Here is a 144,179-nt window from a genome sequence, read left to right on the forward strand (position 1 = left end):
GATGAATGGATGATGATGATGTGGGATGTTTCCCTGCGTTGGGTGCAGGACCCTACCCCATTCCAAAGAGGTTCATATGAGAGGATGACGAGGGAAGGGAATCCCTACAGTTCGTGAAGAAGAGAGAAGAATAAAAAAGTATTAAGCTCTTGTATTACAATCGCTAACGATGTGATTGAGTTGTGTAATACGGTTAAGGTGTTAGGTGTCTATTTTAGTGAATCAATGTATTGGTCTTATCGTATCAAACAGGTTAGGCCCAAAGTATCGAAGGTCATCGGTACGTTATACAGATGTATATAGATACCTACTTACTACGGCAATTATTATTATTATTATTTCTTTATTTCGTAATTATCAAACTAGTGTATAATGATCTAGACCAGTCGCAATTTACTTACTACTCATTTAGTATGGGGAGCGGGGAACAATCTGGGAAGCCTATCCCAGTAGACCATAGATGTCCGGCGATCTCCAGGTTTCCTTGAAGGAACGCATCTGATTGACATTTTGTGACACTTTGTGGTCCTTCGTTTGTGACAAGTGTTCCCACTAATTCGGGATGTTTGTCTCCCGCCCCCAACTACTGGGTTTTCTTCCTTTTTTTCTTTTCTTTCTTCTTTTTTTTTTTTTTTCAACTAACTGCGGCTAAGTGGTCTGGGGTAGCCAGTCTGACTTCGTCGTGACTTACGTCCCCATTTTTTTCTTCCTCTATTATGAAACATCACATCCAGGTGACATCCCGATATGGATGTTTGGATCTCTCAGGGATTAGAGCAGAGAGCGTGTAGACGTCGCATAATACGTCCTGGCGACATGGTTTGTCCCAACTTTTTCCACATTCCTGGAATGTCCCAGAGATGTATAACTTCGGAATATTTGGATATTCACATGGTGTTCTGAAATCCTTGGATGAAACTCCCCACTCTCCAAGGTCGAAAATAAAGTTGTTTTGAAATCCTTGCTTTTCGTTCTTTCATAGATGCTGCACTATATGCTATCCAGTGCGATGCCACACATCCCGATGAGATATATCACGATACTTTTGTCACTCTACATTATGGCTAGGTTTATAGCACTACAATATTCATCACCGTGCCGCACCTTGCACAATGTTTGCATAAGTTGCCTTGGGCACTGGAGGAAATTGCTTGAACCTCCGGCCATTTCCAAACTGGATGTAACAGGTGCTGATATACGAATTGATGGGACACGTTCGTTAAGTGTAGTGGGGCGTAAAATGTTTGTATAACGGTGACGAGGATGCGTCTTCGCAATTCCCGTGCATCTGCTTCGAGTCAAAGCATACCCAACAACATTCCTGACATCCCCTCCTGTCAAACACAGTATTTTTAATTCAGGTATTTAATTATCGTCTCTATCACGTGATGACCTGCTGAGTGGATCTGTAAAACCAATAGGGTTCTGCTGTTGCTCGAAGAGCGCTACGTAAATGCATTACTGTTACTTATTTCTTACCAGCTTTTACTTGTTCACCCTATATCTCACGCTCAGAGAAGTTATCTTTGCTTGCTACCAGCAACATGAAAAAATTAGCATTATATTGACATTCAGAACAACATCTTATAAACGTCCCACATTCGTCGGTATACCTCTAGACGACATCTTGATTACGTTCGTGCGACGTTCAATGCCCAAGTCCTTGCCTCACAGATCTCCCATGGATATCCCTGGGATCTGCCGGCTGCTTTTTATTGGACATTTAAACATCCAGAGCACGATATCCTGCAGACGTACCTGGGGCATTTGCTGGTTGTTGGAATAAGACCAACGCGAATACTGTCGGGGGATATCTAGATGTCCTGTGGATGTCCAGATATTCAGGACGTTCGCGACCTTGTAGAGATGTCCAAGGGATATTAATGGTTTGCTGGGATACTTACCGCACAGAAGAAGATATGCGTAGTATATTTTCCATACAGTCACACAACGAGTGAACAGTACATACATTGTATAGCTGAATCGGAGAGCGACCAGCCGACATTCCTTGTCCTATGGCTATGCAGTCGTCTGTGCTTACGAATTCACTGAAAACACATGTGTACACCACGACAGACGAGTATTGACAATGGTCTAGCACCATATAAAAACCTTCAGTGTACAACTAAGGAAAGAACGTCAATTGGGACATTGAGAACGACGGTACAAACAATGAGAGAGTGTTGAAATAACGATTCAGATGTGAAAATGCCTCCTGCTGACGTAGCGCTCACCATATTGTGGCACTGTGTAACAGATGTAACACCGAGTCCGATACACACCAACTAACAAAGAAAAGGAAAGAAACTCAGAAAAGCCATAATCCACAAAATTTATTCATTTCCACTGTTTTTCTTCATGCTGTAGCCCTGCTAAGTTTGTTTAGCTAGCCTACGAAGCCAAGATGCACTAAACAAATACACCACATGCAATCGTGGAGAAAATCCAAACTTAAAAAACTGGAAGAAAAGTGAGCCAGAATGTCTATTTCAAGACCTAGAACCAGCATACAAATCTCCTCACTCACCCAATAAAGTCAGAAATACACACACATAAAATGGTACTCAGCAGCCACAGAACACGACAAACAGATAACCACCACCGGGAAGAAAGAGAAAAAAAGTAAGAAAGAAAACGGTGCACACACTACATGCATCCGAATGGAATGACGACACCCACAAAACGCCGGCATCCACCACCAGGTAGCGCTACCCGTCTCATTTTCGCCAGAATACGAGAGAGGAGGCCCCGCGGGGGGCGATCCGAGGAGGACTCGCCCAACGATAGCTCATTGGCCGTGCGTATCCATGGCGACGCCATTACTGACACGAGGAGGCGGTGCTACCGATCCGCGAATGACGAGGGGCTGCTGTTATCATACATGGCCTTTTCCGTACGGCCAGCCGTGCTTTTTTCTCCAGGAGCCAGACTGGACGACGGACGCCGATGGCGCTGGGGTCCGCCGCGCCGTACGGCCCGATGCTCATGTTGCCCACCCTCAACTTCTCAGTGACACAGGTAGCAGCCGTGTGCGAGACACTCGAAGAAAGCGGCGACATCGAACGTCTGGGAAGATTCTTGTGGTCCCTACCTGTCGCCCATCCGAACTGCGCCGAGCTGAACAAGAGCGAGGCTGTGCTGCGTGCCCGTGCCCTGGTTGCGTTTCATGCGGGCAACTTCCGCGAGTTGTACCGCATCTTGGAGAGCCACCGGTTCGCGCGTAGTTCGCACGCTAAGCTTCAGGCCATGTGGTTGGAGGCACATTATCAAGAGGCTGAGAAACTGCGCGGCAGGCCCCTGGGTCCCGTCGACAAGTATCGTGTCAGGAAGAAGTTTCCATTGCCTCGTACCATCTGGGACGGTGAGCAGAAGACACATTGTTTCAAAGAGCGCACCCGTTCCTTGTTGCGTGAGTGGTATCTGCAAGATCCTTACCCGAACCCGACGAAAAAACGTGAACTGGCTCAGGCGACTGGACTGACACCGACGCAAGTGGGGAACTGGTTCAAGAACCGGCGTCAAAGAGACCGTGCTGCCGCTGCGAAGAACCGGTGAGTCGGTGTTCCCACATTTGTTCGTTCAGTTCCAATGGTTCAATGTCAGCCTCGCAGTGGCAATGTATTGGGGTGGTTCCTGTCGCCAGGGCTGCCAGACGTTATGCCAGCACATTAGCGTTGGCTATACTGACACTAATCTGATACGGCGGAGCAAGAAGTTATTGATGTGGCATTCGTATTGAATATGTATCATCACATCTGTCGGACTCGGAATCGTTACAAGAAACCTTTAGATAACGTCATATGAGTGCTGCTTTGATCGCTGAAGAAAACGAAACAGATTGGTCCCAATCTCACTCTTGGAATATTGTCTCTGCTGCCAAACTGCTTAGTGAAGACTGTGGCGAATACCGCAGGCGTATGCATATATAGGATGAAACAAAAACAAAATATCTTCCGGTATTACATTCCCATCATACGGAATAGCGGAAAATTACACGAACGGTACTGGGGCCGTCCTTTACACCTGTCTCATATCGCCCAGCACCACAACACATAGACACGAAGACACATTCGCAGTGATACGAGCGGAACTAAAAATATTTGCTGTGCGTTGCAAAACACAACCGGATACATTTGGCAGAAGTTTCTTGGTTCAAATGGTTCAATCTCCATGTGGAAGCCTTAACTGTTGTGTGACCCTCACCGCGAATGGCCGAGATCCTGCATAAACCAGAAATACTGATTCAAAAGTTCAAGACAGGGTATCGAGTTTCTGCCGCTTCGAGGCAGATTTGCAAGCGGACTGTGTGGTGCAGGCTGTATCGAATAAAACTGCGCGAACGCAAAAGTTGTGCAAATATGCAATTCGTTCACCCAAATGCGTAATTACAAGCGGCTTCAGAGAGTAAGAAGTTAACAAATGGTAATGCAAAAAAAAAAAAAAAAAGTATTGCACCCAGTGTTGACATGGTCGCTTACGATCACGTTTGCCATATGACATGCGGTTCCCAATTACTATGATGTCTTCGTCGAAATACGGGCCTTGTTTCACATCCAATGGTTTCCTTCGTACGACATTCGTTGTCTCTCATTTTTGGAAAATACAACACTGCATGCCTCAGATATTTCATATTATGTCTTGTAATAAATATCGAACTTGTGCCAGTAATCGAAACGCAACACCATAAAATAGTTTCGATGAAACAGAAAATAAACAATAACAACTGTGAACAGAAAAACAAGAAAATCAGTACTATATGGAGTGGAAATTCCACGTAAATTGGATAATTGCCGTTCTCGTATACTACGACTGCAACGTGATCGAAATTTGGAATGATTGTGATGTTTAGTTCTGCGCACACGACATATACGTTTTCTTGAAACATACAAGCGTCGTTCTGTGCTTGATATTCCAATGTAATGAACTCCTTGTTCTGCTCTATAAGCGTTTATTTATTTATTTGTTTGTTTATTTTTTCGGAAACGCGGGTATCAGGTTCGATTCGAAAAGCTCCCTGCATTGGCGTCGTAAAAACTCTAGCGCGAACATTTGACTGCGAATTTCTTTGGTGCACACGTGTGATAGAGCTCTCACACATCGGGTCATCCAGAGAAGCACGTTAAACGTCATGTTGTTTCCTGTCAGAGTTTCTTTAAATTCAGCGAATCCGCAAATTCCTAATTCTCTCACGACGTTTCGATATCGGAATTTGAACAGAACTCTGCCAGCAATTCGGTAGCGTAAACTGTTCGGAAATTTGTCGTCGACAATAATGGCAGTACAGATAAAAAATATGGACATGTGTCCGCGGAAGTTTCCAGACTACAAAAGCGTACGTTCTGAGACAACTTCATTTCTGCTTAATGCCATATACATAGCAATTCATCTCGTGTACGTGTTACACGTACATTCCATTCTTGTACGTCCAGCACACAATCACATGAAGCATGTAAACAATGCCGTGAAATTAATGTGTGTTCAAAATGTTTAATAAATTTGCCCGCAACAATAATGCAGCCGAAGTTCAGAAGCAATTTCAACGAAGTACACCAACCAATCAAGAAACAAACGTGTTTTATATGCTTGTGTATACGCCAGCTAACCACATTCGGAACACTGTGTATTGGGGCAGTTATAATATCAATAATAAAGTGTGCCTTTTTCCCACGAAACAGGCGAAGCAGAGTATATGTATAAGGGTAAAATCAACGGGCGTTCTACATATTGCAGACTGAATCGAAAGTCGCCGCATGTCTGCATGCTTTTCTTTGCAGTCCGAACAACAACGGCGACACTTTATCTTAACGATGGTGATTGGGGTGTTTCATGGCGCTAGAGGCGATACTCTATACCTCGCTGATTGCGTACGAAGTTGGTACAACTCATTGGGATGTGATGAAAACAGCACCAAAGTCAACTAAAGGAAGTACAGACATGAACCGCCGCTGAAATCGTAGACAGCCTTCACGTTAAATAAACGAAGCTGTATACGTATACACGACATGTGCGTTAATTAACCGTATATATAGCCTGTTGTCTGTGCAATACCAGCATATCAGTTTTGGGCTGAATATGTATACGGAACAGCGAAACAATATTTGCACTGTCGCCGATCTCTGTGCGATGTTGCACGAGCATGTCAATCGAGGAACGAGGTTGCCAACAACGTGATAATGGTGCAAGGAGGACAGACAGAAAGTGATGCCGTCGTGCTACAGTGGGTACAGTGTTATCGGAATATCACGGATGGTCGGAGTTTATGTGCGGCACTGTATATGGAGAAAAAAATGCAACAATGTTCGGAAGGTTTCTATGGTGTTTTCCGGCGGAATTCACTGCGGGAAATGGTCGTATTACCTGGAAGTATTTTTGCACAGAAATTAATCACTCGGCTGGGTCTTCGTTCATCGTATATATAATCAGCCCTCGATTTATGAATGGTTAACGTTCCTAGGGGGAAAAAAATCGTTCAGAAAATCGAGGGATTCATGAATCCGACTTTCGGAAACAGGAAGGGGATGATGTGTCTTGTCCCGCCATCACTCTAAAAACAGAAGTTCACCACATAGCATGCACGCTCTTAGCCATCATGAACGGCATCGCTCTTCCTCCTGATTGGTTAAAAACGGCAGGCGTACGCCTTTTTGGGATACTTATACAGTTATGGTTATTTGTTACAAAAACCGTACGTCCCGAGCTTTCCACAAATCGGGACTGATAGAGGTATCATTCTGTGCAATTGTTAGCCTACACCGTGCAATGTGGTGAAGTTCTGTTTTTAGAGAGTGCAGACTGCAGAGGGCACCGTTAATAAAACGAGGGAGTTCGAAAACCAGCTCGATTCCGACGCGGGGATACGTAGGTCAGGCATGCGTGTACAGAGCTCTTGCCGTGCTCGGCGCCCCCTGTGGCTTCCCAGGGACAGTTCCCAAGAGTGGATGGGGAAATCGTGCTTAAAACCTCCATTTTCCGCGGGAGTACTATCCTTCTGCCACACATCACTTTATGTAGAGGATTTTCTTCGGGACCGTCGGGCGTCGTGGAAAAATGGCATCTTCCTGAACACTCTGTCATCGGCAACGCCAGTGATGACGGCACTGTGTATACTGTCGGCAGACATGCTGGACAAGGATCTGTAGGCGCAGCGGCGCTCGACGAGGGATGCGTATTATATTCAACATCGAATTCCGCAGCAGGTTATACCATTTTCACCGCCATTTCATCGGAATTTGTAGGGATACCTTATACGGGGATGTCTTTAAATTACAACAGAGAGTATATGGGAGAGGGGGTCACGAATGGTGTCAAGAGTGGTATGGTAGGTTGAATTTAGGAAAATATGAAGGCGTTGGCTCCTATACAACCGAGAAGCTAGACGCAGCTACTTTAAACATCGCAAGTAAAAAGGGGAAAGAAGTCGGCAGTCAATCGCAGTCTTCTAACGTGTACAAAGCATTAAAGGCATAAAATACGTAATTACATTCCTATACAGGCACTGATTGACTGAGACATTTACTTTTTCTTCTCACATATGTGACCTCAAAACCTAGAACAAAGGAGCAAACGACGAATGAATGTTAGACAAAGGTATTAGTACGGCGTCTGAAGCCTGAGTGTGTATCATGACCCCCACACGATCTCCACCGCACGACACGCACCTACACTTTTAATTCGGAGAGGCCATTTCAGCGTTAAAATCATAGGCCCTTTTTAACGCTGAGTTCTGCAGCGTCCCATGCATGGTAATGCGTATTAATGCGACGCTTCTTAGGCGTCGAAATCATTATACTTTTTTAACGACATTTAACACCATAATCCCGAATGACATCGTTCACTTCCCTGATTTGTTGAAAACTGGAGGCGGACGCCCTTTTGTGTCAGTTAAGCGGTCATGTTAATTGTCACAAGGGGGCGTATACGCCCCTCAAGATTTACAAAAATGAGGTGTGATAACGGTTAATTTTGTAGAATAGTTGGCCTTCGAAAGTTCTGTTTTGAGAGTGTACGGTGGAAGTTCAGTTTTAAGAGTATCAGCTGTGTCTCCTTTCGAGGTTTTATATCCGCGTCAAAACAACCGGTAGCTCTTAAAAAACACAAGGACAGCTCCGTATCCCGACCATCTGTGCTTTACCTGCACAATGTATACAGGATGATGACACCCTTTTCCAACTGTTTAGTTCAAGAGCCGCCGCCTGTCTGTGTCAGAACATCGCCTCTGCGCGAAAAAAGAAAGAGAAAATTAGTGTGACGAAAGTCTATACGACTGAAAAATGCTGATGTCACGTTACTGTGTAACCTCATTCCCAGCTTACATTGTAGAGGAGGACACGCTGTTCCACTTGCCAGTTTAACATGCAAGCTGTTTTCAGTCTGGTATTCGGAATTTAGCTTACCGACAAATATCAAAGTTTATAGGTCAAAGTCGAAGCTATCATGTGAAGGTGTAACGCGCAGCCACCGAAAGAACTACACAATTTTCCCCAGTAGTAGTAGTAGTAATTAACTGCTAAAAAGGAAGAAGAAAATAGACTTGGAGCAGGGTGGCTGAAGGGCGCCTGCAGCTCCATCGCCTTTAGTCGGTTTTGAGGTTCATGATATGTGACTGGTAGTAGCGGTTGTATATATACCGCTTTCTTTTAGGTAGACCCACAGTGCCTTGAGTTCCTTCATGTCTTGTTCCTTTGTGGGCCATCTTCCCGTTACTTCGCAGTAAGAGAATGGTCTTTTGTCCAGTGTTTGAAGTGCGTGGGATAGTCTTTCCCTTGCGTCTTCTTGTTCTGCACACTGTATAAATACGTGTCCTGGTGCACTTTGCAGATGTCACACAGTCTTGAGGTCACAATACCGAGTTGGAACTGTAGTTGGAAACGCGGATGAATCGTTCTTTCGTCTCTTTCGTAAGGGGAACGCAAAAGAATCTGGGCGGGCCTTGATGCGTCAATGAAAGCGCCACCATAATGTCTTCCTGCTTGTTTTCTTTACCACAGGACACTTGGTAATTGATCATAAATGCTGACGTGATCGAGTACACGCGGTCAATTATGGTAAATGTGGCAAATTGCGGTAAGCACATTGGGTGAAACACGAAGATCTGTATGTGTGAAGATATAGGTTGCTTATTCGCTATTTGCATCCGTTAGAAACCAGTCCAAAGTATGAGTATCACACCGCAGAGCAGACCTGGTGCACTCTAAAAACACAACTTCACCGTATACAGGGTGTTTCAGTTAAATCCCCGGGCGCGAACGTGTGCACCAATCGAAGAACTTTCTTTTTTTACAAGTATCTGTCCGATACCACCTACAAGCTGCGCACCGTGTGAATGAGTGGGAATCGCTCATTATTTAAATAAATTCATTTAAATAAATCGCACATTATTAAATAAATAATAAATAAATAAAAATTCAAATGAGTTTCGTGAAAACACATTTCTTCTAGAGCAGAGCTCCGTCGGCTTTTAAAATGGGTACTACCCCTTGTGGGACCTTCAGTGGACACCTAGCTTAGAGAAAAATCTGCCACCGAAGCGTGTCGTTTGTTGCAGTAATTAATTGGTTTCGATTTACATATCATTGTCGCGGCTGCTCGCGGTGAAGCGCAAAAGGTCGCTCTTCCACTCCCTTATCCACCAATGAATTATGTCCTTACACCAATGAATTACGTCCTTTTGCGCTTCACTGAGACCAGCCGCCACAGAAGTATGTAAGCCGAAACCAATTGATTGCTGCAACAAATGACCCGCTTCGGTGGCAGATTTTTCTCTAAAAGGTGTCCACTGAAGATCCCAAAAGGGGTAGTACCCATTTTAAAAGCCGACGGCGCCCTGTGTTAGAAGTTATATGTTTATTGACGAAACTCATTTGAATTTTTTATATATAATTGGGGGTTTGAGTCACGAGACAACTGAGCATTTGAATTTTTATTTAAATAATGAGCGCCTCCCGCTCATTCACACGGTGCGCAGGTGGTATCGGACAGATACATGTAAAAAATAAAGTTCTTTGATTGGTGCACCCGTTCGCGAATTATTTAGCCCGGAGGTTTAACTGAAACACCCTGATATATCAGTACGATGTGCACCAACCATTGCCCACGCGCCAATAATGATATACACTCTTAAAAATAAACTTCATCGCATAGCACCCTCTTAGCCGACCATCACATCGAATGATATTGTTATCTGCAATTTGGATATATGACAATTGCCACAAACAGGCGGACGCCCCGTCTCTTCGAATCAGAAGCGATAGACCTTTCATTAACAAACACGTTAGGTAACGCTGAAGACCAGCCATTGTATAAGGGATGATAACGTTATCACTCCTCACTTGTGGAAAGCACGGGGAGTATACCTTTTTGTGACAATGAACATAACTGGATAACTGTCACAAAGTGGCGTACGCCTACGGATTTCAACAAATCATGGGAGAGAACGATGCCATTCATAGGATGACGGGTGGCCGCGGGAGCGTGTCACGCAGTGGAGTTCTGTTTTGAGAGTGTATAGGGATACTAGAAAAGCAACTATACAGGCTCGCGTATTATGACGAGTATACGTAAACAGGGAATGCGTGCACGCGAACAGTCGGCATCGAGAATAAGCTGTACTCTTTGCTCCACAAGAGACAACATAGAAGTAACGACGCATAAGCTAAACGATATCGAGGTTTCACATCAGAACGACAAACAAAAACATCAATTGATTGCGGCACGGGGGCGTGATACACAACCGGAAGTGACGTAATATGTGCTTCTCTTGTTTGGTCACGCCTTGACGAAGTGCAGCAGGGCTCACGAACAAACCCGCGTGCGTTACTGCATGACACGCACATCGGAAAGGATCGGTAGATGGCGAGCCGTATCTTTCTTTGAGGGGGACGTTGAGTTCGGGTACGGATACGTATCGCACCGCCAGGCGAATGTTTTGTTTGCACGCGAGAGGGCGGTATAAGTGGTCTCAAACGGCGAAAGCAAAGGTGTGAGTGGGAGCAGCTCCAACAATGGGTTGGAGAGAATGGTGCATTATGTTACACCCATTCTCATTCTGCACTTCTGTGCAGGAGTTACGAATGCTAAACGAGCAAAACTTTTTTTGTGGTTAAGGCATAACTGCGAATGAGCGAGACAAGGAAGACAAGTGCACGACACACGCGTAACAGCTCATGGAGCGCCCTTAGCTGCTCAAGCACCTTTTAATGCGCATGTCCGTCGCAACGCGTACTTGTTGTGTTAGTTATAATCAGAAGATGGAACTAAGTTGCAGTTACAGTTACATGGCTCAGAAAGTAATTTAGTTTCCAGGAAAGTTACCGAAACCAATATGCAATTCAGTCGCAGTTACACGGGGTGCCGTGTGATGAGCTTTCATCGCACGTTAAAGGACCCTCAGGTGGGCAAAAGCAATCCACAGACCGACCGCTGTGGCGTCGCTCATGATCTCAGCTGTCTCGCGACGTAAACACCCAATTATTAATTAATTAAGTCGCAGTTACTCGCCAATTTAATTTAATTGAGTAACTCCTGAGTAACTCTTGTGTTACTTCAGGCGGTGTCCGTTTAAAGCGGTCAGGTACAACGTCTTCCCGACCCCAACGCACTCGTTGTGGTTGTCTCTGTGTGTTTTTTTGTCCTTTTAGCGCTTTTCTAATGGGCTAATGGATTACCAGCGGTATCAGATGGATGTTTTAAGTACCTTAACGGTATTGGTCATTCTCGAAATTTGTAATTTACACAGTGAACACAAACATTTATACGAAGAATCAAACTTATGTGCAGAAAACTGAACACTTGAACAGAAGCAAAGAAGCGCATCCAGCATGGGTGTTACATTAGTCACTCGACGTGGTACCAGACATGTACAAAATACTCAAAAATGCATTTAAGATAAGATAATAAATACTAACGTTAGAATGTAATTAAGATAGAGTATAAATACATGAAAATTAATGTAATTAAGATAGTGTACAAAATACTTCGAAAAGTATTTGAAATACAATTAAGATACTCGAGTGCTTATCGCAAATAAGGCAATCTTGCGTTTTAAGTGTACACTTTATTTACATTTTATTTGCAAAAGGGTTCTTATAGGCGACCAGACAGCCCCTCGCCACGGAACTAAAAGGCGACAAGCTGAACGGAATGGACGCGAAATGATTTTGCTTGAACGCAAAAAGTCACAGGTCACTGGTCAACGCGGCATGTCGCCGCTGTGTGGCATGAATCACCTAAATCCAGCGCACTACGCAAGCCGCCGCTGTGTGATAGGAGTCATCTAAAAAGTCCCAAAAGATGACAAAAGAGATACCGCAGACATAACTCCACTAAGTATATGGGACGCAGAACAAAGCAAACTTCTAGCAGGTCCCTGCTCGGCGACGTCAGAATTCGGCGTCCCGGCATCAAGGCACACATAATAGAACCCTCACTCGCCAAGGATTAGTACAAGATCCCAAGAGGGCAAGATCTCTAAATGGAGACTTCCAAGGAGGGCCAATGCCCGGGTCAAGTCCAAGGGACTCAGGAAGTTTCCACTGAACAAGCAAGATAATGGAAAGAAAGACGAGACCCAGAAAGTTTGAGAGGGAGATCTAAAATATGTAATTAGAGTACTGAGTAGAAAATACCATAAAATGTATTTTAAATAGAGTACAAATACACAAAACAAAAAGTATTGAGTAGAGTACCAAAATACCGCAAATTGTATTTAAAATACAGTACTCCAAATACGTACAAGTCTGCGTGGTACTCATCACTAAAGAGGTGCATACATACCACCATAATTTATAATCAGAGAGGTGAAAAATCTACATAATTATTTAGGTGTCATGAATGTCCACACAAACAGTGCAAACCTTGCTCCAGTTTTGTATTGAAAGAAATCTTAAAACATGTGCAAGACCAGTAAGAAAATGGAAAATATGATCGCAGTAGAAAAGTCTCAGCCTTCGGAAAGGGACAATACCGCAGACAGAAATTTACGACAGAATTGTTAAACCACAACAGAAAGCTTAGCTATGCAGACAAAATGTTATTACATTAAATTTAAGCGTTTTTGAATGTATTTAGGTATACAGTAATTCATTTCTCTGAAAGTAATTATGCGTCAGTACGTCTCTGCGCATGAGAGAAAGAAAAGGTTCGAGAAAGCACGTGACAAGGCGTCTGTCCCACTGTATGGTGAGCTAGAAGGACCTGTCGGCAGGCCCGTCGGTGCGACCCGTTTGCAACCGCCGTTCAACACACCAGTCCTTCTAGCTCACCATACCCACTGATCTCTATTTAGAGTCCGGTGGTTTAATGTCCACTTGGGTTCGTTACAACAATATGGGGAAAAAGATGAAGCAACGTGGTGTGGTGCCGTTGTCGTCCTCACAGAAGCGGGCAACACCACGACTAACGCTCTGGGGGAATGTGCATCCTGGGCCAACTTCTAAGGGAAATGTGCCGACATATCATCAAAATGGCAGAATGGGCCTGTTGGTACATGACTGAATAAAACCGGAGCACAAAACACGGACAAGAACACACATAGACGACACTTGCTCCACTATCAACAGATTCTTTAATGGCAGCAATCCTTAAATAGTAGACTACAACACCAAAGGCACAGCTAGTGGTACACTTGGGGTGCATGTAATGAAGTGTGGTTGCTCACCCGCTTTCACAAAAACACAGATAAAGGGTAGGTTCAAAACAAAAACTGAAAGGGAAGTGTTTGAAGCCTTTTTAATCGAGAGATTGGGCAAAGGTAATTGTGTCAGCGAACCGTCTGTGGCACTGACACGTGAAGAATTTAAATATCTAGAAGGCAGATGTAGAACAATGAAAAGTGACTTGTTTTGTTTTCCCCTTTCCCCTCGGCAACCCCTATTTAAGGATTGCTGCCATTAAAGAATCTGTCGATAGTGGAGCAAGTGTCGTCTATGTGTGTTCTTGTCCGTGTTTTGTGCTCCGGTTTTATTCAGTGCCGACATATGTCTGGCAGTATCTGAGGAAAACCCAAGAAAAAACCCAGACAGCACAGCCGGCACCGGGATTCGAATCCGGGTATCTCCTAGTCTCGACGTGACAATTCCAGCACGCTAACCGCTCAGCCACACGAGTTGGTGAAGCAACGTGGTGGTGGTGGTGGTACTGCTGAAAGTGCTCGCCGTTGTCGGCCTCACAGAGGTGGACAACGTCACGACTAACGCAAGAAGAAGCAACGTGGACCTCACGTGCAGTTGCTGTGGTACCTTTATTTGAAAGCGATCCAGGGAGACCGTTCTACGTGCACGAGGGAAAAGGGAAAAGCTGAAGGGCTGCGAAAGCCTGACCTACTTGCAGAGCGTAATGGTATACCCCACTCCGCCTCCTGCAGTTTCAGGACTGCTTGCTTGTGCTATTTTCAACATGTGTGCGTGCCCGTCACAGCGGCTGGTTCAGGGCCAGTAGTTGGGTTCATTCTAAAAACGGAGGTGACGAATGCTGTGCTCACTTGCGAAGTACTCGAAATAGAAGAGAGAGAGAGAGAGCTGAGAATATCACCACGTATCACGCGAATAAGCAGAGTGATAGTGTTCATTCTCTCGAAAATGGGAAGGCGGCATAAGGAATAATCACTAGATGCAAGGCCTTCGTCTTCTTGCGGAATACTTGTGCTCCACCGCGGTCTGGTGACGGCTCTCTGAAAGCCCCCATCATCATCCCCTCATCCGTTCCCAACGAGCAGTAGGGCAGTGTACCGCCTCAGCGGCGGTGAATCCCCCACCCCATCATCATCCAATGTATGTGTGTGCCTCTATCTGATGTTTTGAATTTGATGCGGAGCATCACAAAAAGACGTATCACTCTTAAAAATGAACTTCGCCGCATAGCTCGTCCTTAGCCAACCATTATCACGAGTGATATTGTTATCTTCCCTCATTTGTTGAAAACTGGAGTCGTACGCCTTTTTTGTGACACTTATGCTGGTCATAATTGTCACAGAAAAGGCGTACGCCTCCCGCTTTCAACAAATCAGGTCAGATAACGATATCATTCGAGATTATGGTTGGCTAGGAGCGTGCTATGAGGTGATGTTCATTTTTAAGAGCAATGTTTTGCCAACTCCGGACGACGCCGACAGGCAGATGTCAGATGTCTGTTCAGCTCCTTGTTGAACAGCGCCACCCTGGAATACGGGACATCATGCATCATAATCGCCCTCCTCTTCCCACGAAAAATCTTCCTCGAAGCATCCAGACCATGCTCCATAGGCTCCGCACTGGGTGCGCGTTCACCAATTCTCAGCTGTTCAAGATAGGCTCTAGGGGTGACGCCTGCTGTGGCCACTGTCAACAACCCGAAACAATCGAACACATCCTGCGAGACTGCCGAGCATACCATTCTGCGCGCGAAACACATCTCCCTCGCTCCACCTCGGGCTCGCTAGCAGACATCCTCTACCCCGCTGGTTCTTCTGCCGAACGTTCCGCCAAAGCAAGAAACCTCATTCTCTTCCTGCTGAAGACAGGCCTTGCTGATCGACCCATCTAATACTGTACTCTCCCCGATGAACTCGTGCACCTCACCGCATCCCCATCCTTCATCCTCCTCTATCCTCCATCCGTCCGTCCTTCCTTTGTGTTTTGTTTTGCTATGCGTTTTCCTTTTCTTTTTTTGGCTATAGGCGTGACGACGCCCACTTCTGTGTGGCCAACAACGGCGAGCCTATCCTGCCATCACCCCCCCCCCCCCCTCATTTTTAAGAGTGTATGGCCTCTCATTTTCAAAGAGGAGAACACTGTCATCCTGCGCAGTCACGTGATGTGTGATGATGTTCTGCTTTTACTTCTTTCCATTTTTATAGGATCTCGCAAGCGAGTTCAGCGTCACCACCGATACCTCTGTTTTTAGAGTGCACTCTAAAACAGAACCTCACTCACTTAACACACTCTGTCGCCCATATATACCGTGCGGCCGAATGATACAGATACCACCTCCGATTTGTGGAGAGAGCGGGACGTACGCCTTTTTGTGACAATTAAGAAATGTTGAGATTGTCACAAAGTGTCGTAAGCCTCCCATTTATCGGGAAATATGTCGATATCATTCGGAATGTCGGTTATGGTTCTTTTATTTATTTATTTATTTGAAATACTACTGGCGTTGACTCGCCATGAAAGGAGGGACACACATAGTGCGCATATTCCACTACCAATATAACGGCAACAACAATGATAATCATAATAAAATAAAATAAAAGGAAAACGCTATGCCAACAAACATGAAGCTGTACTCAATTAGCTATACATATGCATATATACACACATACACATATATAAAGGAAACACAGTTATGAGTCACGATAAAGTTCAGTAATACAGGAGACAAAAGAAGGGAGGGTGTCGCAATCAATGGCCGTCTGGTGTAACTTATTCCATTCTTCAATGGTTTTAGAGGAAAAGTAGTACCGTAAGCAGTTTATGTTGAAGCGATATTGCACTAAATGTTTGGTGTGCTTTCTGCGACGAGTACCAGTGTCGTAAAATTTCAAGTACTTGAACTGAATTGAATTGAAACTTTATTTTACATTGTAGCATGTACAATGTGGGAGGCCCAGTGCAAAAAGCTGCACGAAGCAGCTTGGCCTTGGGAATGCAAGTTTCGTCGTTAAGTATAGACCAAAGAGTTTTTAGGCACGTAATTTTGTTTCTGACATGAAGATTCAGAAGCCCTGCCGACTGGAGCATTTGAGTTGGTGAGTCAAAACGGGAAAATTTGTTGTACACGAAACGAATGGCTCGTCTTTGAATCATTTCAAGCTCTTCTATTCTCGTTGTAGCTTCCGGAAACCAAACGAGAGACCCATAATCAATTACCGAACGTACTAAGGTTTCTTAAGCAATTAGCCTCACGTGTTTCTCGGCGTCGCAAAGACTTCTCCTCAACATACAAAGCTTTCTACTGACCCAGCTGATAACATCGTTTATATGTTGATCCTACTTCAAATCCTCGCTAAATGTAGGACCTAGGTATTTATGTTTACTGACTTGCTTAAGTGGTCGCCCATTGACGGAGTACTCAAAAGGAAGAACATTTTTCTTTTTAGTTGTTATTTTCATGTGCACACTTTTTTGCGTATTAATAGACATGTGCCAAGAGTCGCACCAACTTTTGAGGGAGTCAAGGCATGTTTGCAAACATTCCTGGTCTTGGCGGTACCCTACTTCCCTGTACAACACGCAGTCATCTGCAAACAATTTGATACTAGAGATAACTGCATTTGTCATATCATTTATATAAAGTAGGAAGAACAAAGCCCAGGACTGATCCTTGTGGAACCCAAGAGCTTACATTCGAAATACGTGAGTTTATGCCATCAAGGTGCACAAACTGTTGCCTTTCAGTAAGGTAGGATTCAAGACAAGATATGAGTTTGTCATTATTAAAAATTGAACGAAGTTTTAAGAGTAGCTTTGAGTGAGACACCCTGTCAAAAGCTTTTTCAAGATCAAGAAAAATCACGTCCCCCTCTTTGCCAGCATTAAGGCTACGGTCCCACTCGTCACCCGAAAAGTGTCATTTTCACTCAAAGATCAAAGATCAAAGATCACACAAGATCATGTACAAACTCAATAAGTTGGTATGTGGTAGAGGAACGCTTTTGAAAGCCATACTGGAGCCCACTTATCACAGAATGTTCTTCAAGGAAACTAGACAGGTGACAGTAAACTATGTGCTCGAAAATCTTAGAACAGCTTGACAGCAAGAAATAGGTCGATAATCTTTGACGGATGACGCCTGGTTTTTTTCGGAATTGGAATAACTTTCGCAATTTTCCAAGCACGAGGAATCCGCCCTGATTCATATACTTTCTGATATATCAACTGTAAGTAAAGTGAAATCCACCCTGCGTAGCGCCTCAAGAAACCGTTTGGAATTCCATCAGGTCCTTCATTCTTTTTTTACGTTTAGGCTAAGTAAAAGAGATAAAATGCAGGGAGAGGAGGAATTACCTTGCCATCCTACCCATCCTTCCATGCGATGGTTGACACCGGGCATGTAATGTGGCTAAGTCCTCTTTTTACAAACAAAAGTAGACCATTGTGATTCTGTTCCCGTATACACTAAAAAGCAATAATTACAGCTTGTAGTTCCTTAGATTGCAATTACTTCTCAATTTAGTCCCATGACCCTTAAATTTACTCCCCAACACTGTAAAGATCCTTAAACTTCCAAGCAATTTGTCGCGAAAGCGACTAATGATTATGGCAATCTATCTATAAGTCTCAAGAGGACAAAAATTCCTGTGTGTGTGTGTTTTTTATGGAGTTTGTCTATACCCGACAGGAGAGAGAGAGAAAAAAAAGGGGGGAAACGAAATGAAAGCAAATCAAGGAAACGGAATGACGCAATGAAAGAGGGAAAGCGGGATGAAAGATGCGCTGCATGACGCGACTCTTTCTGTCTGCCATCCGAAGTGGTTGCCTGGGTTGTCTTTGAGGCTAGACGAGTGATTAACGAGGGAGCGACAGAAGGCCTTGTAATCTCGGCCGAGGGCGGGCGGTTCAGCCATGACGGGGGCGGGCAACGAGCACACTCCTCCCGCTAACATTTTAACGTCGACGACGATCCATGAACGCATAGCTATACACATTGCGCCGCGTGTGACGCGGCTGTTGTTCCTTCAAGAGAGTCAGTATGGGAAAACTACAACTGCATCCAGGATTGCAAAGCATTGCTAAGTTCTTTCTCGTTGTTCTCGCAAACGGCGAAGAAACACAAGCCTCACGTACACACACACAGACAGGAGAGAGGGAGACAAAAACAAAACAAAAAACAAAAACAAACAAACGGTGGTTCGCCATGTACAACACGGTGAGGGCTGTGTCTCCTATCTGCTAGGGGTGTGGACACATATTATTGTGTGTGGAACTCTGTCACTCGGCGTCACCTTCTGTGCGTGCAAAAGGGCTACCTCCATAGGTATACACCGGGCGTTTCAGTTAAATCCCCGGGCTAAATAATTCGCCAACGGGTGCACCAATCGACGCACTTTCTTTTTTACAAGTATCTGTGCGATACCACCTACAAGCTGCGCACCGTGTGAATGAGTGGGAGGCGCTCATTATTTAAATAAAAATTCAAATGAGTTTCGTAAAAAAACATAACTTCTAAAGCAGGGCGCTATCGGCATTAAAATGGGTACTACCCCTTTTGGGACCTTCCGTGGACACCTTTTAGAGAAAAATCTGCCATCGAAGCGGGTCATTTGTTGCAGTAATTAATTGGTTTCGGTTTACATATTTTTGTCGCAGCTGGTCGCAGTGAAGCGCAAAAGGACGCTCTTCCATTCCCTTATCCACCAATGCATTATGTCCTTACACCAATGAATTACGTCCTTTTGCGCTTCACCGCGACCAGCCCCGACAAAATATGTTGTGAAGGCTCGCTACCGACGCGTGAGTCCACGCTGAGAGGAAGCACACGAAATACCAGATTTTGTAGCACACATATTTAATATGAGCACGGAATGAAAATGTTGGCTCACAGATCGTCGTCTTCTCCCTGTTGGTGGTCGCCCTTGTCTTCCGAGTAGCTTCAGTGGCCGCTGCCTTGTCTCTTGGCTTCCTCCATCCCCCGTTTCGGTGCTGGACCCTTGTTCGTCTTTCGGGAGCTCTGGCACGACTGCCTTCCCCCACGGATGGTGATCGAGAGTTCGAGACCAAAAACCGGAGAAACGGACACTTTCCGAGAAACGGCAGAGACGGGGCCGATCGACGGTGTCGTGTTACACCCTTTCGAGTGTAGGAACTGGACGGCGCCCCCGAAACCATAAATAACGTTTGTGTAACGGCTTCGCTGTTCATTCTACGTCCATTTGGGCTGTGAGGTTAAGCAGTCACATCTGGTCCTTCACATCCGCCCACACTTTCTAGAGGAATGCTCTCACCGAGAGCGTTCCGATACGTTGAATGCCGAACGGCTCGGTGGCTGGGAGCAATGCAGGTGTTGCACTGAAATATTCGGCCAGTCTCTCTTGGTCACATCTCAGGCCATTTCATAGACATGTATGGTGGAAGCACTGTGCGCTCGCCCAAAGCAAGGGGTCACTGAGCTGTTCCTTGGGCCGGTATACGGGGGAAGACACTTATGGAGTCACCGATTCAGCCCGTGCTCATTTTCAAACGGCAAATGCCTTAAAAACCAATTTCTAACTGAATATATGACTGAAACTTCTGATGACCAATGCACGTAGCAGATTAACACAGGATATGGCACTTTCTCACACCGCTATGAATACAATGAAAAACAACAGAACTATCACAATGCGTATCACACATGAGACAGCATATATTATGCAACCACAGCTGCATGAACTAAATCTTAAAAGAAAAAGGGAAACCAAACCAAACAAATGAAATGGAATAACACCAGCATGCTTGTATTCCGTGACAAATCAAATAACCAAACAAAACAATGGTTTCCCTCCAATATGGTTTACTCAGCTGAATACCGACGAATTGAAATAACCATTATGCTAAGAAAAGGCATAGTACATAACATCATTCTGTGTGGGTTATACGTAATACAATAATAATACATATAATGATAATAATGATAATACAAAATAATAGTATAACTATGCGGATTACAATATTCACGAACTGTTGCACAAAGTGAATGCATTTACTCGCAGCCTACGCCACCTCTACTTCTCAAAGGATAGCGACATGGTCGAATGAGGGGTGCGCTCACAGGACAAGTTAATCCACCGTCAATGGTTCCATTAACGTTCAGCTGGTGCTGCATGGCTGCCACGTTTAACTCTTCTTCCACAAGAGCTGCTAGATAGGGCTGCATCGCATCCGGCCCAAATGCTACAGCTATGGGAGGATCAGGTTGGCTGACACCCTGTGAAGCGGTGTTCTGTGTATGGAACCGCACACCCTGAACCTGACGCGTCCTCAGCGTTTCGTCCTCTACCTCCACACCGCCGTATTCTGACCGGAGTTCATACGCCGCCTTCAATCTATTTGCGTGCACGTGACGTACATCGTTCCCATGCATCGCTTTTATTTTGAACGTTACCGGGGACGTTTTTTCTATAACTCTGTAGGGACCCCTCCATTTCGGACTAAACTTTTTTGTAAGGCCCTTAGGGGTATAATCAACGCCAAGATAAACCCTGTCTCCTACTCTGTAAGTCGCCTCTTTGCTCCTTTTGTCGTACAGCCGTTTCCGTTTTTCGGCAGACTCCTTTAGGGCCTTGGCCGCTATGTCATGCGAGATCTGCATTCGCTTGGCTAATTCCTCTCGATAATTCTCCATACAAGAGTACGACACCTCTCGCGGCGCGTCGATGATGGAGCTCGGCAAATCCGGATCACGTCCATACAGCAGATAAAACGGAGTCTCTCCATTGCCATCGTGAACAGCAGTGTTGTAAGCGAACATCGCGAAAGGGACCCACTCGTCCCAGTTACGCTGATCGTGGGCCACGTAATGCGACAATATATGCGTCAGCGTCTGGTTGAATCTTTCCACGGCACCATTGGACTGCGGATGGTAGGGCGTGGTCTGAATTTTGTCGATGTTTAGTAGCTTACAGACGTCCTTCATCAGTTTTGAAAGAAAATTTGTGCCCTGGTCAGTCAATAGCTGTCGCGGCACTCCGTGTCGCAAAACAATTTTTTCCACGAATTGCCTCGCCACCGTGTCCGCTTTCTGATCGGGCATTGCAATCACCTCCGCGAATCGAGAGAGATGATCCACGAACACAAGCATGTACCTGTTGCCGACTGTGGTCACCGGCAGTGGCCCAACGATGTCCATGGCAGTGCGCTCGAACGGACGACTAACCTCATCAAAGAGCTGCAGCGGTGCCGCCTTTCTACCTTTCGGTGTCTTTCTTTCCACGCATGAACGGCATTGCCTGCAATACGTGGTCACGTCCTTACCCATCTGCCGCCAGAAGTAGTGGCGCTCGATGCGCTTACGCGTCTTGCGTTTTCCGAAGTGACCCGAAAATGGAGCATCGTGGAAGGCCCTCATAACCTTCCCCACTAGAGCTCTGGGAACGACAGGCCTTTCCCAGATGCCGTTTGACCCTAAGCGGCGCCGCCGTCCGCGAATGCATAGTGTGCCCTCCCGACTGAGAAAATACGCGTTTCCTCCAATTTGAACGCCAACACCCCGCTCGAGAGTGCTAATAATCTTCGCCAGCTCTGCATCTTTGCGTTGCTCGCTCTGTATTTCAACGCTATCGAGGACAGGAACGAATTGCTGCACAGTGCGCACTGGTGCTGATCTGCTCAGTGCGTCCGCATTGGTGTGCACCCGACCTGACTTATGTTTTATCTCAAAGTCATACTCCTGCAAAAGGAGATTCCATCTGGCTAATCGTGAGCTTGGATCGCGGACCGACATAAGCCACCTCAGGGCCTGACAATCTGTGAGAAGTTGAAACTTTCTCCCGTACAAATAGCACCTGAAATGGCGGACAGCCCACACTACGGCCAGACACTCCCGTTCAGTTGCCCCGTACCGCTGCTCTACTTCGCTAAACTGCCGGCTCGCGAATGCCACCGGGTGTTCACCGTCGTCGAAGTGCTGTGAGAGCACCGCGCCGGCCGCAAATTTGGATGCGTCTGTGGCCAAGATGAAGGGACGTCGGAAGTCAGGGTAGCGCAACACAGGTGCCTCGACCAATTTCTGTATCAGCACAGAAAACGCCTCTTCCGCCTCTGGTGTCCATTTAAAAAATGTATTCTTTTTCGTCAGAGCCGTGAGGGGTTTCGCGATGCCTGAAAAGTCGCCTACATGTCTACGGTAATAACCCGCGAGTCCGAGGAACTCCCTCACTTGCTTTACGTTAGTTGGCCTCGGAAAATTTTGTACAGCTTTTATTTTTGAGGGATCCGGGCTTACTCCTTTTTCCGATACAACGTGCCCCAGGTACTTCACCTCCGACTGCAAAAACTGGCATTTCTTTGGTTTTATTTTTAGCCCTGCGGCATCCAGCCGCTCTAGGATGGCATGAATATCCCTTAAATGATCCTGGAAGTCCTTGCTATAAATAATGATGTCGTCCATATAAACAAAACATTGTTTCCCAAGCATTCCGGCTAAGATGACATCAGCAGTACGCTGCCAGACTGCCGGACTGTTCGCAAGCCCCATTGGCATCCGCTTCCATTGGTAATGGCCAGTGGGAGTATTGAATGCAGTTTTTTCACTGTGTTTTGGGTCCATCTCGATTTGCCAAAAGCCTGCCGCTAGGTCCATCACAGAGAAGTAACGGGCTGACCCAAGCTGTGAAAGCGTCTCTTCAATGTTTGGAAGTGGGTAGGGGTCAATTCGTGTGACTGAATTCAGCTTTCGATAGTCAATTACAAATCGATAACTTCCATCCTGCTTCTGTACCAGCAAAGCGGGTGAACCCCACGGTGACTTGGAATGTTCAATAATGTCTTTCTCAAGGAGTTCCTGCACCTGCCTCTCCATTTCCTCTCGCAAGGTGTACGGCACTCTGTATGCACGCTGGTATACTGGGGCGGCATCTTCTGTCTCAATTCGGTGTTTAACTATATCACAGCGTCCTAAGTCCATACTGGAGGTCGCAAAGACGCTGGCGTAGTCATTAAGCAAACCTTCCAATTGTTCTCTTTCTTTCGGTGGGAGATGGGTTAGATCGAATTCCCTGCTTATTTTCTCTTCGCGTAGCTCATCTGGGACACAGACGCGAATGGGGTGATCTGGACCGCTTTCGGCCAAATAAAATGTGCCAATATTCTTATTTTTGGGGAGAACCAAGGTCTCTTTGGATACATTGACTACCTGAAACGGGACTTCTCGCTTATCCTGCACACCTACAAGGCAGTAGGCTCCTCTCAGTCCGTTGCTCAAAGATTCGCTTGGCTCAATGACTCCCAGACTACCTTCCCTTACATCTTTAGGGACGACACCAAAGCAGACACACTGGGACAGCGGTGGCACTCGAACCTCTGACACGAGCCTAACAGCCACTCCGGAATCAGGATACCCATTTGCGTGTTCATGGACAGTACTAAGGTTCGAAAAAGAACCCAGAATGGGCACACGCCGATCACCCACTCTCAGTGCATTCTCACTCAGCAACAGGTCGATGCCCTGCGCCCTTAGGAGGTCATGACCTAGGATTCCGGACACTTCTTTCGGAATTGCAATTGGTCCGGAACTGATATAACATTTGTGAGGGAAGTAACATCCACCGAGAGCAAAGTGCACATACGCGGTTCCTGTAATGCCCACTGAGTCCCCCGTTACCCCAACGAAGCTCTTAGCGTCAGGCGCGTCTACGTAGTGCGCTTCTCTGTCTCCCTTTTTACAAATAATGTCAAACGCACTTTCACGCAAAACAGAAATGCGGGCGCCTGTGTCCACAAGAAATTTCAGTTTGCATCCGTTTACCTCACATTCGACAACCGGGCAAGTCTCATCAGAAATTGAAACTACAGCGAAATTGCTCTTATCCCGCGCACGCTTGCCCCTCGTGCCGGGACTCACTCGTTTTTTGGAGCGTCGACACGCTCAGCGCGATTTTCATGGGCACGGGCTGCTTGGGCATCCCTGAAATGTGCATTTTGGTTTGTCGATCTGACGTTAGCGCAGTCTCTCGCGAAATGACCGACCTCATTGCAAAGGAAGCAGCGCCGTGGCGTCATGAACCGTCGGCCCCTAAATCGACGACCTCGCGATGCGCTCACTGTGGGATCCCCTCCGGCTGCACGCCTTTCAACCCCTGCATCGCACGATAGCAGTGACTCTAGCCTGGAGAGCCTCTCCGTCAGCTGTACAAGGTTGCGGTCCACATCGTTTTCATAACGGCGCTCTACTGCACGAATGGGTTGAGAGTCACGGGAAAGATTTTCGTTTTCCTCTTCGTCAGTCGCGGCTCCGACCGCGTAATCGAATGTAGCAGGCTTTCTAGAGAGGACGAACCGCCGGACAGGGTCCCGCAGTCCCGCGACAAACTGTGTCCGCAACTGATCCTCCAAAATTTCCCGCGCGTAACGGTCGCGTTCGGCGGCATCAGCTTCGCCTGACGACTTTAACGTGTTATAGGCTAAGCTCTGTATACGGCTGGCAAATTTTCTGACATCCTCGTCCAGCCCTTGTTTGGCTTCTAGAAATCTACGGCGGCGAATGGAGTCCGTCTCCGTATCGAAGCGACTGACTGCAATCGTTTTGAACTCTTGATACGTCTTAGCGTTCTTAACGCGCACGTCCTTCCATGCAAAATCATACGCTGCACCCGTCATCCGACACTTCGATATACCAAGCTTCTGAGTGTCCGACCATGTGGACATAACAGCGATCTGTTCAATAACATCGAAGTACTCTGTAATTGACGGTCCTTTCCCATCCCCTGAGAACGGTTGCACAAGAGTCGCGGCAGCAAAGACACCAGCCCCTAAGGGCACACTGTTTCCAGAAGTCTCAGTCATAACAAGGCTGCTAAACGCCTCAATCTACTAGTCATGTACTTCACGGTTGGGGTAAAGCCAACCGTACTCTCAGCGCTTTTCCTTGCGTACGTCAGCGAGAACCCCACTTCTGACACCAATGTGAAGGCTCGCTACCGACGCGTGAGTCCACGCTGAGAGGAAGCACACGAAATACCAGATTTTGTAGCACACATATTTAATATGAGCACGGAATGAAAATGTTGGCTCACAGATCGTCGTCTTCTCCCTGTTGGTGGTCGCCCTTGTCTTCCGAGTAGCTTCAGTGGCCGCTGCCTTGTCTCTTGGCTTCCTCCATCCCCCGTTTCGGTGCTGGACCCTTGTTCGTCTTTCGGGAGCTCTGGCACGACTGCCTTCCCCCACGGATGGTGATCGAGAGTTCGAGACCAAAAACCGGAGAAACGGACACTTTCCGAGAAACGGCAGAGACGGGGCCGATCGACGGTGTCGTGTTACACCCTTTCGAGTGTAGGAACTGGACGGCGCCCCCGAAACCATAAATAACGTTTGTGTAACGGCTTCGCTGTTCATTCTACGTCCATTTGGGCTGTGAGGTTAAGCAGTCACATCTGGTCCTTCACAATGTAAACCGAAACCAATTAATTACAGCAACAAATGACTCGCTTCCAGGTGGCAGATTTTTCTCTAAAAGGGGTCCACTGAAGGTCCCAAAAGGTGTAGTACCCATTTTAATGTCGACAGCGCCCTGCTTTAGAAGTTGTGTTTTTTACGAAACTAATTTGAATTTTTATTTAAATAATGAGCGCCTGCCACTCATTCACACGGTGCGCGGCTTGTAGGTGGTATCGCACAGATACTTGTAAAAAAGAAAGCTCGTCTATTGGTGCACCCGTTCGCGAATTATTTAGCCCGGGGATTTAACTGAAACACCCGGTATAGTTCTCCTGCTTGATGACAATACACCTCCAGTCGTCGCTCACCGCACTGGATAGCTGTCCCTTTATATAATTTTGACGGTTTGGGGTAACTAGACTTCACCCTTCACACCGTTGAAACAGAAACACGTTCAAGGGCAGCCAGGCTTGCAAATGCTTCCTTCGCCACCTGAAACACAAACTCTATCCGCGGAATCGTCAGAAACAACCTGCGTATTTTCTCCACTATCTGCGTCCACCCACAGATTCTGCTCCTTCTTGCATTCGGTGGTGGTGGTGCCCTTTTAAGCCTTTATCGAGTTAACAGCACTCGCTGTGTATAACGTCCGACACCGTTATACCAGTACGCCGCTCTTGCACCGCCTGTTCCCATTCTGCAGCTCTTAGAGACACGGCGCCGTAATTTTATCGGACTTGCCGAGCGCTCTCGCGAGGTGAAACACGGGGCGTTCCAAATTCGATTTACGCATTAGTGACAGGGCCGATCAAATGCTATCGCGCTTTTCTCTACCTTTGTGCCGAGCGCTTTAAGGTTTTCCCGCTTTTATAGTATGGTTTTTCCGGTGTTCAGTTTCGTCGCGTCACTCTCTCCCACTCCATGCGAGGTATGATGGTGTGTTTTTGCGCGACGGTGTGATCTCGGGGCTTGAATTGATTTTAAGAGAGCGAGCTGCAAATGGATCTCGGCGCACAAGGTGAAGCGGCACAGTGCGGGGAGGAGGCATTATTGACGCCGTTTGGCGGCTCTGCATGCGCTTCTCTTATTCTCTTATTCGAAAGAGGGAAAGAATGGGGAGAACGAATCGAAATGTATTTGTAGCTTGTACTTGTATGTTCATCCTTGTGTGATAGGCGAGTGTTGTGTCGTAGGGTATTGGAGAAAAGTCAACACTCGCTGATACGCGTTATGTTTTACTTCGCCAGCTTTGTTCCTTTCCTGGTTGCCAGACTCTTATACCTACTACGCTATATGTGTATACATCACAGCGAGGTATTGTGCGAGGTATATAGAAACGGCGCGACATTAAACCGGAAATGTATAAGCAGCACGGGAGATATCGCAGCGGTTCACCTGGCAATACCAGCAAGCACATCATTTCCAGATCACATAAAGTGTCTGTTATGATGCCTTTTAAAATGATATTCGATATTTCGGCGACTTTCCGAAGCAGATATTGTTGACGTCGGACGTACGCGTTGATCCTCTGATACTATATATACACTGGATTGGATACGAAAGAAAAATATGGAGACGTTAGCCCCGTCCCAAGTATACACTCTTTGAACAGAACTTCACCTAACCTAACGAAAGCCTCGTTAAAAACAGACACACAAACCAAGAATGAGGAACAAAAAAAAAAAAAAAAAAAAGAAAAGACAGAGTGCTTGTCACACGATGCCTGTTTTCCATAACGTTATATCTCACTATTTTTAATACCCTTAATTAAGTTATGTTAATTAGTTATGCTTGTTGTCACAAAAAGACGTACGCCCGCTCTTTCGACAATACAGATACAGAACGGTGAAGTTCTGTTCTGTATCTGTGTGTGTAACGGCTGCCCTTCGGCGCATCATTAATATCGCAATGCAATATGCTCCCTGAAGTCAATAATTAAAAAGTTGATTAAAATAGATCTGTTAATTAGTTCCTTGACTGAGAAAAAACACGGTTTCCTAGTACCAGCCCCGTCGACTAATCCAATGACAAAAGTAAAAGCGTCCTAAGCAACTCCCCTTGTTATGAGAATTTGTTGCAGCTAAAAAGAAACACCCTATAGTGACGGTTGCGCGCGATGTCTGCGCCGGACCCCAAACTTAAAAAAATATTGTCCCTGCTATAAGAAAAATATACTTCTTTGAAACTTGCTCCTTGTGTTCCTTGGGCATGATACTTTATTCCAGCTTTTTCTGTACTTCTTTTTGCGCTCCACCAATTTTGTTACTTGCTGTCGCATCTTCGCGTATTTTTTTCTCCAATTATTGTGTTTAACATCTCAACGAGACTTTTTTGGCTTGTAGTACCCATTCGTATAGCAACGTTAAAAATAGTTTTGTCTCTTGACTTTTAGCGATGTAGCTGAGAATGCGACATTTTGCTTCTCGAAGCATTTTTCGCACCGCCTTTAGGATACATATGGCGAATAGCCAGAATATTTGCGACCCTCAGATAGGTAGATGAACACTTCTTCCTTGACGAGGCACGAAAACGGTTGCGGTATATCTATAATTTTGGCGGCGCCATGCCTATAGACTGCAGAGGTATAGTCAGAGGCTAACCCCGTAAATTTAAGCACATACTTAGGGACAACTATTTTGCGATGGCAGCTGGAAGCTTTGCTATAGTGGTTTTCTCCAAGTAATAAATCCGCATGGATTTTTATAGTCGAGCATCACCTCAAGGAAGTTTGGCATGGAATGACCCTAACCCTGACCCTTTCTTTTTTCTTAATAAACATATTCCTCCCCCCCCCCAACCCGTCCTGTCCGTATATAGAGACTAACATCTCCATATTTTTCGCTTATATACCTGTAATAGAATGTAATCGCACGTATATAAATATATCCACGTGAAATCCATCGTATATATACAGGGTACCTGCAGGTTTCATGACATTATAAGGAGACATTCATCGGGGGCGTCCATAAACTCCACCGGAGCCCCTTAATGAACCTATTTAATTTTTCTCGCACGTATACTCCAGCTCCAATTATGTTTCGATATAATTTTATTCTGCCGGCGAGCGACACCAGGTGAATGAATACATCGGTCACGGGGCGATAATCATCTTAATTAATGAAGTGAAAACATTGTCGCGAACCTCATTCACGCCTTTCTATTTTTTATGTAGCTTCTTTCTGGCACGTGTCACCACTTCGATTGGACTAGTGCCATTATTCCGCATTGCAAATAACGAAACTAAAGGAACGTCTCATAGACTGTGTATTCACGCGACCATCACAGAATATTCTAGTAGAAGAAAAGACAAGGAACTGCTCAGGAAACGGAAGTTCCGCCGCGTTTTATGTTGAGCATTCGCATGGGCCCGGAATATCGGGGAGTGACGCACGCTGCGCAGACAATACGCATAGCAGACTGCGCATAGCAGACGACACCATTGGCCCTGTCGTCTGCTACGGAATACATTGTGGCTGAGCAACAGGATGATGTTTTGCGCATGTTCCGCTGGAGTATTCTGCAGGATGTCGCTCGTGTGGATACGTGGAGACTATCATATTCCATACCTTGTTTTCTTCTCACCACTACCTTCAATTGAGTATATATTTCGATTTTTCTTGCACCAATAGCATAACAATGCCCAAGTCAGCACATCGTCTGTGTTGCTCAATCGCTTTGAGAACTTCCCATAGGACTATACTCTGCAACGTACTCGTCAGCGTACTCAACAGTTGTTCGAGAACTGGAAAGTGTTCTCTTTGTAAGAGAGCGGGCTGTAAGAGCGGGCAGCATTTGAAATATTTACGGCAGTTCGCATATAATTCTCGCGCGAAGTGAAAGGAGTTAAACCGCGTTCATGAAGTTCGAGTGCGCAGCAAGCCGCTCTTCTCACACGGGGTGTCTTGGAGAAGAAATGAACGCTCGCTCTCAAGAATGTAGCCACGCATATAGTTCCGTATTTCATGAACTTCCTTTGTTAGGTATTTCTGTTGGATACTTATCAGGAAGTTGTTGGAATGAAATGTTCTTATTGGCGCGCCTTTGGGAAAGACTACCGTTTACATTTCAAACACTTGCCTCCGTCGCCTATCAGCTGTGGCTCATTAAAAATTCAGGACTTGCGCTTCATTAACCATTCAGAGCGTGCCTACGTAGGAATACATGCCGGCCAATGTATAGAAAAGCGTAAAGTGTACACTCAGTATCTTCCCAATCCCCCTGTACAATGAAGTCATTTGTGTTCTTCAAGTAACTGTTGTATAGTCGCGAGCTATGTGATTAAACAAACAACAACATAGGATGTAGGCTTAAGAAACACGCAACACGTGGGGCGACGACATAAGTTGTTTACTGCTTTCACATTTCAAGTTTTAAGAGAACGATGAAGAAAATATGCGTGTGCCTGCGCAGAGAGAGCAAGTATTGAGGCACACCAATATGCAGCGGAGCAGTGACACCACGTGTACACTACAGGGCGTGTGCAGAAAAACATGACCCGCATTTAGGCACATAGCTTGTTGTCTACCCAGCTAACGAACTTCCGGTGGCGCACGATGGCGCATTTATGCGTGCGAAATCTGCAGAAAAAATCTGGAAGCCATACTCAGCTTAAAAAATAAACGGAGCAACGAAAACGTCGGCTTCCGTGCATCAGAATAGGGCAACATGGTGGACGTAGGAGAGTTGTGTTCAAGTACCGCTAGGGGAGCTACCGGTGCATAAATCGAAACGATGTCCCACATGGATGCTCATCGGGAGTACCCCTAGCGGTGCCTGCACATAACTCTCCTGAAACCGAAATGCACTACCATGCACTGTGATGGCCACCCTATTCTAATGCATGGAAGCCCATGTTTTCGCGCTCTGTTTATTTTTTTTACGCCATATCATCGTCATCATGTATTTCTCTCTCTCTCTCTACGCTGAGTACGGCTTCCAGGATTTTTTTAGCTTTCGCACGCATAAATACGCCATCGTACGCCACCGGAAGGTCCTCGGGTAAGTAGACAACGAGTTACATGTAAAAATGTGGGTCACGTTTTTCTGCACACACCCTGTATATAAACTGAACTTCACCGCATAGCACGCTTTGCACCAACCGTTGCCATGAATGATAGGGTTATCGCTTCTGATTCGAAGAGAGAGGGAGGCGTACGCCTTTTTGTGTCAATTATCACATACTCAAATTGACACAAAAAGACGTGCGCCTTCCTCTCTCTTCGAATCAGAAGCGATAACCCTATCATTCGTGGCGCACAGCGTGCTATGCGGTGAAGTTCTGTTTTTAGACCCGAGTTCGAGTCCGGGCGCCGGCTGTGCTCTTTTATCCCGTGAAGTCAGCCCTGGACGCTCGATCAGCCCTCCGATTGTAGTGACGTCACCCGCGTGAGCGTGGGGCGACTACACTCTCAAAAGAGAACTTCACTTCACAGCACGCTGTGAGCCAACCATTATTTGTCACGAATGATGGGGTTGTCGCTTCAGATTCGAAGAAAGGGGGGGGGGGGCGTAGGCCTTTTTGTGGCCATTTGGATATATGATAATTTCACAAAAAGGTGTACGCCCCTCTCTCTCCCTTCAAACCAAATGCGATAACCCTATCATTCGTGGCAATGGTTGGCGCACAACTTATTGGAAGGAAATCTGTCACATATGTTCCCACGGTAAATGTGTGTCGCGCACATTTATTAGCATTGTTGATCGAAGCTTGCCTTTCACTGACCACTTTTGCTTCGCACTGTCTCACACTTGCTACACACTCTTAAGAAAGAACTTCGCCACATCACACGCTGAAGTTTGACCATTGCACAGAATGATACCCGTTATGATCAACCGTTCTTCATTCACCATCACTTGATTTATTCGCAGTTGTTGTTGATACCACTGTCACTCCTGATTTGTGGAAAGCGTGGGACGTACGCCTTTTTGTGACAGTTGTCATAACTATACATATACTCTAAAAACAGAACTCCACCGCATGGCATGCTCTGCACCGACCATTGCCACGAATGATGGGATCATCGCTTCTGATTCGAAGAGATAGAGAGATAGACATAGAGAGAGAAGGGACGACGCCCTTTTGTGACAATTATCATATATCCAAATTGTCACAAAAAGCCCCCCCCCCCCTCACTTCGAATCAGCGAAAACATAATCAGTCGTTGCAATGTTTGGCGCACATCATGCCGCGCGGTGAAGTTCTGTTTGCCACAGAGAGGGTATACTCCTCCCGCGCTTTCAACAGGGGAGAAAACGACGTCATTCGATATGATGGTTAGAACGTGCTGCGGGTATAACGACACTGGAAGTTATTTATTTATCGTGAGGTTATTATCTTATTACAGCATCTTGAGGTTATTATATCGTGGACCTTTCTGCATCTTCTGCTTTCATTGCAGGGTTGTTAAGTAACTTAGTAAAAGTATCTGAGTACGTGTACTTAGATAGTTTTTGTGTATCTTGAGGAAATATTAGATACATTTTCAAACTCGCACTTCGAACTGTAACTTAATTACTTTTTTCAGTAACTTGTATCTGTCTTTTCGAGTAAAAACGACGAAACACCGTCGCCGAGCAGGAGGTGGCGCGAAGGGCGCGCCGACACTATAGGGATCCTCCATGCGCGTGAGAAGCTGCAGCAACCCGTCCAGGCTCCCTAGCCGACACCAGGCACGAGCTCCACTCCTCCTCGCCCTTGCTGCACGTGCTCACGCCCTCGCACTCGCACTTGACATTCCTTGTTCCTCGCCACTCTCTTGACGGCCTTGGCCGTGGCGCTAGTGAAGAGGATGGGCGAGTTTGAACTTCAAACTCGCCCATCCTCTGAAGGCGTCAAACGCCACCTCTGCGCGAACGCCGTCTGTAAGGCTGTAACTACGAGCAGCCCGAGCAAAGTTGCCTCCGTTTTATCAGAGGTACCGTGGCCACAATATCGAGAGCACTTTAAATTCATCGGAACCAAGGAGAACGGCAATCTTGAGCTGAAATGTCTCCGCTGTGAGCCGAAGACGAAGTTTCTAAGCGTCTCACCTGTCCCTGTCTCGGTTACCCCCAGTTTAGGCGTTCCTTTCAATGTTTTTGCCTGCAATTACGTTCGATTACCCAAGAAGGGATGTCTCTGTGGCTCTAGAGTGACACCTATTATGAGCCAAAGGCGAAGGATATGGTCTGCGTACAGAATTGCAAAAAGTAACTCCACCCGTACTCAGATACTTTTCCAAGGTATTTGTAACTGTATCTTAGTATTTTTTCCTGTCAGTAACTCTAACTGTAACTTAATTACTTTTGAAGCTGAGTATCTGTAACTGTAACTTAGTTACTTTTGAAAAGTAACTTTAACAGCCCTGTTTCATTGCTTCTTTCTGTTTTTCCCGTCACTCGCGCATATATCTTGACTACATTAGACGAAAAATGCGGCGAGTTGTTCGTTCACACATCTAATGTATGCACCGGCAAGCCATCAATGCACGTGTACACAGCCACGGAGCAATCATCGTTTTTGTCGAGGATGTATTTTACTTCCTTCGTGCTACGTCACGTTCCTTATTCATTGCGGACCCGCGAAGGACATTACAATACAACTTTCTCTCCAGAAGTCATCCGTGATACCTCCAGAAATATCTGATTTCGTGGCGTATAGAAAAATGCATTGATCGCCATCTTCTCTCGACCCATAGTGGGATAACGAGATGGCACCATCCGATGGCCCCCATTGTGTTCCACATACGGAACAATGAGCTAGGGTTCCTAATCTCCCGATCCTGCGACAAAGGACACCGGAACTTTGAATTTCGCGCAGAAGAGGACGTAGTGCTAGTACAGTTATGTCTCTCTGTCGCGTCTCATGTCGTGATCCATGTACAATGCGTAATCCCGCAATCTGAGGCTTATCCTTTGCTTCTATTCACATTCTTCTTCTCCGTGTCGCAGGGAGCATATTATAAGGACAGACTTTATGGGCGCTTCCGTTATCTTTTTTCCGCTCGATAACGAGAGTATACTTCGAGCACCAAAAAGAACACCGTTCAAACAAACTTCACCACATAACATGTTCGTTAGCCAGAGGCGGGGAAATTACTTTTCTTTTGCAGTGCATTACTATTACTCGGATTTTTGAAGTTTTCCGTTACGTTACTTTTTCATGCTCAGTAAGATTTTACTAATGTCATCAAGTCATGAGATTGCTTCGGCATTACATTTTCCCATAGAAGCTGTAATTCAGTTCTAGGTAATAAACAACATCCTGACCAGGTAATATTTCATGCGGTTACTGCAAAGAGACTCGATTAGTCTTTTACTTCGTTGCACATTGCGGCTGATAGTCATTAGAGTTTCTGCAAAATTGCTACGTATAAAATGATTTCGTCGAAAGGTGAAAGCTTTATGCCTAATCTAAAGTAACAACCATAAATAATATTAACTGCAGCGCATAAAAGAAGTTGGTGTTCGAAGACACCACGTGGACTCTGTCTTCCTTCTTGATGACTTGTGTGGTCGGTGACAAAGATGGCTGCGAGAAACCAGCTTGGGGATTTTCCGTGTTTGTGCCACACCCTTAAAAATGAACTTCACCACCGCATAGCACGCTCCTAGCCAACCATCATTTTGAACAATAACAAATGATATCGTTATCATTCGTATAGCCAATATGGCTGGTCTTCCACGATGATGCCAATACATATATGTTGGCGCAAGAGGCTACCTCCATAGGTAGTTATCTTGCTTGATGACAATACACACATGTTGGCGCAGAGCGTGCCATGCGGTGAAGTTCTGTTTTTAGAATGTTTTTTGGGGAGTAATGGATTACTTCCCATCTCTGCTCCTATGTAGCAAACCATCATTCCGAATGACATCGTTCTCGCCCCTGATTTATTCAAAACGGGAGGCGTACACCTTTTTGTGACACTTTACGAACACGCAAGGTGTTGCAAAATCGGCAAAGTCAGCCCTGGGAGAAGAAATGGTGCCATTCGAGATTATGGTTGGTTAGGAGGTGAAGTTATAACTCGTCCGCAAAATGTAACGCATTAGCATTCCTCATTACTTGGCGAGTAATGCATTACTCCCCACCTCTGCTCCCTGCTCTCTATGTGTCCCAGATAGGCGCCTCCTCCATTTTCAAAAAATCGGGACACAGAATGATACCATTCGGAATGACAGTTGGCTAGCGTGCTATGTGGTGAAGTTCTAGAGTAATGCACATGCGAAGTGTCACAAAGAGGCGTACGCTTCTAACTTTCAACAAATCAGCAGAGCTCCCGATATCATTCCGAATGCTGATTGACCTTGGGCGATTTATCCGGTGAAGTTTTCATTCTAGCCCGTCGTCACTCTCGATCTGCGGACATAGCGTGTTTCTCTCTGTGATAAAATGCAAGATATCACAAAAAGGCAGATCATCTCATCCTATTTTCATCATTAGAAAGCATATGCTTGACTATAGGAAAGTGTTCTGCGGTAAGCAATGTTATAGAATACTATCACGAATCTTTCTGTCTTTTCTCCAAAGTGATCCGCAACGGAGCCAGTATACGGATCTTATTCGAGAGCAATTTCCTCTCAGACACTCGGACCGTCTCGGTGCGATGAGACTCCAGCTGCTCTCTTGCATAGGAGCAAAACTAATTGAGACCTAACGCAGATTACACGGAAGTAGGAAAAGAGATACAGAGACAGCTCAATTACCCAGGGTCGCGAAGGGATCTCAACATTGCTTTTACGAATTACTTATTTTTCAAGCACATCCCTTACGTTTGACTTATTCGGTTTAGATAAATTGATTATTCAAGTTCCATGTATGCATGCCTGTGTGCCGTAAAGGAAGTTAACTATAGTTCGAATGGCACTTTGTAATGTTTTCACCACATCTGCAACTGTGTTGTCCCCATCTGCAACGTCACGTTGCAGTAAAAAAGCCTTTCAAAAACCTCTGCTCAAAAGCGTATTCGTTCCATGTGATCGTCCGGATGTACTCACGAACTGCTCGATATCTTATACATCGCAGCGCCTATAGAGCAGGCGATGGAGCAGACGACAGGACTGTCGTCTGCTTTGAATGGTAGTCTGCGAAAAATGTCCTTCTGTTGCGCGACCTTCGACGAGCAACTCACGACAACACAACGCAACAGCATCAGCAGACCATATATATCGCCTCCCAATGTAATTATCGGGAGTTACTAATCTATTCTTTGGAAACTATTTATCAACACGGACGACGTGTTATCTACACGGAAATGGCGTACTTCCTATACCCCATAAAATACCAGACAACCGCCGTTGTATCGTTTCATCTAAACATTCGAGCGATCATTTAACTTAAACCGTAACCATGGTGAGATAAGAAACCTGTAAGGGTGATGCCTGCATTTAGCTTTCCTTTCTCTCTTTCTTTTTGGTTTTGAAGGCGCGCAGCCGAACCAGTTTTCGTTTGGCGACTACAAATTGGCGAACGTCGACGTAAGAATATCAAGTGGTGTACCTTGTTACCCTTGGCACGGATTCGGCTCTTTGAACAAAATATACGATTGGATCTCTCCATTCGAGAATTATGTGAACACGCTCAGCACCTTTGTGCTGCTTTTCAGAGGTGCAACGGAAAACTGAAAGACACGTTCGATAGTTTGTCACAGTTATAATCTGCACAACTGAAAGGCAGGTGAGCAGGGTGTGCATAAAACCCGCCATCTTCCGGTTTGTGTAATATTGGATTGTGTGGAGTTGGCTTTGTCTAATGAGATGCGAAGAGAGAGAGAGAGAGAGAAATACATGATGACGACGATGATGCGAAATCGAATATAGCATACCATATTTCTAAATATGCACAGCACTTTCACGCCTTCCCTGAAAATGGCGAAACCGTATGCATATTGCTGTGCATCGATTATGGAATCAGCGTTATACTTACTCGGTATTAATCACATTGCAAAACCCTACAAGAAAAAAAGAAAAAAAAAACGCAGGATAAGTGAATCGTGTCTTCTGGATTAGGTTGGATTTGAATTAAGAATATGTCTTCTGACTGGTCCTTTATATATTACATCTGCCAGGGGCCTGAAAGCTACGCGATTCTCCCATTGTAAGCTGTGCCGAGCTTAGTTTACTTAAATGGCTGAGGAGTTCGTGAATTTATTACGGTACAATCTTTCGTGCAGGGGGCGTTATGTGATGAAGTCGATACAGTATCTTGGCAAGAACAAGCCGAGCACTTTATTCGTGCTTCTACTCTCACCCACTCCCTACAAAGAAGAAGGAAAAAAAGAAAGAAAGAAAAAAGAAAACCTCAAACCCCGATTGTCCTCCTCTTCCTCCACTTTCAGTTCACCCCAGGAGGCTGCACATCCTCAGGTACAAAATGCTCTGTGTCTCCGTTACATACACACACACACATGTACGTATAGGCAGTCTTGCGTAAGTTACTTCTAAAAAGTAACTGAGTTACAGTCACAGTTACTTTCTTGGTCGAGTAACTAGTTACAGTTGCAGTTACTGAGAGAAAGTAACTTAGTTACATTACAGTTACTTTTTATAAAAATGATGACCATCAGAGGGTAATACAATTGTTAGAAACATACATTTATTTACATTTACTGAAGTGCGATAAAAGTTGTCTTGCACTTAGCCAGAAGCAGTATAAATTAATACGCGGTTATCTCACTCGGAAAAATACGACATGTGCATGCGACGTGGTGCATCGCGGTGAAAAAGAAGAGTACGGTGACATGCATGCGCTTCGTACGGTGTAGAGAGAGAGACATACACAATAACAAGTGTTAGATCGCGAGTTAGGCAGTATATTCATGACAACCTAAAAAGTATAACAGGATTTATTCATAAGAGCACATATGAGTAAGTACTATATATGATCCGCCCGCTGCCACCCCCGTCTCCCCTCGTTCTCCTTCTCATGCTCCCCTACGCAGCACTCTGCAACAGCCACCGCGCTCTAGTGGCGCCAGTAACCATCCTGTAACACAAGGAACTCGCCTCAAGATGCTTTTTCAGGTTTGAAGTTGACGTCCTGTTTGCCGAGTACGTCTTATTCCATAGCTTGCACTTTGCAATTAAATTGTTATCGCCATTCCATGATAAAAACTCGAAGGTTGCTTCATAGAGCGGCCACGGAAGCTTATGATAGCAACAACCGGAGCAGGATTAGCCATTGCACTGGTCGGAGCGCAAGTGAGCTGACCGGAAAGTTTCTCTTTGTGCATAATCATTCCCTTGTCCATATCCACAGGAGGCAGGATTCCGTGCAAGGGCAGTGAACACCGTTACTTACATATGACTCACTCCGATCGTTGAGGGTCACTAACTTCAATTAATTTCTGTTCGCGAAGCTGGAATTCCCTGCTTGGTGAAGAGCCCAAGGCACGGGGCACATACGGATTACGGATAAAAGGAAGGAAGACACTGTTAGGGGGAAGTAGGTGAAGGTAGGGTAAAGAAAAAAAAGCAACGACATTTATTCCAGTAACTAGTTACAGTTAAAAGATGCTTCTCTGAAAATGTAACCAGTTACTGTAACTAGTTACCCCCAAAAGTAACTTAGTTACTACCCAAGACTGCGTATAGGTTCTAAACAGAGAGGGAGAACTGAATAACATAGCATAACATAATTTAATAGCTTCAGAAGCCTACCGCTGTCGACATACGATCTCCATCGTATTGCCAAAAGGGGATAGACGATCTTACCTGTCGGCGCTTGAATCAGCAAAGGCCGCATATCAGTGGCGTCAAGACATCCCAGAAGGATCCCTCCTCCACTCAGTAGATCCCACATTGTCCTTCATAATGCTGTCTACCCTTCGTCGGACCATTACGCCTATCATCCGTCGACTTCGTTTGAACGTCGCATTCACCCCATACTTTCGCCACACGCTGGGTTATAGTAAAACAATGCTATGCCCTTTCTGTAATACTCAAAGTACTGTCAAGCACATTCTGATCGACTGTCAGAAGTATTTCACTGAGCGACGCGTCCTCTAGCGCCAACTTGAAGCCACTGGCACACCCTCACTTGTCCTTCATCAAGTGCTTGGGCCTTCGGTCAATCCTGCGCACCAGCTACGAGCTCTTCATGCCCTCATTTCCTTCTTAGCAACAACAAGACTCCTGCGTGAACTCTGAACATTCATCCTCATCATCACTCACCATCTTCTCCCCCTCAAGCAATGGGATAGGGTGCTGCCTCAGCGGCGAAACATCTCACTACATCATCGTTACTTATTTGTTGTTGTTGTTGAATATCATGAATAACAACTAAAACTAGAAACACGTGTCTTCTATATAGGAACAGCAGAAAGTCGAACAGTCTCCACAAAATGGAATGATCGAGGGAAGATGGCTAATTCCCTCATTCCCTGGCCCATTCCGCTTTGTACAGACTGCTCGACTTTCTGCTATTCCTGTAGAAGACACGTGTTTTTAATTACATTTGTGATTTATGTTATTTATTTCCCCCTCTCTGTTTCGAAAACAAATAAATATGCACAACGGCGACAGATATAATTTTGTTCCTTGAAGAAGCACTGCCTCCTGTACGAAAGCTTGTACCGTAATAAATTCACGAACGTCTTCAGTGTTTTTGTGTTTTATGTTCTTCAAACTACGGTCTTGACTTCCCTTCGACGTCTGTTTACTTATTTACCGCAATGGCGCTCCCTATACATAGCGGTTTAGAGCACGCATTTTGAAGAATTCAAAAAGAGCGTTCTACGCGGTGAAGTTCTGTTGAATAAAGTAGGATGTATTGAATATCTATGAATTCTTATGCATACGTATCACATAAAAATCTGAAGAGGTATACAGGGTGTTCAAAATTAAGCTTTCACTAGCACTTTATAAATAGGCGAACAAAAAAAAAACTGGTGCTATTTTTCTGTTCCTTGAGTAAGAAACAGGTGCTACATAATTAGCAGCACCTGTTTCTTACACATGTATAGCGTAAAGTTATCATCCGGTTTCCTGTCATCGCTGTGTTTGCGTAGCGCTCGTGAAAGCTTAATTTTGAACACCCTGTATAACGTTTACTCGGAAACACAGCTGTAAAGAATTACACATGAATGGCGCACACAACCATTGGGGGGGAGTTACACCACGCGATTGCCAGGACGGAGGGAGGGAACCTATAACTGCGTCTCGCAGCAGATCGCGGTATGCTTAACCTCCTTTTTGGGCCATGTGGACAGCGCCAATGTGGCCGGTAAGCGAACTACTGAGCGTTCAGGCATGGTGTAATACATGAAGGTTTCTGGTCACAGATATCTTCGTAACTCGCACACATTTCTTGGCAGACGACATAAGTTAGCCCGTTCAGTTATCAGGAGCAGATTTACAGGTGACGTGAGACAGCCTGCATGTGTGTTGCGACATGCTGCATGTGCCAACACACACTGCTGTGCGCAGTGTTTACATCCCCCACATTGCTACCGGGAACAAACCCGCGGTCAACAAGTTAACCCAGTCAATGACTTTCCAGAAGCGTCTGCCTTTCTAAGAAGGCGTGATGACATTGCCGATGGCAATGTCTGTGGCACGTCCGACCTTTTGCATTTGTGTTTCTCACGTTGGTTATACATTTTCAGTGGTAGGGCATCTATGTCGGCGTACGATCGTTAAACGGGTAATGGTAATGCGTTCGCCTCCGATGACAGAAGTTGAAAAGCAGACGACACCCCAGCGGACGTCGTCTGCAAACGACAGACGAACGACGTTAACCCTGAATAGCTCAAGGCGGGAGGAAACTCCGTCTGGTATTTGCTCAAAGGGCGTTTTGGGTTCCTTTTCGCGACCGAGTTAATTGTACAGATATCCGTTTAATTGCAGCCCGATAGGTAAATACGAAACCACAAGTTTTCTGTTGCAAAAAACGAGTGTCTAAACCACAGGGTGGGTCTTTCCTTCTGTCATTTAGCGTCGTCTCTGTTCAAGAGACCATTTGCGGCTGTCTCGCGTAACTCATTAGGCTGGATCAGATCTCTTTTTCTGTGCGTCTCACTGAATAGCAATTATTTATGTTTGGATTTTTGTGCCGGGGTCTGATAATGACCTTGTCATCTGAAAGGAAATATGTGGTCTTGTGTACTTTTTTTTATTCACTAAGCGGGAAAGGGAAATAGTTTTTCGCGCATCACCTTTGTAGCGTGTCTCGAAAACGCACATACACAACCTGGCATCTGATATTGCATATTGCCAGCGATTGACTGTGAAATTGAGAAACGGTCCATGTTACACAAGTAATTGTAAACTACGCTGCATAGTGTGATTCAAAATACATAGTTGAAGCAGTCTTTTGTTCAGAACTGAACCCTGAACGAAAAACTCATTCGTCATTAGTACAGTCCCCATATCATCGTCATCATGTATTTCTCTCTCTCTCTCTCCTACTAAGACCAGTGTGCATTCGCAAAGCCTCTGTACTTGAGAACTGTCAACACACATTGGGCTAAAATAAATTAGAAGCACTTCCCTGTTTAATTGGCTGAAGAGCTGAAATAATGGAACCTTCGAACGTTGCTCTCTACTTGTAGTTCACCATATATGTTAGACGTTGTCCAATGGCCATCAACCAGCCATCCGGAGAGGAGGTATAAGCAAATCACACTTCAGCAGAGGGCGTGCACCGATACTTTTAGTAACGCACGATGCTGCATTCCGTTCATTTGCTGGTTACTTTAAGTGTCAATGTAAGTGGCGACCAGAGCTGTATAGTATAAGTCGCTCAGAAGATTTAATGAAGTTACAATTACAGTTATACACTCTAAGAAAAAAAGGAGTACTTTTACTCCTTTTGGGGACTAAATGCATTGCCACAAAAAATAGTCCCTTTCGGGAGTAAATGCACGGGAGTAAATGAATGTCACAGAGTGGAGACTGCATTTCAAGCGCTGTTGTAAGAGTCCCAGGTACATAATTCATGTGCATGCATGAAAATACTTTGAAGCAAACCGTCAACCGTGAGATCGAGTGGATCGAATTTGGATTCGCCGATGCCGGCTGTCCTTTGGTGGCCCAGATGTTGGGAGCATGGCTATTTTTCAGGCAGTGAGAGCCGGGCTGCGTGCACATATTACCCGTGAGCAGTCATTACTTGGGTCTGTGGAGTGCTGTCGCCGCTGGCTTACAGCGACTCGGCTCTTTGATTATGATCAAGGTGAGTGGCATATCAAGTTCTAGTAAGCCCACTAGGACTGTACTGCTCCCCCGTAGCGACTCTTCCGGAGTTTCAGGATTGTTCGCAGGGTATGGCACGTACAAAAAGCAATCTCCCTTTGGAGCGTTGTTATCTGGTATGTAAGATAGAGTTTGTGTAAAAGAGGCTACCTCCATAGGTAGTTATCTTGCTTGATGACAATACACAAGTGAGATCGAGTGATATAAAATCTTGCGCCATACATAGGGCACAATTTGCGAAGAAAGATGCGCTAACTGTTTCGTACTCTGTGTGGCTGGAAAATTGCTACGTTGTCTGAGTTATACAACCTTATGTCGTTCAAATTGACCAAGGGTATTTACGTAAACTGTTGCATTCAGGAGACCATTCGCGAAGTTTAGTGACAATTTGCAGTCCTGGGGAGTACATGTCGGGACTAAATGTCGGGTTAGGGGACTAAAATGGGGAGTAATTGCAGACAAGGGAGTAGAAGCTGCAATTACTCCCCGTTTTACTCATTTTTTTCTTAGAGTGTATGACTCCAAGAGCAATTCAATCACAGGGCAAGTTACGGAAACCAAAATGTAATTAATCCACAGTTGCTAATCAAACTCAATTGAGTTACTCTTGAGTTACTTCAGGCGGTGTTTGTTTAAAGTGGCTCAGTATTATAACGTTTCCCACAACATACTTAAAAATGATGTTGTTCATGCCAGAAGTTGACAAGTTACACAGTGAACAAGATTGTGCAAATGTTATGAACAACGATATACTCACATGCGGAAAACAGAACACCTGAACAGAAGCAAGAAAGCACATTTAACATCGATGTTACACTAGTCGATATGTGGCACTAGACGTGATACTCATCATTCAAGTGGTACATACGTCTTACAACGAAACATACAAACAAACATATGTGTGAAGAGAGTGGTTAAAAGTATACATAATTGATTGGACAGTTACAACCTTGTTTGAGTATGTCATGTTTTAAATGGATGCTAAAACCTGCGTAAGGTCAGTAGCTACAAGAAAAATGAAAAACCTCATCGCAGTCGAAAAGCCTCAGCCTTTGGAAAGAAAGAACACCGCAAACAGAAATTTACAACATAATCGTTAAACCACAGCAGAAAGTAGCTGTCGCTTGAGCACGTAATGGGCAAAATGTAATTAAATTAAAGCAATTACTCATTTTAAAAAGTATTTAAGTACAGTAATTAATTACTCTAAAAATAGTTAATTAGAGTAGGTTTTGCTTTGTTCCGCTCCGCCTGTAGGGCGCTCCGCCATCTCAACTTCCTTCCACAACGTAGAAGCCTCGGCCAACAAGTCGTTTACTCATATTTCAATAGTTAGCACCTTTCTACGGTCGCTGAAACTGATATCTTGTAATGTTCCTTAATATCCACTTACTTCGTGTCCAGAAAGTTGGGTACTTTTGTCTTGAACGGGGGAAGACCTATAGCATTCAGATAGAAAATTTCCTTTACAATGAGGGACTGCATAACTCAGGTGGTGCATAACTCAACCTCAACAGCAGCGCTCAAATTTTGCATTACCGACTATCGTAACCGTCTATTGAGTACTTTATTTATTTTTTGATGGGATGGCTCCTCAATATCCGCGTCAGTTATCATGAACTTGAGTAAATTCGGCACGCGCGTCACATTGATGGGGCAAAAAGGCGACCTTCACTTCGCAAATTTTCAAGTTGAGTCCGTTAAAACGGACATAATAAAACTTAAGATGACATTCACATCAGGAGGAGGCAAAAACCTAGTAAGAACAGATTGCCGTTGACTGCGTGATTCTAGGAGGCGTAGTTTTTTTTTTTTTTTTTTCATAACTTAGTGGCACGTTTTCTAGGACACCCTGTATACCTTCTATATAACTCATTATAATTTATTAGAACTCAGACTTAAGAAGCGCGATCTCATATTTTTGTATAAGACTGTGCATGTGATTTTGAAATGCCCAAATTTGGTTGAATACGGCCCGGTTTCACCAACGCTGGCTAACTTTGAACCGAGATCAAGGGTTGCTAAAACGTTGATGTTAACACCCAATCCTTCTTTACAAACTTTAGTTGGCGACGTGATGAATGTTTCAATGACAATAGCTCCCTTTAGTGAAGTAGAGCTAAGCGTCAAATTCAAGTTAAGGGACCGTTGATCTTGGAAACCGGACCTAATAAACTCAGTTTTAAATGCTTCCATAAGGCGCTTTCGACAACCTTCTGTCTTCAAAGTATCTGACAGAGACCGGCTGACCTACAGGGAACGTACAATAGTGTTACAGTCGCAGAAATTGATATATTTTTTTTAACTTTCAAGACTTTTATACAATTCTTACTTAGTATAACGTAAAAAAATTGTTATGACTGAGTCCTGCAATGCGTTTATGGAATTGCTACTGCACCATTTAAGCAGGCTTTTGTGCTGTTAATGGGCATTCAATAAGAATGAAACGAAATAACACCGCAATCTATAACACTGCAAGACTTCCCGGTTTATTATACGCGTAGACCCCCAGTAAAGCTATGCGGTAGACCCACCTTCTTGGCGCATGACTGCCTGATCCATTCAACCTGCAACCCTACAGATGACCGTTCTTAGTCTTGCAATTCAAATGTAAACGCTGTCATTAAACGGCAAAGATTACAATTCTCCTCATCTCAGTTCACCCTACACGTAAAAATGATGTAAGAAGAAAAAGAAGCAAAAAAAAAAAAAACAAAAAAAAAACACACCTTTGTTTCATTCGAAAGCCCGGGGAGAAAACGATAGCACATACTTAGTTAATCTTCCATTGAAGACTGGAGCACATACTTAGTCGGGGAACTGAAACTTGCGTGGTGCGTAATGACCGTAGTTGCATCACGTGCATGCACTCCAAAGAAAAGGCGGCCCCGTGTATAATTTAGCGACAGTCAAATGACGGGGTGTAGGTCAGTTCATCACTGTCTACTTGCCGAGAATACTCTCATTACCTTCCCTGCAAGATTGGAAAACACGATACACGGCTAATACACTAATGCTTGTACCAACTGTCTCACAAGGAACACAGACCTCTGCTTGCCACTTCTGTGCGATTCGTGTTCATGTCATCGGCACAAGCATTGCTGAGAGTACATTTTTTAAAAGTTTTTCTCCAGGATCCAGATAGTCACACATGCGGAGAGGATTTCGAGTAGTCTCGAGATTGTCTTGGTTACGCATGCACACTTTATGTGTTACCGGTGCCGTCTTGTATATGCCTGGTGTCGACAGGACTGGTGACTCTATAGGTAGGACCGACGAGAACAGAAATGGATCGCCGGAAACGTCAGCTTAAACGCAGACGCACCGTGATAGTAAAAGGCTGGTGCAGTCGCATGTAGCTGATCAAGCAGTACACATGCGTATCGTCGTTAACCTCACTCTAAAAACAGGACTTTCCCGCATAGCACTCTGTGCGCCAACCATTGCCACGAATCATAAATTTATTGCTTCCGATTTGAAGAGCGAGGGGGGGCGTACGCCTTTTTGTGTCAGTTTGGATAAGTGTATGATAACTGACACAAAAAAGGCTAACCCCCCCCGTCGAATCAAGACATGCGTCACCAAGACAATCTCGAGACTATTCGAAATGCTCTCTGCATGTGTGAACATCTGTATGCTGGAGAAAAACGTTTAAGAAATCACTCAGCACTGCTTGTGCCAATGACATGAACACGAAGCACAGAAGCGGCAAGAGAAGAGGTCTGTGTTCCTTGTGAGACAGTTGGTATACAAGCATCAGTGTATTAGCCGTGTATCGTGGCAATATCAGTGGCAGAACGCGCCGTGCGGTGCAGTTTTGTTTTTAAAGAGCTTTATGCGGTGAAGTACGGTTTTTTCTGAGTGCCCACCTCTCCATTTTTTTCTTTTATATCTTATGTCATCTCATCTCATGCGTTTTTAGAGTACTCTATACTATACCGAATGGCGCTAATGTTGAAGTTTTGGGAATCCAAATACTCTTGTCAGCATCGTCGATGCATCGATGCTTATTAGACAATAAGGAATCGAAGAAAAGGGGCCACAATATCCTAGCCCACCATATATAATCCCAAATGAGATCGTTCTCTCCCCCGATTTCTCGAAAGTGGTTGGCGCACGCCTTTTTGTCACACTTATGCGGTTATGTTATTTGCCACGAAAGGGCGTACGCCCCCTGCTTTCCACAAATGAGGAGTGATAACGTTATCATTCTGTGCAATCCCAAGCAGCACAATGTACTGGAAGTCGAGTGCATTAGGGGTGGACGGTATGTGTCTTATCAATGTTCTGTAGCTTCATGAATCTGTTCAAGGCCTTTCATCTACCCGTCCACCCCTATTGCACTCGACTTTCAGTGCATTTTGCTGCTTGGGATGGTTTGCCTTCAGCGCGTTAATCTCGTCAAGTTCTCTTTTTGGAGTGTAGGACACATTCAAGCGGAAACTGAAACGCGAAGACACTCCAACATCAGAAATTCACTGCATCACATGCTCATGGCCCGCCAGCACTCAGAATGACAGTTCTGTTTTGCAGCGGCCGTACTTGCACTTTTGACATATTTTTTTTGTCGGAGTCGTTCGGATTTTACTGCAAATGATGATGACGGTGCAGATCAGGGGACAAAAACGGGTTTTACCAGGTTTAACACTAAAACGCAAATGCTCTATCTCCGAAGCAGGCGGCCGAATTACCGTGTCCTTGTCCTACACAGAATACTTTTCTTTTTTTTTTCTTTAATCGCGGCTGGAAAGATCATCGTTGCACCACTCAAGATGGCAGAAGTTAGCATAGAATGGCGATAAAGTGTATCAGAAAACAATGAAAGGATCTCCACCTGCAAACACAATACATCCGTGTCGCTGGGTGGATGCTATCAGTCGCAATTATGCCAATTTCCAACGCCACCGGGAGGCGTGTAGCACATACGACATCCAACAAAGCATGCACGAGGCATATCATTACACAGACACCAATTGCGTTCGCGTGGTACATCTCTTTCCCCCAAAAAGCTTGTGTACGGACGTGCCAGCTTTCGCACCATTCTGGAAAGGCCTAAACCATAGGAGGAAGGCACGCATAAAGAGCTCGTTTCCGGCACCATTTTGCGTGCAGACGACTTCCTGGCACGCCATCCAACCACCATCTCGCACTCGTGCGACCTAACTTCAAAGCAAATTTAAGAGACGAAAAATCGTGTGTGTACGAAATGTGTACCTGCATCTTTTTCAGTACATAGGCATCTGTGATATGATAATGCGAGATATTCCACCTGCGTGCGCCGCATTACAGCTTAACACGAATACTGATCTGGCAAGAGGCCGAGATGACGTGATAAAGGGAGCCGAGTACCTGTCGCTGCTGAGACGCTTCAAATCATCGAATCACACAACACCATCGTTGTTATAGAACGTAGAACGTGGTCCGTGAAAGTGTATACGTGAGGTCCATGAGATAACCAAGTTTCGCTAAAATGTGTCATGCTTCATGTGTCACGGCAATCGTGTACAACTATACATGCATTTATATGCAGTCACGCAACTGAATATCTTTTTGTTTGTTTGTTTGTTTGTTTTGTGAACGAAGGAAGTCGTATAGCGTTTGTAGCTCTGTACTTCAGTCAAGCAGTATTTGTTTGCGCCTTTAGTTACATTGGCCAAGTGCACTGATGTTGGCATACGAAAGTTCTCCATAAAAATAATGATGTCCTTGGAATTGTGCGACGCTACCTTGCCTTAAATCACATGACTGAAAGGAACGAATGATGATGATAATGAGTTGATGATTTATGAAAAGATCGAAACATTGGAACTAATAGCCTCCTGATGCTTACAAACCGCTCTTGAGCACGCTTTTCCAGTGTCGGCAACTGTAAACCAAGTTGGATAAACGGTTAGCAGACGACAGGGTGGACGACGGTGGCGCTGCTGGATCGAGCGTGAAAGGAGACGACACGGATGAACGCGATGGGCGCTCGAGAAAAGCAGACGCTTCACGTTTTTAAAAGACAGCAACAACATCGGAGAGTTAACGATCTCTATACGTTCCGTAATGCCAGGTTATGTGCATGCAGACACGATACAGGTTCAATGAAGAGGCCACCATTAGAGGGACAGCGTTGCATGTCAAGGTGCCATTAGACGCTGCTGCTAATACACCGGCATCTCTTCGTGCTTGTAACACAATCCCATTGTCATCGTCAAGTGCTCGCAAGAGAGACGAGCAACTTCATGTGACGTCCGGGAAAGGGGGTCTGCCTGCCGGCAGTGAAATCCCCCGAACAGAATAAACACGATGAAGAAGTTATCCTTCTCGTGTTTATTCGAAACGTTTGATTTGCGTTTTGTACAAAGGTTACGTCGCGTCAAACGTCTTTTTTTCTTCTTCTACTGTCGTTTAAAGAGCCATACATTTGAGAAAACTTAGAATGTCATATATATCAAATATGGATATATATGTCATATATATCCAATAGAGGTGTCTCTTCAAGGTTATCGAGATGCTCGTGTCGCACTCGTACACTCCAAGCAAAAAAGGAGTGAAATGGGGAGTAATCGCAGCTTCTAGCTCCGTAGACTACAATTACTCCCCATTTTAGTACACTTACCTCGACATCTACTCCCTAGGGCTGCAAATAGTCACTGAACTCCGCGAATGGTCATCCGAATGTAACAGTCTACGTAAATATCTGTTCGATCTTGGTCAATTTAACGGCATAAGGCTGTATAACTCAGCCAACTTAGCAATTTTTCATCCACACAGCGTAAGAAACAGTTAGCGCTTCCTTCCTCGCAAGTTGTGCCATGTCGCAAGATTTTATATCACTCGATATACCACGGTTGACGGTTCGATTCCAAGTATTCTCATGCATGCACACGAATTATATACCTGGGACTGTTGAACAAAGCGTGAAATGCAGTCTCCATTCTGTGACATTCAATTATTCCCGTGCATTTACTCCCGAAAGGGACTATTTTTTGTGGCAATGCATTTAGTCCACTAAAGTTACTCCTTTTTTTTTCTTAGAGTGTATGCGGTGGAAAGGGTGCTAGACTAACATGTGACCTATGTTTATGCCCATTACGTAGTACAGCGCGAAAAAGGCGTGTTTATGTCATGGATCATTCCAAGCCCTCCCCTACCTGTCCTGTTCTTTCCTCTATAAGCTAGGCTTCGTATAGGTACACGAGGTGACAAACTTAAATGCGACCTGTTCGACAGCTACCACAACCTGCCTGTGACCTGTACGTGTACCTGCCCTGTGACGTGTACCAACACGATTCAGCAGGTGTTGCTTAGCTTGCTGACGTTTGCGAGCCGAGGAAAAGGAAACTATCTTGAACATGCAACCCTCCTATAACTTGAACACGTGTGCGCCACAGTGCACTTGAACAAGCACAACAATAGAACAAGGGATCCCGCAGTGAGCAAAACCACTCATTAAAGCCTTAATTGAATTCAGCCCTTCATTCTCTTCCGCCGTGAGATATGCGAGCCTTTTGTTCTCTATCCGTCCTTCAATGTGATTACATACGCGAGACTCCAAATGGAGCTCCGCAACAGGTAAGGAAATACTCGCGAGATGTCTTCATGAGTATAGGTATGATACACGCATCGTCCAGGACAGGGCGTCATCAAAATGACATTGGGCACGAAATGTCCCGCACATCATACAGAGTCAGCCTTCGTTTTTAGGTCGTACCAGGGTAACGTCAGACTGCATGGCCAAGTAGTGCTCTTACCGAAAGTGCCAGTGCATAAGTGCATATAAGTAAGATCAAGACCGTTTTCTTCTTTGGAAGCTCTACGAAATGAAGCATCGTATACTCATAAGACACCTGCTAGCCAAACAAACAAAAAGTTCAGCTGTCACTGCGTTGTATATTGCTTGGGGCTGGCTCTTCGCTGTATGACTGTAATGACTGTATTCATAATTTGTCAGAACCGACAATCCAGTCTGCTCAGTATTTTACACGAGTTCGGTTTTCTGCGAACTTCTGTTTTCAATAACTATATATATGTATACTGCTACTACATAACGATGATTATATTGGCGTGTTCCAGTGCTGAATTGCAATAGGGTACCCTATTAAATATGAAAAATTCGATTAGTGATGTGGGAATGGAGTGGGAATTTGCGGAATAGCGCACAGAGCGATTGAGGTGTCCATTGGTGGCTGCGCAGCAGAAAACAGAAAAGGGGAAGAGATCACTAAAAAAAGGAGCATGTAGGGTCACTAGAAAAAACAACCGCGGAAATGACAAACGAATTATAGCAGGAACCACAATATATATAAGGCTGAAACGTCTGAAGCAACGCGACAAGTGCTCCAAGTGTTCCACTGGGCATATGTAAGGTACTAACCCATCACAAAGGAGACCCGAAGAGTTTTGAAATCTAACGTTTAGCTGTTCTTCTTTCGTTTCTCTCTCGATTCCAGCTCCAAAAGCGACCGACGCACCTGACGAAGACTTTCGGCACAAAAAAAGAAAAAGAAAAGTTCATTTGGGCACTGTGACAAACGCGTTTAAATGTGATAGCTTTACAGGGCCGTCGTTGGCGGTAAATGTTTGGTGACGTGGTCAGCGTCACGTGGTACTATAGAGCTACGGACAGACCTACACGACGCGCGGTTGGTCCTATAAAGCTGTCGCTTTGAGAATCGACTCCTATAGAGTGAGAAGCTACGGAAACGTTACGGGAATCACAAAGTTTTTATCGGGAGTCCCAGGTTATCGAGCAGTTTCGCTAAATCTCGCTCTACCTACGGAGGTCGTTGCAGCCAGTGTTGCCTCCTCTGGAGCAGAGTTGTGACGGTCATGACTGAGCACGGAGCGCCACGCCCACCTGGCTTCGATTGCGCAGCGGGAGGGCGGTATTCACATCCTTCCTCTCACTCAGCTTTATATAGTGGACGCGGGATGAAATGTGGACCGAATAGCTTTCCTCCTGCTACATCTAACTGCGAGCACGGTTGAGATTAGGTGCCCGAAGGTGCAGACATGTACAAGGTAGTATATAAATGCATTTTAAATTACTATTTAAAATACGATTTTAATTTACTATGTTAAATAGGATGCTAAATACTGAAGGGTGTACGTACTCAAGATACCATACCACAGTTAAGAATACCACAGTATGTGAGCGTGACTCAGTGCGACGCTGCAGCTTAGCAGTGGAATCCAGAGCGCACTGTCAAGGCGCTGGCACTGTCATTTTTTGTTGAGCGCAGCGTGGTTATTTCCTCCAGGTTCGAAGAAAAAATGATTGATTGATTGACTATTTAAAAGAAAACCAGGGAGAAATTGAACTTGTCTCCTGACTAGTTTTGCTACTCTCAAAAGAAAACAACAAACAAACAAACAAACAAACAACCCAAAACAAACAAAAGTACAAACAAAAGCACAAAAGTACCGAAGAAAAAAGGTGAACATGTGTTTGGTATTATTCCGTTACGGAGCACGTAGGCGTGTCCACAGGCTTCTTGTCGAGCACTGAGCGGACCAGTGACAATGAATAATACTAAGAAATATGGTCGGTGAAGAAAGGGTTGGGCACTAAAAAAGTATCGGTATCGGTAACGATACGGAGATCGCGTTACCATAAATTTCTAACGGAAATACTTTTCCGATACCTATTTAAAAAAGTATCGCGATAGGCACTCCGATACTGAAAAAAGTATCGATTACTGTAACGGCGTTACGTACAGCACTGGGTATGGTACCTCGCCACCGCAGTGAAACACCCCATCTCATCGTCATCATTTATTGTTGTTGTTGTTGTTGTTGTTGTCGGCACGATTCGTCGGCATACGAGCCGACAGACCCCGGCTTTCGGGAAGCAGTATATAGGTACTATTCGCCCTGCGCACTTGCGTCACCGCACACGTGTTTCCAGATACCGAGGATGATATCATCGCCACAGAAAGAAACAGGCGTTAGCTGCACATTTTGGAATGGTCGGCGAAGAGATTTCATGCCCCCTCTTTCGTCTTTAACACTTCCTAACACTTCCTACTAGCACTTCTGTAACGCACGTGTAGGCCACGGGAGCTGGTCCTCGCGCTCCCATGTGCTGGCGCTCGCAACCATTTCCAGCTTGCAACGACCAATTGGAGTCAACAATCGAAGAAGAAACAAAAATCCGGAAAGGCGCGACTGCGAAAGCAATTAGCGCCACCGAACTCCCAACTTCCAATCGATACCTGCTCCGGGCAAGAGATTAAAAAAGATAAACGGTGATCCTTTTCGCACCGTGACAAATGTCCGCCCGTTATAACAAGTGTCACAATTACAATCGGCCTCATCTTATCACTAGTTGCTCGAAATGAATCGCAGGGTGTTGTCTCTTCATTTCCGAATCAGGTAACTAAAAATAATGGATGAATGCCCAAAGTGTAAATGGCTGAGCCAATATTAATGAGCCACTCCCTAGTCATTTTGGTGGCTTGCAGCCCCCCGAGCAGGTTTTTTGTCTTGCCCTCGGATCTTCCACACGTATTGCAACACCGCACTATTTCCTCCGCCTGACCGCTTGGGGTCGCGCGACAAGTGCATGCAACGTACAAGGTTGTCGACATTTCGACAGAGGCATTTTGGTGTGATTGATTTGGTTCCTGTGGAGAGCCGCATACGAAATCTAGCGTCACCGGCTGCGGTTGATGCTTGGATATTGATTAATGTGCGAAGAATATTACGCGGCGGTGAGTAAGTGATTTTGCGGTACGAATGGGTTGCTGTTCAGGTGCCCACATAATTGACGCTATCCATTTGTCATAACACATCGTCCTCTCCTCACTACAAGAAGAAAGCCTCTGACCAACATCAGAAATGGCATTGACATACAAAGTACTACAATGTGATGCTTTTCTTTTTTGCTTTTTTTTTGTACCCTACATCGAGGCCTTTTGAAGAACAACTGCGCCCTTTTACAGCGGAGGCCATCTCATTAAAGTACTTCTTCTTGCAATGGGGAAATAAAAAAGCAACAAGCAGCATTGAGCGAGCGGTATATAATATTATCTGGTACCAATGAAGCACCTGAGCGCGAATACGACACTTGACACCTTTTGTTCACGACCCTGACATTTCCATGAGTAGTGAAACGAATTGAATTGAATTGAAGGGGCACTCTACATCCGTCCACTCATTTTGGGATTAATTAGTTACGCGTAGGTGCCATATGCAAAACTTGTTCGAGCAGAGCGTTGTTGTTTTTTTAGAAAAACCCGCCCAGGAAAAACGAAAGGGAGATTCAACATGCGGTTTCACGATGACGTACGCATGACATCACAAGTGTGCGCGACCCAGATAAAGGTTATTGAGGACTGTTTCGATGATGATGATGACGATGATGATGACGACGGACAGTAGAAAAAATGGGGCGCTTCGAGATATGATGAAACTATGGAATCCCACTCAGCAAATTGCATGTCGATGACTTGACTGCTTGGGAGAAGAAAAAGAGGAAGCTGCTGTCATTGACGTCGCGCGGCATCGAAAGGGCTCCCTATACAATTGGGTTATAAATATTGCACGATGACTCAGCATCATAAGATAAGCACGTCACAGCGTTCTTCCCCTCTCCTTTTAAGATTTGGTTCGAGTCCGTCTGCACTGTCGCTTTTAGTCTCACAACTCCTAATTTAATATTACGTTATTTGTACCATCTTTGCGAATATGCAAATCGTGACTGCAATGCTGCGTACAGTGACCGGTAACGCCGAACAATCACCCGATAATTGGTTTAGGATAACCCGATTCAGTTCAGTGGAAGCAATCGATGAACATTGAACAGCATTCTCTTGACCCTGAGAACATGATGGCGGTGGTGGTGGTGGTGACGAAAACCGGCTTGCCGTTGTTCGCCTCACTTATGTGGGCAGCGTCACGGCTGTATACTCAGGATGAGATGAGATGATATGATAACAAATGTTGGGCAATGATGACGGCCGAAAGTTAGACCTATAGGGCAGTCACTGCCAGAATTTGTGTGAAGTCCGAGCAGTACTTGTATTCTTTAAGCGAGGCCAGACTCCTGGAGAAAGCAGACGAGACTGCGAAGCTGAGATACCACGGTAGTAGTAGTGGCTGAGATAACACGCTGGCTGGTGCTCGTAAAAAGGGCTCGCCGTTGTCGGCCTCACAGAGGTGGGCAACGTCACGACTGACGCCCTGGGAAATGTGCGTCCTGGGCCGAATTCTGAGGGAACTGTGCCGACACACGATAACACGATTTGGGGAGATCACACTTGGCGCATGAATCACAGAATCGCCCTGGCATGCCATGCCATGCTTATACGCATGTTTCCATGTCTCCCCCTCGCGGGGATGCACAGAAGCGGTTTCAGAACGGGGACGTGCAGGAAGGACAACAAACTATATAGGATAACGTGTCGGCGTCGGTCGCCGTGCTTTGACATGGCTCCGGTTCGATCGATCAAGTCATTTGCGTTTTCCTTTGAGTCTATAGACACTTCAACTTCCTCCATCCGCAATCTAAGGTCGACTTCGTTAAAGCTCTTACAATCACCGCCTCCTTGAATGCTTCAAGGTTATGCCGTCAGCAGTCAGCTTTGGCACGATATCGAACTGGGAGGCTATGCTCACTGAATGTCGAGGTATAGCAGTATAGCTTGCTGTGTCAAGAAAAACAAGCGCAACGCGCCTATTGGACAACGAGGACCACGGTGCTTCCCGCAGCCTTGTCGGCCCACCAGCTCCCGTGGCTCAGTGGTTAGCGTGCTGGCCATGTCACGTCGAGACTGGGAGGCACCCGGGTTCGTAACCCGGTGCCGGCTGTGCTGTCTGGGGTTTTCCCTGGGTTTTCCTCAGACGCTTTCAGACATATGTCGGCACAGTTCCCCTAGAAGTCGGCCCAGGACGCGTATTTCCCCAGGGCGTTAGTTGTGATGTTGCCCATCACTGTGCCGCCCACAACGGCGTGCGCTTTCATTAGCACCACCACCAACGGACGCCTTCCTCTTACTTTTCTTGACGCAACGAGTTATCTCGAGTTCGACAATCACCGAACGTAGGCTCTCTAGTCAGCGTCTCAAGGATTGTAGCTGACGAAAACTGGACGAGTGCCGGTGGCGGGAATCGTACCCATACACCTCTCTGGTTGTCGGTCAGGTGCGCTCTCGTCGGTCTTACCGAGGTCTCGTTCAGAAAGACACGCCTGGCCACATTAGCTCCTACATTTTCCTCCATGCACTCTCACATTCACACACAGACAAAAAACCCGACGCATTTTTTGGTGACTTAAAGGCTTAAAGGTCCTATAAGGTGGTAGAGCTGCAATCTCAGAAAATTTATCTATGCGATAGCCTGAGGCCCCAGTACACTTACGTCACAACTTTTGTTCCAATTGCGTACATGATTTTTTAAATAGAAAATCAAAAATTACGGGCAACACTGTGTCGGAGTCTCCACAAGCTGCGCACTGCCAACACCACCTCGTCGACGTGCAGTAACAAAGAAGAGTCAGCCAATCGGGATCGTGTTTTCAACGGCCGTAGCCAGTCACGAACGTGCGTTGGCACTGCTCGTCAAGTGCGGCGAAAAAAAAAAAAACAACAAGAAAGAAAAAAAAAGAAAAAACGCGTACGCGTAACACTGCGTCTAAAACAAAAGTCGGCTACGTGTCGGCTACGCGTCGGAAAGCGCGAGTCGCGATTTCTCTCGCTCGTAAATCGCGAACGATAAATCTCGTTCCTTTTGTGTTGATGTCAAAGTAACGGTATCGTTTGATTCGGCGAGGAGAGGATTTTTGCTCTTTAGTGCCTCTTTAAGTAAACTACTACTACGAAAAGAAAAGCACACACAAGGCACAACTTTTGAGTAGCAACAAGACCTCGTGCATCACTTAACAACGAGGTTAAACTGCAGTCAGGCCGTCACCGATACCTCTGTCTCCAAATAGAATCGTCTATCTATAACTGAAATCGCAACAAGCCACACCTAATAAATCGCGTACCATTACTTTTCAACAGCGGGACGCCCGTCTTGCTTCTTTTTCTTCTCTCTCTCTCTCTTCATTTTTCGCCCCGTAGAAATATCGCAACTTCTATTTACACATTGCGAGACACATGCCTGGCTGTCCGTATTATTGTAAGTGCGAAAGCTGTTGGCACTCGAGGATCGCCGGTTTCCTTTCTGGCGCCCATTTTTTATCCTGTGCGGCTATTCCGCGCAGGTGTAAAGTGGCGCCTCCTCGGATGCAGTGGCAGCTCCGCCAATTACTCACGCGCCATGATACCGGTGGCCATTTTTCGTCCCTTGGGTAATGAAGATATTTTCCGCCGACTGTGTAACAGCTCGATTTTTTTTTCCTTTCTATTTCCTGGCCGACCTTTCTTTTTTATGCACAATCGATGAAACCCATTTATTATTGGTTTTGCCGGACTTACGAGCGAGTAGGCATTTTACACAAAGTGGCTTCGCTTTATTTATCGTTGATGGCTGCGCAACAACCATAGAGGAAAATGCAGTTCTTTGTTGCTTCCGTTTGCGTGTACATGTCTGTGTTCGCGCATACTTTTTTTCGCATCTTTATCGAAGGCGAGAAGACCTCCTGTTGAGATGGGAGTGTTACTTGGGTTGGGTGTATGACATCTGTATTTTGTGCACGCGAAAAGGCAAATTGGAAAGTTGAATTATGAGATTCTTTTTCTCGCGTATCTGCCCAGTTCGCGTGTATGAAGCGAAGGTGCTCGAATCGAACCGAATATGTGTAGGCAGCAATGTCACGCGAACCGTGATAAATGGCGTAAGTTTGAATATAACGAATTACCAATCAAGGTGCGGCTAAGCAAATATGGAAGTACCTAGCGCTTAATATTGTTTCAGTGAGTGGCATCAGACCGGATACTGTTGGGACCTAAGTATTTTCAGAACAGTATAGGTGCTAGGTAGACAACCGCATTCGCATTGGGTGAGAAAATAAGAAATCGAAAAAAAAAATTCTTAATACATATATCAACGATCAATAACAGACAAATAGATGGTAATCAGCAGACGCAGGATGGAATGCGCCACCAAGAACCGCTTATTGCCAGTCGTGCGCTCAGATATACAGGAAAGCAGGTGTGTGTCCTTGATCAGTTTCACGTGGCTTCTATCTCGTGTCGGCAAAACAAGTAGAGAGCTACTGAAAACCCCACACCAGCTGCAATGTTTCCGGGAACATCACAATGACCCGGCGGATCCTATCCAAATATCTGTGACGTCACGACCACACAAAAACAGGAGAATGAATGGATGAATGAATGGTTATGTGCTGCAATCATTGTCCGTTCTCGTACATAGGTTTTCACGGTCATTCATACGCAGTCATTACCCAGCTCGTGCATGCCAGCGCCTTTCTGAAGGCTCGCAATGCGAGTTTCCAGTGTCGGCTTGTATCCATCCAATCGTTACAAGTTCTATCACATATGTATACTCTATACTTTAGTGAGTGGGCATGACAGAGCGGGTGAGAATCACACACGCGTGAGGGACGTCCTTTCCAGTTAGATTTTCGCCGTCACCAAAGCGGTTCGCCTTCACCGAGGGAGACATTCCACATCGCATTTGCTGAGTCCTGCGGTCATAATGTATTCAGTTAGCGGGTCCTCAATTGATCATGCACACACTCAGTGGCACGTGGCCTGGGGGATCACTACCACAATTGGAAGGGGATAAAGAGCTGGATTATCATGCAGAGGGGGATTACATATGGAGATTAAAGCTGGTGGCGAGAAGCTCGTAGTGTTACGCAACGTGTGCTTCTGGCCAGTTTTTGGAACAAACCGTGTGGCGCTGTCTTCGCCTAGTGGGTCCGAGGCGTAATAATCTATCCCTGTTGCATCGTGGTATGTAACGTCCTTACTGAGGCGATTACGGTGATTATGATGCCTTACAGTGAGTTACACTATAACAATAAAGTAAATTAGGGAACAATTTCGGCATCTAGTTTCCTAAAGTGCATTTTGTTCCCCATTTTATTCCAGTGACCATGAAATTTACTTCCTAGCATTACAAATACTGCCTAAACTTCGCATAAACTTCCCTTATTTTGTCCCGAAGGGGAGTAATGATCGCGTCAATGCATCTAGTCCCGAAAAGGGCTAAAATTACTCCTTTTCATGGTATAATGTATAATACAGTAGTATCCGGACGCCTTGACATGAGTGGAACAGGACGATGAAGGTGAGACTGTTCTTTTAGATTTTTTAAAATTATTTTTGATATAATATAATTTTAATATAATTATATATAATTTAATATAATTTCTGTAATAATAATTTTTAAAAAATCTGCCGTTACCATAGCAATCTATGTCTATAATCTATCCCTCGATGTCCCCGTGCTGCGTTACCTCGTCCCACCAGAGAGAAGGAAAACAGATTTGATGGGACAGGATCGGAAAATAAAAAGAAAGAGAACTTGACGCGTCATCTGAGGAATTCGGATATAAGGAATATATATATTCGGAATATATATATTCCGAATATATAAGGAATATCTATATATTCGGATATGTAGGAAATGCACCGATTGAACGTCATGCAACTGCTACATACATAAGCTGTAAAGGCATACGTTGTCACTTCACTTGATCTCACCCTGCGAGAGTTGGCTTACGACTGATCTTATCCCTACTGTCTTTAATGTTGTTCTATTAGTCACTTCCACAGCGATACATGTCCGCCGTATTGATCATCTCTCGAAAGCATCTCTTTCAAACAGCAACTCTATGTCCACGCTGAGATTCCTCTCATGTTAGACCAATCGGACGAACCTTCTTAAGAGCCACAGTCCTTAAACCACGAACCAACGAAGACAGCTTCCACAGACGCAAGCCGTACCACACCAACTCTTCTTACGAGCAATTACTAAAGACCTGCCCTAACGCAATCGTCCTCAGCTTGGGTTACCCACTCATATTCTTCCCGAATGGGTCTTCCTAAAAGTTGCCCTCCAACTTTACGCAAGCTCGAATGCAGACAAGAAGGAGAGAGGCGACGCCGAACGGCACCGTCACACAAAATGAATGTAGATGAGCAGGCCTAACAGGATTTGAGGGCCAAAGTCTAGGCTGTTTACACGTAAATTAGCAGAGGACCCAGCCCGCTTGAGCGTTTTCCGTATTTGATTCAATTAGAGCGACGGCTGTTTCACGCAGGGCAGGTTGTGCTTTATTTTGCGGGCTTTAAAACGACGCTGACTGACGTGGCAAACGCAGTGGAGTGTGTAAATGAACGGGATGACAGCTGGGAAGGTTACACGAGGCTCTTTAGTATAAGAGGGAGACGGGGGGAGAGCCAAGTGCTCCGTTAGTTCTGAGCTCCACCGAACTGTGCGTGGTCCTGGGAGAAGATGATAGATATTCACAAAATCTGTGATACTTGCTCGTTCGTGTAACTACTCATTATATTATTTTATTTTGTTTAATGTAAATGTCGACCATCTGGTTACAGTCCTAACATTGAATAGAAAATCCGTATAAGACACGGCAGGAATTGTGTAAGAGCCGGCCTCGGTATACACTCCTAGAATGGTACTTCACCACATAACACGCCGATGGCAAACCATTGCACAGAGTGATACTCTTATCATATCATGACTGGCTGAGCTCTGAGCTGTATTGTTTTTATGTTGCTTTGTGTTTTTGTTGGTTGACTGAGTTCTTTTAAGAAATACGTTGCATTTTAGTGTTTTGATTTTCCAATAAATGTATTCTGAACAGCACAAGGTACGGATAGTTATCAACTTCCGAATGTTAGGATGCACAATGGCGATAGATAAGAAGTGATGCAACATAGACAGCACATGTTAATACACACTAAAGAAATACAGTGAAACCTCTCTTGTACGGACACACACGCGGGACCAAGATTCTTGTGCGCTGAAGGGAGGTGTCCGTACACGAGAGCTATTGAGGTATAAGAGCATTGAAATATCCCTGGCGGTGGAATCCCGTTCGATAAAAACTGCTGAGGGAAGACGCTTTAATGCGTATCTAGTTTGTAAGAAGGACGACGTGATCGTTACTAGTCAAATGTGATTTGAGACCTTCGGAGTTGGCGGGGTGCCGAAAAAAAAAAGAAGAAAAACTGACAAGAAAGAACGCGTGTTGGAAGCTACAGCAGCTGCGTGACGTACTTTAGCCGCACTTATACGCCATTACGTGTATTCACATAGGCGACATTATCACGGAATATTGTAAAGGAAGAAAAGCAGAAAACTGCTCGCAGGGCAGTTATGTTGAGCATTAGCAGGGTGCCGGATTATCCGGAGTGCTATACTTCGCAGACGACACCGTCCGCGTCTTTGTCTGTCGTCTGCTACGGGCTATATTGTGGCTGCACCGCGGGATATTCTCCACGATTAGCAATGCACGAAAATACACGACATTGAACAGTCGCAGTTACGTGCTAACAGAAAGCTGTGACGTTTCTCGCATCTTCCATTGAAGTGCTCTGGGGAATGTCGTTCGTGTGAGTACACCGATAATGTCGCTCGAGGAAAGCAAAAGCCATACAAGGGTAGCTGACGCATTTCTGAATTTTGGATGTGTTTATAGTCTCGTTTTCTCGAGTAGCACAAAATGTGCCCACAGCAAGACTCCTCAGCTAAACTATAGGTCACAAAACAGGTATATCCCTCGCGCACGCACGGACGGCGTGCGTTCTTCAAGCGAGCATCACAGCCAACGGAACAGGGAAGATGATTCTCGTCCTTATACCGCGTGCACAACAAAACATTTCAAACCGACGAAACGCAGCCCAGTAACGGCCAGCATAAGCAAATTGAGGTCAAAAAGCACGCGCGAATTTCCTCCGGCTGAATATCTGGGACACTTATGACTGACTACAAAGCGCACGAAATCATCTCCCACAATATAGGGCTGCAGGCAAGACACACGAATGCCCGAGTGAAAACTCTGCGGAGGTTCTCGAATGTCCATCGAGGCGAACCGCATCAGCTGCTGAGCACCCATCCATAAAGGATGAGTCTCCCCAATCCCTGTTTACCGGCTTGTATCCCTTTCAGGGCGCCATCTGTGGCCATCCCATGGCGCGTGTGTGAAAGAAAAAGAAAAGGAAAATGAGCGCAAAATCCAATATCCGTCTCATCCCCATATCAATGACACAGGGGAATGATATGCATTGCGATATGAGTTAAAATACGTTTAGTGCCCGAACTATTCCTGCTGTCCTCTCTCCTACCATCGCGTAATCGGTGAGGTTATACGTGACGGACAACTGGGCACGGTATGCAGAAAGGAAGAGAGAGAAAGGACAGAAGGAATAATTCACGTGCTAACTGTGTTCTAACGCGCATTGCAATATCGTTCCACTGTGAATTACAAGCGGAGACTTGTAATGTGGTGAAGTCCTATTTTAGGAATGTAGTACGGCTGTGTCTATTGTCATTTGTCTTGTTAGCTACTGACACCGCCACAGAATCATATGAGCAAGTTGATATGATTCGAAAGATATAATTCCTTTTGCTCTACATTTGTTTAAACAAACACACAAAACAAAAACGAAACAAAGCAAAGAAGATTGATGAATGCACAAAGCAAAATAGGGAGATGGGTGCTTCCGAAAATGTGAATCCGTCTATTTTATGATACTCAGAGCTGAGTGCTCAGCAAAATGTGAAGAAAATTACTGTCGTACGAATGTGGGACACTATATACAAAGCGAAGAAGCCGGACAAGTTCCACTTTCGTTCATCATCATCTCTATCACCTGTTTGAACTTTCTGTGTGTAGGCGTACTTTGGTAGCCAGTTCGTCGAAACTTACATACCCATTTTTTTCTTTATCAAATCACCATCACCATCCACTTTCGTTCACTGAGGTCAACTTTGTGACCCCCCTGTCATTTTGGAAAGAAAGAAAGAAGGAAGGAATAAAATTTACATTCACTCCCCATCCACTTGCAAGGAGCCATTAGAAAGTATAGCTTCAATAATAATCATAATAAAAAAGCACCTTCCTCAGAACTCAACACGTCTATGGTGCTGCGTTGTCAAAAAAATTAAGCAAGTAAAGTAAATTCAAGTAATCTTAAAGTTTAAACGTTGTTGATGATGATGATGGTAGGAGAAAAAAAAAACGAGATGTAAGCCCGCTCACCGCAGGACAAGCTACTCCAGGTCTAGTAGAGAAAAAAGAAACGTTATTTTATTATTAGCGTATATTATTACCGTTATTATATTATTACTGTATATTATATATATATATATTATATACCGTATATTATTACCGTGCGATATGCGTGAAAAATATGGAGAATTAGGCGTAATTCTACAAGACCTACGTCATTCCTTCGCGGGTTTATAGCTAATGAGCGTCTCCTATACGGACACGAATGGCCTTCAAAATGTACGTGCTATCCAACTTAGCTGGTTTCATCGACAGGAGCAATTCATTGCACGTATTCTGAGAACACACTTACCGAGGTCGATCATTACTTCATCCCTCGCACCCTCTTACGTACCCACTCTTAATGCAGCGGGCGTGGCGCAGCTGTCAATCACACGGATGCACTTTAGTGCACCCGCTTCCATAGTGTAGATATAGCTCCCATCCAACATTTCAAAAGCAGTTACATCCATTTAGAAGTTTCGAGAGCTTGTTTTATTGTGAACGGCGTGTTACGTTAACGATCAGTGACGGCGACTGTTCAGCGTTAATGTTAATTATGCGTGCTACATTTTAATGATTCATACTGTTTGACTCTGATGATGATTAAGGCTGTAGCATCTTTATATGATCCTCTCCACATAAGGCCTAGATTGTGTTTATAAATATATTTATATCATTTTTCATAACCTAAACGCTCTTTAAATTTGAGCAGAACTCAAAGTTTCAATGTCCCCAAGAAAAGTTTCAGTCGAGTGTTTTCCTCACTGTACACAGAACTTGAGCGCATCAAACGCCCCGGCCAACCATAATTTCAAATAACAGCTGTCTCTCCCTCTCTCTTTCTCCCTCCTCTTTTGTTGAAAATTCCTTTGTGCCCTACTTGTTGACAATACATGTACACACAAATTTTGCTACACTTCACGCAAGATTGATTGGATTTGATTTGATTCTAAGAAAAAATAAAATGGAGGTTTTGGCTTCACTAGTGTGAGGCCCGCAACTTCACATCACTTGCACTAGTTACTTTGGTGAAAAACTCCTGGAATGATGATGCTAATGAAGAGGATGATGATGGGGATGATGATGATGAGTGGAAAGATTTTGTGATGCTTTCGGAGTACGCCAAGCTGTCTCATTTAACGAAGAATCATACGAAGTCATGACAGCTTTCACGAGAATCAATGCATTTATTTGCAGTCGAAGATCGAAATTCATTACCACGTAATGTCTTTGAATCCAGAAACTTTGTAAACGAATTGGAGCGTCTTCTGTTTAGGTGTTCTGTTTTCAGGGCATTCTGTTAACTTATTGCTGCTGTTGAATTGTTGCTGTATTGTACAGTGTTCTAAACATACGCGTTTGTGTAGTACATCAGTTATTGAATATAAACCACCTGTTACAGACGACGAGGGCTTTTGGATGGGCTTGTGCGCGAAGGCATGCGCGAACAGGTTTTTTGGTGAAAGATGAAAAAAGTAAGTCACTGAAAAGGTTAGCCAGCTGTAGGGCTCGAACCCACATCTTCTGGGTTACCAGTTTTTTGGGACTATTAACCAGTTGGTCCCCGGGCGTTCGTTCTTCAACACCCCCTACTGCTTGGGACATAACATTAGCCTCCAGTATTTAAAAAAATGAGGACAGTTTTGAATTAACTGGTGCCTCACACAAAAATATGCGCGCAAATATACGCACATCATGTTTGAGAGCGAACGGCAAAATCACCTTGTCGTGAGACGAAGGCCCCACTCTTACGAAACTGACACGCCAATCGTGAGCACGGGACGACGGAGATCAGCGTCGGCATTCATCTTCACGTTCATCACGCGAAATGACAATCGCCGGTTTTGTCTTACCTTCTCATCTCCTACAAAACACGGACAGAACAAAAACGAGGAGAAGAACATGTAGCTATACATTTCCGGCCGTTCTGTGGGCGTGGCCATTTACTTCCGCAGGAAATCCTATATGGACAGACGAGAGGATTTAGATCCTGCGCGCAGATTACCTGCCGTTTCGCATATATGGTATACATATCGACGCTTGATAATCACGGATCGTGACTTGTAGAGAAGGTGACTTCACGATTTATGCGGGATTTCAAGCACGGTTCGAAGCAGACGACTGATTTTGATATTAGAGTTGTATCCGACTGCGTGTCGATGCAATCTGAAAAAAATAAAATAAAATAAAAATAATAATAAATAATAAATGAAATAAAATAAAATAAATAAATAAATAAAATTAAAAATACAAATCTATAGCAGAGCATCCTAGTTTGAGATAAACAAGAAAAAGGAACGTTACGTTCGCATCCGCTTCATGTGTCACTTGGTGAGTTTTACTATATCGTACGTTGTCGCCTTTGCGAACGTAAGGGATAGCGTGGCGGTTCTGCGCAAAGCTCTGTTTGTGTCTTGCGCATACGCGGAACTACTAACGCTATCCCTTACGTACGCAAAGGCGACAGCGTACAATATACTAAAACTCACTATTGACGTAAGCATGAGCTACATCACCTTATAGCGGACGAGGTGCTGGCTGAAGTAACCGTGATTGAGGAGTGTTTTAACATACTATATCGTAAAATATTAGTCTGTAAGTTTGGTCTGGAATCGGTGGCTGGAGTGGAAGTTCGTGACGGTGACGTCACTGCACAGCCAACGTGCTGACTACAAAATTTAGTTATAAATCATCGTAGCAGATCACGTGACAGCGTTTGCACAGCTATTGTTTTTTTTGGGTCGTCTAAGCTCTCACAGATGATCTAAGAACAGTTTATAAACTGTTCTTAGATCTTAAGATACTTAAGATACTTAAGATACTTAAACGAAAGTATACTTTCGTTTAAGTATTTTTATTCGTATATGCGGTCAAGTGGTAATGAACATCTGGCTAAAAAGAAAAAAAGAAAAGAAAAAGAAAAACGCACACACACAAAACAACCACATACATTGCTTCTTGCTTCGCAAAGCGAAAATATAATTATGTCGCACAGTTGCTAGAACAAAATATCAGAATATTCGTCACTGATAATCGATCTTCGTCGTGCACTAATAGCGAATGTTTGTCGCCGGAAGCAAAGTAATGCATACAACTGTTTCATGGAAATGAAACCTAAGGTTCCCCCGTTTTCTGCAAAATCAGTGGTGTACACGACGCCTCCGTGGTCGCTTCCATTACCATCGATCTCATTGTCAATTCCTTGTCTTAACGTCAAACGAAACCAAGTGCCTACATCAGTTCTGAAACAGCTTGCAGCGGATATGATGCATAGTCGATATACTGACCACACTGCAGTTTTCACTGACGGATCCACCAGTCATGAATGTTAATCGTCTGCGTTTGTTATCCCAACGGACTGTGTGTCGCATGGATAGCGTCTCTCACACCGCACATCATCAACGTCGGCTGAGCTATATGCTATCCTGTTGTTTCTGCGTAAGACGTGTGACGATCCGCGGACCTGGGCCGTTTACTCAGATTCAAAGGCTGCTCTTCTATGTATAGCCAACATGGGGATATGTGGACCGCTCGCCCCAGTCGTCACTGATATACTCCATCAAATTCAGCGTCTAAGTGAACACGGTCATGATATATCCCTGCAGTGGGTCCCGGGTCACTGTGGTTTGAGCGGAAACGAAGAGGCCGACAGAGCGACAGCGGCTGCCCAACAGTCTTGGACGGTTGTACCGATAGTGTTATCAAGAGGAGACAGGAGATCACTTCTGAATGAGCTCATTCAGCCACTAGCTCGCCAGCAGTGGAGTCGGGACATCACTGACAGGTCTTTCATGTATTCGGTGGACCCAACTTTGTCCTTCTCAGTTCCAGACCGTTTACCACGCTATTTTACGCCCCTGCTGCACAGGCTTCGTCTCAATGTAGCCTTCACTCCCCAATTGAAGTACCGGATCGGATACTGTGACAGCAGCCTATGCTCCAAATGTGGCGTCGTAGCGAACATTGAGCACGTCCTAATAGAATGTAAGCTCCACTAAACGGAGAGGCGGCAACAACTCTGTGCTCAGCTGAGTGGTGCTAGCCGCCAGACGTTCAACCTGGCTGCAATTCTTGGCCCATGTCAGAGCCTGTGCAACACCGTCGATGTCTTCTGATGTTCTTGGAGTTCCTCTTGTCTACCGGTTTGCTCCAGACGCTGTAGGGTCCTCCCCTGCATCTCAATGACCACTGGCGCTTCTTTCATGTGTTTCTTTCTTCACCTTCCTTTTGTGTGACGTAGCGCTGCGCAGCCAGTGGAGGAGAATTCAAGTGTTGTACTTGCACATAACTTCATTTTCATATCTCACATCTCATGTTTCGCGTGTAATGCGGTAGTGCACTGCTCTCCAGCGGTCAATCACCCCAGGCCATAGTCATGATCTATTTGTTGTTGTTGTTCGTCGCGGTTTGTGCCATGTGCACAAGTATACTGTATGGGCATTTGTTAGAGATGTTTGTGGGACAAGAAGAGCTTATATAGATAACTAATCAAGCGTAGGGGCGCTGGGGTAGCCAATCCGGCGACTTATTTTTGCGTTCTTTTGTTGTTCGCGTCGTCACCACCACCACCACCATCATCATCATGATCACCTGAATTCTACAACACGTCTAACGACCATATAATATGCTAACAAGTATGTTAATAAGTTCGTTAAACGTTCGTTAACCACAACCAGTGGCAATAATAACGATCTAGGAGATCCGTAACGGCATAAAGAATGTTGTCGTAACTATAATTTACCTTACGTTGATCTACGCAACATTACTCTTCATTGATCATTGATCGGATGAAAAAAAAAAAAAAAACGCGCGAAAACAACCATATTCGTTATGGTGAAGTATTCGATGAACGTTCAGTTTTTTCATTCATGAGCATCTGTCGTTCGGCATACTTTCAATGAGAGCTTCTCAAATGAATGGCTTCGAAGCGAGCACTCTCCAACGGCATTTTGAAATTTCCCTTCTGGCTTCTTTTGATTGGACCTCCCGTACGACTCGTGCGGACTGTGAGCTAAACGCAAATGAGACCCACTCCCCTTTCCACCTTCCCCATCACTGACTTTACATCTAAAGAAAGAAAGGGAGAGAATATTCCCTGCAAGGGAACCGTCTCTGTCCTGTGCAATCTGTCTCCGTTCGGCTGCGTTCAAGTGGTCCGTGGTCTCGTGCCTGCTGTGGTCCGCGGAATGTTCTCGCCGTTTCCGGTGGTCGTTAATCGGCTGGAGAAATCACTATGCACCCCGTGACGCGGTTCGATAAGTGCCGTTGAGATTTTTGTGAATGCTGGATTGTGTGTATATGATTGTCATGGGGTACGTGAAATCTTGATGGATGGAAAAACTATAAAACGTCACGTGTGTCCCGTCGTTGTGGTGTATACGCCCTTTTGTGGCAATTTGGATGCAATGTTAGTTGTCACAAAATATCTTACGCCACGCTCTCTCCTCAAATCTAAAGCGATAACTGTATTGTTCGGTGCACTGGTTTGGCGCGAAACATGTTATGCGGCGAAATTCTGTTTTATTTCTGACACAACAGACACAGTGACGTGCGACATTAACATGGAAGGAACACGACCTATTAAGACAGTACGAAAATTCGTACCGAGCAACGTACATTTAAACAAAAAGGAAAAGAGAGAGAGAGAGAGAAAAAGAACTTTTGATGGAATTGATGCACTTTCCGGGCACTCGTGAACGACGTTTTTTCTTTTTTTTTTTTTTTTTTGTTTGGAGTTCACGAGAGCTTCCATCTACAGAAGTTAACAGAAGTTAACCACATAACACGTTTAGAGAGGAACTACAGTGCAAAAATTTGTCCTAGTGGAATTAAAGATGTCATTACCTTGACACAAAGGAACACAAAAGGAACGAGATTCATTGGTTGCGTCGTTCGTGATTTATAAGCGAAAGAAACCACAATTTACGCTTTCCCACTTCCTCTCCTTCTCAAGAACGCCGACAGTGCGGAGCGGGCTGCCGGGCTCCCATTGGTCTCCTCAAACGATTTGCCCAATCATCGTGCGTGATCGCTGCGAAACCCATCCGAGGCCTCTTAGCATTGTCAGCACATATTGCGACAGCGGTCGAAAATTACGCGATTGCAAGCCAACCTTCCTACAGATAACATAATCCTAGCTCTCATTCTCCCCCAAAAAGAACGCTCATTAAAGCGAGGAAACACAATGCTATATGCTCCCCGAAACGTCTAGCTCCACGTATAACCTCGCATTGAATGCTCAAAACGATGAAACAGGATCTTTAACCCTTCTCCTAATTGGCGTCTGACCACATCATTCAGCGAGCTTCCAGAAGCCGCAACCACGCGCGGAGCGTTGCAGTCGCCAGTACGTGCAGCGGCACCATCCGTCAGGACGGGGAACGACATCATTAATCACAGTAAACGCGTGATAGGCAGCCATTTGCAGCAGAGGGCGCTTTTGTCGCATTACGTGCGGACCAACCGGTAACTTTCCGCAACACGGGGGAAAATACATGAGACTGGACGTATTAATTTATGGCTGGGAAGCAGGTAAAGTGTTCCGGATTGTCTGCGATAGAGTGGGTGCGGCAGAGCTGGAACATTTTTTTTTTCTTCTTCCCCTGTCTTCGTATGGCTGGCCTTTTCAATCTATTTTTTCAGGCTTAGTTGCGACACAGTTTCGCTTAAGCGTAGCTTTTGACTACTTTCGTTTCGTACAAAATCAACAATAGCCGTGATATTGGTCATTGACGACGGAGACCTCCTGCACGTTATTACACCGAAATGATGCATGGAGACATTCGATAGTTTAGATGCCACGACGATAACTTTCTTTAGCAGACATGAAATCTCTGCTGCCATGAAATGCAAGAAACTGTGCGTTACCGTGCGCAGCATTGTGCATGTCAGCTTGTCAGGGCCATGGGTACCAGGATCGAGGCGCACTCTAAAGAAAGCAGTAATTTTAGTCTTTTTTGTGGACTAGATGCATTGGTCACAACCATTAGTTCCTTTCGAGAGTAAACGCACCCCATATTTATGCGACGTTTTGTGGACTACGTGTATTCGTACTGCAATGGGGATCTAACTGCACCCTGAGAGACAAAAAGCCGCAACTGCTCCCCAATATACTCCTTGCTTGGAGTGTAGGTATGCCGGCAAGATGAACGGCGAGGTGCTGCATTATCGAAGACCACTGCGGAATTATCCTGAAAAAAAAAGGGGGGAGGGAGGGGGAAATATGGACAAATTAACCTTAATGAGCTTCGTGTATTCGTGCACTTTTTCTGCACAGAGACGACATGCTCTTTCGGGAAGGAGCAGTCGGAGAGCAACTTCGTGGCTACCTTGATGTAATCTGCCTATACGCGTACTACTCTTGTCCCGTTATATGCATGGGACGCCCCTGCATGTGGCACAGGCGACTTTAAGTCCGTATAATGGGCCTTTGAGTGACTCTCGACCCCAAAAGCCTACGTACATGTGCTACCGACGACCTTCAGAAGGGTGGACTTCGAAACAATAAAGCTGTGACACTGAGAACGTACAGCGCATGTAGCGGACAGTTGTCTTTTGGTGCTCACCCACCAAGTTTTAGACATCTATAAGGCTATACAGAAGAGAGACAGCGAGTGACGTGACGCGGGATTGCAATCGGACGTATGAGATGAGGGCTTATGAAGATCGTGCAATGCACGTAACTACATATGACTGACTTCGTTTTGTTCCGCAAACGACTTATACTTCACTCATTTCATTTCATCATCATATGTTTCTTCCAATGTTGCACATGTAATGAGGCAGTGTTCCCAGTGTTGAAACACCCAATGTCATGGTCATCAGTTATTTCTTGTTGTTGTTGTAATGCGAGCAATATTAAAAATATTGGGTACATGGGGTCTGATGGTATCTGTTAGAGGTTCATGTAAGTGGAAAAAGTATAACTGGTTCTCTTTTACAATGAACGATGAGCAGAAGTGACTAAAGTAACATGGTCCAACTAACAGTAATGAACGGCCATATTTTGTAGCGCTCTAAATGTAGCGAACGCGTGAAACCGAACAAGGTGATCAGAAAGGAGACGCACGTAGAACACAACCTAAAAACAAGCCGATGCTACTGTAAAGGTTCTCGGGAGTGTTTGCTTCCCGTCTCGATGTGTTTCCCTCGTGCCACTCTAAACGGAGTTGTCATATTGTATTTTGTCGTGCAACATTCGTGAGGAACTCACGGATGTTTTATTGATCGCAGGTTACTCCAGCAGCAGATGCAGCAGCAGCAACAACTGGCGCAACAAGGCTACGGGAGTTCGAGCAGTTCCAGCTCGACAGGTTCGCATCGGCATCACCACCACCATCACAATTCTAAAGTTCCCTCGCCCAGTCCGCCAGCCACCACGGTACCTTCGCACCGATCCCCTGCCAGACCCAAGTCTCCGACGGATGACACCAGCTGCGGTAGCTACGGCGATAGCTCGGCGGCGCCCAGCAGCCCGACCCCGCTCTCCACAAGCTCGGAGTCGAGTCGCACGCCGTCGCCTAGGCCACAATGACATGAAGCCCCGCCCGTTCCCCTGGTTTCCGGGGGAGCGGGCGCCGGGGGCATCGCCGTAGCCCCCGGGCCGGGACCGCTGCCACCTGGGATACCCGGGCCAGGACTGGCGGTTCCGCTCGCGGATGCCTTGCCGTCCTTCGAGCAATACCTGCAGTATCTCTTTATGTCCCTGCCACCTCCGCCAGCGCAGCCAGCGCAACCGCCGTTTTACGCAGCGGCAGTTCAACAGTTCCACGAGCAAAGTCTCAAGAAGTCCATCAGTCCAGACAGAGAGCATGACGCCGACGAAGAGAGGGTTGACGTTGTGTCGTCTACGCCAGAACCACCGTCGGAAGACGACAAGTGATCAAGCCTTATCAGCGGTGCAGTGTGAAACATATCACAAGGTCGATGCTATGACGTCGGATGAATCAGATCTTGTACTGTATTCCGCGCGGGAAATTGAAAACGCAGGTTACTCAGTAGGGCCTCTATGTAACCTCGATCGGCGCCGCGATTATGTATGACATAATGGTGGCATCTAGACAGCTCGAAGACCTGCGAATTATTCATCGGAGGAACCTTGAGACCTTGTGCAGGAGTGTATAGTGTTCGCGTACAGTGTGTGTTCAGCTGAAGCTCGAAGATATCAGAAAAAAAAAAAGAACTTTGTAATTGCACCATCGTGACAGATGATAAGTCATGTACGAGCTGAACCCTATCCACGAACGCAAACCCTGTGACTTCTAGAAGACCAATTTCAGCAACAAGGTACCGCAGGAGTGCTTCGTTTTCACAAGACTGCAAAGATTTCCACTCAGAACTGGCACACCATTCAATACTCTCCCGACTTCATCATCTTCACGTACACTCGTGAGGTCTACCTCCTGATGAAACGCGCATACAGTAACTGTTCCGTGAAGGATTTCACTTGGTGACTCATCACGTTGAAAACCGACATTCAAGGCGGAAACGAACTGGATCTTTCACTGGTGTATGTAGTTGGTGCTGTATTATTTGAATCTGTTTCTTGGTGGTCAACAGGGCTGGCGGAAGCTATAATGATTCATTACCCGGTATGGTATAACAGTCATATATTCCTGTATTCGAGGCGGTACGGGTTTTTTTTATATGACGACAGTGCGTGAGGACTCTAAGGAGCTGTAAGGATGTTCAGTGTGACGTTGCAGTGACAGTCAAGAAACACATGAAAAGAGAGAAACCTTATAGACAGTGCTATACGCTGTGATATGTAGACAAATATTAGGCAGGATACGAAGGAAGACATAGTGCTAACTTTTGGTCAAATTCGGCAAATTTGATTCTCCTAAAAAGCATTAAACCTATTTCTCACATATAGCTTCTGCATCACATTGGATTGGATTGGATTAAAAGTAATATGGAGACTTCGGAAAACGGTATCTGTACGTATAGTTCACCTCAGTGGTAATTGGATACGCGAAATGTTTCCTACTACCTAACAATTAACTGAGTTTCCTTGCAACCCGCACTTTCCAGACCAGTCAACCGTGCAACACTTGCATTGAGGACAGCCCCGAATATCTGCCAGTGCTAAGAACGACAAATACTCGAAACGTCACCAAGAAGCGGGTAATCCAACCGCAAGCACCGTTCATTGGCGAAAAGTTATCGCAAGGCTCAGCCATGCCACGTGATGACGCGTTTCGCTCGCGAAGCCATCGCGAACAGATTCGAACCTCGAAGGAGCGATGACGCGCGCGTTTTTTCGTTTCGCCACATTTCGCCGCGGTATTTTCGTGCAATAACAGTTACCCATCAACGCGAAGCAATTGACGACCACGAGGCTGTGTGTTTGAAATAACGAGTGTAAGCCCGGAGTAGAAGACACTCACTTCATGATAGTTGCACGCCTTCTTTTCTGAGTGTTGTACTTGTAGATAATGTACAAATACAGAGGTTATGTAGCCAGTAATACATCCTTATGTTTATAGCACCTGGGAAGGAAACATCAATATGGTTCTTACTCTTTGTACATATAATATGATGGCGTTTGTAAATAGTTCGCTTTCCTTAACTACTCAGCTATTACCACTATGAAAAGAGTGGGTGAACCTGTCACAAGTGAAGTGATGCAGCAGCTCACACACTATAGTTTCTGTAAAAGGTTAAAAAAGAGTTCATGTACTGAAATATGCGTACTCAGACCAATATTTTCCTAAGTATAAAGCGTTTCAGTAGTAATTTGTCGATGTCAGCTAGATTATACCCAAAATATAGTGATTTAAAGGGGCACTAACCGTGTATTCACACGAGCGACATCCTCATGGAATATTCTAGTGGAACAAAAAGCGAAAACACTGCTCACGGAGCCGTAGTTCCGTCCCGTGTTATGTTGAGCATTCACACGGTGCCGGAATATCGGGAGTGGCGTACTGCTCACTTAGCAGACGACACTTAGCAGATGACACCGACAGCGTCTTTTCCTGTCGTCTGCTACGGAATATCTTGTGGCTGTGTCGCAGGATATTCCCCACGGTTAGCAGTGCAGTTGAAGACACGACGTTGTGCGCTCGCGATCACGTGACAGCAGAAAGCTATGACGTTTTTCGCATCTTCCACAGCGGCATTGTGGGGGATGTCGCTCGCGTGAATACATGGTGTAGTGCAAAAATATCTCTTCGCGGAATGGAAGTTGCCGTTACCTTGACACCATCATAGAATGAACGAGGTTCATTCGTTGCGTCGTTCGTGGTTTATGAGCGAAAGAACCGCAACTTACGGTTTTTCTCTTCTTCTCCTTCTCAAGAAGACCGACAATGCGGAGCGGGCTCGCATTGGGCTCTTCAAACGACATCTCCTATCATCATGGGAGGTCGTTTGAAGAGACCAATCGGAGGCCTTTCCGCATTATCGCGCTTCCTGAGAAGGAGAGGGAGAGCGAAAGCGCACATTGCGGTTTCTTTCGCTCATAAATCACGAACGACGCAACGAATGAACCTCGTTCATTCTGTGATGGTGTCAAGGTAACGGCAACTTCCATTCCGCGAAGAGATATTTTTTCCAAGATATTTTTTGGAACTTCAGTTCCCCTTTAAGTTCAAGTATTTGCGATTGATTTCGTAAAAAAAAAGCACATTTTATTGGCTTGGATTGGATTTAACGTCAATTGACGAAACTGTGATTGGCTGCGAAGGTCTGCGGCAGAGTACACCCTACACTTTTCACATTCTAGTCCCTGCTGTGCAAAGAAGGCGTCACCTTCTCCCCTTTTTTTAGCAAAAAAAGGAAAACATCGGTTTCTGCCGAAATTCCGATTCAAATGTGTAGCGTTTCATTCTTGCTGTGTATGTTCTCTACTGGAATGTGTGACGCGCGCGTGTGCATGTTGTGTGTGTGCGTGAGGAAGGAAACTGACGCGTTATTTAAATAAACTACTTCTTTCTGTTTGAAAAGACCTGTTGTGTTATTTTGCATGTACAGAACAGTGTGGTATGTACCACTTTGAAATCTGTAATTCGGAATGAAATCAAGTGCTACTGATATAATCACGTGTTGTAGGGATTACGTTCAGGGTTGTTAATAGTAAAAGTATCTGAGTACGTGTACTTAGATACTTTTTGTGTATCTCGAGGAAATATTAGATACATTTTCAAACACGTACTTCTAACTGTAACTTAATTACTTTTTTCAGTAACTTGTATCTGTCTTTTTGAGTATTTTTTTGAGCAAAAACGGCAAAACACTGTCGCAAAGCAGGAGATGGGGCGAAGGGCGCGCCGACACTAGGGATCCTCCATGCGCTTCCAAGCAGTGCAGAGCTCTGTGGAAAGGCTATTCAGCCTTGGAGGGCTTGTGGGCACTAAGCTGCGTACTCGGATGACGGACAAAAACTTTGAGATGACTGGTGCTACTGCGTGCGAACAAGAAGTACCAGGAGTGATGAATGCGCAGTGTGAACCAATTGTGTGATTTTCAAACAAGTGTGCGAGTACAGGCACTGTTGAGGCGTTGAGGCACTTTATACTACAGTTGTGTGTTGTGTTTGCAGAGCGTAGATAGTGCTGTGCTGCACATTTTTCGCTTGTGTGATGTACTGTATTCATTGTATACATTTCATATAATTTGCCCACCAGAATCGCAGTCTCACAGAGAACTAGTCGGGGCATAAGATCTTCAGTCCATGGATCTGATGGCCATGCGAAACTCAGTGAGATTTTTTGGCAATTAAAATGTTTATTTGTTGCTCAGTGAGCCAATTTTTGTCCCTGTCTCGGTTACCCCCAGTTTAGGCGTTCCTTTCAATGTTTTACCTGCAATTACGTACGATTACCCAAGAAAGGATGTCTCTGTGGCTCTAGAGTGACACCTATTATGAGCCAAAGGCGAAAGATATGGTCTGCGTACAGAATTGCAAAAAGTAACTCCACCCATACTCGGATACTTTTCCAAGGTATTTGTAACTGTATCTGAGTATTTTTTTTCCTGTCAGTAACTCTAACTGTAACTAAATTACTTTACAAGCTGAGTATCTGCAACTGTAACTTAGTTACTTTTGAAAAATAACTTTAACAACCCTGATTACGTGTTATAGGGACGTGTTTTTCTTTCTGTCGAGCAGGGCGCGTCTGCAGTTGAAATGCGTACATTGGTCAAACATACATACCTCGCCATTTATAGTGCAGCACATATTGCAAGCACCGCATGTTGAAACATCAAATGTGCTTCGCATAGCGTATTGTTGCCCTCAAATATTATTTACGTCAGACACGCGCAAAAACTGTTACTAAATAATGCACGCGATGCGTGACGATACAACGTGGATTCGTGATTGGAATTCGGGGAGAAATCGTGTTTAATCCGAAAAAGTCAGACCCTAAATATTTCCTCACATTCCCCCAGGGCGTCAGTCGTGACGTTGTCCACCTCTGTCAGGCCGACAACGGCGAGCCCTTTCACAACCACCAGCGCCACCACCACCCTAAATATGTCCAGCCGTGAGGTTATCCCTTTAGAGCAATTCGTCTTTAATCCAGATACCGTCACCATGACCAGAGTTTAGAGCTCGACATGAAGCTGTACTACTAAGCATAATCTTGCTGTTCGATCATTCATTTTCATTCGTAGTGATGATTATGATGGTAGTTAAAAGTAATGTGGAGGACTAGACCCTGTTCCAAAGGGACGTTTCGACTATACTGGCGTCACTACAGGGCTCCACAGTTGATCATGTCGATGAGGTTGCGCCACCAATTTTACGCGGAAATGCGTTCCCAAATCGGACATTCAGTCCCCATATCACCGTCATCATGTATCTCTCTCTCTCTCTCTCTCAGTCTTAGTCGGTGAAATAATGTCTCCAGTGGTCGGGGCAATGGTGGCGACGTGAACCTGCTCTAAGAAAGATGAGAATCTACTATGTAAAAGCGCCGCTTTCGTTGTTCATCTGCTTATAGTTATGCGGTGGCGCGGGTGGCAAAGCACATGCTATTCTTTGCATCTGCACTCATAAAATGTGTCTCGTGCATGGGTTTGCTGCGGAGTGCTTCCCCATCAGCTGCGTCATGCTCACCAATGCAAGCATGACCAGGGATACACTCATGTGTCGCAGTCTATGGGCAAGAATACTTGGTTCACATCTAAAACACGAACAGGATCGCTCTCTAAGCGCTCTGGAACATCCGGGCACACTAATACGGAGTTATCTCAGAATTTACGTCGTGAGACAACAATGAGTGAGGCCACAGTGGTCGGTCTGTGGATTACGTACGGCTACCTCAGTGCTTCTAACGTGCTTCGAAATCTCAGCAGACGGCACGCTATGTCCCTCGCAGAGGACGGCTTCACTAAGCAAATTGTACCTCGCCACCAAGTTGCTGGCGTCTTCGGCCGTGTTCAGACACGGATGTCGGCGGTGTTGGCGACGATATCGTCCTCGCCGAAAGATATTGCAACAATCAATCGAGAAGAAACAGCACCTCCGCATTTGGTAAACCCCTCTTTCCCCTTATACTGTTCTTCTTGTCTGTGTTCGGAGGTCGCACATGCGTGACTATACATGAGAGAGTGAGAGACAGGACCGCCAGGTGCGTTATGTTCGGGTATAACAAAGTATCGGCCATTTTGCTTCTCGGTGATGGATGCGGTGCGAAATGCTCCCCCTGTCGACGTCCTGCCGTGCTCAATTAGCGTGACCGGTCCGACACTGCCCAGCCTACACTGTCCTTGTGCTTTAACGTGTAAGGTCGGTCAATTTGTAAGAGAGGTAGGGCCAAGAAAAGACGAACAGAAGTGCATGAGGTATCTCATTTTCTACAGCAGAGATATAGAACGAGTCCCTGAAAGCATTTCGAACGTGTTTTGGAGGTGATTGCACAGACCGAATCATTTTAACGCAATGACGAGACTCCGCAAGGGAACAGAAAGAGAGGGCGTTTGCTGTACATTATCAAAAGTGAATTATGGGGCGTATAGGAACTCAAATACACTTCCGTGTGTCCACGTGGAAAGACAGGAACAGTGACATGTAAAGTTGTAGTATAGGTAGTGGTGGTAACGTTGCTAAAAAAACGCGCATTGGATTGGCTTGGATTGGGTTGAGACTCGGTTGATGAAACCCTCAACATGCTTGACTGCGAAAGTCTGAGGCAGAGCACACCCTAAATTTTCGACATCTAGTGCCTGCTGTGCAAAGAAGGCGATACCTTCTTAGTGGTGGCGGTGGTGGTCCCGTTATAGTAATTGAAGCCAATTAAAGAAAGAAAGACAATCACGACACCTAAGTCTCTGAACTTTGAATATTTCGATTGAAGCACGATAATTGAGGGAAAGGCACTAGCGCCCTTGTTCGAATACGGGCACTGCCTGTGTTATCTGGGATACTTTCCGATATGCAGGCGCTGTGCTCTTTGTTTTGGGCTTCTTAACCACAACGGGCCTACTGGAGTAACTACAGGTCTCACTGATCCCCTAAGCCGTTTGCGTCACTGTACCACCGGCTCCGCCTCAATGTGCCCTACAACCGACGTTTGCTTCACCAGCTTGGGAAGGCAGATTCACCTAACTGTGGCACCTGTGGGACTGTTGAGGACACTGAACAGATCGCATTATCCTATCCACGGTATCAGCAGTACCGACTGTATCTACAAGCTTCTTTAGCTCGGCTGGCACACCCTTCGATGTCGAGGTCACCGGACCATCAATTCCACGCCATGGAGGCGTCTGTGCGATTTTGCGCAGACTCCAAGTTAGTGGAGACAGTATGACTCTCTGTGTGAGTCACTGGCTGAGTGTCTCTGTCATTAATTGTTCTTATTGTAGTTAGCCATTTTTTTTGTTTTTCTAAGTGATCTCGAGTAGCCGGCTCTCGTAATGAGTTCCTCTACCTCCGTTTTTTTTTTCTACTTTGTTTCAACTCAGCTCAACTGAGATCTCACTGAGTCTCTGCGAGCATCCCATACACTTTAATGCCATTCATAGTTAGTTAGTTAGTTAATAAATTAGTAAAATAAAGTAAAGTTGGAGCTTTCAGCAACCCATCATGGGTGCTACGTGCTCCATTGCAAGAGCTGTATAGCTATTACACCCTCTGAATCAAATTCTTCCATTCCCCATTCATGCCATTCATACTTTTTATACCAGCTCACAGGCAATGGGATAGGGCACCGCGTCTTAAGTGGTGAACCGCCTCATGAAATCTTCATCATCATCATCGCCATCATCATCGTCGTCGTCGTTGTTATTGTTTGGGCACTTCCCCTGCGTTTTCCTTAGCGCTCTAAGGCAAATGTCGGCATATGCTATGAGGCAGTAGTTCATATAGTTCATTGTTCGACATAGTTCATGTTCGGTCATGTTGGTAAACAAGTGAAATAAATATTATATTCGAACCCAGGTCATCAGAGACTAACAGCCCGATAATAAAGGCACCACAAGAATCAGCGTTCCTTAGTCGGTAACACGAAATTTTTCAAGCAGATTGTTGGCAGGGTACTATTGGGAGTAAATGTAAAAGCGCGACGGCCCTTTAATTTTATATGACACTTTGATATCCTACTACACAATCTCTTGTAGTCCGCAGGTAAACTGAAGACACATCAGAGGCAAATGTCCTTCACGCTTACGAAACACTCTTGCAAAAGCCCCATTAGGCAATGGACGGACATCGTGACAAGAAAAGCACCCGTCCTTCCACTGAAGCGTCATTATCGTGAATCCACTACCTTTTTCTGCGAGAAAATCGTTTCGACCCAACATAATCCGAGCTTCAGGAAGCTCAGTGAACACATCAAATCTCTCGAAGAACCAATCATAACTTTCGTCTCATACGGTGACACCATATTTTTTTACTCGCCGTTTCTATTCTGTCAAAAAAAAAAAAAAAAAGGAAGAGGCTCTCCAAACGTAATGGGACGAGGTTATTCGTAAGAATGCACGATAATGGAAGCCCGCTTCTGAATATGCCAGACAGCGTGCATTGCTTCGGAAATGATTGACAGCGCATGCTGGCCTTGCGCTCAATGCGGATCGGGTTGCATCTCCGCCGTCTTTGGCGGTGAACAGAAAGGACGTCTAGGCAACCATGCCATTGCCCGCCATTTTTTGCCCTTGCTTTCTAGTGTGTAGTGAACTAAAAAAGGATAGTGAGGAAAACGTCTCCGGAGAGGGAGACATTTTTTGGCAGAAACCAGCCGCACAGGGGAGCTGCGCAAAGCAGTGCAGAAGGGAAAAGTGTGGCTTGTTGGTGTGCGTCCACGTGGAGGTGGCGTAAATTCTTAATTCATTTACAAGATGATTCGGGGAAATAAATAAATAAATAAATAAGTGATGCGTATGAAATTCGAAAGGACACCGCCGGAGGACAGCAGTACAGCGCTCGAGCTGAAGTCCGAAAGTAAAGTTTCCATGTCAAGGCGACATTTATACGAGCTGAGCGAGCTGAGCAAACAAATGAGCAAATCACGTTGCTCTTCTCCTTAGGGTGGGAGCACCTTTGCTAACGCGGTCTGCCTCGGTGGACCGTGTCTTGGATTACGGCCCGAAGGTCGCGGGGCAGTATATTGCTTGCAGTACTGCTCCTGGAAGATTTATTAATACAAATCACATTGTTATAACACATGTATCCTATATATGACATAAATCACTAGCTTGGTTTCCTCTTTCAGGTGTTTGACTTCTTTCCATTCTGCTTAAATCTTAAATATGTGGTTTTCTAGCACTTTTCAGTCTGGAGCTTTGACATATGGTCGGAAAAATAGCAGGAACATATTTGTTAGCACTTGAGCATTTCGAACGTGTTTTGGAGGTGATTGCACAGACCGAATCATTTTAACGCAATGACGAGACTCCGCAAGGGAACAGAAAGAGAGGGCGTTTGCTGTACATTATCAAAAGTGAATTATGGGGCGTATAGGAACTCAAATACACTTCCGTGTGTCCACGTGGTAAGACTGGAACAGTGACATGTAAAGTTTATTGGTTCTTGAATGACTGCCATCTCTTTTCCTCAGTCATCATTCAAGGACATGCTGTAAAAGTAGAAAAACAAACAAACAAACAAACGTGGACTCCATAAGATGCCCCATGAGATTCGTCGGGAAACGGAGTGATTCTTAGAATTCACAGCTGTGTGATCCGGGATCATCATCCTGGTCAGAACATTACAATACAAACAAGAAATTACATACAATTCATTTCTCATCAAATCTTTCCTGGTCAGATCATGTTCACACCATTGTAAGGGATGCAAATCGTAAACTTGGCTTCATACGTCGTAACCTTAGGCCTGCTCCCCCGGACGTCAAACGTCTTGCTTACCTAACCCTAATTAGGCCCAAATTAGAGTATGCCTGCAGCATATGGGATCCTTACCAATCAACTCTTACGGATCTTCTCGAGTCCATTCAAAATCGTGCAACCCGTTTTATTTTGTCCAACTACTCATATCCGTCTAGCATTACCTTGTTAAAGACATCCATCGATCTTCCCCCCTCTTGCACTCCGTAGAAGATACTTTTGTTTGTGTCTCTTTCACAAGTTTTACATCAATCAAGCCATCCGACCCTCTTTCATTGCACCAGCACACTACGTCTCCGCCCGGACTGATCACACATGCAAAGTTGAGCATATCCATTGTCGTTCATCCCAGTTTCTCAATTCCTTCTTTCCACATGCTATTGACATTTGGAATGACCTTCCCCAATCCATTGCCACCATCTCTGATGTTTCTGCATTTCGCAGACAGTTGTGTTCCTTTTTTGAATTATAAAGTGTGTCTCATTTACTTGTATTATTTTGTTTGTGTGTTACAGAACATATGTAACCTCGCGTACTAGTTATATTAATATATTCATTATGTGATAGTGCTTGTTGTATTATTAGTTCACACCCCCCTCATGTAACGCCCCCGCGGGCATTTGAGGTATTCGCATAAATAAATAAATAAAAATTACATTACTTACAAGAAGCATTATGTTTCAATATTGTCCACTAAATCGCGGACTAAAAAAAAATATATTTTGACAGGTATAGGCCTCATTTTGTCGACCTGTATAAAGCAATTGTAACACCGACCTCTGAAGGGCCAACAGCGCATTTCAATGTACATCCAGAGCACCCAATTTTCCTAACGCACCTTCAAGCAGAGTAACAAGCCACGTAGTATGTATTAACTTCGCGCTTCTGCCTTGGACAACACAGGGCACATGGTCAACTATTGTTTCTGATGCTCCTGGAATGTAACTGAGTCCTATCTGGGGTGAACATTTGAGGCCCTTGAGGCTATCCTTAACTGATGCACCGATTGATGTATCACCACTCAAATTATGGCTCTTTCATGATGGAGACACTAAAAACACTTTATTTTTGTGGGTATGTTTAATCGCCACAGGCCATTTAACTGGCGAACAATTGAAGAAAAAAAACATTCTTATTGAAGTACTTGTTGAGCTGCGATGTTTTCTCGTTCAGATACAAAATCTAAATCTTTGTACTTGTCAGTGTGACTCGGGCTTATCGGGATACATGATCGTTCCATGTAGCAAGACTACGACGGTGACCGTGGTAAGACCGAGTAATTCTTGTATGTGCCAATAATTATTCTTAGGTCTTTCTTCGTTGCTCCACAGTGGCCCCCCATACCGCGCCGCGTATCACAGCGCCACACAAAAATTCCGGCTGTGTTCTGGCAAATAACTTGTAGGGTTCCGCGTTTTCGGTTTTTATTTTTGGGCGGATTAAGGGCAACCTCCATGGAGCGAATGTACAGCGAAAAAGCTGCGAACTTCGCTCAGCGTCGGACGCCCTGCGCGAGGCGTCAAAAATGCGAGCGTCCGCCGCCGATCTGCCCATGTCCGATATTTTCGCCCAGCGTCCGCGATACCAGAAACGTCAACTGCAGATGGACCAATCAAAGTGCTCTTCCGCTACGAATCTACGCCAGATCGTTTGCACGTGGTCGTCTGCTCTCGTGAATCATCGTCATCGTCCTCTTCTTGCAACTGGATGCTGTCGTCTGCTCGCTGTTTCGTCAACTGCATCGTTAGAACGTGAGGCATTCTTTGCCAAGAAACATGTTTTCCTTTCGCAGTAGTGAATATACCTTTCGGTACGTTACTGGGCGCTTCTTTTCAGACAGTTGTTGGATTTAGTTGCAAAATTTGTGACATTAAATGCACTTTTTCGAGCAACTGATTTCACTAAGCTTTCACCTTATACCCTGGCAACAGTGATATCACAGCATGACTTCCCGACGCCGTCCGCTGGTTTTTCGCCCCATGGAGCTGGTGCCGGCGAACAACTGGCGGCGGAACGCGCGTGGCAGTCTGCCGCGCGAACTTCGTTGCAAAAAATTCGCTCCATGGAGGTTGCCCTTTAGGCGTATGTTTTTCGGTGTGTATTGATTTTCACGGAATCAGCGTTTTTCGATGTTTTTTCTTGACGTGTACATGGTTTACACGACAGTTATCGGGGAACAGAAATTACAATGTAATTTCCGCACGACGCTCGTTTAACATGGCGTGGTTCGCTGCGGTAGCGTTTTACGGCTAACAAATAGTAAATGGACATTTTTCACAAGCATCGTATTTCTGCATGGTTTTCTGATCTGCATCAACAACTTGCCGGGGCATGTGCAGCAATTTATCTCTGTCATCGTTACTGGAATGTCCCCCTGTATTCGGTGTTTTTCGGTTAAAACCGAATGAGGGAAAATTAGCCCGGCGTATGGTTTTCGGTGTTTTTCGATTAAAACCGAACACGCGGAACCCTACAAATAATGTACACGCTCAAGCAAAAGCAGATTAGGGCCCTCGACCAACCACTTCGTTCTAGACCACTGCACTCTAGTTGAAAAAAAAAAAAAAAAAGACAGAGTAGAAAACACGATAGAAATTGACACGGACATTTCCTTCGGCTTCTTTAAATTGCTCTTATATATACTACGTGTTTCTTTTGTGTGATGGGAGTTGTTCCATTAGGTTCATGTCGGACTGCATATATTTTTGCGGGATGGGATATTTCTACGCAGCTTACGAGTAAGATCTACTTGTAATGCTACGTGGTGGCGAGTGCTCCATTCATGAATCCCGTGATTGAGAGAGTGAAAACGTCAGCAACAATGTAGCTAGTGCATTAAAGTGCGCGGTCAGGTTTCGTATTGGTTAGAGAGGAAATGTCGAGTGGTTGCACAAAAGACATTCTATGGTGAGCATTAGACGGGGACAGCTATAATGCGTTATCGGGGACGTTGAGGGTTCGGTGACAAAAGAGCGTGGTAAAAAAAAGAGAGAAAAAAACAGAGCAGTCCGATAGCCTTTTACCATGCCATTTTGCTCACATTACACAAGGAATGGAACCGAGGTCGAAACATCGTTGTTTAGTAATGTATGCGTGAAGCAACGCGAATATTCTTCCTATTCTTTCCTTCTTTTTAGTGAGGCAGAAAAGGGAAAAAAACGAAAGACGAAGGAGAACCAAGATCGGAGTGGTTTTCTTTCAAAACAATAAGGGGGATTTTGATTCGAATGCGCTTTCCGTTTTCTGCATAACCGCATTGGACAAAACTTCCGTTTAAGGACTCTTTAGGGAACTCGATAAGAAACTAACGAATACTTACCACTTGCAGTACAGCACGTGCTGTCTTTCTGTTTCCTGAGCTTTCCCTCTGCAGACTGGAAACCGACAGCCTTCGATGATTCAACCACGCTCAAAACACTTCTCATCCGAACACCGCCGACCCACCCACCTCGCGTGCGATCCGAGATTCAATAACCACCACACACGTACAAACTCTTCCTGGGCAACCCACGAGACCATCTTGACAACACAAAGCAGCAGATAGTACACAAAAAGAGATGCAGCCACCGCATTTTGCCCCTCGTTGAAAACGCTCCTGTGGGCGGAATAACGTTGGGTTCTAACCACGGGCTTTCGGTGTAATATTCTCCGTCCGCGGTTTTACGTGGTTCCAAGCGATCACCCGGCGTGAGAAGATGCAGATTGCGAAATTATGCGTCGGAATCCATCATTAGACGGCGTGCGATCCAACGTGCGTGAGCAGCTCGGGAGGCACGAAGAGCATCATGAAAAGCGAAGTGTATCTATCGCTGAATTCCACGCGGCGATATGTTTTCCCCCGCAAGTTATCTATTAGATGGGCGTGTGCGCTCTCGTGGAAGCATTTATTCTCGTCTTTTATCAATTTTCGAGCGAGGGAAAAGAGTTTCCTGCTCGGCCAGAGTTTTGTTTCACGTCAAGGAGAGTTGAGAACGGATCAGCGTGGCCGCGTTGTAAGCAGAGGTCCTTCTCCGTTTTGAGAATGCTTTCTAATTATCGGGTAATCGATGTTGCGATGTCGACGTCGAGCGAAATTCTAGGCTCAGGTCGGTTACTATGTTTCGTAAGGCAGAAACGGGATGTATGAGTGGAGTAATACGGAGACGAACCATGAATTTCAGGAGAGTCATAGAAGTGGAACAGGTGCTCGACTTAGAGGTGCGAGGACTCGAGAACAAATTTCTTTTTTTAATTCCGTGTTAGCGCCGCGAAGCAACTTTGGCTATGAACGGCGTACAGACGTGGACAGATGGAGAGAGGACAGTATAGGAAGGAGTGGGGGACAGGGGGGTTAGTATGCGTCCTGGGCCGGCTTCAGGGGGAACTATGCCGACATTCATCTGGAAAGTCTTCGGAAAACCCAGGGAAGAACCTCAGACAGCACAACCGGTGACAGGATTCGAACCCGTGTCACCTCCCGGTCTCGGCGTGGGAAGCGATCATCCTAACCACTATGCCACGGGGGCTGGTAAGAACAAAATAAAATAAAATAAAAAACCGGAAAAGTTGGGGGAGTTTTCTTTGTTTCCTTCGTCTCGTCTTGTCTCGCGTCGAAAAAATGCCCAAAGTTTCCAATCCCAAAAGTAAAACCCTGGCAAAATATAATCATAACCGTGGCCCAATATGTCAACAGGACATACGCCTCATCGAGACAAACTGACCTATTGCCACCATGATTACGTAATGTCGGCATTCATCGTGCAGGGAATATAGTTGGGTGTGAGCTGAAGTGAATCTGTCGCTAAAGTCTTGTCGTTCGCAGCCGTATTTCTCGTCTTGGTGTGTGAACGTCACTGCTGTTGCACACACGCCTACATATAAAACCTATATATACATAATCTATAATACCTGATGTTCGCTGAGGATAAGAGTATGTCGTAGAAGTGTGAAAAACTCATTCTTCAACTTTTATTAAAAAAATAAAAAGAAGAAGTGAAATACAGTGAACCCTCGTTAATATGACCCCCGATAATCTGACATACACGCTTTACGACCATTCTCCTGGGGAACAATGCAGTGAAACCCCTGCAAACACTCCCGTTAATATGACAATTCCGCATTATGACCAAAATTTTCAGGAACGACCATGGTCATAATAACGAGGGTTCACTGTAGTCGTTTTTTGTATTTTGTTTTCTTCAGAAGTTGAAAATTCTCGGAAATTGTACATATCTAGACCCGAGCTTATAGGGCTGGAGTTTGCCCAGCGGTACATTTCGTGTCCTCCTCCACTGAGCTTTTTTTTTTTCTGTCTTTGTTGGTCAGTTGGTGTTATGTCTCCCTACTGACCCGCAGGTCGTGGGTTCGAACCCATCAGACGGCAGGAACAATTGGGTTGAGTGGTTCAGGTTGCTTGGACATGTTGTCCCATGCGAAGGGCCTTAAATACGGTGTGTCATGTGCTGATGTTTCAGCGTATATGAAAGAACACTCCGGTGGGCAAAGTTAAGCCACTGACCAACAGGGAAGCTGCTGGGTTTCTAGCATATCAAAACCGTCACGCTAGTTGTTGCGAAGTTTCGTAATCAACACCACGGTGCACCGCGTCGAGCTCGTGGTTGAAGCACGAAACATGGCGTTGAGTTTGGAACGAAGTCGGTTCATCCATGTGTGTGATGATAACCTTGAATGAACGAAATGCACACCATGCGTGCGTGTGTGTGTAATCCGGAACACGTGTTGTTAAGGTCTACACCGTCTTTGTCAGCGCTATGCGATTATCTCCTAAACGAGCGTGGTTGTCTCCCCCCCCCCCCTCCACGCAGAGGGTCACGTGATGAGGCAATATGCCCCTAAATCACCCAAGCGAATCGACAACAGTCACTGCACCGTTCATATGCTATGTAGGTATAAAAGTCGGTATGACATGGTTGCCTTCAACCTGTCCGCCGTCATGCTGAGCAATGCTTAAAAAAGTCGTGGGATACGTTCAACGCAGCGATGCAAAAAGCATCAGGAGTGAGAGAAACTCAGCTGAACTGCAATAAAATACACAAAAATACACATGAGACAACAATACTTGACAGTACAAGTCCCTACAAGATCGCTCCCACTCCTTTGCCTTTCAGTGGGTTCCAGGGGATTGCGGAATAACTGGGTACAGGTTGGGACAAAAGTTTACGGAACACGCGAGCGTCGTACTTTTTCTTCGGTGCGACACCCTAGCGGCCACCGGAAGCGGGTGAGTTCACTGTTTCGGAGGTGTGGAAGGATGCGCTGTTAGCGACACACAGCGGTAGCTTCCACATCCCAGACACTCCCAAGCCACACTGGAACTACCACTGTGTGTCGCTAACAGCGCACGCTTCCACCCCTCCGAAGCAGTGAACTCACCCGCTTCCGCCGGCCGCTAGGGTGTCGCACCGAAGAAAAAGTACGACGCTCGCGTGTTCCGTAAACTTTTGTCCCAACCTGTACCACGAGGCTGCCGCTGCACATCAACAGCGGCCTTATATGCCCACTATACCCTCGAGAGGAGACAGAAGATCCCTCCTCAGGCATTTGTACGATTCCTGATCTACCCTACAGTGGCAACACGGCATTCCAACTAGGTCCTCTTTGGGAAGTGTAGTCCCAACGCTGTCATACCGGCTGCCTGCAAAGCTTCCTCGTCCCCTGAAGTCGATCATCCACAGGCTACGTCTGAATGTGGCCTTCACTCCGTTCTATCGCTACCAGCTAGGCTGTGAGGCTAGCCCTATATGTGCAACGTGTGTGGTGTACTTGCCAACGTAGAGCACATACTCTTCCGCTGTCGGACCTATATCAACGAGAGGCGTACACTGCAGTCACAGCTTGCCACCCTTGGCTGCCCCTTCAACTTGTCGAGCATCCTCGGCCCTTGGGACACCGCGGCCCACTCCAGGGCGACCTTACGTCATGTGGTTGGCTTTTTTGAGGCGACAGGCCTAAAGGACTCATTGTGACCCCAACAGCGCTCTCGGACATTCTCACCATCACGATCACGATCAGGATCGCCATCGCCGCTCCGATCATCCCCGTCATCTCTCATCGTCATCGCTTATCATCGTCATCACTCATCATTGTCACCACTGATATTGGACCCCCTAGCTATGGGGTAGCGTTCCACTCCTAGAGTGGAAAACCTCCCCACTTCATCGTCAGAATATATCTGTTGTTTTTGTTGTTGACAGTACGACTGCCAACTACAAGACAATATATGAATAATTTAATCGAGGGTTGCATAGAAGAGTGCATCAATTACCTATTGCTTGAGAACAGCAATAAAACTATTGACAGATGGAGCATTTATTATTTCACGACCATGCAGTTCTGTTCCGTTAGAGTATGCTACTCAAAAAGAAAGAAAGAAAAGAAGAAGACTGTTTGAGCGTTAGGTTATTATGAGCAAAGGCCGTAAAAGAAATTACACCCTATGACAATATAATTCTGTCTGTCTGTGTTGTTGTTATTGCTATATCCTGTATTTGTATTTTGCCAGATGGAGATGTATGGACTGCTCCAAGTCGCACATGAAAAACGGGATACCTTAAAGGACAGATAGTGGTCAATGGCAGTGCAACAAAGAGAAGGGAAACTGTTGGCCGTAAGATGACACTCACTCACGTTTCACATCATGTTAATCCAAGCGGCCATTCTTCACAAGGGCAGCACAGCATGAATTGCAGACACCTGTTGACAAATACCTCCTATTTTTATGTGGTGTTAGCACCGCGAAGCAACTCTGGCTACGCATGACGTACATATGTAGTAAGATAGCGCAAGAACGGCAGGAAGGACAACGTCCATTGTTAACGATAACACTCCCTTTAGTGACAACATCCATCGTTAAACATCGTCTCTCATCCACGCACACATACATTGGATGATGATGAGGTGGGCGATTCACCGCCGCTCTGGCGGTGAATCGCCAGGGAGGAGGAATATACTGCCATATTCCTCATGCAGGGGACGATGATGGAAGTATTATATTGTCGCGTTTGACTAACAAGATCCAAAACTTGCAACGATGACTACTCATGTCAGCGGTGTAACGATAATATGTATAATCAGCGTTGACACCGTCTTGAGTGATCTAATCGAGTGGAACATCTCTGTATCAGCTTTCTCTCGCACACACAAAGCTCATCGCCGAGTAAAACAGGTACCAAAAACAATAACGACGTCGTAAAAACACTCTTACACGTTCATGCCTCGATATGCACGACAACGCTGAAGACCATGCAGGGATGGGAAGGTAACCCCTCACACGGTGGCATGCATGCGAAGAGGGGAGGGCGCCCCCTTCCCCCACACCCAACCAGCTCGTTTTGAATGATGATGGGCCATTAATCAAACACGCCCGCTCAATACCAATCAATTACACAGTGGCCAAGCCTCGTTTTATTCCATCATGATGAAACGTTATAAAACCGCAATTACCGTTCCAAATAGATGGCGCTTAAGGGCGTATTACATGTATAGCGCAAGCAGAACGTGTGCTTCTGGAGAATTTTTGCCTCGCCTGTTTCATTTATGCGTCGTCACGAGGACCTCCGGCGTAATGTGTGTTTAACAAAATTGGAACGGGGGGCGAAAATGAACGAATGGTTTGTAAAGATAGGGTTTTCGTGGGACTAGAGACAAAAAGAAAAAGAAAGAAAAGAAAAGAGAACAAGGAGTAACTCTACTCCTTTTGTGTACTAGATGCATTGCCACAAACATTGGTCCCTTTCGGGACTAAATGCGTGCACGTGTGGGCGGAGTGTGTGTGTTTCATAGTATGAAAAAAAGAAAAAAAGGAAATGCCTGCCAGGCTAATGCCAAAAAAAAGAAGAAGGAAATGCAAAATAAACAAAAAAGAAAAGAAAAAGTGAAAAGAAAAGGAGAAAGTAAGTGGAAAAAAAGAAAGAAAAACGGTGCGTGTGTGGGGGGAGGGGGGGGGGCTATTTGTAATGCATGGCAGTAAATGTATGGGAATGCCTGGAACAAAACGGGTAATAATTGCAATCAAGTGGACCAGACTTACACCCCAATTTACCACTTTCTTTCTCAACAAAAACAATTAAATAATGAATTATGATGGTATGGGGTGTTTTGCTGCTTAGGCTGCGGGTGAGCGTGTCGAGTTGATATACTTCTACACTCTTCTCTTTTTCGAAAGTGACACAGGCTTTGGAAGGCTTGCAATTCCTCTTCCAATCTGGAAGACACAAAAGGGATAAAGTGGTCAAAGGAACTCTACGTATACTGATTCAAGAAGCAAATCAGACTAAAAGGCTAGGAGAGAAGATAAAGCTAATCAGTTATTTGATGCAGCGTAGGTGCACAGGTGGTATACAGACGAAACTGTGCGCCGCGTCAGCAACGGGGAGTCGATAGGATAAAAAGGCCGTTACGTCAGTAGACTCAATATGCCTCTGTGTCTGAGCTGTGCTTTGTCTAAGTGTCGTTCTTAAATACTACACTAAGGGGCTTTACCATTCTTAATGGTGAATCATAACAAATTTTCATCTCATCACCGCGTTGTTTAGCACACGTTTGTCAGCTTCTTAGCTGAAGCACGGAATGACTATGTACATTCCTCCTTGCGAAGCCTTCAGGAAGCAGGGGATGAACTTCTCCCGGATAAAAGGCAAAAGACGGCTCACAAGCTGTATAACCGAAAGCGATGTACAGTTTGCGACATGGGGGGATATGTTTAATGCTGAAAAAAAAAAGGGGGGGGAAAGGTTAGCCATGATGTAAGCTTGCTATTCCCAAAAACAAACACAAACAAACAAAAGGAAGATGAAGCGACAGGATTCCCACAATGTCCGTCTCTTTCGTCCAACGTTTTCTGCGTCACTTACCGAACATTGCCGGGGGTTGGAAGGGAGTTGCCTCAGGACAGAAGCCGCCGATATTTCGAACAGAGACTGTTCTTCTTCTGGGCGGTTGCCGGGGGTTGTACCTTACGCCGCTTGGGGGAGTTACTAGGCCCTTCCCTTTTTCTAGGTAACTCAAAGGATTTTTTAAATCTCTGTAGTCTAGGTAGTCCGTCGTTTGGCAATGTTAAGGGAGAAGGTAACTTTTTAGTACAAAATTTATAATCGATACAGCAACGGACTGCTCATCCTGCATAATGCGATAGCATGCAGAGTCTCAAATATAACTTCAACTTATATTTTTGGATCGACTTTGCTGCCTAGGCGACGGTTTGCTTCAGGAACTCGTGAAACACTTTGCAGGTCAAAGTGAAGTCAAACTTGCATTTTCAAACCAGATTTTCCGCGATTATTCATTTTTACGTATTTCTCTACGTTTGGCGCACGATGTCGACGAACGCTATCGTGACATTCGTGTTTGCCTTTCCTGTTTCCGAACACTTCGCGTCCGGATCACACTCTCACACGGTCACCGAACACAAAACTAGAATTTCCGAAACCTCCGGTTGAAATCCGGACAGGTGGCAACTGTGGGCCAACGCTGTTAGCTCTAAATACTTTCTCCTTCCCTCTTTCTTAGCCACAATTCGAATCTAAACCGCCCACACTGGAACGGCAAAACACTTTTGTGATTTAAAACGCGAGTGGAGCAAAGCGGAAGGGGCCTATGTCGTGTTTACATTCAATTCTCCCTCTCTCTCTCTTTCCATAATGTTTTAAAATCACCGCATCCCTATTAAATCTCAGACTGAAGGCCAAGCCACACGCAACACACAAGCGCCCCCTTGACTCTGTAACGCGTGGGAGCCACAAATGATCCTCAAACCCGCCAACAGAAAATCGGCCTAAATCACGTTGAGTGCTCGGCTCACGTAAATAAATAAATAACGTGACGCGAAGGAACCCGAAATAAAAAGACAAGAAGCGATTACAAATGCACAGAGAAGAAACGCTGCAGGAAAGAATTGAGAGGTGGCGGTACAAATTGCTTCGTGGTCGTCGGCCATTTTGAAGCAGCAATCCGGCCTCGATGAACACATCAATCCTAGGCCTAAGGGTCCTTCATGTACTATAGAACGCGGTGCTAAGTTGGCAGCCCAAAGGCGCGTTTTCTCGAGAAGAAGCCCTTGAGTCGGCAAACACAGGCAGGGCACACAAGGCGTCTTCCTTTGAGCTCCCATGCCGCTGCTTCGGACTCCTTCCGATGTGTGTACGACCCTTCTTGTGACATTCTGTAATTAACTGTCAGCAGCGAGATTTTGCGCACGCGATTATGGTTAGTGTGTCGCCTATAGTATGCTAAGTTACTACATATGGGCTCTTTTAACCTGGCAGTGTTTACTCGGTACATTTAGGTTTTTGACCTACAAAGTCATTTTTGGTCTCCATTCACTTTTTAATGACGCCAGTCGGACATCGGGTTCATAATTCTTTATAGCCTAGATACGCCACATCTTCTATTGAGGTGTCAACGATACATCGATACCGAGGACGCTTTCAGACGGCACCTGGCTGATTGAAGAAGTCCTTTTTTGGTGACAATACTCAGCCCTCTACACTCTAAGAAAAAAGGAGTAATTTTACTCCTTTTGGGGACTACATGAATTGCCGCAAAAGAATAGTCCCTTTCGGGAGTAAATGCACGGGAGTAAATTAATGTCACAGAGTGGAGGCTGCATTTCACGCTCTGTTCTAAGAGTCCCAGGTACATAATTCGTTTGCATGCCATGAAAATACTTCGAATCAAACTGTCAACCGTGATATATCGAGTGATATAAGACCTTGCGACATATATAGGGCACAATTTGCGAAGAAAGAAGCGCTAACTGTTTCTTACTCTGTGTGGGTGGAATATTTCTAAGTTGGCTGAGTTATACAGTCTTGTGCCATCAAATTGACCAAGAGCACATATTTACGTGCACTGTTGCATTCAGCAGACCATTTGCGAAGTTCAGTGACAATTTGCAGTCCTGGAGAGTAACTGTCAGGGTTAGGGGACTAAAATGGGGAGTAATTGCAGTCTAGGGGACTAGAAACTGCAATTACTCCCTGTTTTACTCACTTTTTTACTTAGAGTGTGTATGCACGCGCCACAGTGGAATGTGAAAGAGGCAGTAGTCCACTTTCTGAGAGACACATAACTTATGAATAACCTCTTAATTAATGACGAATTAATGACATATTAGAGACATATTCGACACATTAGTGACGAATTAGTCTTTCTTGGACTATAATTTTAGTAAAAGTATAGGTTCGACGGATTATCCTCCTCACTTCCTCAAAAGGCACGCAGAGCTTCATTGGTGACAGCTACTGTCGTCAAGCCGAGGTTACGAAGAGTTTCGAAAAAACCAAGCCCTATAGACTTGTTTTCCCACAACTATCTGTTTGGATTATAACTTATCTGGTTCGCCCGTTTTTCATCGGTGCACGAAGAAAATTTTCAAAGGGAAATCACAAGCGGTTGAACAACAACAACAAATACACTGATGATAACGGCGAATGAGGAAATTCGCCACCTGAGTTGTGGCCCACTACCCCAAATGCCGACTGGACTGCATGAGATGTAAAATGACAATGAGGTGACGATGGGGGAAGGACGTAAATGAAAGAAGACACGGAAGGCACAGAATGTAGAGAGGCGTACTAAAGGACATAAAGGAGACCAGTGTCTGGCAGAAAATTCAGGAAAAGCTGCAGGGCACGACCACGGGCGCGACGGTGTTGCAGCATGTCGGTCCAGTGTCCAAGGACTATCGCCAAAGTGAACGGAGCTGCAGTGATTTGCTTCAATCGGTTTCGTAACTTTTCTCGTTGACTCCTGAAGAGGACACAGTCCACGATCACATGCTTGATGTCTGCTAGCACGGCACACCTGGAACATAACATGGTGTCAGAGCGAGCAAGCCTATGTGTAAGTGGGGTGAAGGTCACACCGAGACGGAGCCTGTGTACAACGGACGAAAAGTTGCGAGGCAGCCGATTGGGCAAATTGCGGGATCAATTGGGATCCACTTCTCTCATGAGGGTCATTGATGGGACATCTTGACACCATTGTAGATGAGACAGGGCTTTACCATATCGGCAAGGTAGCTTCTTCTATCCACTTTGTAGATAATAATTGGTACTGTTGATCTGGACCCATACGCACACTCTAAAAAATATAACTCCTTTTTGGGTGTAATATGACGATACCCTAACTGACTCCCTTTTTGGTGTATATATACACCCTGGCAAAACTACACCCCTCAGAAAGGGTGTTCTCTGAACACCTCTTTTGGTGTAATCTAGCGGTACCCTAACTGACTCCCTTTCTGGTGTATGTCTACACCCCCAGGCAAGACAACACCCTTCAGTAAGGGTGTTATGCCGAGGGCAACAGAAACACAACGGTTAGAATAACAGGCATATTCTTTATTCGGATTACCTATAATACACTGCATGCACTGCAATAAGAATTACATAGTCACCGCACAATACAAAACATAAAAGTGTCCACCAACATGTCGACCAAGACGAAGGTATATCACGGTGAGGCCAAGAGAAGTCCTGCCTCTGTAGTGAAAGAAAAAATGAACTGTAAAATGCCTTAATCAAATTAAGGGCGAACTACGAATTACATGACAGTTACGTAGATGGCTGAGGCTAGAAAAAAATTAAGAGTATACACAAACACAGCCCTCGTCAACATGCAAGCAGCTCAAGATAGAAAGTAAGACAATCGATAAATGATGATGATGATGACTGAATTTTATTGGCGCAAAAGCAACTCAACCTATAATACGCCAAAACCATGGTAATATTGTGACTAGTTAAAAATCAGATGATTATACTAAAATAACGTAGAAATTAAGAAGCACACAATCATAGTGTAGTTAAAAGACCTATGTCCCCATAGGCGCCGACAGCGGGGGGGCGCGGGCGCCCTTGCCCCCCCGGAACATGAACTAGGGGGGGGGGGCGCCGCCTCCCCTGGGATGTTCCGCTAAGAGACTGACACCAACCTTTGGGGCTCGGCGCGCCCGGGTCAAAAGAGCGAAGAGGCACCAACCCAAAAATGCACCTTGCAATTTGTAAAATATGTATCCGCCCACCATACTCATTATCACTGTAGAAGGTGAGGCGAAGAAACAGAGGATGACACAACACATAGCCTGAATTTCGCCCAAAGCAATCAGATCAATGAAACGAAGCAGTCGAAAAGGTACCAGCAGCTGCCAGTGAGGTGTAACGGTAGGATCTTCAGAATGCATATTCGTTGGGAGCAGGTTCAACTCCCGCTGCTCCATTTCACTGACCATATTCATTATTTGCGCGCATTTCGAGTCAAACACCGAGGATTCAATACATTTTGTTCTTTTTGCACTTCGTTTTCAAAGGCGTAATGCCTTCAGTTGTGCACATGTTCACTGTTTACGTTCTCTCTGTTTTTTTCTTTTGTTTGGCTTTTTATGTTTTTCCTTCCTCTTATTTGTATACCAGTTCTGCATACATCATAGGATCCCGCCACAGTGTGTGATTCTTCCCCTTCTTCAGCTTTAGTTTTGTGTTCTTCATTTTTCTTTTCCTTTTCTTTCCTTCTTTTTGTTTTCTTATTTATTTCTTTTTTTTTTCTTAATAAACATACCCCCCCCCCCCCCGTAAGAGTAGTTACTTCGCTGTGCGCCCTTGCCCCCTCCGGGAAAATGAAAACTCTCCGCCACTGTATGTCCCTATACAAAGCTGCAATCGGTAAAGGGTCAGCGAAGTGTCGGTAGCGAGACCCGAACCCATACCTCTCTGATTTCTGGTCAAGTGTATTACCAATTACACCATTCTGACATCGCCAACACACAAACTTGCCAGGGCCTTGTTCAGAAGACGCGCACAGCCATTGACTCAGCACATCTGACCGGAAATCAGAGGGTTGTGGCCTCGTGGTTTCATTGCCCGCTACCTCTTGCCTCTTGAGTTTTGACACTTGCCAGCTGCTTTACTTGCTACCACAAATTGCGCCAACTTCATTTGTTACGTATACCCCTTGACTTTGCCTAACGACCACATGTGACCGTTACAACGCGACGCGCACTGTTCTCTGATCTAATCCGTGCATTTCACTTAGGGTTCAAACATAATCTCAAAATACCCGCTTCAAAGGCACCTCAATCAACCAGACAAGACAAAATACACCGACAACACTTACCAAACAGCACGCTGCAGCAAGACGCTCGGACAAGTTGCTCGATCCGATGGGCACGGCGCATCTGTTGCTTGCATCCGTTCGAGACCCGGAACCATAATCCTTGCAGTTTCATACTAAACTCAGATGGTCAAATGACCTGTATAGTTCACCAAACGACCTCCCCAAAGAACACGAAAACTACCACAACTAACTCCAACCGCCATAGCTGGAGAACACAGAGTAAACAGCACACTGTTGCCAGACCTGTCGTAGCGAAGCATTAGAAATTTGATGGCCACTACACCTTTTTCACACCAATTCTCGAAATTACACCCTGCAGAGCGGGACATACACATATTACACCCATTTCAGACCAAAAACAGGGTGTATTCTTTTCCTTGAGGGTGTAATAAGGGAGTAAAGCAATTGATACACCCCAAATACACCCCAATTACACCTAAAAAGGAGTTTTATTTTTTAGAGTGCAGCTGCTGCAGCCCTGTCCGCTTCTTCATTCTCGTGGATGCCACAATGTCCCGGAATCCACCGGAGGGATAGTTCGTGACCACCACTCGTCCGTAGACAGTTCATTTCCTGCATAATGGCTGTAACTACTGTAGTCAGGGATCCAAGAAGACACATCATATGTGCAATACATTGCAGGGCAGCTTGAGAATCGTAGTATACCACCCAGCTACGGCGACGCGTGGATGAGACATTTCTGAGGAATCGTAAGATGGCATGTAGCCCTGCGGACGTCGAGGATGTGCAATGCAATAATCGGTACCCATGAATCACCGAGCCATCCGGGATGGTAAAAGCGGCGGCCGAGCATTGACAACTGGCAGATTCGTCCGTGAACACTGCCGTGTGCTCATGATATCTGCTGCGCATCACGTACTGCTTGCGACACGGTTGTCTGAAATCTCAATTTCATAATTCCACGGCATCCTTCGGTCTCCCATAAAAGTGGCTACTTAAAACGAGTAGTAAACACAAAGAATAAATTCTGATGTACCTGTTTGTTACTTGTTTTGAAAGGCCATTTTTGCGAGGGACCGAAGGGCGCGATGGATGATCATGGATGATCATGGATCATGGATCAAGGATGATCATGGGGGGATGACTTTTAGAGATCTATCGCCAGACCGGTGGATCTGGTGGCAAAGAATAACGGTTCGAACCTGTTCGAACCCGTTCATAGGGGTTCATAACGGTTCAGCTAATGTATAGTGAGGGAAGCATCCGCACTCTCCGAAAATAAGCTAAAATGTAGGGAACATGACGCGAGATCTTCTACAAAAACACCAGTATATCGTGTGTATCGAATGGTGGACCTGCGAAGAAAACGAAAAAAGAAGAAATGGGAAAACATTCGTCACTGCCATCATACTATATATAAACGGTGGTACTGTCGCACGTGACGGCGTCTGCTTCGCAATTTTATACGTTAGCCTGGTCTTACAGAACAAAATAGTATACTGTTGTAAAAACAGAGGCACAAATAAGGTTATTTTGTGGTGATCGTGAATCCTTCCTTCAACGCTCGAAGGAACACAACACAACACAACTTGTTCTTAAAAGAAATCGCAACATATTTGTTTCTGACGAGCTGCAACCGATAATCAAAGAATGACCGCAGCAGCGATGACGGCTTTGCACGGCCTTTACAGGGGCATATTTTAATAACTGAGGAACCCACATAATGCCTTTCGTGTTTGTTCTGTCAACGCGCTTCTTTCCGGGATACCCACGCCCGCGTTTGTTCGTTGCCCCGGCGTCTACTAAATAGCGTGCGCTGGCGATTCCCCTATACTTTCGTTTTAATCGAGAAATGCTGGCGGCGCAAGCGGCACAGTGTTGCATGCTCAATGTACCCGGTGGTAGCAACCGCCTTCGCATGTCCAAGGCCCCGGGGCTGCGACATGCCTTAAAAACAAGAACGCTTTAGATCGACGGTATTTCGATGTCGACACACAGGGGGTGTGCAGATAAACCTAACCGGCATTTGCACACGTAACTCGTTGTCTATACTTACCTGAGGAACTTCAGGTGGAGCACGATGGCGTATTTATGCGTGCGAAAGCTACAAATAAATCCTGGAAGCCATACTCAGCGTAAAAAACTGAGCGCCAAAACGTCGGCTTCCATGCATTAGAATAGGGCAACATGGCGGACTCAGGTGAGTTGTGTGCAGGTATCGCTAGGGGAGCTATCGGTGCAGAAACCTAAACGATTTGTCGCGTGGATGCTCATCGATAGTGCCCCTAGCGGTACCTGCACAAAACTCACCTGGAGACCGCCATGTTGCCCTATTCTAATGCATGGAAGCCGACGTTTTCGCGCTCTGTTATTTTTTTTTTACGCTGAGTATGGCTTGGTCTTGTAGCTTTCGCAGGCATAAGTACGCGATCGTGCGCCACCGGAAGTTCCTCAGGTAAGTAGACAAATGCCGGTTAGGTTTATCTGCACGCACCCTGTATATGGTTATTCATCGTTCAATCATGGTGTTTATGGCCAACATTTAGCGATTCGCATAATTCTTGCTTCATATCACACTCCGGCACCCCGCTTTAGACGACAATGGAAGAAGACGACGAGTAACAGCGTTTAGTACTCCGTGCACGCCCCTAACAGAGTGATTTGCTACATCATTTTTGTCGTTCTTGCTAAATTGTCTACGTGAGGAAACGACTAAAGAGGAAGCGCAACTGAAAGATTGCGAAGAAGGACAACACTTGAGGGTTACTAAGCTTCAGGTGTTTAGCAGAATTTGAAGAAAATGTGAATTCGCACTGGCGACATCCCTCGCTAAGTGGAACTGTGTAATATGAAATCTGCAAAGCAGTGCCGACTCATCGTGTTGTTATCATGAGCGCGATGCGTGCGTGCTCAGGTACAGCAGAGGGCATTCGCGTCCAAAGGTGAAACAGAAGAGCCCTGAGCCGTTTCTGGAACCGGTTCGGAACACTATTTTTCTTTAGTTCCGGTTCCGGTAAAGTTCCTGGCCGGTCAAAATATAACGGTTCAGTTCCGATTCGGGTTCGTGAAAAAATTCCGGTTCAGCTCCGGTTTTCGGTTCGGTTCCGTTCCGGTTGAACACCCTGGTCGCTATAGATGATCCAGTGTGCAACTGAAGATCGGGAGTGAATAAAAATTTGTGCCAAGAGGACGCCATCAAGTTCAGCGGCCGAAGCAGAGCTGACGTAAGACAGCCGCACCGCTCTTTTGATATTCGCCTCCGGGATAACAAACACACACGAGTAGCCGGATAATGTCGTAGATGCATCCGTGAAAATCTGTAGTCTGCCTGCGGTTCTGTTTAATAACTCAAGACTGAACTGGCGGAGAACATGCGTTGGTATATCCTTCTTTCCCTGAAGTCCAGGCACATTAACTCTTACGTCAGGAGCCTGTAGAACCCATGTTGGGATATCCGGTAATGCATGTGGCTTGTGCTTCAGAATAAGACCACGTTGTATCTGGATAGCTCGGGTGAAGGAAGAGTGGTGACGTCTCATAATGGCTGGACGCAGAGGATGGTGATGGTGGCGCGTTGCCAACCGCACGTAGTGGCGGAATGTTTCTTGCATCCTGAGAGCTGATACAGGTGGTTCCCGGGCTTCTGCCATGGCTAAGGCGTTTGACGTCGCTCGAGGTAGGCCAAGACAGAGTTTAACGCGCTTTGCTATGCGGTACAGACGTACGTCGTGTACCACGTCACTGCTTTCAGGCATTACTCTCGATCGGAGTTTACCATGGGTAGCGGAGGTGCGCTATCTAAACCTGATGATGTAGTTGAAATCTCTTAAGATGGCGAAGCGTAAAAGGCAACATCACAGTCTTTTCTGAAGACAAGTCCGTGCCTCTCGCAAGGATTTAGAGTGTAGGGCCAGTGCAAATTCTAGGCGTTGCTATCTCCCAATCAACCATCAAATAACGCACAATGAATTAACCCTCGAGCGCCTGGCGATGCCATATGGCATCGCTATACCGTCCATAGAAAAGGTCACTGGTTTCGGTTTCGAATTTGGCGTAAATGATCAAACCAACTGTCATCGGCATCACTAAAGACACGTTTTAGAAGGGAGCGCGCAATTTTCGTTTGTCGTCTGTCGTGGACGCCACAGCTTCTCTCAATAAAATACCGTCATGCCACCGAAAAGAAAAGCTGCGCGTCGTCCCACGTAAGTTCACTTATTGTAGACTTCTTGAAATGCGGCGTGATAGTTATCTGAAAAACGGATGCAAGTGATGTTGGGGAACATCACTGCAAGGCTCTGGATTTGTTTGTGGTTTTTTTACGTACGTCTATTACGCTGCAAACATCATTGATGCCGTTTGGCATCTCTAGGCTTTCACAGGGTCATTACCATTCATCAGTTGATTCTAGTCGATTTTCTCGTAGCTGAGAGCCCTGCGCATTTCCATTTCAATAGAAGACTTCTAGAAGTATGTTTTCTTTCGCTTTTGCATCAGGATCAAGGATGCCACCTGTTATTTTGCAGAGCACTGTCACTGAATGACGCGCTTGACCTCTTGCAAAACAACAACGAAGACGTTCAAGCTATCTATATCGAGCCTCCTGATGCAAATGTGAATTCAGATGAGGACTCGGCTGAAGAAGACGAAGGAGGCCTGTTGGACAACCTCAGTGGGCGACAGCTGCGGGCTGGTGCAGAAGTTGTGCTGTCAGACCGCTCGCGTATCGGAGGTACCGCTGATGACGAGATCTCTGCGGACAAGGCCACAGGCCATTCCCCTGCAACCGGTGGAGGGCGCAAGTCACGCCGCAAGGCGCAGCGACAGACTACATGGTCAAACAAAGACCTGCCGTCCAGTGGAACTATTTTTCCAGCACCAGATTATTCAGCGCTACGGGGCAAAAGCGCGCTAGATGTTTTCGAAACGTTTTTTGACGACCAGATAGTTTCGTTCCTAGCCCAACAAACACGACAGTACGCGCTGTTCAAAAATGAACCAGACCCTCAAATCACCGAGGATGAAATCAAAGTGTTTATTGCCATCCTCATCCTGAGTGGCTATAACACTGTGCCGGGAAAACGTCGCTACTGGGAGTCCAGAGAGGATGTGCGAAATGAGATGGTGTACGGTGCTATCCGACGTGACAGATTTCTTCAGATTATGAAGTACATCCACTGTGCTGACAACACAGACCTAGACAGCAGGGATAAGATGGCAAAATTGCGGCCTCTCATGGAGCTGCTGCAAAAGAAATTTGCAGAACATCTTAGGCCTGAACAGTGCATGGACTACGACGAGTGCATGATCGCCTACTACGGACGACATGGATGTAAGCAATTCATAAGGGGGAAACCAATACGGTTTGGCTACAAAGTTTGGTGTTTGAACACTCCAGACGGCTATTTGGTAGATTTCGATGTCTATCAAGGAAAGAACCCACATGCAAAGCCTGAGTATGAGGAGCAGTTTGGTAAAGCTGCTTCTCCACTGGTGCAGATGCTTGACAGGCTCCCTAAAGATATACAAGATCTGCCACTGAGATTGTATTTTGATAATTTGTTTACTGGCGTAAACCTTATGATTTGCTTGAAGTCGCGGGGCTATGGAGCAACTGGGACCGTTCGTGAAAATCGTGTGCCAAAAGGTTGCCCACTAACTAGCTGCGGAGAAATGAAAAAGAAGACACGCGGAACATATGAGTTTGTGCAAAGCGAGGAAGACGGTGTGCTAATTACACGGTGGGTGGATAACTCTGTGGTTACTGGGATGTCGACATGCCACGGAGTACAGCCTGTGGAAAAAGCGTCACGCTATTCTCAGTCCGAAAAGAAAAGAATATCTGTCCCACGACCAGCTCTCTTCGCGGAGTACAATAAGTTCATGGGAGGGACGGATCGCATGGATGAAAATGTTTCGTTGTACCGAATTGCAGTCCGTGGAAAGAAGTGGTGGTGGCCCATCTTCACGTGGCTCGTAGACGTCGTCGTCCATAACGCCTGGCTTGTCCTTCGAAAGTCCGGGACTGACATCAGGCAATTAGAGTTTCGCCGACAAATAGTCTTGACGTACCTGACACGGTACAAGAACGCACCGAAGGGACCGGGCCGCACACGGATTTCGAAAGAAAGTTCCTCGGGAAGCAGGGTGTCAGACAACATCCGTTACGATAGGCTCGACCATCTTGTGCTTTCGACTCCAGAAAAAAGGAGGCTGCGTTGTGCGGAAGAAAATTGCACCAGTCAAGTTCGCACGAAATGCGCTAAGTGTAACGTAGGTCTCTGCATTGACTGCTTTGTGCCGTTCCACACAGCACCCCGATGACATGGTTCTCAATAAGTGTGTCCTGATACTCAATAAAGCATAATTTTGTTTTTATTTGAGGTGTACTGGGTGAACAAGCACTTAATTCTTGAGTAATCTGCTTGGATTTTGAGCTACATAGATCTTGCTCACATGGCGGCCTGGCGATGCCATATGGCATCGCGATATATCTCATTTGTGGAAACAGTAACCTTGAAAATCATTTTTCGTGGGTGTCCAGGGGCTCATGGCAACAAGGCGTGTTGACATCAAACACAAATAAGAAAGAAAAAAATAATTCAGGCTTTCGAGGGTTAATTTACAAACACAATCGCAGATACATCTGGGAACTATTGAAGCCGTTTGTGCTCGTCTAAGGAAGCAATTTCCTCGGAGAGACGCGGACTTAGCTTCAGTGCAACTGAGAGACCGGATTGTTTCTCCGAAGGCCGAGCGGAAGTAAACACAGTGCGTCCGTTTGATCCACTTCCGTTTAGCTGAAGCAAACGGAGATTGGACGCTGCAGATGAGAATTAACAGGGCCATTGCCACAGGTTCAGCTCAAACGGAAACGTCATCGCGATGCTATTTCCGCTATCTTGAAGGCTCATACTGCTCAATAAATGTCAACAAAGGATGGGCTATACGGTCTTCGGTATCTACGCTTTTTTTGTTGTTGTTTTTTTTGTCGGGCTGAATGACCTTTTTGGGGCATTTAGCTTGATTGGTCATTGTACGAGCTTGAATTTGATAGTACAACTAGCTTGCGACGCTCTCGTATGTCATCGTGACGAGCTTGTAGAGAAGTGGCATCTTTTCTCCTCATGCCCTTTCCCATACACGTACTTCCGCCACTGTCGGCTTTTGCTGTTCATCACAATAGGAAGCATTTCCACGAGCCGGCTTTCGGGACAGATTTTAGGCTACCCCTAAACGAGGGTTCGGTTAGAAAAGACAAGTAGATACGTGAAAGATAACCTTATAATAAAACAACAACAACAACAACTTTATTTCAGGATGATGGGTGGGGAGTTTCGTCGCCGGGGGCGATACTCTACCCCAGTGGTGGAAGGGAAGCGGGGAATGGCTAGGAATGGCTAGGGAATGGCCGTGATGATTTGCAGAATGCTGGTAATTATAATATAATAAGTAAGATACCGTATAGTAGTCATATAGAATGCGTTTAAAGCACGTACACTGCCCATGTTACCTAACTTCACCACTTCACCGTGTCTGCCCTGATAAGCAGACATAATCGGCGAAACGTTGTGAGCCGTAAGCCCGTAATATATGCCTGTCTCTTCTTTTTTTCTGTTTTTTTTAAGTCACGTCAAATCAAGCTGATACTGAGACCAACCCAGGAGCAGTGAATCGCTCTCTTATTCCAGGCTACTTGTTCCATAACAAAAAAAAAAAAGAAAGTAAAGAAAAGAAAACACGAAGAGAAAACATTGATAGTTGTTGCTTTAAGGAATCGTAAGAGAGCGAGAGAGAAAACGACAAGGGAGATTAGGTAAAAAAACATGGAGGTGTTAATCTTCTGCGGTCAGTACAGGCACTCTCTAATACTCAGAGCTCTCTACTCTAATAATCACGAAAAATGCGAAGAAATATAACCAACCGGCATATTGGTGATATCGCGATAATAATCACACATTTCATCAAGCAATTATCTTTCTTCTATCATCTTTTTGCTAGCTTTCAATGCACTATCACAAGCCATTTGGCTTAGGCGGGTCTGTTATGTGTTTGACTGTTGATTGTGACTAATAAAATAATAATAATAATAATCAGCGATAACTGCCGTTTCTTCCACAATGCAGACGAAGTGCAGGCGTTACAGGAAAACAATGAAGAAGACGCCGGTATTCCGCCTTTTCTTTCTTTTTCTTAATAAACATATCCCCCCCCCCCCCCCCACCGCCGGTATTAGGTCGGTGACATTGAAGTTCATGTTTCACATCAACACTGGAAGTGATTAAGCGAAGCACAAGCATTGCCTACATGCATGAATGGATGGATGCCTCTGGGCTGTTTGAGAAGAGGCTTGGCGCTGCCTAATCAATAGGTAGCTGGGCTGGAATAAGGAGGATCTCTTAGCGTCCTTCGCTCGGCTGGATGAGTACGTATACTCTGCAGACGAATACCAGGGTTCCCTCTGGCAAAATGAGATGACACGGGGAATCCAAGGCGATGGAGGGAGCTCATATTCCAGCGTCACCACGACCATTAGATGTCATTCGGGTATTGTACACGAGCATCATTATTTGCTGGTGCATGATTTCAAGAAGCTGTGATTAGATAGCCGCCACTCTGAACAAGATTTACTATACACCAGGGTGCAACGCCCAAAAAGTGCACTTAGAGTAGTACAGAGGACCATCCAAAAAAATTTCAGATTAAGACGTCTGATGACAGTATGTGTGTCATTTTACCGAATAGCGCTAAAGGTTTTGATGTGTGCAATTTGTTTCCCAGAAAAAAGCTCACAAAAACATGACTCCACGCGTTCATCCTTAACTCGACACTCTGGGTATAACGAGGAGGAGAAGGCATGATGCCACGTCACCGATGACGTTATAAGGAGAACTCGTTCTCGTTCGCCGGTCAGTGGGGGTTAGCGCCTTGTCCCGTTGCCGCCGAAAACCAGTTTTGCCAGTTCACCCGGAGAATTGGGGATAGAAGGAGCGGCCGAATCATTACCGAGCCATGAGAAAGGCTTTTTCAGAACCCCGAACAGCCGAGTAGCAGACGACAGAGGAGTAGCAGACAAGATTTCTCTAGACCAATCAGCGAGCGTTCTCCTTATAACGTCAGCGCGAGGTTCCAGGCAATTCACAGGCTGGTACTGCTCTTCACCGCCGTTGCGCACGGTCGCTTTTTGCGGCGTACTTTAAATTCGATTTCTGCGATAATTATGACTCTGTGGTGTGAATTACTTTGCATGGTGCATCTTACTGGCCTACTTAACAGTTTTATAGGAAGAAAACAGGGTGTTAAAAATGACTTCTGTGCTACTTTAAGGTCTGATGTTGGTTGTTTACAATTAAAAATTGTCCAAAGCCTTCCTAAATGGTGGCAATAGTTTCCAGAAGGAAATTGCCGAAAGTCCCACAGTCCTACGGCGAGTACGTCGCCAATTTTAAAATTGACCAGTGGCAACCATCGTATCATGATTTGGTGGGGTGTTTCCTACGTGGATTCTTGTGCTGCAAGCACGTGACTGGTTAAAGTGCCAACTTTTCTGTACCGCGCGTCTATAGCACGTAATATGCACATTTTTCTTGCGTCCATACAGGTGAGGAGCGTCTGTTTCTTGTTCTGTTCTCAACACCGGAGCCTTGCTTACCTGTAAGCTAACTAAAAAAAAAAAAAAAAAAAAACAGAAATGTTTCTCTAATATCATACAGACGGAGCAGAAGTGTATGGAGAACCAGAGTACAATGTAGTTGGCGTTACGTCGATATGATAATCTGAATGCACATAAATACTTCATATCCTGCTGAACGCTTTTGGGATGCAAAAGAAGGAAAAGTAAGATAGAAACATCCAGAACTCCCTTATAGAGGGTCTATGTTTCAATAACAATCCTCCAACAGAACGAGAAAGCAAGCTATCAATGCACGCGTAAGCCGGTGCTGTGCGTTCTCCGCGGTATGCTACTATACGATCCTATATATTCCACATATCCTCTCCTGCTACATCTTCCCCATTGTTACGTTCACACTTCCCCTCTCACCAGGGTTGCTAACACATCCGTAGTGCAGCTCTTAACCCCAAACCACCATACATAAATGCGTTTCTGTCTCCTGTCCTTTCTCGCTGTTATTTCGTGCAAATACCTCCCGGCCAAGTGCACGGTTCCCAACCCCGTAACCTTAGGCCTTTTTCATGAAGAGCAACTTATTGTAGCAGACGACACGATGCACGCGGCTAACGTAGCCTCAAAACACGGTACGAGTCAACAACGGACGAAACAAAAGGTGATAGGAAATGAATCGAGGGCTGGGTTCGAACTCCCCGAGGATGAATATACTCGACAAAATCGCCTCCAGGAGGTGCTGCTGTCGACCGCGTCACGATCGCTCTTCATCCATTGTGCCGCGATGTAGTTAAACAAAAATGGACGACGACCGTGTGTGTGCGCTGGTGTTTAAACACCGAGGGTGCTGCAACGCCTTTTGCCTCTTTTTTGTTGGTGTCTCGGAGGATGCAGCATAGGAAGCAATAGGACGTGATGTTTAAAACCGGATTCACTGCGAAAGAAAGGAAAGAAAATTGTAGACAAAAAGCACAGATGAACTCGGAACTAGAAAGTGAATCGGTGAAACTTGGTGAACTTCTGAAATGCAATATGTAGCCTTTGGTAGCGAGTTTTATGCTTGTAGTGTTGGATGTGTCGTTTGTTCTGAGAAGGAAATTTGCTGCAGTGGAAAGTGGGTGTTCAATATGGTGGTTCAGAAAGGCTCTCCAGCACAAAACCGAAAAGTTAGCGTGAGCGACAATAGCGTTAGAATCATCAGTTCTGACGGAACTAGTGAATAACGAGCCAAGTCGGCGTAATTAAAGGGGCACTAAAGTGCAAAATTATCTCATTGTGTAATTAAATATGCCGTTTGAGGAGCGGCCTGTCATTGGTCTACTCAAACGATTTGCCCAAGTACAGTCACGGGAGAGGGAGGTATCGTCTGAATTGGGTAGTGGCGTGGTAGTCTATGGATGACAACGGCGACTTGCCATCACATCTAACAGGCTAGGCACATGTCTAGGCTTCGGCACAGCCCTCTACTGAAGCTATGGGTTGAGAGGCTCCGCATCTGTGAGTGTGTTCGTGGGTAGCGTTTGGGTATTCCCTTTGATGATCAATATGGCGTTTTAAAATATCCGTAATTATTGAACGCTTTAACAGTGCTTTCGTCAGTGACTTCATGAACTGTCTCAACATCAACCTAGCATAATCTACGAGTTCCGTGGGGTCTAGCTCCGTTACGAAACTTTTTTTCTTTTCTTTTCAATGACGTTTCGGAAATATGGTGCTCTGCTTACAGAGGCAACTCACGTTCCTGGCGCTGTGGTGTTGGGTCGTATGTGGTGTATTTCGAATATCGCACGCGTTCCACTCCCACCGTCTAACGAAGTGAGTGATCTAGACCTGTTTCGTGAATGCCACGTGTATTTAGTGCAATAGTTACTGAATGGTACCGTTACCCGCACTTCTGATATGAAAACAGAGTGGTGGGTGCGACTTTCTGTGAGCATTAAAGTGTCACAAAAGCGTGACGCCTCCTATATTTGCAACCCGAAGAGAGCACGATATCATCTTGAATTACGGTCGGCCAGAAGCGTAATATGTCACCAAGTTCGCTTTTAGAGTGTAGATCGGTATTATTTCTAGTTCACTTATCAGTGTTGAGAAAGCCACCAAAATAATTAAGACAGATGACATTATGAAGCTTAATCGATGAAAGGAACTCTCGAATGTGCTGCGGAGCACAAGGAAAACTTACTGGATGAACAGTATATACGCCGAAATCTTTTGGAAGCTGCATTTATGTGAGCGCGTGAGACCCTTGGTACCTCACGTTTTGCTCCTTCCAAAGTGAATCCACGAAAAAGAGGCGGCAGAAAGGGCGTATATATACTGGATCCGGACGTAATCGATTAGCGCCGCCATCAATAACATCCCATTTGAGGGGACGTTGAATCCACTCCATCAAAACTTGCAAAGCTTCTACAATTAATATTACGGCGGTAGTTCACAGAGGGAGTTTGAGTTGCCACCTGCTTTATCCATAAAATTTATCCATAAAACGCTGCATTGGATCGACATAACTTGCCAAGAGCAGCATGCAGCATGCTGGCCATGGTTGTCCTTCGAAGAGGTTTAACCTTTTTGTTGCCACGCAGTTTAGCCTTTGAGGTGCTCTTTACTTTTTATGCCCACAAGAATCTTAATGTTGCATTGTCCTATGCTACTTCAATTGCAGTTATTTTAAACTTAAGCTTAACACTAACACCAGTTAACTCTAAGCAAGAGCTAGCTCTAAAAACAAAGCTCCATTGTATGAGACGCTCACAGCCAACCACCGTTCAGATTGATAAGTTGATAAGTAAATATAGAAAACATATATATCACGCTGAAGGTCAACCACTGCACAGAATGATACATTTATCACCATTGATTTGTGGAAAGTGCTGGGCATACGCCTTTTTGGGACGATTAACATAACTGCGCAAGTGTTACAAGGTGGTGGTGGTGGTGATGGTGAAAGGACTCGCCATTGTCGGCCTTACAGAGGTGGGTAACGCCACGACTGACGCCCTGTGCCGACTTCTAAGGGAACAGTGCCAACATATGTCTTACCCTACACTCTTAAAAATGAACTTCACCACATAGCACGCTCCTAGCCAACCATCACCCCGTATGACAACGTTCTCGCCCTAGATTTGTTGAAAACGGGAGGAGGAGCCTATTTTGTGCCGTGCATAATGACAAAAAAATAGGCTCCTCCTCCCGTTTTCAACAAATCAGGGGCAAGAACGTTGTCATTCGGGATTATGGTTGGCTAGGAGCGTGCTATGTGGGGAAGTTCATTTCTAAGAGTGTAGGAAAACCCAGGAAAAACCCCAGACAGCACAGCCGGCACCGGTATTCGAACCCGGGTACCTCCCAGTCTCGACATGAATTGGCCAGCAGTAAGTGTTACAAAAAGGCGTACGCCTCCCGTTTTCAACAAATCAGGGGAGAGGACGATGTCATTCGGGATGATGGTTGGCTAGAAGCGTGCTATGCTGTGAAGTTCTATTTTAAGAGCATAAGCAAACCGGAGGCGATATCGTCTTCCAATGGATCCCGTCCCACATCGGTATCGGCGGCAACGAAAGGGCGGATCAGCTGGCGTCCTCGGCACACCTGGGCTGCAGCAATAGTTTACCAACTCCGGACGACACCGACAGGCAAATGGTCGTTCAGCAGCTTGTTGAACTGCGCCGCCCTGCACTCTTAAAAATGAACTTCACCGCATAGCACGCTACTAGCCAACCACAGTCTCGAATGATATCGTTATCTGCCCTGATTTGTTGAAAACGGGAGGCGTACGCCTTTTTTATGACACATATGCTGTTCATAATTGTCACAAAAAAGGCGTACGCCTCCCGTTTTGAACAAATCAGGGCAGATAACGATATCATTCGAGATTATGGCTGGCTAGGAGCGTGCTATGCGGTGAAGTTCATTTTTAAGAGTGTGGGATACGGGACACCATGGACCATCATCGCCCCCTTCTTCCCATGAAAAACCTTCCTCGAGGCATGCAGACCATGCTCCATAGGCTCCACACTGGATCCGCGTTCACCAACTCTCAACTATTCAAGATCGGGTGACGCCTGCTGTGGCCACTGTCAACAACCTGAAACAATCGAGCATATCCTGCGAGACCGCCGAGCACACCATTCTGCGCGCGAAGGCCATCTCCCTCACTCCAGCTCGGGCACGCTAGCGGACATCCTCTACCCCGGTGGTTCTTCTGCCGAACGCTCCGCTAAAGCAAGAAACTTTGTTCTCTTTCTGCAGAAGGCGGGTCTTGCTGAACGACACCTCTAACACTTTGCTCTCCCCGACGAACTCATGCACCCTCTACGGATCTCCACCCTTCATCCTGTATCCGTCTTTTTTTTTTTTTTTTGCTATAGTCGTGACGACGCCCACATCTGTGTGGCCAACAACGTCGAGCCGATCCTACCATAACCCCCTCCCCTCTATTTTAAGAGTGTACTACGTTATTGTCACGAAAAGGGGAATACGCCCCGCTGAAATCATAAGCGATGACTGACATCCCAGTTGGCTGTTCCGTTTTCAGTTCTGTTAAGTTCCGTTTTCAGAGTACAGACACGCGCACTCTAGACACTGAACTTCACCCCGTAGCACATTGAAACTAAACCATTTCACAGAACGGTACCGTTATCACGCTCGATTTGTGGAAATACACCTTACAGCTCTACACCTTTTTGTGACAATTAACCATAAAAGCATAAGCATCACAACAAGGAGTATACCTCCCATGTCAACAAATCTGTGGAGAGTAGGATGACATTCGCAATGGTAACTGGCTGGCTATTGTTCTAGTTCTGGCTGTGACCGTACGTTCTTGGAATTGAACTTGACTGCATGACACGATCCCAGCCAACCATCATTCGGAATGACGTCGTTCTCTCTCCTGATTTGTTGAAAACGAGAAAGTATACCCTTTTGTGACGCTTATGCTGTTATTCTGTTAAGGTAATTGTCACAAAAAGGCGCACGCCTAGTACTTTTTTTAAATTCCGTGTTAGCGCCGCGAAGCAACTGTGGCTATGAGCGGCGTATAGACGTGGACAGATGAAGAGAGGACAGCAGGAAGGAGTGGGGACAGGGGGGTTAGTATGCGTCCTGGGCCGACTTCAAGGGGAACTGTGCCGACATTCGTCTGGAATGTCTTCGGAAAACCCAGGGAAAACCTCAGACAGCACAGCCGGTGACAGGATTGCACGCCTAGTACGTCCCACAAATCAAGGGAGATAACGGCATCATCATTCTGCGCAACGGTTGTTTTTGAGAGTGCTATGTGGTGAAATTGGCTTTAAGAGTGTGGTTCCTTCATTTATCAATGTTGCTATTTATCAAACATAGCTGAACCGCAGAACAAATAATACCGTTATCACGCTTCCTTTGTGGAAAGCGCCGGGCGTACACCCCCTTTTAAACAATTACTATAGCTGCATAAGTGTCACAAAAAGGTGTGCGTATCTCTTTTTCAACAAATCGGGGGAGAGGAGGACGTCATTCGGGATGATACACTCTAAAAACAGAACTTCGCCGCATAGTACCCTGTGCGCAAACCATTGACGGTTATCGCTTCGGGGCCCTATTCCGAGCTACCGATTGCGCGTGACCGACACTGTCGGTAGGCGAGGATCGCTCGCTCTCGATCGACCTTGTGGGAACGACCCATGCAACTTTTGATATTCCGACGGCGCGTCTAACAATAGTGTGCTTGAATCGCGAGGTGCACCGCACGAGCAATCGAGCTGTTTGCAACCGATGGCACGTGATGCGTGATGTCACGTATCGACGGCACCGAGCATTTGGTATTTCATTGCCTTCTAAACGTGTCGCTTGTGAACGATGCTATCGGCTGAGTGTCGGTGCACGAGCGATTTCTCGGACCCAGTCGTTTGGCCTGTCGAGTAGCCAGAGCATTCAACGGAGATGGCTGCAAGTTACTTCGCGTGGCTGCTATCGAGGCCAACGCGGTCGGAACCTATGTGCACGTCGACCTGCCTTCATCACTCTGTGAGGCAGAAGCTGCCTCGGGCGGTGCCATATAAATGATCGTTGATGCGGACTCCGAGGCCGGCAGTGCCCGTATCCCGAGTCTCCTACATCCCGGTCGTCGCCACTTGCCCAATCACAGCTAGGCGAGCCGCTCCTCCAGCTCAGAGAGCGATTCTTTCGGCGGGGGACCTCTTCCCGGCTCCCGCGTGTGATGTGAGATGCGAGCTGCCTTGGCTTTGGTGGCGCTTTTCCAGTTGATCCACGTCTAAAAGTTCCCATTGAACACAACTTCAATCAAGTAGTGGGATATTGCAGCAAAAACAACATATATATTCTGATGATGCAGGGGGGGGGGGGGGGGCGGTTTTCCACTCTATGAGTGGAAAACTACCCCATAGCTCGGGGTTCTAATGTGAGTGGTGACAATGAGAGATGACGGGAGTGATCGGTGCGGCGATGGCGATGATGAACGTGATCGTGATGGTGGAAATGTGCGAGAGCGCTGGTGGGGTCATAATAAGTTCCTTAGGCCTGTCGCCTCAAAAGAGCCAACTACATGACGTAAGGTCGCCCTGGAGTGGGCCGCGGTGTCCCAAGGGCCGATGACGGGGATATTGCAGTCGTCACTGCTGCCGCAATTTTGAGATTTTTGTTGGTGTTTCGTATCTGATACTAATTTACGCACCTTTCTCCACCTCTCAACGGGTTTCACTGCACCACCGCTGGCGTTCAAACGTGTAGCCAGCTCGCACCACTCCCTATTTCTGTCTTGCGATGTGTAGCCAGCGGACAGCCCACCCGTAAAGAGATTACGGTGCTCCCCCACATAGTCGAGCACAATGTGAAACTGCTCCGAGGTGGGACGTGAAGCGCGTACCGGTGAATCCATCGCAGATAGAGGAAATTATACGAAAAAAAGAAAAAAAAAAGCACAGCTTGTTTCTTTTTGTCTTTTTTTTGCGTCGTCTTTTATTGCCTATGTTTGCTTTTATCTCAAATGCACAAAGTTATATTTGCGAACGCGCTCGTGCAATCGCTTTGTCGTCGTCATCTAGGATGCGCGTGACAGTGACGTTGAACACGTCGACGGGCTGAACGATAGTAAATAACCCAAGCGCGCGATCGTTAGACGTAACCCGAAATACCAAAAGTGGCAGGTATCGTTCCCGCCGCCTCGATCGCTTCGCCTACCGACACCATCGGTGGTTCGGAACTACATGTGGTAGCTGCTCAACGGATTGGGAAGTTGTCAGTGGTTCATTTGCCTTTGCCTTTCGCATCTCCGACTGCTTTTCACTGCATGTATTCACTGTCAGCCGTGGAAAAATTTGCTAGAGCGGGAAGCCGCTATAGAATGTAGCAAAAAAAAAAAAAAAAAAAATCATTACACACGTTGCTAGCTTATGAGGGTCGGAACCAGGCGACAGTCGTCTTCTGGTGGTTCGTGTTGAAAGTTGCTCCTTTTCACGTTCCCTTCTGCTGAGCTCTCCCCGCTGAACAAGCGTGCGCATCGGTCAAACGACAGGATCGTTCACGCGCGGCTCGTCTGGAAGCACTGGAATACCAAATTCTCGTCGCTGTCGTTCGATGACATCACACACCACGTGCCGTCGCTTGCAAACGACTCGATTGCGCGAGCGAGGCACCTCGGAATAGGGCCCGATTCGAGTAGAGAGATGGGCGTATGCTTTTTTTTGTGGCAATTTGGATATATGATAATTGCCACAAAAAGGCGTATGCCCTCCTCTCTCCTCGAATCAGAAGCAATAATCCTATCAATGCGTGCAATGGTTGGCGCACAGCGTGCTATGCCGTGATGTTCTGTTTTTAGAGTGTACATGGTTGGCTTGAGCGTGCTCATTCATCCTCTTCATATTAACCGCTGTGAAGTGGGGTACACTCTTAAAAATGAACTTCACCGCATAGCAGGCTCCTAGCCAACCATTATCTCGAATGATGTCCCCATGTGCCCTGGTTTGTTCAAAACGGTAGGCGTACGCCTTTTGTGACACTTATGCGGTTCATAATTGTCACAAAAATGGCGTACGCCTCCTGTTTACAGCAAATCAGGGCAGATAACGATATCAGTCGAGATGATGGTTGGCTAGGAGCGTGCTATGCGGTGAAGTCCATTTCTAAGAGTGTAGGATCCTGTGGCTACCACAGGGAAACATCCCATGTCATCATTACTTCTCCTTCATTTGATGTTGTTGTTGTTGTTGTTGTTGAGCGTGCTATGAGGTGAAGTTGTGTTCTCATCGACTGGGAGGTGACCCGGGTTCAAATGCGGTTGCCGGCTGTGCTGTCTTGGTGTTTTCCCTGGGTTTTCCTCAGACGCTTTAAGACAAATGTCGGCACAGTTCCCTGTCAAGTCAGTCCAGGACGCACTACCCCTTCGATAGACGTGACGTTGCCCGCGCCTGAGCGTGGCAACTATACGGCAAGCAGTTCCAATACTACCACCATCACCACCCTCTGTTCTCATCGGTTTCATTCATCCTGTACATACCTCACCTTCACTCCTTCGCCCATTTTTTTTTCTTTTATTTTTGGCTATGGTCGTGACGATGCCCGCTCCTTTTCATTTTAAGTGCTGTTAGAGGTCAGCCAATATTTGGCTTGCTACACTTTACATTTTTTTTTTTTCACCCGGACGAGGAAATTTCACCCGGTCGACCGCCCGCTCGCGCGTGGCCATCAACGGCAACAGCCAAGGCGCGTGGCAAGCCTATTTCGACCCCCCCCCCCGGCTCTGTTTTTATAGTTTACTGCAGTGAACGTTGAAGCACATTATGTTCAACTGCATCACATAGAGACATAGAACCCCCCCCCCCCCACACACACACACAAGAAAAAGGACACACACTTTCAAACAAACAATCATGTTGATGCCTTACATCGCTCAACGCGTAATTCCGTTAACGATTATTAGTGGCTCAACGTCGCGAGACGATTATGGTCATGAGCAATGCCATGGTAGGTGGATTTATTTTGCCTATACCTGTTGATTCTTTAACGTGCGCCGAAAATCTCAGTGCTCGGCACAGCTCGTGGAAGGCGATGTCGCTGGCGTCCTCGGCCGTGTAACTCAGTGCACCGCTCACTTTCATTAGCGTAAAAGCACTCTCGAGCTACCAGCTTTTTGCGCTCTCTCCACATGTTGCCTGCGCTCGACAACCCCGCACATAACAAAGCCGTGAAGAGTCAAAGTAACGAGAGAAAAGAAAAAAAAAGGAGGGGGGGGGGGGGAGAAAAGACAGCACTTCATTCAGCAGACAATATTCGCACAGCCATCAAAGCAGCGACCTTAGAAACTCTGACTACACCTTATACTTGAGTCTTTCGATGCCGAAAGATCACACACCATATAGGAGAAGAAGAAGAAAAAAAAAAAGAAATCAGTGAAACAGAATGAGAGGAAAAACTGGCGGGCAACAATAGGCGGAGAGCGTAGGCGCAAAAGAGAGACCTTGCGAGACCAGCGGTCCGCCATGTTTGCGCACGTCAATCACGCGCCGCGGCGCAAGGATCGCCAGCGCAAACAGACAGCACCAAATAAGTTTGTTCATAATGGCTTCCAAGAAACGATGGACGAGTGAGAAAGACGCTGGTGAATGTGTCAATGGATGGGCGGAAGATGGGGAGGATTTAATTATGTATGTTCGCGCAATCAACTTCCTCGCTACAATAGCTGAAGGTTTTCACTGTTCAGCTTTTCCTCTTTTTCTTTTTTGTTTTTTGATGGAGTACCGAAAAGGGACTTCTTTCTGATATTTTGCGTGTTGTGAGCAATGTTAAACCAAAGTTTAAAGTATAGAGGATTTAAAGCTATATTCCGTGTTTCTGAAGTGGAAGAACCATAGTGCCCCGAATACAAACATCTTCAATTTCGAGACGAAAGTCCTGCTAGGGTACACGGAGATGATTTATCTGAAATATGTAATCGTATCTGGGGGCTTAATCGCTTCATCGTCGTTACGGTCGTTACAAGCTAACGAGTAGCGGGAAATTCAAAAAGGCGGGCGGGAAATTTAAAAAGGTGGGCACGTGATAAAACACGTGCACGGCGCTCTTCGCGCGATACGTGAAGGCCGTGGTACACGTCACGCGCAATGTGTCACGTACCCACCTTTTTGAATTTCCCGCCACTCGTTAGCTTGTAACGACCGTAACGACGATGAAGCGATTATGCCCCCTGGTTCGAAAATAACGGAAAAGGTGAGTCGACCAGTCCACGCGTATCTTCGTGCAGCTCTATTGTAACATTTCTCGAATATTGCGGTGCAGAAGATAATTCTGCCTGATAAACGACTCAGTTGCAATTTCCCCTTGTTTTGAAAAGCAAAATGGGAATAAAGAAATTGACAACTGGCTACATTTTCTGCTTTCTTCGACGCAGACTCGGGTTCAATCCATGTCATGTGCTTTCTTCTCTCTCTCTCTCTCTCCAAATAAGAAACGTATCTCCATGGTACGGATAAAGTTCCTCCACTTACTTGACTGACGCAAAAAAGGCTCCTTGAAATCGAGATGAATTAGTTCAAGACACAAGAAATTCCCGCGAACGCATTTTCTAGGGAGGCATACTCTGTAATGTTACCCCGCTTTAGGAGCATTCACCGGGTTCAGCTGTTTGCGCTCGGCAACCTGACTTCCACGGAGTCTCCTTTCCCGCTGCGTTTGACCATAACTTAACCAGAACACGGCACAATCGTTCCTGAGCAGGGAACACAACAATTAAGCATGCAGAGCGCGCGGCAGCGTCGTCTGCATCAAAAGCAACCGATGTGGACACGAGGGTCAAAAACCATTTATCAGTTGCATCCCTGGATTGATCAGTTGCCGCTGTGGGGGGTACATGAAGAAAATACCAGGAGAATATTGCAAAATAATCTGCCCTCTCTTTAACGCCATACGGAGAGGTGTCCGAAAAGCTGCAAAAATCTTCCCGAAGATGACGGATCGAGCTCAGGGTCGCGCCACGGTAGGTGAACTGAATGTCGCGACCTCTCGTGCGACTGCGCTCACTGCTGCTGCTATATGTGGAGGGAAGTTCTTGGACTTGACGAAGCCCTGTACGTGAACGGGCTTCATGTTTGGAATGTACGTTGCGGTTTCACAGTAACACAGGAAACCTTGTGTTGATGAAGTGCTGCTCGGATGATCCTTGCCTCTTTCGTATTCCCTTTTCTCGGAAACAGCGGACTTACGTCGATTACCATGAATACCGAATATAATACCGCGATTATAATCAAACTCACCGTGAATATCGATACACAATACTGTAGAAGTTTCCTTTCAGCGTTGAAACTATTCCCGAGCTTTTTTGCTTTTTTTTTTGTGTTAAATTGCTCTTCAAAGTGATTCGCGAAAGAGGTTGGAAGGGCTGCTTGGTGTTACGCCCAAATCACTTCAGAGGTCGATCTTCTGTCTGGTGAGCTGGATGTCCGTGTGTATGTGTGTGTGTGTGTGTGTGTTTGGTAATAGCACGACCTGCTAGATTATATCGACCATGCCATAGGCACCCCTTCCCAGGGCCGCATTCAGAAGCTAGCGGTGGCGCTACTCATCGGCCCGGCTATTGCTTACTCAATTTCTGCAATACTTTGTACTTCAGCTTACCTTAGTATTTTTACAGAAGCGGTGGACGTCCCACGGGAGATGCTTCTTTCTGAAGTTGATTAGCATCATCATTCTACGCGTTTTCACAGGAGTTGTTGCTGTCGTCTGCTACGGTAGTCGTACGTCCGCTTCCGCGCGTTCAAAATTCAAATTTCCATTGTCCAATCATGATGTAGATGTCGCGGGCCGATGAGTAGCGCACATAGCGGATCGTGCGGACGGGCTCCTCATAGGGGTTGCCGATTATGACATGGTCGTTATAATCTAGTAGGTCGTGGGTAATACACTTCTGAGCAAACCTGTGTTATTTTTACGACCAGCGGCATGGACGAGTGGATTAAGTCGTCCAGCCCGTTGGTGGTAGCCAAGGTCGTGCTGAAGACTGCTAAGATTGTGGGTTCGAATCCTACCACCGGCTGTGCTGTCTGAGGTTTTCCCTGGGTTTTCCGAAGACTTTCCAGACGAATGTTGGCACAGTTCCCCCTGAAGTCGGCCCAGGACGCGCATACTGACCCCCTGTCCCCCACTCCTTCCTTCTGTTCTCTTTCCAGCTGTCTACGTCTGTATGCCGCTCATAACCACAGTTGCTTCGCGGCGCTAACACGGCACAAAACAGCAACAACAATATTTTTACGGCCTCCATGTTGTTATCTCTGTTTTGTGGAAAGGATTTGCGGCAACGTGCTAAAGCTATTAACATACTACAGTTATAGCTCACCATGTACAGTGCGAGAACGATGCTCATCTTCACGTCGAACGTGTCACGTTAACTTTGCGACTACTTGTTGGCACGCGAAAAAGCGCGAAAAATTGTTTCCGACACACATACATAGAAGAAAAAGAAGGAAAGGCTGGTGGTGCTCATTTGATCGAAGGTAAAATAAAATGCAGAGCGTAGTGCTCATGAAGAGGCTACTTCAGTTCCTGTAATTAAAACAGAGAAAAAAAAAACGTAGACACGAGGGTCCCGGGAGGTATCGTTTATCGAAAGCAAGAAAAAAAAAAACTAGAAAGAGGGGCGGTTTGTCTGCCGAGACGGGCGGCAATTTGCCACAGGCCCCGAGACCCCGGGAACCGCATTTATGGTCCAGTAAATAATTGCTAAAATATTAACTGAATCAATAACTAAATAATCTTGATGTCTGTGAAAAACCGCACAAGAGTCTGCAGGACTTGGAGATATTTGGTAGCAGGCCAGGCAATGAAGATCTACGGGACGTCAAAAGGTCTACTGTTCAACTAGACCAAGGGGGTCTGGAGATAATGTTTTGCTGATAACATCGTCAGCAGGACAGCAAGATACGTTGTATGTCCTCGACAGGTCTACACATTCGGCCAGGAAGTCTGCTTTCCTAAGTCCTAGTTTCTAAATCTATGAGTAGGGCACATGGAGTCTGTACGGCACATTTAGGAGAAGTCGATGGAACAGCGTGGTGAACGACCTCGGAAGAGACGGGGGTAAGGTAAGGGTCAACTCTGTGGGTAAGCCCGGCGCAGAAGGGAGTACCGAGTAGTAAAAAGGGAGCTCTACAGTAGCCCTACAGCAATCCTGTGGACATTGTTTGAATAGCCGTCCGTGGACACAATACGTGCGATAAGTATTGCGCGGTCATTCAGCGACACCTCTCCCACGTAACCAGTATTTTTTTCAACGAAGTAAAATTAAATTGGAAGTAACAAAAGGTACAAGACCTCGTGGCAACAACAGTCGCGTACCATGTCCTCCTCGACGGGTTACAAGAAAGATACATTTCAAGCACGGGGGGCCCGCTTGCGTGAACGTTGAGGAGATTTCTCAGTGGTGTCGTCAATAGCTTAATGCGCGAGCAGTGTTGAGGACAGTATAGTGCTATACTGTTTAAAGAGTACTTTGATGACTTTGTGAAGAATAGATTGTAGAAAAAAAAAGCCATAAAATCACATGGTCATACAACTATACCGAAATATATTTCCGTTCAAATTTTAAAGTTTCAATGTACATGCTGAGATTCCGAAAGTAGGGCTTGTAACTGTTTATGTGGCATGAGTCACATATTTGGAGGTCATTAAGCACAAGTTTTTAAATTTCTCGGCGTGGATAAGATAGAGTCTAATCTGACCGCAAGAGTTACGGATGAAATGTTTACGGAATAATGCAAATGTCTCTCACACGTGCATGTACGCGTAATGTTCTAGCTGACAGCTGAACGTGTGAATATTGTCACCTATAGCGCTAACCGTTGCGCTGTGCTTTTGCGAGTGATCTCGAACGTGAATTCAACGCCCAAACTATTTTACCAAAAGTGCACACGCAACCACTTGACATACGACAAGACTGATCTGACCACTGATAACACAACGATATCAGCAGGTAAACATGCTCTGTTGGTTTCGGCAAATCGTCTGTTCAGTGCCTTACCGATAAATTCGCTATCCAGCGAATTCTCCGTCAGAAATTTACGAGAAATTCCTGATGATGACAACACTGTACTTCACAATTTCACTCTTACTATGATCTTCATTTTTTTTCTTCCTATCGGGTAGTGTCTTCACCAGTAGTGCATTATTTAAGTTGTGCATTATTTAGATTAAGGCTTATATTCCCCAAACGTCCCTGTTTAAGAATTCTTTTTTTTGTTACAACAATAGAAGAATGGAATGGACTCCCACGTGACCTCGTACTTTCTTGTTCTTACCCTTCTTTTATGAATAGTCTTTCAGATTATTTGTGACAATTATGTACCCTCTCCTCTACATAATGCCACTTGCAGTGGTGCAGTAGAGTACTAATAAGGTGATGAGTACCTAACCGACTTCACCCAACAACACCTGCCTTTTGAATTACGTCAAATAATGAATATGATAGAAAAAAGAAAAAAGAAGAAAAAAGAGTAGGGATGCAGTACACCGGTGAACAAGAGGATGAAGGTACGTATACAAGTCGTGCTGTTGTGTAAGGACAGAGCGAAAAGTGAACGTCACGTGCTTTCCTCGGAGAGTGAGTGACATGATTTATAGGTGAACGAAGCCAAAAGACAAATAATGAGCGGCGTCACGCGACCATCCTGCGATGCTCTTGGCACTTCATCCATCTTCGCCAACAGGCGGCTCCTTCTGTGAGGGGCCCAAAGTGGGAGCGCCAAGGCAAAACGAGGAAGGTGCAACGCGGAATGCCGGGCTACATTTTGTTTACATATCGCAGAATTAACCGTAAATACTGATGTTCATACAACAAACGTTGGACGGTCATTCAGCTCTGCACCAGTTAATCAATTGTGAAACACTATCGCCACAGCACCGCTCGAACTATAGAGCACAGGCGCGAGCGCGACAGCCACACTTTGGCCTTGTTTGCGTGACGTATTCTCCAAGAAGCGAGGGAGGACGTTACCTTTCTGCCGTACATTGCATTGACGTAGACGTTACCGCATGTTCCCCTTCGCCCCGATTTTTTTTTGTCAGATTCCGAGAAAACGCGTTTGCTTGGTCAAAACGTAGCAATCTCATCTGTTCTCGGTAGCTAAGTCGGTAACCTGCTGGCTTGCTGAGCACAAGATCGCGAGTTCGATTCCGGCCGAGGGCGGTAGCAATGTGGGGGAAGTAAGTATTGATTCCAGCACCGTGTGTCGAACACCAGGTGGTCCAAAGACTACCCGCAGTCCTATACCTTGCGGCACGTGCAACATGTCGCATACACTGATCAGACAAACCGTACGTGTAACATCACGGTGCCGTTACCATTATGTTTCGTCTGTTCTCGTGGCGCTTTCCAAGCGCCAGGTATATTCTACTATATCCGGTGTAGTCACACGACCGCACCACGAGGGCGGCGAGGGCCATCATTGGCCCGCACGTCCAAGTTCACGTGGGCTAGCAGACAACGGAAGACGAGCGACCGCGATGCCCCTAGCGTGATTCAAGCGACTAAAACCGCTTGTCTCCTGGCACTCATATTCGCGTGGCACGGTCACGTGATCCAGCACCACGAAATCACCACCCGAACCCGACATTAAAATAGAACTTCACCGCATCGCACGCTGAAGGCAGCGGGAAAAGGAAGAAAGTGAGTGGTGTGAAAATTGTTTCCCTACAAGTTACAACGTGGCTGCGAAATTTTTCTGTTACTCGGGAACTCAAGCAGCACAATGTGGTGAAAGTTCAAGTGCAGATGTCTTATAAGTGCTGCGCTTTATTTCGCAAAGCTACGCGCGAGCAAAACAACCTCGACCCACCCGTCCAACCCTATGAGCCCGCAGTCTCAATACATTCTGCTGCTTGGGAATGGTTTGAAAATTTCCTTTTCGATGTTTCATTTAGCTTTTTATGCGTTCAATGCAAAGCTAACTGTTTACGAAAGCATAGTGTAAAAACCCCGAGTTCGATTTTTTTTTTTCTGTTTCATCTGTCTGGTTCTTCCTCTTTTTATCCGGCGTAACATAGCTCGCTTTAACGCGAGGATTAAAGGGGCACTAAAATGGAAAATTTTCTTCTCGCGGAATGAAAGACGCTGTTACGTTGACACTAGCACAAAAGGAACGAGATTAATTTGTTGCGTAATTCGTGATCTATACACGAACGAAACCGCCCAGTTTACGTTTTCCCTATTCTCTCCTTCTCCACAAGGGAGCCAGTGCGGAGCGGCCTGTCATTGGTTTCCTTAAACGATCTTCTTGGTGGAACTCGTTTCAGGAGACCAATGGGAGGCCACTTCGATTGGTATAAAGGTTTATAACTCTGGGCCGCATTCTTCCTTGTCCGGCCGAGAACTTCTCAGCAACCCCTCAGCCTGACTGACCTTTCCTCTTTTCTCTTTTTCCTCCTAATAAACATATCCCCCTCCCCGTAGTTGACTACACTCTAAAAACAGAGCTTCACCGCATAGCGCGCTGTACGCCAACCATTGCCACGTATGATAGGCTTATCGCTTCTTTACTCGATCCAGATACCATCTCCGTGGCTGCCCTCAAAAGACTGGTGTTACCAGAACCTCAGCTGCCGCGTACATAGTACTCGTACTCATCTCATCACCCCATCTCATCGCCAGCATCTATTGTTGTTGTTGTTGTTGTTGTTACTCGTACTTAGTGCGGTGACAAAGTTGTGTAATCATTTGGTTCCAAAGCTGTGATCATCTAAAAGCTGCGCAATGATTGGTTCCACAGCTGTATATCATTTGAAGCTGTGAGGTGATCCGAAGCTGTGCGATCATTTAAAATGACTAGTTTCAGTATATTGTGCTCTACTTCAATGTTATCTTGCCGGTAACTAAGCTATGCTTACTCAGCTTTTTTTTGTGTGTGTGTATGGGGGGATAGCAATTCCCCCTATTAGGTAAACAACGTATTGTTTCCACATTACATGCCCTTGTGCAACCGCAATGCATGTCAGCCAGAAACGGGGCTGAGCCTTGTCAAGCGCTGAACTGCTGCTTTTTGCTCAGTCTCCCTGCATCACGTAGATTGTGTACTATTATGCGAAATAAATGTTTCAATTATTCGAAGAGAGAGGGGGGGGGCGTACGCCTTTTTGTGACAATTATCATATATCCAGACTATCACAAAAAGGCGTACACTCCCCTCTCTCTTCGAATCAATCGATAACCCTATAGTTCGTGGCAATGGTTGGCGCACATCGTGCTATGCGGTGAAGTTCTGTTTTGAGAGTGGTTTTAGAATTTCACCACATAGCACGCTGACGGCCAACCATTGTACAGAGGGATACCTTTATCACTCTTGATTTGTAGACAGTGCGGGCGTATACGACTTTTTTGTGATAATTAACATAACCGCATAAGTGTCACACACACACACACATAGAGATACGATGATAAGATGGGGCAGATGCCGGCCAGCAGGCTGGGCGCTGCCCCAGTGCCACTTGTACGTGATGACAGATGATGATGGAGATGATAAGGGGTCCGGTAATCAAAGCAGGGTGGAGAGGCCCGTTGATGACAGGAAATCCCAAAGGTGACGCAGACCTTGGCGTGTATGAGCGGGACTGGACCATGGGCCCAGCACCTTGCCTATGGTAAATGGGCGATGATCGACCGCATGCAGTTCGTGCTGCAAGATCTCACGCTCACGCTGGTAGTCCGGGCAGTCCATAAATAGGTGGTGCAGGTCTGCACGCACATTGCATGCTGCACAAAGGTCCGAGGGCGCACGGCCAAGACGCTACCTCATAACTGGTGTAAATGCAACATTCAGCCGCATGCGGTGAAGAAGGGATGCGTAGTGTCGCGGAAGGCGATGAGGAAGCGACAGTGAAAGAGAAGGATCCACTGCGTGGAGCAGAGAGTAGGGCGTAATGTCATGCAGCCACTGTGATCTTATCTTGTCTGCAGAGAGAGCACGGACGAGGGCCTGACGGTCACCTTTGGGCAAGATGATAGAGTGGGTTGAAGCTATATGATGACCCCGCAGGGCCGCCCGGTCGGCCTCTTCATTGCCGGGTACGCCGACATGACCAGGTACCCACTGTAATACTATGCAGTGGCCCAGGTCCAGCAGCTCCTTGTAAGTTTCAAGCACGTCAGCAACAATGGACATGAGAGGACCTCGAATGCCCATTGTTGCGAGGCATTGGATAGCAGCTTTCGAGTCTGTGTAGAAGACCCATGGCCGAGCTGAACACTGCAGGATCTTGCGCATGGCAAAGAGCAAAGCATGTAGCTCAGCATATGTTGACGACGTCTGATGCGAGAGACGGAAGATACCAGTTATGTCTTCGGACGGAATAATATAGGTGCATGCAGAGCTGGCTTTTGTGGACGAGCCATCCGTAAAAACAGGAGTAAAGCCTGCATACAGCTCGCTCATCATATCCAGTGTGAGCGCCTTGGACACACCTGCATCGACGTCATCCTTTCTCTGCAGCCCGGGAACGCATAGTGAAGCAGAGGGAGCAGAGGTGGAGTTGAACGCGCCTGGGGTTCAACTTGAAAACGTGGCAGGTCAGGCTTTAGCTGTTGAATGCAGGACCTGAACTTGTCACAAAAGCGCGTATACGACTCCCATTTTCAACAAATCAGGGGAAAGAACGATGTCATTCGGGATGATATGGTTGGAGCTGCGTGCTATGACGTGAAGTTCTGTTGTAAGAGTGGAGGCAATTTTGACCTCATTTAGGATTTTTGCCAGAAGGTTACATATTTATTTTTGGTATTAGAAACTTTTGTGAATTCTTCCGACACGGGGAAAAAAACAGGAAAAAAGTTTTTATTTCACCAGTTTTCAACGTATTATTATTTTTTTTTTCGGGGGCTCGGATCTCTATTTACGACTCGCTGTGTATATGCTCGGAGATGAGCAGTACGCGTTCGGTGTACTTGGGCACTTTATGCGTAGTCTACCCTCTTAAAAATGAACTGCATTGCATAGCACGCTCCAAGCCAACCATCATCTCGAATGATATCGTTATCTGCCCTAACGTAACGACGTAGCTCGTTACAAGCTAACGAGTGGCGGGAAATTCAAAAAGGTGGGCACGTGACACAGTGCGCGTGACGTGTACCAGGGCCTTCACGTATCGCGCGAAGAGCGCCGTGCACGTGTTTTATCACGTGCCCACCTTTTTAAATTTCCCGCCCGCCTTTTTGAATTTCCCGCCACTCGTTAGCTTGTAACGACTGTAACGACGATGAAGCGATTAAGCCCCCTGATTTGTTGAAAACGGGAGGTGTACGCCTTTTTTGTGACAATTACGAACAGCATAGACTCTACATAAAGTGCCCAAGTACACCGAGCGCGTATACTCCTCATCCACGAGCATATACAGAGCGAGTCGTAAATAGAGATCCGAGCACCGAAAAAAAAAAGAGGCTCTAAACTGGCAAAATAAAGAAGTTTTTCCGTTTTTTTCCCCGTGTCGGAAAAATTCACCAAAGTTTCCAATACCGAAAGTAAAAATATAACCTGCTGGCAAAAATCCTAAATGAGGTCAAAATTGCCTCCACTCTTACAACAGAACTGCACCGCATAGCACGCTCCCAGCCAACAATCAGCCCGAATGATATCGTTATCTGGACAGATAACAATATCATTCGAGATGATTGTGAGGCAATTTTGACCTCGTTTAGGATTTTTGCCAGAAGGTTATATTTTTGCTTTGGTGAATTTTCCCGACACGGAAAAAAAAAACCCGGCCTTTTTTTTTTTTTTTTTTACTTCACCAGTTTTCAGCTTTTTTTTTTTTTTCGGGTGCTCGGATCTCTATTTACGACTCGCTGTGTATATGCTCGTGGATGAGCAATATACGCGCTTGGTGTACTTGGGCACTTTATGTAGAGTGTATGCTGTGCAACATAATACCACTCACCACCACCATTGTCACTCACTTTATAGGACGAAGCTTAATATCGTCTTTGCGTCCAGTAACGCCACATCATTTGAATCACCCTTCGACCCCTAAATTACCCAGGAGAGTATATGCACACAACAAAAAGGATCTAATTCGTTCCGTCTAACCGCTTTTCAGTCTCAAACACATGCGTCCATGAAAAAACCCGTTCAGTTGAAAGATCCAGTCTCGCGCGAGAAAAAGAAATCACGAAAGCTCCACTTGCCGAATGATTTATAGCTAGAATGTGACGTGGGATGGTATGTACCGTCGGACGGTGTCTGCAAGAAAAGCGACCTGACCGGTAGCAGACGCTGTGAAACACACTGACGCGTGTGCATTAATATGAATGCAAATTCTCCCTTCCAGGTATAACCCCTGCATCACGATGAGATATGCGTTTCCGTGTCGTGTTATGTGCGTCTTGTACGTTCGCGGTATCTGAATACGGAGAGGTCCAGTGACAACAACAACAATAAATGAAGAAGTGATGATGACATGGGATGTTTCCAGTGAAGAAACACACATAGATGCAGACTGTGGGATGCAATGAAGTGATATCCTCTGTTGAGCAAAAGCGGAGTTTGTGTTCAATGTGGCCTTACGGATAGCCATACCGTGTGTTTTGTTAATTTAGCAAAATGCATTCTTTTTATAACAATGACCCCTGCTCACGTTCCGCATTAATTGTTAAAAGTCACGTGCGACTGAATACATGCTCGGAGACCTCCTACTAAACGAACGATAAACAACGTAATTTTGTAGCAGTTACAGTTATGGTGTACAAGGTGTTACGTGTACAAGTCCAAGAACAGAAGAGGAACAAGGAACCAAGTGCATGACTTAGCGGCCATGCGCGAGTCCACAGCAAACGATTGCCATCGTTACAATTGAGTGTTCACGTGACCTTAGCGTGTGACGGATATGTGACCGGCAATATTTCGTCGCAGGTATTTAAGATATTATCTGATACCGCTCAATTTAACCGGACAAAAAGAAAAGCAAAAGTCGGATCAATTTATTATGACGAAAGAGGAAAAAGTTTAACAAGCTCACTTGTGGGAACACAGTATCCGTATCATTTGAAACTAAATCCAAATCCAAGCACAGACTGAAATATAACGGCCAGACCGTAATTCCTTAACGACAAAAACTGTTTCTGCTTCCAAGACCTCCGCTAACATAAATCAAGTGATGCCCGAAAGTAAGGATGTACCGAATGGCTCTCCCACCCAGCGAGTTCTCCTTAAAAAAAAGCTCGCCTCCCAAGAAATGCACACAACCAATCTGGTATTAAATGGCCCGTGACAAAATTATTTTACAACAAAGTTACACGCCAGCTTGGATAAGCGGGAATGAACAGCCTTTGATACAACGGGAGGAAGCCGGTAATAAATCAGAGCTAGCACGCCGCACGAACGCTGATGAAACACACGATCGTAAATGGGCCATTGTAGCATGCACGTTCTTCCAAGGCGAGTACCCAGTGTCAGTGAGGTACCGAAAAGGTTCCAACATCTGTCAGGCGTGATGACGGTGTCAATCTGTACAGTGATTGACCTTCATCATGTTACGTGGTCGACTGCACCACCACCTGTTTTGAGTGTGTGCTTAGTGCGCACTGTGTCCGAAGCTTGGACACAGATTCTGCGAGCGCATGCCCACTGATAACATTTCGACCCAGCTCAAGCAGATGACCCCTCGAAGTAGTGGAAGATTAGCGTGGTGAACACTGGAGCGTATACGGTATGTGTTGCGATTCCCCAGAAATGAACAGGACCAGGTTACGAAAGTTCAGGACTTTTTAAATGAGGCAAATGACGATGGCGACAAGAACCGTAGAGTCCACGGCTCCAGACTGAACAGAACAGAATCATGAGCCCCTCGTGCAACCAACCCGTTTTGTCCCTCCGGACCGTGCTCGTGTTCTCACGAGAGCCTTGATCGCGACGTTAGGCTTGCCGATGGGTGGATGATGATGACAATCATGATTATGATAGTGGTGTGGCATTTGTGAAATGTCTCGTCACATCAAATCCCATGCATATGTGTGCGTATGTATGTGTGTGTGCGTGGCATTTGTGACGCAATATTTATGGAGAATGGGGACGTACAGAGAATGTAAAATGAAGGCACACGGAGCGACATCGCCGATGACAGCGATGTGAGCAAAAGCAAGCAGCAATCATAAACCACCACCTTTACCGCGAATGGAGTTTCATACTCGACAATAAATATATGTGGTGACAATGACTAAAGTACGTACTCATAGCGGTTAAAAATTTGTAGCGCACCGCCGCGCGCGAGACGCTGCTCCACGAAACACACATACGTTGCAAGATGTAAAAAAAGAAAAAGAAAAGAAAAGAGAAAACTGAATGGCGAAGCCAAGAAAGAAAGAGCGAACTGCAAATAAAATCAGAGAATGTTCACCGACCGAATGGAAGAATGCGAGTGGGGGTAATGTACAGTTTGACGACACATCCTAACAATGCTATTTATGATTAAAGTTCGTTAGCTTCGTAAAGTGGTTCTCTGCTGGTTCTTTTGTTTGTGGATCTGTCCTTAAAAAATAAATAAAAGTTAAGACCTGGGACCCGCAGAAGCGCGCACGCCACTTGCCGACGACACGTTTTTTAAAAATTGGATTCGACGTACGTGTTTTTAAACTATTGAAGATGGTGTTGGGGGAATATGTGGCTTGTATTGCAGGGCCTTCCTGCACGCTTACGTAATGTAATATTTCAAACGGACGCACAACGAGGATTGACGGACGGCAATGGACATAGCTCTCCTGTCCCAGGCGTTTTCGGTTCTGTAAATGCGTAACGAGGCTAATATCTATGTGTATGGTGCACTTGAATCATTGCCAAGTTTACTTCTGGTCTTTCATGAATGTGTTATGGAAGTGATAACGACATTGGCACATGTGCACGCCACCATCATTATACATGATATTCTCAGGTAAGCATAAACAAGCCCTCGCCCCAAATTGCGGTGCCACGAAGACTTCCGGTCTTTCCGCGACTAAGGACCTTGGAACCAGCCGCTATGTAGAATTATATCGTTCGTTTTCCTGATTTGTTGAGAACGGGAGTACGCCTTTTTGTGGCAATTTTATTTACCACAAAAAGGCGTATACGACCCCGTCTCTCCTCAAATCAGAAGCGACAACTGTATCAATCGGCACAGTGGTTGGCGCAGAGCGTGTTTGCTGTGAAACCGGATGTCGTTTTGGCACCAAACCGGAAGCGGTGAAAACGGCATGTATAGAATCTTAGATTCCCGCTATTTTTAAACGAGAAGACTGAAAAAAAAAAAAAAAAAAGGAATCTTACATTTCTTGTCCATGCTGTTACCCTTGTTGTCCTACAATTTGAAGGCAGAACTTCACCGCATAGCACGCTCCTAGTCAACCCGCATCCCGAATGACACCGCTCTTTCCCGTGGCTAGTTGAAAACGGGAGGCGTATCTGAAAAGGTGTACCCCGCGCTTTCCAGTAATCAGCTGCCGATAACCGGAAGCATCATTCTGTGCAATAGTTAGCCTTCACCATGCTATGTGGTGAAGTTCTGGTTTAAGCGTGTAGAGCTTCAACGTGTTGTGTGGTGAAGTCCCGTTGTTAGGAGTGTAACGGCACCATACTAAAGCCAGAACTTCACGACACTAGTCAATCGTAACGATTGATAACGACTGACCAATGCCAACCACTGCGCGAAGATAAAAACGGATACCGTTCGGATATTCTCCTTCTCCCGCGATATCTCCGCGGATATGTCGCCTGATGCTGTGCTCAGTGGAGGAGGAGTCACACAAAACGAACGTATAGGCGAGCAAGTCACCTTAAACTACATCTATTGATTGAATCAACTGTTCATTTCAAGTATTAACATTCACAGCCGTCCTGAGTCGCTATTACTCCTCGAAACACGTACCGCTCCTCTTCCCTGGCTTCGATAGACCAGGAGCATTCACCACTTCAGGCCAACACATTGTCCCCGCGTATCCCCTAAACCTGAAGCGTCGCACACTTTTGTAGGATACGCCGTAGAATGACGCCCCGGAATAGCTTAGAAATAATTAGATACACCGAGTTAATATTTTTCTCGATCTTATTGCCTGCTAAAAAAGAAAGGAAGTATCTTAGGAGTAACTCGAGAAATTACTACAAGTTTCTGCCACAGCGTTTTTAAGTTATGATGCTAAGTACCGACTTTTAAACAGGGAAGGGTAACGGTAATGGTGACGGCAATAGAAACGGTATATTTCCGAAATTGGAGATGGTAACGACAGCGGAAACGCATACCACGGTCCTCCATTACCGGAAACAGAAACGGAAGCGAATTTATCGTCCGGTATTGAATTCGGGTAATGGCTATTACTGTTGTGCGATGACACTTGAGTGTCTTTTCATATTTTGGTTTTGTATTTTGATGACTCCATTCCCTGTAATGCTTTAAATACAACACGAGAGCATGGAAAGAAGGCGCAATATTGGATCTCGAGGGTGCATCCGCCGCTTACCTCATCCCAGTCCTCATAACTCCATGACATCAACACATGACTATACTCCACCATAGCACGAGGGTGACAGCCTACGATTTTTTGTTACTTTTTCTGTACTTTCTTTTTCATTTCACCGTGACCAGGGCAGTATTATTTACTTCTGAGAGCGTTCGCTTATAAATGCTACATTGGATGAAGGTTACGCCCAGCTTGAGTTGCTGGACTCCGAGTGGCTGAAGACATGTTCCTACATTTTGTTATTTTTATTTTTTATCTTGCAAGATGTGCGCATCCCAACGACGTAAAATTACTTGTGTGGTGTGTACGCGTAACAGCCGAAACAGCACCGAAACAGAACTTGGGCAAAACAGAGTGCTGATAGAGCCGGACGGGCCGTCCTCCTGCAGCCCTGTAACAACCGTTCCATTACCGGAAACAGTAACGGAAACGTAACGGAAACGAATTGGAAGGCTGGTATCAGAAACGGATAACGAAAACGAAAATATAGCAGTAACGAAAATGGAAACGGTAACCAAAATACGTCCGTTATCCTTCCTTGCTTTTAAAAGTATTTGTAACATACCACGTTACTCACATACGTATTTAAGCTTGAGTAACTTGAGTGGAGCAGTGAAGTTACGTACAAGTCTGTCTTCGATACGTGTTAACATAAATATAGGGTGTCTCAAAAGCAGGGATCGGGACCGTTATTTTTTTTTTCCGGTTCGGTTCGGGTTCAGCTCCGCAGCACCGCAAAATATCGGTTCGAACCGGTTCAGGAAAGTGAATTTTGAGCGATTGCCATGGGTTAAAAGCAAGCACATCCTGACTATATTCTCAAACAACAGAAATGTACTTTTGCTGCTGTTGTTGCCGGCCCAGCAGTGGTCCACACACTGTTAAAACAGAACTTCACCACATAGCACGCTACTAGCCAACCATCATCCCGAATGATATCATTTTGTGTCATGATTTGTTCCAAACCGGGGGGAGGCGCCTATCTGGGACAAGATAATCTGTCCCAGATAGGCGCCTCCCCCCTGTTTTGAACAAATCATGACACAAAATTATATCATTCGGTATGATGGTTGGCTAGTAGCGTGCTATGTGGTGAAGTTCTGTTTTAACAGTGCAGCAACATTGCGTGTTACAGTCTTAAGAATGAACTTCCCCGCATAGCACGTTCATAGCCAACCATAATCTCGAATGATATCGTTATCTGCCCGTATATGTTGAAAAGGGGAGGCGTACGCCTTTTTTGTGACACTTATGCTGTTCATAATTGTCACAAAAAAGGCGTACGCTACCCGTTTTCAGCAAATCAGGGCAGATAACGATATCATTCGAGGTGATGGTTGGCTAGGAGCGTGCTATGCGGTGAAGTTCATTTTTAAGAGTGTATAGGTCTGCGTTTCAGGTGCAACGTTACGGTAGCATACACTCTTAAAAATGAACTTCACCACATAGCACGCTCCTAGCCAACCGTCATCTCAAATGATATCGTTATCTGCCCTGATTTGTCGAAAACGGGAGGCGTACGTCTTTTTTGTGACACTTATGCTGTTCATAATTGCCACAAAAAGGCGTACGCCTCCCGTTTTCAACAAATCAGGGCAGATAACGATATCATTTGAGATGATGGTTGGCTAGGAGCGTGCTATGAGGTGAAGTTCATTTTTAAGAGTGTACCGTACTCGGTTCCAGCCGGCCGCTGCGCTGTCGCCATTTTGAGAGCTCGCGAACAAATTTGAAAACGGCCAATCATCGATCAGAAAACGAATTCATCCTCATGGGAACCAATCATAAGCACTATAGCCACGGGATGTCTCCATGACGTTCAATTTATGACGTTTTCTGACGTCCGATGACGTGAAACGCATGAAGCGCCTCACATTATCGCGCAACAGAACTCGCAAGTTTCGGGCCCTTGGTGTAGTTACAAGAAGTCGCGGGTTTACGTCACCTCTGTGGTTACTTTCGGAGCTCAAAATGAAAACTTGGGGTAGCTGGACGGACAAAACTCGCGTAAAAAAGAAGCCTACAACTCCCAAAAGTACCACTTCAAAACTAACGCAACTGAATGAACGCAATAGCTGCGAGGATGAAATACCTCGGGCACTTGGGTTGCAGTTTTGTTTTGTTCAGTTTCGGTTTCGAATTTGTTTGGCAACGCGGCTCAATCCGCTGTGTAAATCGTAGTTCCGAACTCTCACAACGCACATTACGTCTGAACGCGCATTCCGTTTCGCAAACCTGTAACCGCCTAAATTTATTTCTGTTCAGTTCCAGTTCGGTTCAACGCGAGAAAAAAATATTTTGGTTCGGTTCAGTTCCGGTTGAGCGAAAAATACGGATTTTTAGCGGTTTTCGGTTCTGATTCCTGCCCAAAAGGGACCATGCGTCTCTGATTTTCGACCAACGAAGAGAAAATGCTATTGTTTGGCATGATGGTTCGCTGTAGAATATTTGGTTGGACATTTGTTTTTATACCTCATCCTGATGGTCGTCGTGCAGTTATCGGATATACATTTTCAAGCCGTTCATATAGGAACATATTAGCAGACGAAATAAAAAAAATAAAAAAATAGCGCAGTAAATTTTGGAATAAAAGCGACACGGCAAGAATACGGCACAGCCAAGTCTCCATAATCGGAAGAAAGGCCACTCACTATGATGTGCGAGCATATTCCTCAGATGTTCCTGAAAAGAAACTGTTCCATCACTGTCTGGACCCCTGGTGGGCAACATTGCATTCACGGAAAGAACACTAATCCAGTCTCCTGCCTTTTAGTGCTTCTTAATCTTCCATCACCCCCGAAGCAGTAATCTTTTTTATCACGATCATTTTCATCCTCATGATTAAAGCTGCAAATGGTTAGCGGGGTAGAACAGTAAAACTTGTTTCCTGAATTGAATGAATGAATGAAAAGTCTTCATTTCGTCTGAAAGTAGACGTGGACTTGGGAGAAAAAGCTGTATCCAGCTTTTTCACACTTATTTACTTCATACTTACTTTTATACTTATTTACTTTTTCATACTCATTTACTTCATAAAATACGTTTTTATTGCCGTGTCGTGTCTGTCTACTTTGCATGTTAGACATGTATCGGTCGGGATTAATGCCAAATTTGTGAATATAAAGCAGGTACTTCAGCTTGAGCATTGCTACCATGTGCTTTTCGTGCAAGTATAACTTGGTCCCCGCAGGACCTGCTGCAAGTGGGAAGTAAATACATGCTCCCTTTGATGTATTTCGTCCGTATGTATTCCTTTTGGGATTGCGACAATAACAAATACATGTAGTGACGATGAGTGCGGAAATTTGGCACTTAATTGCAAGCAGTTATTTGTCATGGCCATAGTCAGGGCTCTCGCAACCAACTCGAGAGGATCAATTACGTAAACGATAATGAGGTTAAGCTAGTCCGTGAGCTGAACTGATGTGACACTGCGCTTATAGGCGTCCAGATAAACAACCGACATTATCAGTTACCACGTCGCCGGGTTTGTAATATGTCAATACCTCTGCATCCACACTTCACTTCGTGTTGGTCTTCGGCTCTGCACTCTAAGAAAAAAAAAGGAGTAAAATGGGGAGTAATTGCAGCTTATAGTCCCCTAGACTCCACTTACTCCCCATTTTAGTTCCCTAACCCCGACATTTACTCCCCAGGACTGCAAATTGTCACTGAACTTCGCGAATGGTCTTCCGAATGCAACAGTCTACGTAAATATGTGCTCTTCGTGAATCTAATGGAATAATCTAATGGATGTATAACTCAGCCCACTTAGCAATTTTCCACCCACAAAGAGTAAGAAACAGCGCCTCTTTCTTCGCAAATTGTGCCCTATGTATGTTGCAAGATTTTATATCACTCCATATATCACGGTTGACGGTTTGATTTTCATGCATGCACACCAATTATGCACCTGGCGGGACTCTTAGAACAGAGCGTGAAATGCAGTCTCCACTCTGTGACATTCATCTACTCTCGAAAGGGACTATTTTTTGCGGCAATGTATTTAGTCCCCAAAAGGAGTAAAACTAGTCTTTTTTTTTTCTTCTTAGAGTATGCTAGGATTATGCTAGCCGCTTCTTCATAAAAAACTTAATTAATTATATTAATGCAATAGAATTTATTAACTAAATTTATTTGAAGGTCACCAGTGCAAATTTTACGCCCAAAACCTCGCAGGCACCACTCCGACGGAGTGAGCCCCTGGTTTTTTAGATTTCTAATTATTATTATTATTTATTTATATTTTTGTTTTTGTTTTTACAAACGGTGAGACGCATATTGAACACCCACTCCTACGCGCTCAGCGCACGCGCTCCTTATCGTACCAATTACTCTTGTTTCTCCAAAAATGTACAGAAATCATCGATGTTGTTTTCCTCTTTTTTCCTCTCTCTCTCTCTCCCTCGGAAGGACCCCAACGTCTCCTATCCAACGCTAATAGCCAAACGCACTTCACTTTTCTCTCGGCGTCGATGATGACCCTTCGCGTGCTCGCAATCATCATTGCTTCGAGTAAGCGCGCGTACCACGTATGAAAGAAACACTCGACCAGCAGCCATTTAATGCAGTATAGGGCAAAATATGCGATGTACCTCTTCAAAGACCCCCTCCCTAACCTAATCGATGCCTTTCTGCAAAAGCGGGAAGGCCGGTGTTGAGTCAGGGGTCTATAGCATGATCGTGCCATGTTCGCGATGCCCGGGTTCATATTTGTATGCGTATTACGACGACGACAAACGACGTATTTTTTTTTTCCAGTATATGCATTGCTCTCGCGGTTCAAAGTTAACGATCTTGCCTCAGAGTAAAGTTGGCTATATGGCGTAGTTGCGAGGTGGTAGTGATATGCATATTGCATGAGTATTGATAGGACATGTAAAATAATGTACGCGCTACATTCTCAAACAAGTCTCTTTTGAGAGATAGATGTGTGTATGAAGACATCTATGAAAGGCTGACAGAGAACTGCGGAGTTTAAATGTACGAGGAATTATCGAATGAACCGAATGCCTTGTCGGCACTGAAGAAATAGTAATGCGAGAGATGACGGCATGCGGGAGACGTCAATATAAGTATTTCTTTTCGCGCACATTCATAGCTCCAAACCGGTGCGATAATGTTACGATTTTTAAAAATTTGTATTGAACTAGATATTAAATTATTATAATTACTCTCGGGAGATAAGTTGCTAACGGGCTGGCGTACTGATCCCGAGGTTGCAGGTTGCAGACCAAACTAAAACAAATGCGTCGATTACGAATACATGCGATTGCAATCAACTCCCCAGGCCCATCCGCATCCAATATAAAAATAATATTAATGCATTGGACACCGGTGTGCAACAATAAACCGCGTAAATAACAATATGCGTGAGAAACGAAGACTCTCTTTCTCAACAACGCATTTCTATACAATTTTTCCAATTTTTCCTTTTTCTTCTTTTTTTTTCTTAAAGCAGAGTGTAGCTGTCAGAATCCAAAGCCAGAAGCCACGTTGCCACAAGAGGTGGAGATGGACGTGCGGGAGTCAACCTCACCCTCAGCTTTCAATTAGGAGCAGCACTGAGAAGGAGATGAAATATAATGAACACGCAGCTCAACAAAAGGACCGCGCCAATCGAAGGTGTTTTTGGCACGCGAGCAAAGTGCGGGGCGAAGATCCAAGCTGTTCTGCGTCGGCCTTGAGAAAGACTGATCGCTGCCAGTCGAGGTGTCAGTGGATGAGGCCATGATCGCAGTCCGTACCTCGATCGGAATGCGTTCCGCACAAAAGGCGCTCCCTGTCAGGGACACCGATAGGGACCCGCCATTACAGACTCATTTCTGTAGCACTTACTTTATGTGGTTATATTTATTGACGTATTCGGTTCTCTCTTGATGTGCCTGTCTGTGAAGAGAAGCAAAGGTGGCAAACAGGTTGGAGGGACCTGACTGGTATTTTTTTTTTTTAAGCTTTCTTCGTTGCGTTTGGTTGCTTTTATTACGTGCCAAAAATATTCGCGAAATAATTATTTAGGAAAGGAAGTATATACGTCATTGTGAAGTGGAGCACCCCATGTCATAGTCATCATTTATTTCTTGTCGTTCTTGTACATGGTTGCGTTGTTACTCTTTGATTTGCCGGTTCATTGGGTTTGCGAGCCGGTAACGTTACAGCCGGAGAAGGACGGACGAAGGGTGAATGTGCATGAATATATCATCTCATCTCGTGTGGGCTACAGCCGTGATGCTGCCCGCACGGGCAACGGTAAGCCGCTGCGCCATTATCCCCACCCACCCCATAACCTCCTATATACTATAGGCTATATACTATAGTATATAGGAGGCTATGCCCCACCCTATATAGGAGAGGGACCGATAAATTCCGGTGGTAGTGGTGGATATTGTGTGAACAGCTTGCCGTTGTTGCCCTCACAATTGCGGGCAACGTCACGACTGTAACTGGGAGACGTGAAGAGATGAGGTGATTAGGAGCGATCGATCGATGTTGACCTGTCCTCCACGTCCAAATCTTGTAGCTATACCAAGCTAAAAGAGGTCCAACCACTTGACAAATCACATCATAAAGGTCTACGAAACTATAGCACCGCTTCAAGAAGGAAGCGTTCTTGTAGCCTCAAGGTCAGTCTTTACATATAATGATACAGGGATTACTTTATCACAACCCTCACCTTATATTCATTTCCGTAAACATAAGATGCCATCCCCCAAATAAAAAAGCGTACGTCACATGATCCGATTGACGCCAGAAACAATGTGGAAAGAGAGCACGATGTTATTGTGAGTGATGGTCCGGCAGGAGCGTATGTTTCTGTTCCTATAGTGTGCAGCTGAAATCTATCGCGAATCCTGACATCTCAGCTAATACCGAGTACGTCTGATACGTTATTTCGTTCCTGTTACTATGTAAACTTGCCATCGACACCAGTGACGCACCTTTATATCATCATCATCATGTATCTGCTGTGGTAGTCGTGTTCGAACGACAACGGGATGTCGTTCAGACCGTTCGATCAAACATTTCCTACGATAATCACGATCAATAAGAATACTTCTTTCTCTCCATTTGATTAAACGTCCATTCCTTCCCGCTACAAACACAATGAAGAAACACAAATCCCAGCAGGAACCCCCAGTGGGTTACCTAAACCCCTCTCCCACCCCCGTCTCTGCCCTCATCAGTTACCCCACTTCACAGGGGTATGAACCTGTATATTCATATTCATTTGTGCCGCTGTATAAAAGAGACTATCACCCCCGTCTTTTGCGTCGTATACGCTCACGATGTGTCTTTCCGTTTTACTTCCCCTCATGACAAATTACTCTTTCCACCTGGGGCAAGCGATCGGTGTCGTCGTATCCGCACAGAAACACAAAACCCCTGCAGGGAATCATCCACCACAGATCCGGCTTCCTTCGCGCTCCAAAGAGATGGATCTTCCCGCATTTGAAATGCCGGAACAACCGAGTGCATGGCTGCACACATGGATATACGTTCCGCGATGGCACATGCATGTGGCGAGCCGGAAATTGAAACCCACGTAACGTCTTCGTTTTTCCCCTTGGGGAGGACGGTATACCTGTGGCCGGCATAGCATTTCCGCGTCTGCATGTGGTTCGCCGTGCGGAATGCTGGACACATTACTTGCCGTCCCTTTAGTATATGGTCGTTGAACGCAGTTGCTGCGCAGCAGCACGGAAAATGAAGCACTTTGTGCAATGCGTTAAAAGGGTTGAGACAGGTGATCCCAAGAACAACAACAACAATAAATGAAGGAGAAGTGATGATGATATAAGACGTTTCCCCGTGGTAGCCACGGGACCCTACCCCACTTCACAGAGGTTAATATGAGAGGATGAATTATGGTGAACGAGAATAAGCGACAACAGGTCGGAATTCTGTTTAGAGCTCTTCGAGGAGTCCAGTGGCTTGCATGAAAGGAAAAAGGGAGCGAAGAACCCGGCACTGATGCGCAGGGGAGCTCCATGGGTCAAGTACTTTGGACAAGCTGAATGGTCTATGGTCAAGGAGCTCAAGTTGGCATCGAAACACCCGACGTTCACACGTGTACCTGTCACAGTCCTCGTAGATATGAAGGACAGTATCTGGGGTGTGGCAAGGTGGGCACAGCGTCGTGCTACTGCAACCCAGCTTAACCCGGAACACAAGGGGTGAAGGCGACGTCGAGGTGATCCCATCCCAGAAAAACGTAAAAGACATTTTCTTCTCTTTCTTTTTTGTACCGATGTGAACCTGCATTGAAAGTTTCACAGCGAAGAGGGTAAATAGAAGCGGACAAAATGGGCACCGGGAATACCGAAACCCATGCGGCTCTGACATCACAGCCCTCTCCGCCGCCAATGAGGCAGCGCACAAGAAGTCACGTGCTTACGGCTGCAAATGGGAATGGATGCAACTCTGAGCTCTGTGACGTCTGCGCGTTGCTCAGGAGTGTGTTCGAGGGCTTGTATCTCGGTAAGTACGACACGTAGAGGAATGGCGGTTCTTTTTTTTTTTTCTCAATGGTTCTGGCGTGCAGTACAATGCGTTCATGATACAATGAACCACCTCTAGGGAAGTGAGTACCGAACGGGATGGAAAACGTGGACGCCAACATATTACTCTAAACTACGATAGTACCCCTGCACTTTGAAAAATAGTATGATGCCTAGTAATGATAATAATAACATGGAGTTCGTCATTGATAGGTGGCTACACAGTATTTTTTACACCTTCCAGAGTGTAAAAGATTAGCAAAAATCTTTCGAGGAGCAGTACTGCATACATTACTGCCCCGCGTGTAAAATCGGTTTCTGTAACACCCTCCTTACTCCCCAGGTTCAATTGAAAAATCTGATGACACTTCCCGATAAAGGTGTCTGCAAAGCATCCCATGTGTAAAACAGCGTTTTAAATGGAATACACCCCCTGAAATGCGTGTTTGCTCTAGATTATGCGCTTTGAAATGCTGCTTTTTGTAAGATACACAATTTAGAAGGGTGTCTACAATAACCTTCTCTGTATGGTGTGAAACATACACCACAAAGATGTGCGTCACGGAACAAGGTAGTTATACACCGCAAAAAGTGTTTAATGTTGTCGGCCTCTCTGAGGTGGCAACGTCACGACTAACACTTTGGGGGAATGTGCGTCCTGGGCCGATTCCTAAGGGAACTGTGCCGACATATGAGTGACGCGTGCACGTACTTCAACGACGTCACTGCGAATAAGGATTTAGGATTCCTTCGCGCGGACTGTTTACTTCATTTTAGATGAAATTCTAGCAGTTTGCGGATAAAGAAAAATAGAACGAAGGAAATGAGAATATTTCGGCTATAATGTTACTGGATTTAAGATGTTACGATTACGCTGTGACACTTCGAGTACGGACGGGACTGCTTGGCACGTTAATTTAGCAACTAAATTTGGAAATAAACTATTGTGTTGATTCACCTCCAAGTAATCGGAAACGTCTTGGGCATGGCGAATAATGAGCATAGTTCTGTAAAACTCATTCGCCAGAAACACTATCGCATTATTTCATATAATGATCGCAACGAAAAACTAATTGAACGCTGCCGCTCGAACCAATCAGAGGTACGGGGAAAGAAAACTTCAACACCCGAGCTCTCGTCTCCAGTAGAAGAAGGAGCTTTCGACCCATCATAGAATGATAGATATGTGCAAGATAAAGGCCTTTCTTCTCCCATATGCCTAACGATGTTAATTCGAAATTTGGTCTTTTTTTCTTTTTTTCATTCGTTTCTTATTTATATATTGCCTATGAGCTCGAACTAGTCTATAGCTTCCCGTTACTCTATACCTTGTACCTCGTATTTTATGCAAAAGCCGCTCGCGAAATTATGAGCACGGAAATATTCGCTTGGAGGCTCGCTCCTCGCGAGAGCAATTATTCTTCGAATGTTTTCCACTAATTGTAGGTTACGCCGTAAAAGTCGGTGCCTGTACATTAAGCAGTGCGGGTTACCTGCATAAACGGCACAAAACGGACTGAACTATGTTTCATTGCTGGTTTCAAGCATGTTGATAATATGTACACATAAACATGTGAAATAGTGAATCCCAGCGGGAAGCTCACAGGGGAATTGAAGAGGTTAAAAAGAGGAGCGATTAATTACATAGGTAATTGTACAAAGTGTTCAAAAGTATAGTAGGAGGCCGCCTCCAGATATGCCGTTCTTTCTGCGGCCATTTCCTCGAGATATATCGGTTCCATCATTTTCCGGAAAACAGCAACGGCTTATGCGCAAGCAAAATGAATAGATGTAGTGAATTCGGCGAACTTCAATTATTCGAGGTTGAAAAGTTCCTCAAAATTAATGAATGAGGACAACAACCGTGAAGCTTGCTAGTGTTGCCATAAGTGGCTCAATTGGCCAAAACCAACTCTGTGTTAAGTGTACTGGGCTCATCATTATCATCATTATCATCGTCGTCGTCGCCATCGTCGTCATCGAATAAGGAAACATTTCCGCAGGACGGCATTCCACGCCGAAATTGTGAGGTGACCTGGGTTGGAATCCGGGCGCCGACTGTTCTGTCTGGGTGTTTTCTCTGGGTTTTCCTCAGACACCATAAGACAAATGTCGGCACAGTTCCCTGTGAAGTCGACCCAGGTCGCGCGTTCCCCCCCCCCCCTCCCGAGCCGCCAGACAGGTAGGCAGACCGCGCGGAAACAGCACGCCACCACCAACTCCACCATCCCACAAGACGAAACGCGATGCACGCAGGTGTTCTTCGTGTGTTGCGTTTTCTGTAAAATTCTGCCCAAGTCCTCGCATCCTTTTTTACCATGCGTTACACACAAAGTTTTTCGGCCTATTAGGCCCTCATCAGTGGTGCATACGTATAGGAAACGGTTGAGGGATGGGGGGTCGTTTAGGTGAGGGTCGGTCGGCCTGCTCGGTGCACCAAGGGAATGAGAGCGCGGAGAGGAAACAAAAAGACCGTTGTGGTACATGGAGAAGGAAGGGTGTGTCCATAAAATCCCTCTTGCCACAGGAGTTGGGTACTCCCGCGGAAGTACCCTCCAGAGAAATGAAGCGGGCTTCTCTCAGCAGTTCTCACCGGGAGTTTCCCTATACCAATGTATACGTAACCCACGGTAACTCACAGTTGGGAATGAAGTTTGCAATGAACTAGCGCGTTCGTAGTTTACAATGTGGTAAAGGAGCTCCTAACTACGCAGCTTTTGAGGTACATAAAGTAATACAAATAGCCAGGATTGTGGAGGACGGGGCCACCGTAAACGTCCACATTGTACTTTGTAGCCTTACGGTGTTGTACTGTAGCCTCAGGATTTTATAATTAAAAGCCTTTTACCTTATAGGAAATTAGTAACGTCTAGGTTAATCTCAAAGTGTTGCAGTAGTAGCGCTTATCCTTATTTCGGTGTCACTTTGGGGCCACCTAAGCACACACACAGATAGCAATATCTAGATAAATGAAGAAAGTTGTTACCTCATGAGTTCGTCTGAAGATGATGACGCTCCACGAACATTGCCTTTCGTCCCTATTGTTGCGATGGACAAAAAAGAAAAAGAAATATTCCCAAAGACGGTGAAGAAATCAGTTCCGCTCCGGCAACCCTGGGTTGTCCGTCAAAAACGCGAGCCGATCGCAGCAGGCTGCGAGAGATAAACATCTTCATCCGCCATTTCCTGCGTTGCCAATCATGGCACGTTCAATGGGAAGAACCCAATCCTTCCTGTTAAGGTTCCATCAACGCCGTATCGAAGACGCGTTTTTCCCCGGGTCTATTCCGATCCTTTTGTTGGCGCTCACGCGGGCTGACATAGATGGAGTGGTCAATCACGGTTGCCAGACCCAAGGAGCTGCAGCGAGTGTCCGCAAAAGATGGCCGACGCCACCGCCCCCGCTGGCTTGGGTGTTAGGTGATTATTGTGCAAAGAAGAGGTCAGGGGAGACGAACTCGTGAAGGTGTAAGAGTGAGAATGGATGGGGGTTTTATTCATGCGGAACATGGTGTGCTTGTAGTTCTGTCTTGGACGGACTGTCGATATTTCTTCGTCTTCTCTGCTCATAGGCGAACTTGCTATGTGTTATGTACATATACATTTTTTATCGGTTTCTTCTTTGAAGGAGAACGCGCGTTCATACTGACGTAAGCCCCAGTGATGTACCTCTCTTTGATTGTTTCTATTGCCTGTCCCTGTGCACTCTCTCCAGGGCCTTCCAGTGGCGGTTCCAGCCATTTTGAGGGATGAAAGGTGAGGTTAAGGTGAGAAGACGGCGAGAGAATGTTACTTGATTTAATAATAGTATAATAAATAATATTTACTCTTACTTCGTAGTGATTTAAGATTTCTGCTTTAGAGGTTGAAGGGATGTGTTGAAGGCATGAATGTATTACTATACAGGACTGCTAGTTCTATGTGTCGTTATACACGGTGTTATATCTAGCAGTATTTCATAGTAATCGCTTTTAGCGTCATGTTTTGTTTTCCTTGGGTGATTATTGTGAAGTCATAACGTTTATTTTGTACACTGGCAAAAGCAATCTAGCGCAATGCAACAACGACAAACTACACACAGCTGGGAATGACAAGGCTCGTACGGAAACTTCTCCCCGTTCTTTCATTTACAAGGGTACTTTAGACAACAACAACTTTATTAGGAGATGATGAGATGGGGAGTTTCATCGCCAAGGGCAATATTCTACCCCATTGCTGGTGGTGATGTGGGGAATAGAATAATGAGCCCCTTCACAATAAGGATCCAAGTCCCATGGTACCCAGGAAGGTGAAGAGAGCTTTGAGGACACCCTTACGAAAATGTCAGATCTGGTTTTTATCTGGCCTGATCAAAATTACCAGATCTGGTTCGGATCAGGAATTGGGTCATTTCCAGATCTGGTATCCTAATCAGGCCAGATCTGTTTTGTGTGGGCCTGCATAACACTTCCAGATCTGATAATCTTATCTGGACAGATCTGTTTGAATATGACCTGAATAACATTTCCAGATCTGGGAACGTCATCAGGCCAGGGGGCTTAATCGCTTCATCGTCGTTACGGTCGTTACAAGCTAACGAGTGGCGGGAGATTCAAAAAGGTGTGCACGTGACACATTGCGCGTGACGTATACCACGACCTTCACGTATCGCGCGAAGAGCGCTGTGCACGTGTTTTATCACGTGCCCACCTTTTTAAATTTCCCGCCCGCCTTTTTGAATTTCCCGCCACTCGTTAGCTTGTAACGACTGTGACGACGAAGAAGCGATTAAGCCCCCAGGTCTGTTTCCTTCGACATCTGGCCACAAATAAAAGAATTCACTGTCGGAATCATGTTATTGTCTGGAATTTCTTCACGACAGAAATGTACTTGCGGGATTACCCATGCTGGGATAGTATTCATGCCAAGTCTTCGTGCCCCTTAATTGCATAACTGTAACTGCTAGTAGTCTGTTTTAGGGACTGCGTGTGCTGTATAAAAGATATATACATTTATACATGCAAATATTATGAAAATAAGTATTTTATTAAAATGACTAGAAGTGCTTACATGTAGATAGGTTTTTCATCAGTTCGGCAAACTTAGTGTCTTTTGCTGTAAAACGACTGTTACCCGTAGAAGAACGATTGTTTACGCATGATGACACAGCATTCAAGGTAGCTCACGTTATACAAGTTACCACGAAAGGTTCACAGTTGGAAATCATCGATGTGCCACATGACCTAAAGAAATGTATAAGGGTTCTGGGCTATGTCTGCTTGTCTCCCAATTTCACGGAAGTAAATTTGTAGCGATTGAGTTACAAATGTCTAAAGGCTTTTACAGCGCAGTGGCGTTACCGCTTGAGATCTAGAACATATTCTTCTCCATTGCCCACACTATCAACCTTCCCGAACCGTACTCTCCGGATCCCTTAACGAGCTGGACTCTCGCCCCCTCTCCCTCACGAAATTGCTTGGTCCCTGGCGACATCCAGCCTACCAACGCTCTGCCCTCAAAGCTCTCTTCGCCTTCCTGGGTACCATAGGACTTGGATCCTTATTGTGAAGGAGCTCATTATTTTATTCCCCGCATCACCACCAGCAATGGGGTAGAATATTGCCCCTGGCAATGAAACTCCCCATCTCATCATCTCCTAATAAAGTTGTTGTTGTTGTCCTACCCTTGTACCCTTGTAAATGAAAAAACGGAGAGAAGTTTCAGTACGAGCCTTGTCATTCCCAGCTGTGTGTAGTTTGTCGTTATTACATTGTGCTAGATTGCTTTTGCCAGTGTACAAAATAAACGTTATGATTTTACAATGCTGTGTGTTCTTTTACTAGCAGGTTGGAGCGCGGGGCTGGGCTGCTACATTTTGGAAATGTTGCAAATTCTCCTTTACAGTAAA

At 45.6% G+C, this 144,179-nt stretch overlaps 2 protein-coding genes across 2 annotated transcripts; both read left to right on the forward strand.

The window, feature by feature from the left end:
- Window positions 1–2,904: 2,904 nt before the first annotated feature.
- Window positions 2,905–73,597, forward strand: LOC135396777 (homeobox protein SIX6-like). The gene is made up of 2 exons (XM_064627938.1): window positions 2,905–3,551; window positions 70,588–73,597. The coding sequence occupies exons 1-2, from the start codon at window positions 2,947–2,949 to the stop codon at window positions 70,886–70,888; spliced, it is 906 nt and encodes a 301-aa protein (XP_064484008.1). The 5' UTR covers window positions 2,905–2,946; the 3' UTR covers window positions 70,889–73,597.
- Window positions 73,598–98,102: 24,505 nt separating this feature from the next.
- On the forward strand, window positions 98,103–102,036 carry LOC135398654 (piggyBac transposable element-derived protein 3-like). The gene is made up of 2 exons (XM_064630039.1): window positions 98,103–98,167; window positions 100,239–102,036. Exons 1-2 carry the CDS (start codon window positions 98,103–98,105, stop codon window positions 102,034–102,036), a joined length of 1,863 nt encoding a protein of 620 aa, XP_064486109.1.
- The last annotated feature ends 42,143 nt before the right edge of the window (window positions 102,037–144,179 follow it).

The sequence above is a fragment of the Ornithodoros turicata genome, chromosome 6 (assembly GCF_037126465.1).
Source record: "Ornithodoros turicata isolate Travis chromosome 6, ASM3712646v1, whole genome shotgun sequence".
Taxonomy (NCBI): Eukaryota; Metazoa; Arthropoda; class Arachnida; order Ixodida; family Argasidae; genus Ornithodoros; species Ornithodoros turicata.

Bases quoted from the DNA above. Each gene is read 5' to 3' on its own strand.
- LOC135398654 (XM_064630039.1), top strand. From the start codon at position 98,103: ATGGCTTGGTCTTGTAGCTTTCGCAGGCATAAGTACGCGATCGTGCGC. The intron at 98,168-100,238 runs GTAAGTAGACAA...GTTATTTTGCAG, and splicing joins CGCCACCGGAAGTTCCTCAG to AGCACTGTCACTGAATGACG.
- LOC135396777 (XM_064627938.1), top strand. From the start codon at position 2,947: ATGGCGCTGGGGTCCGCCGCGCCGTACGGCCCGATGCTCATGTTGCCC. The intron at 3,552-70,587 runs GTGAGTCGGTGT...TATTGATCGCAG, and splicing joins GCTGCCGCTGCGAAGAACCG to GTTACTCCAGCAGCAGATGC.